General features: G+C 38.8%; 3 protein-coding genes and 1 long non-coding RNA gene across 8 annotated transcripts; 2 read left to right on the top strand and 2 right to left on the bottom strand.

Moving 5' to 3' along the window:
* Positions 1–17,025: 17,025 nt before the first annotated feature.
* On the bottom strand, positions 17,026–53,666 carry KCNA7 (potassium voltage-gated channel subfamily A member 7). Its single transcript, XM_026669608.2, has 2 exons — positions 52,573–53,666; positions 17,026–21,750 (listed from the first exon to the last, which is right to left on the bottom strand). Exons 1-2 carry the CDS (start codon positions 53,146–53,148, stop codon positions 20,860–20,862), a joined length of 1,467 nt encoding a protein of 488 aa, XP_026525393.1. The 5' UTR covers positions 53,149–53,666; the 3' UTR covers positions 17,026–20,859.
* Positions 53,667–57,396: 3,730 nt separating this feature from the next.
* On the bottom strand, positions 57,397–66,911 carry LOC148129033 (uncharacterized). Its single transcript, XR_015746092.1, has 5 exons — positions 66,842–66,911; positions 66,395–66,428; positions 61,500–61,564; positions 60,828–60,944; positions 57,397–60,086 (listed from the first exon to the last, which is right to left on the bottom strand). It is a non-coding gene; the product is annotated as an uncharacterized LOC148129033 (long non-coding RNA).
* Positions 66,912–66,917: 6 nt separating this feature from the next.
* Positions 66,918–84,644, top strand: SNRNP70 (small nuclear ribonucleoprotein U1 subunit 70). Of its 2 annotated transcripts, none has more exons than XM_087948119.1 (10): positions 66,918–67,060; positions 67,952–68,108; positions 68,262–68,324; positions 68,504–68,558; positions 68,730–68,794; positions 69,263–69,325; positions 75,633–75,714; positions 81,649–81,750; positions 83,041–83,128; positions 83,780–84,644. In XM_087948119.1, exons 2-10 carry the CDS (start codon positions 67,962–67,964, stop codon positions 84,423–84,425), a joined length of 1,311 nt encoding a protein of 436 aa, XP_087804245.1. In that variant the 5' UTR covers positions 66,918–67,060; positions 67,952–67,961; the 3' UTR covers positions 84,426–84,644. The 2 variants fall into 2 exon arrangements, with proteins under 2 accessions (XP_087804245.1, XP_026525389.1); XM_026669604.2 differs by having other exon boundaries at positions 66,918–67,027.
* A 1,789-nt stretch (positions 84,645–86,433) lies between these two features.
* LIN7B (lin-7 cell polarity scaffold B) lies at positions 86,434–109,630 on the top strand. Of its 4 annotated transcripts, XM_087948122.1 has the most exons (8): positions 86,434–87,043; positions 87,626–87,744; positions 88,423–88,494; positions 93,657–93,866; positions 95,389–95,552; positions 100,391–101,502; positions 101,614–101,662; positions 105,877–106,548. In XM_087948122.1, exons 1-6 carry the CDS (start codon positions 87,007–87,009, stop codon positions 100,410–100,412), a joined length of 624 nt encoding a protein of 207 aa, XP_087804248.1. In that variant the 5' UTR covers positions 86,434–87,006; the 3' UTR covers positions 100,413–101,502; positions 101,614–101,662; positions 105,877–106,548. The 4 variants fall into 4 exon arrangements, with proteins under 4 accessions (XP_087804248.1, XP_087804249.1, XP_087804247.1 ...); XM_087948123.1 differs by lacking the exons at positions 101,614–101,662; positions 105,877–106,548 and adding an exon at positions 109,218–109,630; XM_087948121.1 differs by having other exon boundaries at positions 100,391–101,662.
* Positions 109,631–121,896: the final 12,266 nt, after the last annotated feature.

Below are 121,896 nucleotides of genomic sequence, written 5' to 3' on the forward strand. Positions count from 1 at the left end.
ATTTGGCTAGGTTTTGTAGAGGTGAGCTTAGATGTCATATCCCTCTTCACCCAAGTGCCATCCAAAACGACGTGGTTTCACTATTCACTCAATTCCTGATAAAAGAGACCCTGGAAATCATCAAAAATAAATACCAACCAGCTAAACACCTCATGGAACTAACAGAACACTGCTTAACCAACACATATTTCATATACAAAGGACAAAGATACAAACAAATTGAAGGAGCCCCTATGGGATCACCACTGTCACCTGTCATTGCAAACCTGTTCATGGAAGAATTCGAATCCAGAGCCCTGGCCAATGCCATCCACAAACCCAAACTATGGTTAAGATACATTGATGACACATTCGTGATTTGGCCCCATGGAAAAGAAAACCTAAACAACTTCCTAACACACCTAAACAGCACACACCCCAAAATCAAGTTCACCATGGAAACAGAAACAAACAAACAACTACCATTCCTAGATGTACTAATCTACAAAAAAACAGATGGCACACTAGGACACACCATATACCAGAAGAAAACACACACCAACCGCTACCTCAACGCCCAATCCCACCACCACCCAGCACAGATAAACTCCGTGGCTAAAACACTAATTACTAGAACCAAACGCCTGGCAGACAAGACACACATTAAGACTGAACTATGCACCCTGACCAAAGTACTGACAACCAACGGCTTCCACAAAAGCAAAATCACCGGCTTGATCCACAAAAACACACTGAGACATAATAGAGACCCAGAAGATGAATAGACCTATGGAACAGCTGTCCTGCCCTACATAAGAGGCACTACAGACAAAATTAGTAAGATACTACACAGACATCACATCAAGACTGCCTTCAAAACAGACAGAAAAATAGCAGCCATCCTCAGAAACCCAAAGATAAAATTGACCTGGAAAACCAAGGCATATACGAAGGCCCCTGTGCATCATGCCCGGCCACATACATTGGACAGACCAATAGAAGAATAAGTACCCGCCTGGATGAACACAAAAATGCAGTCAAAAAGCTGGAACACACTTCCTCACTAGTCCAACACATGGAAGCCACAGGTCATAGCATCAACTTCAATGGCACCAAAACCCTAGCCACTATAGAAAACCCCAGCCACAGAATCATCAGAGAAGCCATAGAGATTGAAAAAAGACCAGAAAGCATGAACGAGATGATTCCACCAGACTGTCAATCATTTGGAAGCCTGCACTCACAAACAAAAAGATCTCCACACCACAAGCCAAGCACAAACAGATCCCCCCTGATACCTCCAGCTCAAACACACCCCAACCAGGCACCCAGATGAAACCTAGCTTCCTAACTAATGATAGCCGTCCATTCACCCGGAGCCAAGCTGCACTAAAGGCCTCCAATAAAGTAACACAATGTTGCCAGCCAATCAAGATACAAAAAGAGCCAAAAAACAGACAGAAGATATTAGAAACACCAATCAAGCAGAACACAGCAAACTCCAAGACCAATAAACACAGACCAAGACTCTCAACCAATCAGGATGAAGAAAAAACCATTCTGGCACAGCAATAGGCTGCCCCAAATTCAAATCTGAAACCACTGTAAAAGCCTGACTCACAATGAACACTATACAGAAGCCTGATGATGGCAGATGAGATTCTGCCGAAACGTTGCTACAACTTTAAAAGCACAACTATATACTATATATATATATATTCCACCAGGCTGTCAATCATTTGGAAGCCTGCACTCACAAACAAAAAAATCTCCACACCACAAGCCAGGCAAACACCTGGGCACAAACAGATCCCCCCTGATACCTCCAGCTCAAACACATCCTAACCAGGCACCCAGATGAAACCCAGCTTCCTAACTAATGATAGCCGTCTATTTACCCGAAGCCAAGCTGCACTAAAGGCCTCCAATAAAGTAACACAATGCTGCCAGCCAATCAAGATACAAAAAGAGCCAAAAAACAGACAGAAGATATTAGAGACACCAATCAAGCAGAACACAGCAAACTCCAAGACCAATAAACACAGACCAAGACTCCCAACCAATCAGGATGAAGAAAAAACCATTCTGGCACAGCAATAGGCTGCCCCAAATTTAAATCTGAAACCACTGTAAAAGTCTGACTCACAGACGGACACAATACAGAAGCCTGATGATGGCAGATGATTCTCCCATATAAGATTGGAAGTATCTAGGCAACGTTTCGATGAAGTCTCATTCATCATCTTCAGGAGCAAGATCACAGCTCACCAGCTCAAATCCCCCAGCAACTAAGACCAACCTGAGCACAACCAAGCCCCCACCTGAACAGAACACACCTCCAGCCAATCAGAACACGGCCAACCCCCAACCAATCAGAACACAGCCAAACCCCCAACCAATGAGAACACACCCCCACCCAATCAGAACACAGCCAAGCCCCCACCCAATCAAGTCACACCCCCACTAGCAGTTAAAAGGAAGAAGCTGCTGCAAGTTCACATCACTCTGAGAAGCACAGAGCTGAAGACACAAGCCTGAAGATGATGAATGAGACTTCATCGAAATGTTGCCTAGATACTTCCAATCTTACGCGGGAGAAAACCCGAATAACCAAAGATCCATATATATGTGTGTGTGTGTGTGTGTGTGTGTACACACTACACACACATATACAATTACACTATATACATACATACATACATACATACATACATACACACACACACACACACACACACACACACACACACACACAACACACTACAGAAACACACAGTTATGTTCCATAAAGGCATACATATACATATATACATATATGTTTTTGTGTTTAATTATGTTCCAAAAATCATATGAATTAACAAACTCTAATATATTTTATATGTCTACAGAGAAAATCTGATGTCCTTCCTTTCAAGTACATTCTGTAGGGTATCCCATACAGTCACAATAGAATATTTTGATGAATCCATTTCAGTCTTATGTCAATTAAACCAATTTAACATTTTGTACAACTTGCAATCACTAACATTCCATTACTGGATATTCTGATTTTTGTTCCATATATTAAAAATGACACTGATTTCAATTTTAAAAACATTTTATTATTATTTTAATGCAATATTGGTTTAGTTTTGGAAATGGATTCCTTCAGAAAAATAAAGCATCTCAAATTTCAAGTTGAAGCATCAAGTTAAAGAATCTGGTCCATACATGCTTGAGTGAACTATGTTATCGTTGTTTACATTACACGCTTATCCACGGTTAATTTAACTGTGGTTTTCTCTTTCCAATTTCTTGGGTTCATCTGACAATAAACTTACCACATGAGCTTAGTTTGTACAACTTATTGTACAAAGTAATTGTGTAGTTTATAGTTCAGGGCATTGTACAAAAACAGCTATAGGATCCTATGAGAAGCTGAATATTAATTTCTTTAACTGTTTCATTGCCTACTTCCTGCATCTGATGAGGAGAGTATGCAACATTTTGTGCTACAGATTTTAAAGACACAACTAAATGTGTCCAAGTTCCTAATAACAAAGAAACGGGATCCTGAAAAAATGACTGAGCTGTAGAAAACACTAAATTAGAAGGTACTACTAATGCATCCAATATGTTTATACCAGTGTTTTGTGTGAATTGTAGAATTAAAGTAATTATGTAAACCATGGTTAATAAACACTGGGATAGAGTTACATGAAAACAGCTATTTTACACTACAAAATGAATGACTTGTTTAGACTTGTTTAGTGTCCCTTATCACTGCTATATCAGAAGTTTGCCATATATGATCCTCTTGGCTTTCCTTTGCAAATCATTGCCTCCATTTTTATTGGACAATAATCTACAAGTATGATAGCTATGCTATAGTGGGAGTTGTCATCTAAGACATCTGGAGCATGCTACTAAGAAGAATTACCAATATGGGCATACTGCTTATGATGCACATTGTCCAAAGACTTGAGATATGGTAGTGTCTGCATTTATTTATTATTTTGTACCTTTATCATTTTGATAAATAACTCAAGACAGCTAACAGTGCCACAACATGCTAAAAGTCTCTAGGGAGCAAATGGGTACAGGTTTCATTGGTTTGTCCTAGGAACACCCCTTTCCTAAGAGGTTTGTAGGGGGTGTGCATAAGTGCACCAACGTGCCTACTGTCCCTGTCCTATTTTTTCTTTTATTTTTCTTATATGTATCCATGTATTAATAACTATGTTTTTACTTATACCTATTATCTTCTAAGCAATTGACAAACCAAATAAAATAAAATAAAATAAAATAAAATAAAATAAAATAAAATAAAATAAAATAAAATAAAATAAAATAAAATAAAATAAAATAAAAATAAAATAAAATAAAATAATAAAATAAAATAAAATAAAATAAAATAAAATAAAATAATAAAATAAAATAAAATAAAATAAAATAAAATAAAATAAAATAAAATAAAATAAATAAACAAACAGAGGTGAAGTTCCCAGTTCTCCACTAGAGCTTTTGATTAATAACATCTTCTAATAACATCTTTTATTGTGATGCCAATAAAACTGTAATAAAGACGCTCTATATTCATGCCACTAGAAGGTTTTTAAATCACCAGTGGGGAAATTACCTGAGCTGAGGATCTTTCTTAGTTTCCCCATCCTACAGTGTGACCTTCAGGCAAGGGAGAAACCCCTCCATTTTAAGTTACTTATAGGTCTCCTTTTAATGTCACAGTTTAAATCATTTGCCCAGGAAGGGTTTGAAGGGTTTCTGAAAGGAGATAGGATTGTGCGCGGGGGTGGGGGGTGGGGGGGAGAAACCGGGCATTCAGAGCAGTAAAATAATCCAGATGCCGCATATATTGCTAAAAAGAGTTTTGATTTCTAGAAACAATAAAAAGAAGAAATAGAACATGTTCACAGTTAATATGACTGAAGTTAAGGTCCACGAACATTTTAGCGAACACAACTAAAGTGGACTGCTAACAAACATAGCGCAAGATCAATGAAAAAGATCCCTTACGTTGACAGAGTTCAAATCATTTAGTATAATCTAGCTGACTGCATGGATGATTTTATGATACAGATAGTCCTTGATTTACAACTAGTTGCTTAACGACCATTCAAATTTGTAATAGATCTACCTGGGTGGTATTTATGACCCAGATTCAAAGTTATGACAGCCATTCCCTATGAACTCACTTTAGGTACCTGTATTTACAGTTCTTTATTGTGTTCCATAATCATAAAACTATGTTTCTTGACAGTTTTGCTGAAAACTGCCATTTACTTTCAAGTTTTGGCAAAATTATGAAATAGCGATTCAGTGATTCACTTAATAACTGCCACAAAAAAGCATAAAATCTATGTTTTATGATGATCACAAGTTATGACCATGATGGATAGACTCCATTACAATCATAACTTGAGGACTACCTGAATGCAGAATCGTTAGACAATCTATATGCAAAATATTTTTTTATTTCTTATTGGCTAGTCATAGTTGGTAGGTGCAAGCACCTTCTCATAAAGTGGCAACCAAACTTTTTCACAGAATAATTGGGTTCACACATAATGTTGAGCCATAAGAGATTATCTTCAGACCATTATATGGTCTTTTTGTGCAATATGTACCCAGCCAATAAAGGGATTAATCTTTAGGCTAAGATAGATAAGAACCCAGAGCTTCCTTTCTACAGTTTTTGCTCCCTACTCCCAAATCTCCCTCTGATGTTGCTGCCAAAGTTTGTGTTGTTCTAAAAGCCAATGTTAAGAAATGAAAGATGAGGCTGGAGTCTATGCTACCCTATGATAGAGGGTATGCTCCTGGCTCCTACTTACCCTCTAGGTTTCCTTCTGCCTTGTTCCACTTTCCCTCAGTGCTGCCTGCTGCTACTAGTACCTGATGATGAGAGTAAAACAAGAGTGCTACATACCTCTTGTTACTCCATCCAATCAAGACCAACACATCCCTTCCCATGCAATCTGGCAGTGAGAACAAACTGCTACCTATTGCTCCCAGGATGAAGGAAAATGTAGGGTATGACAGGATTTTTTGTCATGTGTGGAAGATTAATATGGCAAAATTAGCAGTTTAGGGTGCAATTCTACACCCACTATTTCCATTATGCCGTTATAGTGAATGTAATTTTTGAATGAAATATATAGAATTGTGTTGATTACATAAGAAATTTATTGGATCTCTCCAGTCCACTAAGATCTTTAATTAATTTAATTAAACATAGAAATCTGAAAGCACACTGGAAATGTCTCTGACCTAACACTCTAGTAGTAGATAATGTTTAAATGTTTGGCTTTTCCTTATCTTTAAATCATATATAACCCCTTCCCCTCAGGAGTACGTTTTATGCTTACATAATTCAAATCCCTATCTTTGATAATTCAGTCAAAAAGTAACCATAAAAGAAGAAAAGAAAACAAGGGAAGAGGAAAATCTATGCAAACATGCAACAAATACTATTATCTTATCAATTGGACAAGAAGACCTCCAAGGTCCCTTCAAACTCTGCTATGCTATGCTATGCTATGCTATGCTATGCTATGCTATGCTATGCTATGCTATGCTATGCTATGCTATGCTATGCTATGCTATGCTATGCTATGCTATTCCATTCCATAGATAATTGCTTGTTCCCATATTAGACCTTTGGAAGAGTAAAATAAAATGTGACAATAGGCATTGTCTTTACTAAGACTGGTTTAAGAATTACAAAGAAGAAAATACATTTTGAACCTGACAGAGTATTTTATCCAGCCTTCTAAAGAATCTTCTTGTTCAGTTGCTAAATTGTGTGTCTTCCCCCACCCCACTCCATGGACCACAGCATTCCAGACACTCCTGTCATCCAGGGTCTCCCAGAGCCTGGCCAAATTCATGCCCACTACATCAGTGATGCTTTCAGTATTTCCCAACATCAGGATCTTTTCCAATGACCTTCACTAAAGAGTCTTAGTGAACTATAAAAGTGTGTGTTCCTTTATGCTCTCTTAGTTGCGTTTTTTACAGCAAACCAATGACAGCATGAGAAGCTACACCTGGCAAAAACTTTCCCTTCTTTGCAACTTTCAGAGGCACAAGCACTCTCTCCTACAAGTGGAGAAATAGCAACCTGGAAGAATCATAATGGCAGAATCCCTATATCAACATACACTTTCCCTCTGCCACCTGGCAGGGGTGCATCTGAGGTTGACTGACAATGCCAGGATTAACCACACAATAGAAGCAATGATAAGATCTTGCAGTTGGCCTCATCCTCTCCCCTTTTGGGCCCCAAGGGGATTTGCAAAGTTGGCAAATTTTCTACTCCATCATGAATATGTCCAGGAGAAAAGGATTAATAGAACCATGTGTAAAACCAAGCGTGCATGTTGAAGGCAGAATATAAGGGGGTGTGGTGTGGTGAGGCAGAATTTACTTCCGCAAAGCACTCAAATGGAAAAGTTGAAAGCTGGGGATGAATTCCACAAGCTACATCAAGGTCCTTTGAAAGACCAAAATAGGAAATATCCTGCAATAAAGCACGTTCATCTTAGAAGACTGGTCTAGGATGAACACTAAAAGGTGGAAATAACATCAGCCCCACCTGTTTTCTTTCTATATAACATGACTCCTTGCTAAAATTAGGTGGTAGTGAAGTAACTTCATCTGTTGAATTGCTCTTACTCTTAAAAGCACAGAAAAATTAAAAGGGGCAGTGAGGGAAGGAGGATTGATTGATTTGTTTATTTATTTATGGGAATGTCTCATTTTTCTGGTCAGTATATTTTTCAAAGATAGAAAATGCAAAGTGTAAATATTTTAAATGCAGATGCAGCTTAATCAGATGAAAACATAGCATATCAACCAACAACTCTCCTTTACTCGGTAACTCTTAGTAACCAGTAACTCTCCTTCAATAATCTAAACTCACCAACATGTTGTAAATGTTGCTGAAATAAAAGTGATTGCTTCTGCAAGAAGGGACGGTGCTAAAATGGAGCTGAGCTGAATTCAATCTCCTTAATTTGGGAAATTCCACACTTTGGAAACAGTGACCTTACTGTGATAGAAATGACCGGATTCGAGAAAGACTAAATCCAATTGCATAGTAATGGTAGTTCTTGTTTATGGGCTTATGGGCCTGTGATGTTAGACTCCAAGCATGTTTACTCTCTTTTTTCCAGTTCTCACAATATCACAGAATGCTAGGCTAGAGGGGCATTATGGGAAACTAGTAGCTAAATCTAGTAACTACATCAGAACTGGGTCTGTAGGATCCTGGGTTTGTAACAGCTATATAAGGGAATTTGGTGATCAGCCTTGATTTCTGGATTGACAAGAAGTAATGGGTTTTAATGAGATAAGTAGGGAACACAGGGTCATATTTCTCACTTCTAGACAGCACTCCTTTATGGATCTGGATAAATGATGTTCATTAATTTGCCAAAAATAAACAAACTCTACAAGGTATATTTTCATTCCATTTGTAGACATTGTCCCCTACTGTCCACAATAGGAATTACAACATTTCACTGAGGCTTAAATCTTGTCTTTCTAACACACAGCTTCATGGGCTTAAGGTTACCAAAATAGAGAGGGAAGGTGGGAGGAAGAGGAGAAACCTGTGCTTGTATAAGAAGCATTACATGATGTCCTACTTAGCCAAAAGGTTCAGCTTTCCTATCTAGTATGAAATTATACAGACCCCCTTTAAAAACAGAATATTATAAGGGCCTTCTTTTTTTGAGTCATCAGAAATTGCTACCTCCATTTGGCATTCAATTCCACTTTGGGCTTTTCCCATATCTAAGCCAAGAAGGAGGTAACCCCCATTTCTCTCCTTAGCCCTGTCTTGTGTTTCAGGACAGAGCTATTCTTAGCTACCAGAAGATGCAGCTTGTTTATGTTGGAGGAACAAGTTTGGCCTCAGCTGACAGGGAACCACATGTGATTCCCTAAACCCAAAGTTAGCACAAGGCATGGCATGGGGTCAGGTAACATCGTGAACTTTCTTTGCTGCCTACAGTGACCTCTCACTGGTGGCTCCACCTATCTCCAGCCCAAACCATCCATTACTAAAGACCTATGTTGGGCCCTTCCTTGTAGCAGCATTAACATACATTCCTTGTGTCCTTCAATTGGAAGAAAAATATGTCAACATACCATCACTTCATCACACCTTGAAAATGTGGTCTGGCAATGCTGCTGCCCTTACAAGAAACTGTGGGACATTTCAGGACAACAATTCATGCAGTGCCCTACTTTTTACCTAGCACTACTTCCTAAAATGGGAAAAGCAATCAGCAATTGTTCTTCATATTGGTGTACAGGGTGGGCTTGGCGGCTTCCTCCAGGCTCCTCCTGTACTCCTGATATGCCTTATTTATTACTTATTTATTTTTACTTACTTACTTTTAACACTGACCTATATCAGTGGTGTTCAAACCACAGTCCCAGAAGGAAATCAACCTCAGCCCACTTAATAACAAGCAAGTTGTATAAGCATGATCCTACTCTCACCTGCTCCTCTCAGAAATCCTGTGACAAATCAACTGTACAGAACTAAAAGGAAATATTTTTATAAGCCTGCCCAGTTCCCACAGGACTGATATTTCCAATCCGTCCAGTGGAGGCAGAGCATTTGTGAGCTGTGTAAGGTTGCGTCCTCAACCTGCCCCCTGGCATTTCCTACTACCTACAAACACATGTATTTTTCTTTTTCAGTTTTTCACATATTCATATTATTATGACAATCTCTCCAGAAACTGGTAGACCAATGTTAAAAATCTGTTAACATTTAAAATGTTAAAACTGGCACAGAAGTAAAACTATGTTAAGGAATGATCTCATTACAGGCAGGTCCAGAAAATATTCTGTACATATGCTCCTTTTGGAGAATCAGCTGTCTATTTAAATATGAAATATTATTAACTACCAGGAAATTAATAAACCCATATTCTAAAATAGAGAATTTATAGAGTAAAACTGATTGTGGAGTTTTAATGAATATAGTGATTGTTGTTGCAGTGTTCTAATTCCCCAGAAGATCAATGTTCCTATTAAAAAACAGAAAAAATAAAAATGATGCAGAAACCAAGTATATGAATTTTCTCACCATTTGAACAAAATACCTGTAGATGTGGGGAATGCTTTTAGTAGGTTTAAGCAGCCCACAGAATTGGGCAGATGCCTCTCCTGCCTATGTCCTTCCCATCTCTATCAACAAGTCATTGTAGATGGTTCATATATGTGTCAGAAGAAAGGGGGAAGCACCATTTTAATAGGCAAACAACTAAATAGGATTTCTGCTTCTCACTGACGTAGTCTGGGGATGAGATGGAGAAAGTTATATCATGAGGATGTCTCTAAAAAAAGTAAGTGGGGTGTCATAGTTATGCTATGATTAGGACTCATAGATGAGTCCTTCACCTCTAGTATATAGTGTATTAGGATAGAGCTACCCTATTTGGTGTGCATTATCAGGATGACTACAAGATGGGCACAAAGTGATAAAATTGTGGTTATCTTTTCAAAGTTATTTAGTATTTATCTGGATTTTGGTAACCCAAATATGCTAACCTTACAATCTGCAGTTCTAGTAAAGAATTTCATCATATTAGCTATTTACACAAATTTTTAATAAGGAACTAGATTTAAACCATTATTTTTCTTTAGATATTAGGAAGAACTTTTTGAGGATAAGAGCTGTCAACTCCTTCAAATCCTGCTATGTTGCCTCACTGTGGCTTGAGTTGGGAGGGGTATTTCTGGGAGGGATGAGCAAACAACATCAGGAGTGTATACTAAGAATATATATTCCTAATAGGGTCACTGAAAGTGTGAAGGTCATCCCAGCTGCCTAGCTAAAGCAAGCAGACACTGGCTAGACATTGGGCAGTAGCAATATAGAAAGATGGTGAGGTTGATCATCGCTTCAAAGGTAACCTTTCCTACTAGGTAGAATGTGGGAACAATAAATAATTCCTATATCAATCAGGAACTTATATCAATCCTGTCAACCAGTGAAAATTGTCTCATAATGTACCACTTTATTACTGAAGCTCCTTCAGGGCAGGTTAGGTATCTATCTAAACTGCACCAGCAAAATCTTTATTAAGCTAAAGTTTGAACTTGATTACTTTTGAGGTCGCTTCTCCTTCTGATTTCATTATTTATCTCACATTAAATAACTTTGCCTGGTCCCTGGAATCAGAAAATAGATTGGACTCTAGAATCTAGTGGATTTTGGAGTAAAACACCTGGGGGGATATAATTTCTGTATGCCAGCAGGCTGAAGAAAAAGCAAAGATATGGGGAAGGGGAGCAGAGTGGGCAAAGGTAGATCTATAGAAAAGAAAAAAACCTTCTTTCCAATAATTCCTAATTTTTCTTCTTTCTCACACTTAAACATTTTGGTTTTATAGACATGGCACAAATTGTGAAAAGATTAACATCCTAAAAACAACAGTAAGTCATGATAACAATATGTTACTTTTTTATGTACACACCTTAATTCAGGTTCAATCTCTTCCAGTAGTGTTTAATACTGTATACTCACCATAGATATCTGAATTTAAAAGTATAACAAGGCCGTTTGTGTCCTAAGGCAGTCTTCAACTGATCTCAGCCCAAAGGTTGAATTATTTTGCAATTTGATAAACACCTCTTTCCTGTGTAATAAAATGGCAACATTTAAAAAAAAATACAAGGCATGGTTGCCTCATGATATTAAAAATCTGTAAGATGAGGCAGATGGATGATTTTGCCTAGAAACAGGATTGGCTTTGTAGTCAAATTAAGATCCTCAAGATCTTAATCCAGCATAACTTTTCATAATAGTCCATCCAGAAAAATTATTTTCAATGGAGATGCTCTCATTAGCTACCTGTTCATGCTATTCCCACACAGTATTTTTTAATGCCTAGAGTTAACTTAATATTTTACTTCTCAGTCATAGTGATGTAAAGTCTTTTTTTTTTTTTTTTTTGGCTTGAGCCTGTCTGGAATTCAAGCTGTTCTCACAGCTGATATTTAAACTTTGCTACCTCAGCAGAGCGGAGTAGATGACTCAACTTCCAAGACAGTTTATAACTTGAGAAAAGAAAAGGGAGTTGTTGAGTTTGACTGAAAGAGGTTCATTATAGATTGCTCCTGAACTAATCAATGGCCTTGTTATTTGCTCCACCCTCCAAATCAGATACACATTTGCACTGAAATACAGTGTTTTGGCTTAGCCTAACATTTCAAGCCAACTGCTGGAAATTATGATTAAGCATACCATATCCTAAGGTAATAGCAGAAAGATTGGATGAGAACAGTAGTTAAACTGTTGGAACAACACTTGGACAACCAAGATTCAGGTCCACAGAATGCCACAGAAGCTCATTGGGTGATTTGGGGACAGTCACTCACTTTTAGCCCAAATTATCTCATGATGTTGAGAAGATGGAGTATTCTATATGCTCTGAACAAAGCAAAAAAAAAAAAAAAAAAATCAGGATATAAATCAAACAAATAAATACTTGGTCATTATATTAGAGAAAACATTCTGCATTCACCCTCTATTTTTCAGTAAATAACCATTTACTTGTAATTTATTGTAGATTGATAAAGGAAGCATATCTTCATAACAGCATACATGATGACAGCTGAAAAAATATATGATCCTTTATAGTAAATGGCAAAGTTCTGTAACAATCTGTTTCTGAACATCCAGAATTCAATTAAGCCTTGCTGCATGATTCAGAGGTATCTGGTTGGATCTCACTGAATAGATCCAACATGTAAACTTTCTCTTCAGATAAAGTTATGGCCTAGAAACCAGTTTTGATGAAGAAATTTAGATTCATCCCCAATATTGATGATTCTATTTGTACAAAAAATAATACATGATCCTCTTTCCTCATTTATCAAATACATTTTCATTTTTTAAGAGGAACTTATACAAGAAGTCCTGTTTCTATTCATCAATGGAATTTCAATTTTCATTCCAAAACAGAAGGAAGAGAAAAAAAACTAAGCTAGATGTGAAAAAGACAGGGCAATTTATCCATTTTCTAAAACAGCAACTGCTAACTATATAGAAAAGTGTCATTTAACCAAAAATATCATAAAATGACAATGCTCCTTGACTTTTGCCTAAATATCTGAAGATAAGGAGCCTTCCTGAACTACCTCTGCTGGCAAGATATCAGAACTATTTGTAATTAAATACCTTGAAAAGTTGAAGTCTCATTAGAAGCTAAGCGAATTATTGATGAACATCTGTCAACATTTAAGATTCATTTGGTTAAGAGATTAATGCACGAAAAAAACTCTTTGTGACAAAGAATAATTTAAGGATCCTGAAGATCCTATTTATTACTTAAATAAGGGTTGGGTCAGAATTGAAATCAGTGAAAAAACTTGCCCTTTCCTCTTGTTTTCTGTTGGTCCAAGATGTGGAGGGACAGATTTCAAAAACACATAAGTCCTTATTAGTTAACAATATAGTGGAACAGCTGTGTGGTAGTAACAACTTCTTTAAACTTAACAAGAATTCCACAATCAACCTTTATTACTATGTACTTTTACTTTTTTCCTAATTAATGTATACCTGGCCAAATAGCATTCAGATACTGCCATCCTACCTATACTTACTTGAAACAAATCTCTCTGGGTCCAGTATTCTACTTCAGATAATAATACTTAACACATCCCTACTAGAACCAGTGAGTACAACAGGATGTACCTTATCTGCCATGTTTTATAGTTAAGATTTATTATGTTTAACTTTGAAGAACCCATCACTTAAGCAGTTAATTCTCAGATTTTCAAAAAAAAATTATAGAATAGCTCTGATAGGGATGGGGATGGAGTAGATTTGTTATTAGACTCATTTCTATGGCAGGGAGTGCTTGTTTTTTTAACACACACAGTTTTTCTGTTTTTTTCAGTGCTGGAAAAAGCATTGATTGAATTTCCGATTGTTCTGCAGTTATTAGTTATAAACTTTAAAAAACAATCTGTCAGCCTTATTTACTAAAATAAGTACTCATTACAGAAGCAGCTTCAGCTATATGCACCTCTTAGATCTGAAGAGTAGGAAAGTTGGTTTCTGCTAAGTCAAATTGTTTTTGACACTTTCTATCTAAACCATGCTCAGTTGGATTGACCCAGACTCAAGACACACACATAAGCCCTAAATCCTACATAGGTGTTTATTAAAAATAAACATATAAAAATATGAGTGCTTCCTATAGTCTGTCCTATGGCAATCACTATGCTATTATTACTTTATTAAAATTACTGTACTATTATACCATTCAATATATATTATACTCTATTACTTTTACCTATTAAAGGTAAAGGTTTCCCTGTCCAGTTGTTTTCAAATCTCAGGGGCAGGGCTCATCTCTGTTTCTTAGCTGAGGGAGCCAGTGTTGTCTGAAGACAATTTCCATGGACATCTGGCCCACATGGCTATACCCCATGTGCATGGAATGCTATTAGCTTCCCACAGAAGTGATCCGATTGATCTACTCGCATTTGCATGCTTTTGAACTGCTAAGTGGGCTGGGTAATGGGAGCTCACAGCATTGTGCAGGTGAGTTCCCATTACCCAGGTGACAAACTCAGCATTGTGACCCCATTACTTTATTACAATTTATAGGTAGTCCTCAACTTATGACCACAATTGGAAGCAGAATTTCCATTACTAAGATGATTGTTTAGTGAGTTATTCCCAATTTTATGACCTTTTTTCCAGTTTTTAAGTGAATAATTACAGTTAAGTGAATCACATGGTCATCAATTGTCCCTGTTAGGAATAACATGGTTACCTAACTTAGTTTGGGTAAAATAATATATATAGACTATGATTGTGTGTGTCACTTTAAATGAAGACCATGTATTTTGGGTGCGGTTGTAAAATCACCATAAGAGGGAGCAAGAGAGCTCACTGTTTGCTGGCTTATTGGATTGATGATTGATGGTTTGCTAACTGCGTGTTTTCCTTGCTACTGAGTTTGAACTGCGAAGGAAGAAAAAGAGAAAGGAGGTTTGACTTCTTCTTATCTCATACTGCAAAGCGATAAAATACTGGACTGATATTGTAAGTTTAATGAACTCTTTTTCAACACTGGACTTTGCTTAAACTATTTAACTAGTACATTGTATCTGTTTTACTGAGTGTAAGCTACAACAATGTTTATCTCACATATCTGCCTGCCTGCCTGACTACCGTTGCACGTTCTGCTAGGGTGTATATCCCTAACAGTCCCTCACTGATTTTGCTTGTCAGAAACTGTCTGGGAGGGTTGCAGATATTGATCACATGACCCTGGGATGCTGCCAAGCACTTGATTTTTTTTGTTCTGTGTCTGTGGGATGCTATGAGGGCTGCAAGTGTGCGTATGGTCATAGGTAACTTTTTTCATTTTAATTTGAACAGTTGCTAAACAAAGAGTTGTTAATCCAGAACTACTTGTAAACTATGATCTACACCAGGGGTCAGCTGCTGGCTGAGGAACTCTGGAAGTTGAAGTCCACAAGTCTTAAAGTTCCCAAGCTTGGAGACCCCTGATCTACACTATTACTATTATGGATCAACAATGGCCAGCATGTAGAATATATTTTACCATTTTTTTATATTATACTTTGTCTTGCTGGGCTTCTATATTTTTCTTCTCTTTTCTTCTCATTTTCTCTCATTTGGCTGCTTGTTTATAATTGCTGGTGGTTGCCAAGTTGTAAGATATACATTCCCTGTGCCCCCCCCCCCCACTTTTCCCACCTCTAAGAAAATAATAAGAGTTGAAAGGGACCTTGGAGGTTTTCTAGTCCAAACCCGTTCTAGCAGGAAACCTATACTATTTCAGACACATGGTTGTCCAATCTCTTCTTAAAAACTTCCAGTGTTGGAGCATTCACAACTTCTGGAGGCAAGTTGTTCCACTAATTAATTGTTCTAACTATCAGGAAATGTCTTTTTCATTCTAGGTTGCTTTTCTCCTTGGATAGTTTCCATCCATTGCTTCTTATCCTGCTTTTAGATGCTTTGGAAAATAGATTGACTCCCTCTTCTTTGTGGCAACCCTGAGATATTGGAATACTGCTATCATGTCTCCCCAGTCCTTCTTTTCATTAGACTAGACATACCCAGTTCCAGCAACCTTTCTTTATATGTTTTAGCCTCCAGTCCCCTAATCATCTTTGTTGCTCTTCTCTGCACTCATTCTAGAGTCTCAACATCTTTTTTATATCATGGCAACCAAAACCAGATGCAATATTCCCAAGTGTGGTCTTACCAATGCATTATAAAGTGGTACTAACATTTCACATGATCTTGATTCTATCCCTCTGTTAACACAGACTAGGAATGCATTGGCTTTTTTGGCAGCTACAACACACTGCTGGCTCATATTTAAGTAATTGTCTTCTAGAAGTCCAGGATCCCTTGTGTTGTTATGACTATTGAGCCAGGTATCACTATTCTATTTCTGTGCATTTGATTTTTCTAGACTAAATATAGAGCCTTATTTTTCTCATCATTGAATTTTATTTTGTGAGATAGAGCCCAGTGTTCAAGTCTGCCAAGATCTTTCTGTATCTTGAGCCTATCTTCTGGAGTGTTGGTTATTCCTGCCTGTTTGATATTGTTTGAAGATTTAATGAGTTCCCCTTTTATCCCCTTGTTAAAGTTGTAGCTTTACTGGCAACTCTGCCTAGGCCAGCATTTCCCAACCTTAGCCAATTTAAGATGTCTGGACTTCAATTCCCAGAATAACATTGATGGCTAGAGTATGGTAGTTGAAGTTCACTCATCTTAATATGGCTAAGGAGAAAAAGAGGGCAGCACAAGTTCCTGCAATGTTGTTCAAGCCACACGCTAATGGCTTCTTTGTTCTTTCACATGATAATAATGGCTGCAGCGCTACAGGCTTTCAAGCAGGTTTTCCAGTTGCACCCAAAGTAATTGAGCTGAGGTCTGCCTGAAAGATCCTGGTACCCACCTCCAATGTAATTTTAATAGGGCATATATAATGCATGATAACATTTGACACTGATACTGATGAGCCTGTCAATCCAGTTTAATCAAAGAAACCAAAGAAACTATAGACAAAGACACATTTACTTTATCATTATAGAAGAGAAGGTTAGCAAAAGCTAGTCCAGTATCCTTTTTCCATCAATGCCTAATTATTATTTGCTGGGGGGGGGGAATTGTAGAGACTTCAACATTGATGGTACAGGGCAAAAAGAAGGGGCACTCCACATTATACTGCTGGATGTAAAGTTTATCAGTCTAGCAAATGTGGAGCATCCCTAATGACTTTTTGCAAGGCTCATCATGAGGAATGCTGGAAGTTGCCCTTTAGTAACATCAGAACGGCAACAGATTTCTCAACCCACATCCAACAGGTGTTTATAATTACCTCATTATCCAACAAAAGCTATAGCAACTTCCATCTGGATCCCAGCTTTGGAATGGTTACATATGTTAATTTCTTCCAAATATCTTCTAAGCTTTTACTCTAATCCTATATGCATAATGGTTGAGTAATAAAATGCAAGTACATTTCTGGATGGGACCATTTATAAATATAGTCACCGTGACTGTGCTTAGCAACTACAGTGCAATTGTTTTGGTCATAAGTTACACTAGTTACTGAAATTATGCAGAGAAATTACATGCTACTCAAAATGTTTAAATTACATCTGGCCTAGACAGTACTCTATTTGTCACCTATGTTCTTGGCAGAGGCACTATATGTCTAAAGAGCTACATGATATACATACTGTATCATGTAACTTTGAGATTCCTTCACACAGAGCATTTATGAGTGACAAGGTAGCAATTCTCACCAGAGTAACCCTTTTCTTTTGAACTCACTTTCATTGTAATAAGTATGCCTTTGCATAATGCACAGAAGGCAGATAGCTGTTTCTTCTCCCCCTTACACACACAATGGTGAAATATGGGGCTATCCAAAGAAGTCAACTTGTAGAAAATTTAGGACAAATAAAGATAATTTCTTTAGACAATGCTTAACTAATCTATAGAATTTCCTCCAAAAGATATAATAAAAAGTCCTATTTTAAAAAGAGACAAATTTATAAGCAGGGTTCTCTTAGTACATTTAGCCATAGTGTGTTTTATTTGTCTTATTTTTTCAGCAACAAACACTATTTACAAATCTCCTTTTAAACATAGTTTGTCATTAAGTTTAAAATTATAATTCTGTAGTGTTTTTGCTCTGCCCATTTCTTTAGTGTACTAGTAGAAAACAGGAATTATTTTAAAAACTAAATTATATCACTCATATGTGACAACTCTATTAAAGCGTTGGTTTACTGCCAAGTCAAACCTTGCTCAATCAGTTTTTTGGTTTTTTTTGAAACACTGGATATCAACTTTCAAACTTCCCAAGTTTTATAGGAACCAAAGTCCAACTTACTCAGACAGCACCATTACTGAAAACAGATACTGGGGTAGATAGATGTTGGTCTGGTCCAGCAGGCTCTTGTTATGTTCACTCTGGCTGACCCATTCCATTTGCTGAACCTTCCCCTTCCAAGAGGAAGATCCAGGAATCCTGTCTTCTTGGCACCTCTTCACCGTACTCTGCCCATTCTTTTTAACAACATATTCTACATAGCACTACTTTGTCACTATATTCCTGATTTAAGAAATGGGCAGGAGGATAATTTAACTGTAGCTATAATATTTTTAAACTTACAACATTATTCACTTACCAGCCATTTCTATTGTATTGCATTTCTGTTGAGATATTTGTAGCCTCTGTACTCACTCACGCAACTCACACTATTGTTTAGATTCACTTATTCACACTCTGTTCTTTAAGCTTAATTGAGCTCAAGAAGCTTTTTTATTTATATAGTTCTTTTTGCCTTACTTTAAGATAAAACAAGTATAATTAAGAGAAAGTGCTATTGTTTGACCAAAAATGTAAACTCTTCCCTTTCTCTCATTTTAAGACTAGTGTAATACAAATTTTATTAAGACAAGTAAAAGTTTCTGGGAAATGAGGGCTAGAGAGATCTTTCTCTTTTTCAGTTTAACTTTTTCCCAGCTGATGGGTATTTATTATTAAGACTTTCAGAACCACCCTTCTTTCCATTCCCTATGAATATTTCATGGGATAACTAAAAAAGGATTTATCTTTAAAGTTTAAGCCAATCATTCCCAGTCTAGTGCCCTCTATAACTATTGGTCTACAGGTTTAAAAATTCCAGCCAGAAAGAATAGAGCTGCAATCTAGTGAACATGGAAGAGATAAAGTTGGAAAAAGCTGGTATTTTAAAACATGAAGTAAAAGAAAGTGCTTGAGAATAGCTAGCAGAAGGTTAACTTGAATTAAAAGCTAAGGCTTTTAACAGTTAACTAGCTTTTGATGGGAAAGGTCTGTGTTCTCCCTGAATGAATTTGACAGTGGTTAAATTGAACCAAGAGGGTTTTTGTTCCATAAGTATAAAAAGCAATGGAAGAGCATGATGAATTGTGCATATTTGTAAAGAAAAACTGTTGAGTTGTCCAGGAACAACGCACAATTTTTTGGCACCATAGGTAAAAGAAACAACAGTGCTGAATGAGGGATTAAATAATAATCAGTTGCTGCTCTTTAATGATATTCTAAGGAGAGTCAGTTTGTGATTAAAGCACCAGGCTAGAAACCAGGAGATTTCTGCCTTAGAGATAAAGCCAGTTGGGTGACTTTGGGCTAGTTGTTCTCTTTAACTCTAGGAAGGAGGTAATAGAAAACCATTTCCAAAAATCTTGTCAAAAAACTGGACAGACTAATCCTAGTAATTAATACGAGTCAATGCTGTCTCAAAGATGCATATGTGCACCCACACTGTCACTCAATCTAAGCTCCTTTACCCTGCTTTTTTAAAGTTGAGCTGGTTTGAGGTATACCGTAGCTAACAGGGTTGATCTTGGTTTTAATGTTATATTAAATTGTCGCTTTTCTTTGTGGAGGACTGAACATGGAAGCAGAAGAATGTGCTAAGAGGAGGGTTGCACTAAATTTCAGAAATAATAAAGTAGTTTCTAAAACACATTATACAACTACTACAATTTTGCTATTGCTTAAAAAAACAAGAGCAATTTTCAAAGTAAATTTCCAGAAACATGAAGACAATTTATCTGTTGTATAATCTAAGTAAAGAAGTCCTATGTTAGGAAAGTAGGCTGATGAAAAACCTGTAGTAGTAGTAGTAGAAGAAGAAGAAGTAGAAGTAGTAGTAGTAGCAGCAGCAACAGCAACAGCAACAGCAACAGCAGAGCAGCAGCAGGCCTTCTCCTAGAGATGTATTTACAGTTCTTTATTAGTATGATGACAATGTTGCCTGTAATATCCTGAATCAAAAATGACTGCCTGATAGCACTCCCTTATTTATCCCCACGCTTGCTATTTGGGGTCTGCTTGTCCTGGGTATGTTCCATTGAACGATCCAGCAGATGTAACCCAAGAACACAGTACTGTGGTTTCAGGAAGGCATCTTCGTGCTCTTTTGAGTCACATAAGGATGGGAGGTAACAGAGTAAAGGGAAATAAAAGAAGCAGAAAGAACCTTTTTTGATTGATTGCAACTCCAACTTAAGAAAGAACAATATGGCAGAATATGTGTTCGTTGAACTGCTTCTTTGCAATTAATTCATTTTTCTTGCTATGTATAAAATCTGATCCTTTGGCAGCCCATTGTAACTTGTCCCATTCCAAACCCTCCCCTCTAAATCTCTGAACTCATTACTAGTTTTAAGCACAACAACAGATCAGACTTCTGGCTCACAGCCTTATTATGCAGAACTTTCAAGTTAAATATGCTGAGATGAAGTAAAGAAAGGCATGTAGCAGACAAGAATTGCTTGGGCAGATGAGATGATCACACTTGGGTCACAAGACGTTTGTTGGGCACTTCTGAATTGCCTGTAGGCACCATACCATCTAGAAGTTCTGAATTGGGTACAATGAGTTCTTTGTCGCCATGTTTCTCCCTATGTAGAGCTTTCTCATGGACATGAGCTTTCCTTTGGATGGCAGCAATTTCTGGGGATGGTGGTGGGGTATATGGACATGTTGTAATGTGGGTATATTGACCTTGATCTTCACAATCAGTTTCTCGGTGATAAAAGTAGCTGAAGTTGGAAACAATGACAGGTACTGGAAGCGAGATAGTGAGTACTCCAGCAATGGCACAAAGAGACCCCACAATTTTGCCTCCCATAGTTTCAGGGTACATGTCACCATATCCCACAGTTGTCATGGTAACCACAGCCCACCAGAAGGCAGCAGGGATGCTGGAGAAATTTGACTTGTCATGATCAGCTTCTGCAAAATAGACAGCACTGGAGAACAAGATGACTCCAATGAAGAGGAAGAAGATGAGCAAGCCCAGTTCCCTCATGCTGGCTTTAAGCGTCTGACCTAGGATTTGCAATCCTTTGGAGTGTCTGGAGAGTTTGAAGATTCTAAAGACTCTCACCAACCGGATAACTCTGAGGATAGCCAATGACATGGCAGGTTGGCTTACCCCACGTTGGCGTGCAAACTCTGTACCAAGGGCAACAAAGTAAGGTATGATGGCTATAAAATCAATCATGTTCATGATATTCTTGAAGAAAGCTGGCTTACTTGGGCAGGCTATGAATCGCACCAGGAGTTCAAAGGAGAACCAACAGATGCAAATGGTTTCCACAATGAAGAAAGGATCTTCAGAATGAGCCTTCGTTGGCACTGCATGTGACACACTGGTATTCAAATGATGGTGGACAAGCTGTGGAAAGGAATAAAAGGAAAACAGAATGACTTGGTTAAAGTTGCTTAATTAATCTGAAGGAGGTGAAAAATGAGTGTTATAGTACAAAACATTGATTTCAATGAGAAGAGATGGGCTAAATTGGTGAGCATACTAAAGCAAGTTTTTTCAACCTGGAAATGTTAAGATGTGTGGACTTCAATTCCCAAAATTCAGGGAGTTAAAATACATAAATCTTGAAGTTGCAAAGTCTGAAAAACATCACTAGAGATTACAGTAGAAACATACTCAGAAGGCTCTAAAATTGAAATGGCTAGGCCACTATATAACTCTTTCTGAAAACATCAATATTCTTCCAAAGAAAAATATGCCCATATATTGAAGTCTTCACAATTGTCACATTATCATCATAAACACTGCCCTTGAATTATATTTCCACTGTACAGGTAGTCCTTGATTTATGACCACAACTGAGCCCAAAATTTATGTTGCTAAGTGAGACATTGGGTGAGTTTTGACCCATTTTACAACTTTTCTTGCCACAATTATTAAGTGAATCATTGCAATTGTTAAGTTAATAACATGGTTGTTAAGTGAATCTGGCTTCCCCATTGACTCTGCTTGTCAGAAGGTCTCACAACTTGATCACGTGATCCCAGAGCACTGCAACTGTCATAGATATGGCGAGCATCTGAACTTTGATTACATGACCATGGGGATGCTGCAATTTTTGTAAGTATGAAAAATGGTCTTGTCACTTTTTTCAATGCCATTGTAACTTTGAACAATCATTAAACAAATAGTCGTAAATAAAGGACTACATGTAGCAGTTTTCCTAGGTCATTCTCACTAGCATGGATTGTCCTTTGGTTAGAAAATAAAATTAATGAGGATAATAAAAGTTAATAATTGCAAACAATATTACTATGATCACTTATTTTTCCCCAATTTAGTGGGTCATAATGTCTGGGACTGTGTCATGCTCCTGTTGGAGTTTGACTCCGAGGGAAAGATGGAACTGCTGACAGGGAGTGGGAGTGTGGCTCCGGTGGTTGTGGAGGAAACTGGGGAAGGGCACAGGCCGTATTGACATTCAGAAGAAGACCCAGGCCCAACCTCCCTTCATCCTAGGGCAGGGGTTCCTAACCTGGGGTGCTCGCAAGACAATATTCCAGGGGGTGCAAGAAAAGTCCAGGTAAATAATAGGATATTGGCTATATGTTGGCATTTTTATTTTCTTTTATAATGGATTAATTTAACTGAGCAAAATATAAATTTCAGGGGGTGCGAGGTTCGAGTGAAATTTCTTTAGGGGTGCGGGGCAAAAAAAAGGTTGGGAACCACTGTCCTAGGGCATACAGGGAGTAGCGGATAAGGCAGAAACATGAGTGGCGTGGTCTAAGGGGGAGGAAGGGGCCCTGATCCCCTTCATGGGCTGCAGCTGGGAGGACTGGTTAAAAGGACAAACTGTGCATGGCAAAGTTGCTGGAAGCAAAGCATACATTCTTGTCGGAGCTTATCTGTGTTTTGGCTTCCTTCCAGCTGTGGTTTCTGTGTTATCTGGTAGAAGTCTGCAATTAATCATCCTTGCCTGCTGTAGTAATTCCTTCAGTGTAGTGTGTTGGGTTTTTTATTTCAAATTAACTTTACTTTGGGTGCGGACTGCATTTATTCCCTCCGTAAACTGTTTTCTTTAAGAGTTTGATTTCCTGCCCAGGATAATTGGACATTGGGGCCAAGTTGGAGGCATTAAGAGGGCTTTCTTCTATTTTTGTGACTTGGTTATTTTTGTGTCATGCCCCAGGTCATCACAGACTGCTTTCTTTATCACTCCCAATTGCAGTTGACAGAAGCAGCCAATTTTGCCCCATTTAATGACCTTTCTTGCCACAGTTGTTAAGTGAATCACAATAGTTGTTCAGTTGGTAACATGGTTGTTAAGTGAATCTGTCATATGCTAAAACAACAACAACAACAACAAAAATAACAACAACAATAATAATAGAATCTGGCTTCCCCACTGACTTTGCTTGTCAGAGGGTCACAAAGGCGATCTTGGGGTCATTGCAACCATCACAAGCTGTCAAGCATCCAACTTTTTATCAAGTGACAATGGGGATGCTACAATGGTTGTATAAAAATGGTCATAAGTCGCTTTTTTCAGTGCTGTTATAACTTTGAATGGTCACTAAATGAATTATTGTAAGTAGAGGACTATCTGTATTTCAGCATGCCTAAATATCTTGCTATTATCAAGGACAGAGGGCTGAAATGAAGTATTTCAAGCATGTACTAAATGGAATATAATATGCTTCAACATTTAAAGAGGGAGGCCCCAGAACAACTATCAAATTGCTACCACTTCAAACTCTTTCTGTTCCCCCATCCAGAGCTATCTCACAAAAAATCCCCTATTTTCATCACATTGTTCCTGAATCTAAAGATGAAATCAGGATAGTACAATATTTACATCACTGACAGAAGGGCAAGGTGAAGTTCGCCATATTGTATTCTCTTCATGGCTGTTCAGAGTTTTGGCTCAGGCAACGAGGTGAAAGGATGGAGGATAGGTTAGAGATATATATAAAAAAAGCTTTGATTTACCAGAATGGATTCTTGGCCATTGTTGCATGTAATATAGTTAATCTACTGGCAAAAAGTCTGAATTGTGAAGCAGAAATCCCCTGTTTGATGAATCACAGTCCTGCCACTAACTTTAGGAGTAGCCCTATATGAATCTGTCTCTTTACCAACTGCTATGTGGGAGATTAGGGTAATAATGTAAGATTATTATCAAATTTACAACTAAATCATGCATATGCAACATTTTGAATCCTGTACAATGCTATACAAATATTAAATAATATTTTTCACTCTAAGCACTTCTGGATGGGTTTGTGAGTAGCATTAAATTTGATTAGACTCATATTTTTAATATACCTCCTATACAAAAAAATAGGAAGATACGTGGTTTGGTTTGGTTTTTTTTTGCTGGAATACTTATAACTTTGGCAAGTAAGGATAGCACAATAATTTCATTTGCTAGACCAATTCTCGAATAGAGCTCATCTGTCTGGAACCCGCATTGCATACTGGACATTAATACAATCAAGGGAGTCCAGAGATATTTCGCAAGAAGAGTCCTCCACTCCTCTACTCTCAACAGAATACCTTATGCCACCAGACTTGAAATTTTAGGCTTAGACAACTTAGAACTACGCCACCTACAGTCCGACCTAAGAGTAGTACATAAAATTATCTATTGCAATGTCCTACTTGTCAATGACTACTTCAGCTTCAACCACAATACACAATAGATACAAACTCAAGGTAAACCACACCAAACTCGATTGCAGGAAATATGGCTTCAACAACAGAGTGGTCAATGGAATACACTACCTGACTTTGTGGTTTCTTCCTCAAACCCCAAAAACTTTAACTGTTAAATGGGTCCATGGGAATGAGAGTCAGGATGTGTCAGGAACAGGTAAAACTCTTTTATTGTGGAATTAAGAAAGAAGCCACTCAGCCGTGGCTGGGGCCAGATTTTATAGCCAGCGCTGTCCAAAGCTTCAGCCACGGATGGGACTTTATTTCTCCCGCCAGTGGCTGGGCCAATGAGTGGAGTCTGTTTGCTGACTCCACTCTATGGCCATATTTGGTAATACCTAACACCCATCCCCTCCTAGTTAGCGTTCCTCCAGTCAGCACTTGTGTACCTCACATAATTGCATAGGTAGGTGGGGCTTTGAGGGGTGCAACTGGACCTGCACACCTCAATTGTTCCTGGGGTGGCAGCCTGAATGGACGGGTCCACTGCTGCTCTGGTCCCTGCCTGTGGAAGCATCTCAAAACTATTTGCTGGTGTGGCAGGGACCGTTGAGCCTGAGGCCTCAGACGTACAACATGGGACTTCCTCTTCGCAAGATAGGTGTCCCCATGTTCTGTTCAGGTTTGATGCTAGTCCGTCAGTTCTTATTCTGTGTTCTGTAGGTAGGGCCTTTGCTAGGGCTAGTTTTGCTTGTTCGTGTTGGGTTTCTGGCTGGTTGTCTGAGATAGGGACCCGGCTTCTGATTTGGTCAATGTGTCTCTCCCACTGTTTCCTTTCCTCTGTCTCTATCCGATAGGATCTGGGTCCAGTGAGCGTGGTGATTTTGGCAGGTACCCAAATGGGTCACTGAATTCCCGTTCCAGTTTTGCGATGTCTGCTGCCGGACGCGGTGGGGTGGCCTCTGCTGCGTGAATGCTGGTGATGTTGATTTGGAGCGGCTGGAACTATTCTCTTCCTAGTAGGCTTGGAAGGTTCTGGTCTACAATGGTGAGTGGCAGGTTTCCTTGAAAACGGACGTATTTTTTGTGGTCTGCTTTCCTGCCCAGCCCTGGTAGTCCCTTAACACAATAGTCTGTGGTTCCAATTGGTTGTGCCGCAGTTTGGGTTGGAGTCTTTTAAGGGTATCCCACGAGATCATGGATATGTAGGACCCCGAGTCTATTTCCATCTGGCAGGGCTTGCCCTCGATGGATACTGTGGCCATTATTTTGTTGGCTTCATAGGTGTCAGCGTGTCTCACCTGGGTCTGGGCATAACCAACGAAGGTGAAGTGTGCTTCTTCTTCCCTGGTGTTATCTCCCCTTTTGAATTTCCTGCTAGGGGGCTTCTGCCCTCCCCCTTGGTGACCATTTTGCCATGTGGGTGATGAGGCCCTCCTGCCTTGCTTGTTGGTCGGTTGGATGGCCCAGCATACCTCCGCGATGTGGCCTCTGCACTCACACTTTCGGCAGATAGTGTCTTTGAAATGGCATGCAGAGCAGTGGTGTACTCCGCAACCCCCGCATTGTTTAATTCCTGGTTTTCCATCTGGCTTACCAGACTTCACCTTGTGCACTTTGTCGGCTTTGTCCTCACTTGTTTCGGATGCGGAGTCGCTTTGGTTGGGGTAGCGATCGGTCTTGGTTGCATGGATCCTCCCCGTCCCTCTGATTTGCACTGCTGAGTTGTCAGATGACTTTGCGGCTCATGCTTCATCGACGGCTTTCTTGAACAAGACATCCTCCTGGACCAAGAGTTTATTTTGCAGTGCATCCCTCATTCCCAGGATGATCCAGTCTCGGAACATTCCTTCGGTGTCTGGGAACCTGCAGTTTTTTGCTATCTTCCACAAGTCAGCTACAAATGTGTTTATTGTCTCCCCCTCTCTCTGGCTCCATGTGTAAAAGTCATACCAGCTTGCCAGGTAGGAGGGAGAGGGGGCATAATGTCCTTTGAGTGCCCATTGGAGTTTGTCCCAGGATACACTCTACAAGTCATCCACTACTAGGGCATCTGCCATCTTGTAGATTCCGGTGTCAAAGTAGGTCAGGAACAATGCTTTTTTTGCGCATCGGGGGCTGTTTAGAGTCCGTTGACTTCCAGGTGCAGATCAAATCAGCCCATGTATGAGGACCATTTCTCCTTTGCCGGGTCGTAGGGGATCGACATCGGGCGGTGTACCAGGCTGGTCGAGCGTTGAGTCATGTTGGTTGGGGGGGTTGCAAATGTTGTGATGGCCGGTAAAAGGGCATCCGAATCCCACAAGGTGTCTTTTGTTCTCTCTGCAGCTCAGAATCCCACCTTCATCGCCAGTGTTAGATGGGTCCATGGGAATGAGAGGCAGGATGCGGCAGGAACAGGTAAAACTTTTTTTTATTGTGCAATTAAGAAAGAAGCCGCTCAGCTGTGGCTGGCACCAGCTTTTATAACCGGTGCTGTCCAAAGCTTCAACCACTGACAGAACTTTATTTCTCCCACCAGTGGCTGGGCCAATGAGTGGAGTCTGTTAGCCAACTCCACTCTATGGCCATATTTGGTAATATCTAACATTAACTTTAGACTGTTGACCTCACCCCATTCCTAAGAGGTCTGTAAGGGGCGTGCATAAGCGCACCAACGTGCCTACTGTCCTAATGTTTCCCTTTTATTCGTATCCATTTTATGTATTAATAATCATGTTTATACTTATACCTGTTATCTAATACATCCTTGACAAAATAAATAATAAATAATCTGCTGTCTTTCCCCCTAGCTAATAGCTGCATCTAGGCTGGCATCCACCCATCACTCAAATTAACCAGTTCTGTCAGAGAGGGGTTAAGATGGCTTTAAACCTATTCATAATATAATTACTTGAAGGCTTAGTGTAACTTACTGCATTCTTTGATAAAGTGACAAAATTAGTGGACCAGAGGGATGCTGTCAATAAAATTTACTTGGACTTCAGCATTTGATAAAGTAGACCATAACCTACTACTTGATAAGATAGAAAAATGTGGGTTAGACAGTATTACCACCAGATGGATTCGTAACTGGCTGACCCACCACACTCCATACGTATTCCTCAATGGAACTGCATCGACATGGAGGGAAGTATGAAATGGGGTACCTCAAGGCTCTGTTTTAGGCCCAGTACTCTTCAACATCTTCATCAATGATTTGGATGAGCGGATAGATGGAGAACTCGTCAAATTTGCAGATGACATCAAGCTGGCAGGGATAGCATGCGCGACAGAGACCCAAAGATCAGCTGGCTGGTGGGAGGTGTGCGCGTGCATGCATGGCATAACTGGGCTGGGGTGAGAACTAGCATGCCCACAGAGAGGGCTCTGCATACCACCTCTGGCACGTGTGTCATCACGATTATAGGGTTTCTGCCTAAGCAGGAGACTCGATTAGAAGACCTCCAAGGTCCCTTCCAACTCTATAATTCTATTCTATTCTATTCTATTCTATTCTATTCTATTCTATTCTATTCTATTCTATTCTATTCAAAGCTCAAGAAGTATACACATGCATGTATTTATCCTACCCTACCCTTTATATTTTAAGGCCACCCATCTCACAGAAAAGTGACAATATTATACCTTCAAACGTAGGTATGTGTATTGCTATGAATGAACCAAACAGTAAGAGTGGAAGTGAGATTAGTAAGTTACATATTCTTGTGAGATATGAGGAAAGATAATAAGAAAAATTATTTGCTCCAAACTTAATTCAAGACAACAGACTGGATGGGGGGAGATATTTGGAAATGGATGGTAGAGAATGTGGGATACTATGTTGGTCCAGTTATTTGCAGAAGGAATCAAATTAAAGTGTGCCTAAAGGCTGGAGAAAAGCAGAATGTCAAGGTCAGATGTTTCTCCCATCTCTGTCCTCTGGTCAGCTCTGATTTCTTGCCTCTCTAATTTTGAGTTCTGTAGTGGGGCCTACTTGTTCTGCAAAGGAGGGAAATACCTGTTAGTTGCCTGGAATTTCTAAGATCAACATGGATTTGGAAAAATCCCAGGACTGGGTCTGTCTGTCTGATATCTGTTTCTAAAACATGTTGAGAATATTTGTTCAGCACCGCTGTATGTTCATATTCCTGGGCTCAGGATATAAACAAAAGTATTTTTACTTCTTTGCATTTCCCACACAGCCTTTTTTGTTTCATTAGTATTCCATCTCTCCTTCAGAGAGTTCATAGTAAATCCACTGACCCGTCACACAAGCTCTATTTATGAATTTATTTAACTCTAGCAAAGGAACTACATTAATTGCCTTCAGTCTGCTCCCTAAAGCTCAGATAACATTATACCCTATTTTCTATTTAGATGTTTATGTAATCAAATTGGCATCATCTATCTACTAGAGGGAGGTATCAGCAGACTTAGGAAAATGCCAGGCCTTGCAGAAATGCACTAAATCTTCTATGGGCTAGTGGTGGTCAGAATCCCCAAGAGTCAAAAAGCTCCAATTGGAACCACATATGTTAAAATAGGGGAAATGTAAAATCCAAAATGCAGGGATAGAATGACGTATGCTAGAAAAGAGTACAATTGCCTGGCATTCTGAACAAGAAAAATTCCACACTACAATATATTCTTACTTTTCATGTTACACATATTTGTTTCTGTGCTATACATTTTTTACATTTTGTAGATGATTATTTCTGCCTCCTCTGAACTTTAAAAGACATTCCGATACGTATTACATAGGCTATATCTTTTTAAATCTGCTTTATTGTAAGGGACTATGGATGCATTCTTAATTTCCATCTCCTACTGTACATTCACAAAAACCCTGCAAGGTAAACTTGAAATAAATAATTGATACAGATGTTTATTTATTTGTATGCCACCTTTATTATGTTTTACAAATAATTCAAGACAGTGAACACTTCCACAATTCAAGAATGTAAGGAAGAGAGAAAAATATATTTTTTTATTAAATTTCAAACAGATTAGCTACATTTAAAAAAAAGTTTATAGTAAACAAACAAAATATTGAACAAAATATTTACTTATTTTAAAATGTCACCACTGAAAAGAGGCAATTTTTTCCTGGAAAAATCAGCCACACTCTTTGATGGAAATGATATTGAAATAACTCGTGCTGACCCACAGCCTGTTATTACTGCATCTTAGCAAAAAGGCCAGGCCCTGAAATGTAATGAGGGGTGGCATCAAATAAGCAGTAGGCAGTTTTTCAGTTGTCCTTCTCGCTTCCTCCATTTCCTACTATTAGGAAAACCAGCCCTCCCCACCCCCATTTTTCTGCTGAACGTGTGCTGGACAAGGGCAGCTTGGAGGTGGGACCCTGTGCAACCACACAGTCAGTGGCTTCAAATGGACGGAGCAACAGGGTGATCAAAGCCCCATCTCTGTTTAACACAAATCACATGGATTGCACACACATAAAACTATGCTAAAGTTCAATGACATAGTTCTGCCTGCCATTTTGAAGCCACTCACCATCACAGTGGATGTTCCAGGTTCAAGATTGTTATTGTTGTTGATTTAATCCATTATGTTCACAGTCTGGGTATGGTTAAAAACTTAACATTTTAAGTCCTAACCAAGAACCTAAGGCTGTTAAAGTAATGTCTTAGTATATAGGAAGTATATAGGAGTATATAGGAAGTTCCGAGTCAGGTAATTTTTGCAAAGTCGGAATATTCAGGTCTGATAAGTTCAAAATTTCCATGTATCTGGGCAACCCTTTGGGAATTGCTCCAAGGGTTCCTGTTACTATTGGCACAAACATTGATTTTTTTCCTCCACAATCACTCAACATCAATTTGCAGATTGTGGTATTTTTCCCTAGTTGTTTCTCTTCAATTCATGCACAATCTGGTTATAATATCAATGAACCAGTCATTGCAATATCAATGAATCAGTCTTTTTTCTTTTCCACAATAGTGACGTCAGGCCAGATGTCTGTCTGTTTGGATTCGAAAGTCCTGCAACATCCTGACCTGTTCATTTTGAAAAACTTTTTACAATTTGGTGTTTCTCCCATGAGCATCCAGAAGTGGGGAGGTGCTTCAGTCTGTTCTGGAAAGGCTCGGTTTAAAATTCCGGGACGCTCCTCCTCCTCCACAGGACACCTCCTCAGCGTCCCCCAGTTTTAGCTCAGCCTTCATGGTAAGAGGTTGTGCAGTCCCTGACTGGAACGGTTTTCTGATTCAGGTTTGCTCTTGGGTTATTTCGGCTTGTAAAAATCTTCCCCATTTAATTTGGCTTTTTTCAGGCTTGTGCCTCTATTAGGTTGCCTCGATCAGTTTAAAAACAGTTTCTTTGTAACTAGCGGAGCCTGCCACTCCGCGGGCAGCCTGAGGCGACCGCCTCAGGCAATTACCTTATCTAACTTTCCAATCATCTTCTCTGCGATCGTAGAGGAGCACTTGCAGCCGCGGCTCACTTCACCTTGCTGTTTCGTCTGACAGGAGCATTTAACTTGTAAGTTAAAGCCTCAGCAGCAGCGGCTTGTTAGACTTCTCAGATATTAGCAGCGGAGATTCTGGCTTCCCGCCTTTTTCAACGGCTGGCTCAAGTTCGCGCCTAAATATCACAGGCGCTATTCCCCGCTGGTTTCCCTTTTTGGGGACTGGAGCAGTACCTTCCCACTTCGTTCTCCCTGGGTTTAGCTTTCCCTTGTCTGGCTGACGTTGGATAAGCAGGCTAGTCATTAAACAGGAATTTCCTTGCAATTGCCTTTGGATCATTTCTTTGGAGTGAAGCCGCAAGTGCCATTTTAAACAGTGGGCCGTTTCGTTTTGACAGGAAAGAATCCACCTCAGATCCTGTATAGCTGGTTTCCCTTGTTGGGGACCAGGGATCCAGAAAGTTCTCGCTTGGAGCGCTTGGGGGTTTCCCTTGTTGGGGACCGTTAGATACTGTTTACCATATGCACAGTTTTACATATAAATATAGGCACATGTATATGTATACGGGCGTGTATATATAGATATATATTATATATAGACTTACTCTCCTGGAGGAGCATTCTACTTTCAACCACAGGGGAAGGCATCACCCCAAAGTACAAATACTAATAATAATACTAATAATAATAATTTTAAAAAATTAATTAAAAATTAAAGTCAGAGGCAAGAGAATCAGTCATTCACAATGGAAGGTGACAACGCCTTAAAAAAAACCGCTCCAAGACAAATAAGTCCCGAGATAAGCCAGTGGGCCCAAAAAAGGCCTCTAAGGAGGTGGATAAGGATGCCCATAGATGGCACCTAGCTTTGGAAAGGCAATTGCAGAAACAAGCCAGGGAGGCAGACAAGATGGCTATGACACAACAATCTGATCAGGACCCAAGTCCATTGTTGGGGCCCTAGGACTTATCCACCCAGCCCCGGCAGGCTGTTTCTGGACAACCTCCCATAGGCACATCTCCTCCAATGAGCACCGCCTGGCTAATCCCAGAGGCAACCTTCACCCCCACGGTCACTGGCCTAAGACAGAAGGAGAGATTACCTGAGACTATCCCCATCGAAATGAGGCAATGGATGGAGATGGCGATTCAAAGGGGCATTGTGGCTGGAGTTCAGCAATCCATCAGGACCAGACACTTCTCAGCCGCTTCAGATGCGGGATCCCTGTCCGCTCGATCCTTTGCGCATATGGGACAACATCAAACTCAGGTATTCCCCAATATTCCTAACATACCAGCCCAGGGTCTTCAGGAGGAGGTAGAATTTGAGGATCAGGATGTTCCCATGGAGGTGGGGTTGATCCATCAGATGGACTTGGGGTTGTCAGAGGCTGACCCACTAGAACGGGGAATGTCGGACAACGAAGGCCTCATTCCGGACCAACCTACTTTTTCTGGCCTTTTTCGTCCGCACCTCTTTAAATCCTTACTGTTCAAGGCAAAGAACACCACTAAACTAGGCACATAAAACCCTCATCCATTGTCAACAGGGTCTCAGGATGAATCCGAGGATCTAATATTCTCACAACCGGCTAATGAGGTGGAAACTATTCCTAACTCTGCTCATAAAGTAGCACAATCCAACAGGGGGAAGATTTTATAGATTAAAGCAAGGATTGTATAAAAGGAAATTTTATTGTTAACCAATGCATAATTCACAGCCCAATGCTACCCTGCTGAAGCAGATCTCAGCTTGCAGCCTTTGGGCAACAACTCGAGTTTTAATAATCTTCAAATGCAGCCCACACAGAATATATTGGAATAAATAATGTTGAGGTAATGAGGGTCATGGCTTTTCCATAAATTGGGATAAAAGCCATTTGATCCCCTCAACTAGGTTAGTTCATTTAGGGGCAGTGATAGATACCGTGGAGGGCAAGGTCTTTCTCTCTCAGGACAGGTTAAACAGTATCCAGTTTTTGGCCAGAAAGATCAGAGCCTTAAAGAGGGTTTCCCTGGCAGTGCTGTCTCAACTGTTAGGGAAAATGATTTCTTGCATTTCCATTGTGCCTTGGGCTCGATTCCATTCTAGAGAGCTGCAATGGTTGCTGCTACCTTTCCAGCGATCCGGAAGAGCCACTTCCAACGTCCGGATAAAGGTACTGCACAGTGTTGTCCGATCGCTCCGCTGGTGGTTGGAAAACACGATAAACAAGGGGTGTCCTTTCAAGGAACCTTACAGGGCAATGATCACAACTGATGCCAGCCTGGTAGGATGGGGGAGCTCACTTCCAATCCCACACTGCACAGGAAATTTGGACTATTTTCGAACAATCATAAAGCATCAACCTGTTGGAGCTGCAAGCAGTTCACCTGGCCTTACGCAGCTTCTACCCCTTTTCCAATCATGCCACGTTCTGGTCGTGACAGACAATATCACAACCAAGGCCCACGTAAACAGACAGGGGGGTACCCATTCCAAACTTCTGATGCTGGAGACGGCCAATTTGTTCAAGTGGGCCGAGGTCAATCTGTTTTCGCTCAAGGCAGAACACATAGCAGGGGCCTTAAACACACAAGCGGACTGGCTCAGCAGGGCCACAATAGATCAGGCAGAGTGGCGCCTACACCCATCTGTCTTCCAGGAAGCAGATTGGACAACCACTGATCGATCTATTTGCCTCTCCTCTCAACGCCCAATTGCCCCAGTATATTTCAAGGTACCCGACTCAGGGGGTGGAGGCCGTCAATGCCCTGCATTGTCAGTGGCCTCCCGGACTTCTATATGCGTTTCCTCCACTCCCGGTAATACCCAGGTTGATCCAGAAGTTAGTGGAGGAACAAGCGGAATTGATATTGGTCGCCCCTTACGGGTCCAGGCGAACGTGGTTCGCAGACTTACAGGACCTGTCGAGAGAACAACCTTGGAAAATTCCACCGTCCAAGGTTTCCTCTCCCAAGGGCCGATACTTCACCCGAACCCACAATGGCTCAGTCTAACCGTATGGAGGTTGAGCGGAGCCGTTTAAGGGCCGAACAGATTTCAGAGGATGCTATTGCCACCATTCAAGCATCCAGACAGTCCTCAACAAATCGTATATACGAGGCCACGTGGTCCGCCTTCTGTTGCTGGTGCCAGGGGTCTAAGATCGACCCAACTGCCCCATCAATACAACAATTATTGGCCTTTTTACAGGAGGGGTTGACCAAGGCCTATCTCCAAATACTTTACGCAGACAGGTGGCAGCTTTAGCCTTGGTGATAGCCTGGTGTGACCTCCGGTCCATAGCGCACCATCCACATGTCCGCAGCTTTCTTAAGGGTGCTGCAAACTTACGACCTCCTGTAATTCACCACTATCCCACCTGGGACCTCAACAAGGTGTTAACCGCACTTACAACTGGCCCATTCGAGCCTTTAAGAACCGATAGTCTTAAATTCCTGACATATAAGGTGGCCTTCCTAATTGCAATCACATCAGCAAGGAGGATTTCCGAATTGGCAGCATTGTCAATGAGAAAGGACCTGTGCCTGTTTCATGCGGACAGAGTGATTCTCCGATTGGATCCATCGTTCACTCCTAAAGTAAATTCAGCCTTCCACAGAGTGCAAGAGTTGGTGCCTCCGAAAATTTTGTCCAAAACCATCTCATAGACTGGAGCATCAATGGCATTGGCTTGACATTCGAAGGGCCTTAAGCATCTATCTAGACCACACGGCAGCATTTTGAAAATCTGAAGCTCTATTCCTATTCTTCAACCCATCCACTTTAGGGCAAAAGGTGTCATTGACGACCATCAGTAGATGGGAGAGAGCCACCATAGCTAAAAGTTATGAATGCCAGTCCATCTCAGTTCCTAAGGGCATTGCAGCCCACTCAACAAGGAATACGGCAACATCAGCAGCATGGGCCACACGGGCTTCCATAGATGAAATTTGCAGAGCGGCAACTTGGGCTTCACCATCTCCCTTTGTCAGGAATTATAAAATTGATGTCTATGCCTCGGCATAGACTTCATTTGGCAGAAGAGTCCTGCAGAGGGTCCACAGAGTTTAGGAGTGGATTTCGATCCAGACGGAGTCCCTCTCTAAGGACAGGCCAAGCTTTGGTATGTCCCACTTCTGGATGCTCTGAACAGCTCATGGGAGAAAGGGTGTTGGTACTTACCTGAAACGTCCGTTCTCTGTGAGCTGTGAAGAGCATCCAGCCCCACCCATTTCTTTCCATCTGGTGGGGTTCCGTTCCAGTCAGGGATCTAGATTAGATGATGAGTCCCAGACTTTGGCACTCAGTCTTCGCAAAACTGGGGGACGCTGAGGAGGTGTCCCGTGGAGGAGGAGGAGCATCCCGGAGTTTTAAGATCCATCATCTTCAACAATTTTTCCTGTCTTAACAATTGTTGCACATTTGTCAATGCCAAATTGCATCTCAAAGTCTCTGCTAAAGTCCTCAGTGCAGCTCAATTCAGCTTTTGTTTTTCCAAACAGTTTTAAATCATCCATGTAGAGCAAATAGGAAATTTTCAATCTTTTTTTTTTTGCCAATTCATAACAAGAGTTTGTTTTGTTCAAAATGCCTGCTAAGTGGTGCCATCAAAAGTACAAATAACAGAGACGACAATGAGTTGTTTGATTTCAACTTCACCAAGTTCTTTTCCACTGCCCAATTTCCATATTGCTTTCTGTGTTGGATACTGTATTGAAAATCCCCACTTCCAAACTGGAAAAACTGAAGAGAGATCAAGGCTGCATTAGCAGCAGGTTGAGGATAGGATGAATTACAATGCCATGAAAAAGGTCTCTCAAAAACAGTTACTGTAGTAAAAGAACTTTGTATGGTAAGCAGGATGTAAGAAATTTAAATCTTATCTCTAGATTTCTTTTTTACACTTTCACAACTTAGTCTTGATTCTTTACACCCTGGAAGTGTTGTTTAATATAAATAGCCTTTGAAAAGTAAATGATGGCACTTTGGAAAGGGCTAACTCGCTGCCGCCAACTTGCCATGATCAATTCACCACGAGATAACTCACTGCAGGACAATTCAACAATTCAATTTAATTATTTAAAATAATTTAAAAATATTTTATTTTTTTGCCATTCACATTTCATTTTGTCTCTCCTTTTGCATCCTTTTGTCTCTCCTTTTGCTTTGATATTAGTGTAACTCTTGTCCTGCAGTGAGTTGCCCCATGGTGAGTTGGCCAGGGTGAATTGGCTGCAAGTTGTCTGCGATGACTTGGCCATGATGAGTTGACATAGACACAACAGAAAATCATGAAGGGGGGGGGAACATAATTTTCCATTAACTATAGCCTTAATCTAGATTGGGAGTCCTATCATTGCATTTTCCAAGAATAAGAAATGAAATTATTAGTGATGAATATTCTGCTAAAGATATGCCCTTAGTACATTATATAATGTGACCATCTCTGATTATAATGGCCTTCAGACTGGACATGATTGGGCAGAACTCCTATATTTCTTTGAACTCTGTTATTTTAAAATGGTAGACAATACTAAAAACATGTGTTCTGTGCTGTCTCAGTCATAATAAAAATAATATTAGTTCTGTCCACATTTGTCTAACTGAGAGCAATTATCCCAGATTAATGCAAGGATTAATTCCAAATAATGATTTAATGCTTTACATAATGAGATACATCAATATTACCTATTCAATGGAATAAGAAAAGTTAAATATAACTTAAATAATTATTTTAATTATGGTTTCTCCATAAACTTTGTGCAATTGTTATGCAATTATCATTAAAAGGTTTTTATAAATTATATTGATATTTTTAAAATTATATTGAAATAACAAGAACAAAAAGAAAATAAGCATGTGCTTCTCTGCACATCTGACAAGTTTTGAGGGACTTTGTTTTAATTCTTTGATTGGGAAAAACAGGATCAAAATTGCATTCATTGGTAATTTGGATAACTGAATAATGTACAAAGTTTTTGCAACTAAATATGGTAGACAGCAAGAGTATTTGTTTGAATTGCAGCCTGAATTATACTAGATTTCAGCTATTAATTATTCAACTGTACTAATGTTAAACCCCTGCATCATGCCATCTGTAAATGTAAATAAAATAATATTCTATATTAGGCACTAGTGAACAATGGCATCTTACTGATATTGCAATGAGACTAATATAGAGATCTAGATACTTACCAAAAATACAGTTTAGGATTAGAACAGTTTGGATTAGTTTGTTTGAAGACCAAGAAATATCTCTATTTGAATTGTCTGAAAATTGGTCAGATCTGAAAATTGTCTGCTGAAAGGCTTAGCTGACACTCACACAGAGAGCTGTTAAAAGAAAATCATTTTTTCTAACTTTATCTCAAAAATAATTGATATAAAATAAAAAAGGAAAACCTTAATAAACCTGAAAATTTTGGAATGGTATGCTTTGAACTGGTAAAACAAAAAATTGAACTCTTGAGCACCAGATAAGATTAATTAGGTGGGGGGAAAATAGGTCAAGCATTTGAAAAAAACAATATTTTGACAACTGTTAAGCATAAGGTAGTTCTATCTTGATATGGAGTGGCAAGACAACCACTGAGATAGGACATGTTGCACAGGTTTAAAAAAAGAATGCTCAGCTAAATAATAACATATCCTAGAAACTAACGTCCCATAAGCAGTAAAAAGACAAGCTGAAAAGAGGTTAGATGTTTCTCTGCAAGAGAACAATGTAAAACATATATCCCAATCAAAGATGAAATACTGCAGGAAAGATAAAATTGATTGACTGCCCCTCAGATTTGAATATATTTGAAAACTCTTTTGGGAGGTCTCAATCCTAAAAAATTAGCTGCAATAGAATAATTTTGCTAAGATGATTAGGAGGGGGGAATCCAAACGCAAGAATAGAAAAACTCATAAGCGGGCTACAGGAAATATTTGAAATATTTCTACCAAAAAAAGTGTAATAATTATTGACTGCAGTGATTTCCAAACTACTGCAACTGGTATACAGTATTCAGTGCTTACTTATTATGAATCCGAAAACAACTATGCATAGTCACCATTCAAATTTGCAGAAAGAAGTTGTGTTTAACTTTCTGCAAGATAGAAATTGTATTAGCTTCTGATCACTTAGGGACTCTTGGAAACTTAAAGTTTTCGGTGCACTTAAACTTTGGCATCCAAGTGCTCTTTTCTGCACAATCATGATTTAGCCAGAACTTCAGAGCAACATGAGATGCTTCCAACACAAATTGAATTGTAACCCACCTAGAGTCATTGCCTGAGAAAGGGGGAAGGAAGGCTACATTGTGCTTTTTTAAAATATTTATAGTGCTTTGGAACTGTGAGAACTTGAGAGAAGCATTGGATCCAATCAACTGAACAGAAATTCCTGGGGAAATACAATTTATACTTGAAAGTAGCTATGACATTTTTAACGAAATACTACATTTTAAAAAATATGTTATTTTTTGCAGTATTACAAGTTTTGTGCTGTTAAAAACTGATGTGGCATTAAGTGTCTATCTAGTAATAAAAATCCAAAGAGTGGTTCTTAAGTTACAAAAAAAAAAAACTTTGGAAAATAGTAGCTGTTGAATTTAAAAGTAATTATGAAAACAGAGTAGACTTGCTCTTTTGCAAATGCATACTTGGAATATCATTGGGAAAGGGCAGTTAAAGGAAAGCAAACTGTAGAGAATGATTCTGGCCTCATTGTTTCTTTTTGTGTTTCTTCTTCCCAAAAGAAGAAACAATGCCTGTTTCACTACATGTGTTATCCATTGATGCATGCAACTGGCAGGTCTTCTGTGAGTCAAGAATTTTTAAGAAGTGCTACAAGAAATTAAAAATATAAAACTAAATTTGAGCAATTTCCTGCTTTTAGACACAGTCAAATCTTGCTATAGTGGATTTCTTCCTGCTGTCTGGCTTTACCATTTGCCTTTAAACTCCAACCAACAAATCTGATGATGGGTCTGCCACCAACTTTGCTTCTCTTATCATGCTTCAGGTCTGCTAATCCATAAATCATGATCAACAAACCTCAATGGTTAGTGTTTAGAGAAGCTTAGTAACTACAAAATAGGAAGTGTTCAATCAGAAAGGTATTTCTAAAAAAAAAGTTTTCAGGAGAATAACCAAAAAAAAAGTGAGAAGAAAGTTTATTTTTTTTATTGTCATATTACATATGATATGCATACACATTGCATATTTAAAGCACATTTTAAATCATTAAAAAGAAAATATTCGAAGAACAAAATAACAAATCAATTTTTATCGATGTTTAACGACTCTAAAATTAACTGAATTAAAATAATTACTCTGGGTTGAACACTATTATTTGCTCAACAACAAGCATGTTTTAGATTAAATGCAGTAATTACAGTTTTAATATTGTTTCGCTACTATGAGCATTTGCTGCCTGAATCAGAGTACAAGCCCACTCCTTTGAAAGGCAAGATATTCTGGTCAAATTGTTTGGCAGTCAAGCAGAAAATTAGACATGCCCACTCTGTAAGTATCTGCTACCTTTTGTCACATAAACTCAGGCTGTCAGGGGCAACTGCCTGCTGGAAGAGAATTTTGGCACTCCATACAATTTCCAATTAAGGCAACTTGATTTCACAGCAGAGAAAATTTAACTTGATGCAGCAAGAATCATAACTCAGTTTAACCCTACCAGCTGTGGTCAGGCCGTTACATAAAATAACTTGGCTCCCAAGTTCTAAGCAACCAGCTGTGGATACTGATGGTTTTGTCTAGATGAGGAGAACAAAATGAGAGGATTATCCCTGCTTTTCAGTTTCTGAGGGGGAGAAGTGCTGTAAAGAGACTGAAAATAATATTTTTTGGAAATGATCTAAGTGGGTTAACTCAATTTTAGGAAGAAAAAAGTAGTTATATATAGTCTGCTCCCTATTTGCACCTTATCACTGGAAATAATTCATTATTTGACTCCATATGGAAACCTTATACATTTGGGAAGAGAAGGCTTTGATTCTGGTCCCTATGGAACTCTATCTTTACCATCAGTACTGCAGTTGTTTTTTCAACACTGTCTTGGAGCTGTTACATAAAACACAATAGCTGAATTATTATTATATTTGAAGTGTATACAGTGTCTACAGTTGTAGACAACTGTATTGTCTCTGTTGTGGGAGGCTCCTGGCCTTCCACTATATGAAAAGGCCATGGAAGTGTTTCATGGAATATTAAGTATATAACAATTTTTATTAAAAGCATGTAAGTGCACATGAAGAGCATTATTCAGTTCTGTGTCGGATTATTTAACCTGAACAACTTGAAATAGCTTAGAATAAAGATGTGCCCCATTAAGCTTAATTGAGTGATTCACTCATATAATTCATAAATGTTTTTTGCTTTTTCTTTATATAATCTGCATTTCATCTATATTGTCATTAAAAAAATATGTTTCCCCTTTCTGTCTTAGCATTTACAGCATTCTTATATTTATGTACAAAAACAGAAAAGATCCAGTAATCTTTCTGGTGTCCCATAGAAAAGTTTTAGCTGTTTAGTTTTTTCTACCAATAGAAAGTTTCTGCATTACATAAAATCTTGTGTACCAATGAGTAACTACAGTAACAACATAGTAAGGGATCTGGGTCTCAATGAAACATAGAATATCTTTCCACTTTCTTGAAAATGCTACTGAGTTTAGTAGATCATCCAGACAGATTTAGGCCCAGTTCACAGAATCAAGTAGCTCTGCTTTTGCCTTCATTGCACTAACAGCTTTCAACAATTTTTAAATTACAAGTTTAATATGAATTACACCATAATCTGTACTGTGCTAGATATTATTCCTAATTCAACTGAATTACTGTTATCTCATATTTACTTTAATATTTAATACTGAAATATTTCAAAGATCTAGATAATGACAATGGCCCAGTTTACTCAACAAGCTAAGAACAAAAATGTCTTCAATAGTTTTGGCATTGTATATTGTATGAAGTGGGCCATTGTGTGTGTTTAATGAGAAGAGAATTAACTGATTAATTCAAACTATAGCAAAGCAAATCACAGTGTGGAATAATATGTAATAACTTATTATATGAATATATGAAAACCAGCAAGGTCTCACAAGAGTAATTCTACAATTATTTCAGCATGGTATCCTATCTAATACTATGTCAAATCAATTATTTAATATTATTAGGTGATTAAAGTTTATTCAAGCTGTATACAAACATCAGTAAGGCAGTGGATCAGACTCTAGTGTTTATGTAAGTTGAAGCAGATGCTAATTAACAGATATATTTAAAAGAGGAAAATCTTTAAGTTAGGACAGGAGTAAATTACAGCTAACTTAATTATTTCTATTGGATGTTAATAAATGGCATAGCATAAGAATTTAACTAGCAATGAAGAAACAAAACCACTTGGTTGAGACATATTGTTGCAGTGTCATAATACACTATGGTTTACTTTCAGTTTAGTGTTAAGTTCTGAACTCAGTTTTTGTCAGTTTATTGTGACTTATTGGCCTGACATAACAATGTCAGAACCCAGTCAGTGGAAATAGATTAAATAAAGTTTAACTGTTCCTCCCAAAAATTGTATGCATTATATTATTAAGATAGAAAGTGTACCTTGTTAAAATTATCTATTGTCTGTATAGTACTAGTTCACTTAATATGCGTACTGTTGCTCACAAATGTTTTAGTCTCTATGGAAGATTAGTTATGATGAGCATCACTTGCATAGAATACAAAATACTGATGGCTAGGACAACAATGTATGCCACCTTGAGTCTGACGGAGATAGCAGAGGTAAGGAAATTTAGGTAGTTAGGCAGGTTGCTAATTAAAATGTAGAGGCACTAAAAAAAAGGAACATGAAGGAAGGCAGATGTTTTCTAAGAAATGTAAATCAGATTATCATTGCCTGAGAGACCAATGTAGCAGAAAAATGAATAATGAAGATGGGTCGAAGTACTATACAGCTTAAAAAGATTATCACCGGACATAGAAATAGATATAATATAATTGGTAAGAAATGGGCATTGCACTCATGGAAACCTAAATTAGTACACCAGTAAAATACTGTAGATATAGTACATCTGGATTTCAATAAGGCATCTAACAAAGTAGACCACAGTCTACTTCTTGGTAAGCTAGAAAAATGTGGGCTAGACAGCATCAGCACTAGATAGATTTGTAGACAGCTGACAAACCACAGTCTCTGTATCCCTTAATGGAACTACATATATATGAGGGAAGAGAGCAGTGGGGTGCTCCAAAGTTCTGTTTTAAGCCCAGTAGTTTTCACTGCAATATATTCATCAATGGCTTAGATGAGGGGATAGAAGCGGAATTCCTCAAATTTGCAGATGACACCAAGCTGTAAGGAATAGCTAATAACCCAGAAGATAGGTTCAAGATCCAGATGGATCTTAATGGATTTGAACACTGGGCCCTATCTAACAAAATGAAATTCAGTGCAGAGAAAAGTAAGGTTTTAGACATAGGCAAGAAAAATCAAATGTACAAGTACAAATTAGGTGAAACTTGGCTTAATAGCAATAACTGTGAGAAGGATCTTGGAGACCTAGAACATAATCACTTAAATATGAGCCAGCAGTGTGCTGCAGCTACCCAAAAGACCAGTGCATTCCTAGGCTGCATTAACAGAGGGATAAAATCAAGATCATATGAAATGTTAGTACTGCTTTATATGGCCTTGATAAGACCACACCTTAGAATATTGCATCCAGTTTTGGTTGCTCCAATATAAAAAAAGATGCTGAGACTCTGAAAGAGTGCAGAGAAGAGCAACCAAGAGGACCAGAGGGCTAGAGGCTAAAACATATGAAGAATGTTTGCAAGAATTGGGTATGTGTAGTATAATAAAAAGGACTGGGGCGACATGACAGCAGTGTTCCAATATTTAAGAAGCTGCCACAAAGAAGAGGGAGGGGTGTTAAGCTATTTTCTAAAGTACCAGAGGTAGAAATTTCCTGATAGTTAAAACAATAAATCAGTGGAATACCTTGCCTTCAGAAGTTATGTGTACTTTATCACTGAAAGCTTTTAAAAAGAGACTGGACAGCCATTTGTCTGAATAGGGTCTCCTGCTTGTGCAGGGGATTGAACTAGAAAACCTCCAAGATCCCTTCCAACTCTGTTATTCTGTTAAATCCTGAGTTAGAATTTCCAATAGGAAGAATGTAAAAGAAATTTGCTTTCAATATAATTTGATGCATATCAATTCAACTGTAAACACAGTTATTTCCTGGGAATTTACTATGTGAATGAGTAGTTTTTTCCCCCTAAATGGCAAATTTAGGTGAGATTGGCCCTTGTTGAAATTAGATTTATTTCTGATTTTTACATAGTCATGCGTAGGATTATAATATGCTATCATTTTGGATGAATCATTAAAGAGAAAGAAAAGAAGATATAACCTTAAAATTAGGTTTTACACCAAACGATAAATAAACCATGTTTTAAAGGAGAAAAAAGAAGTGGCTTCACAAAAATAAGCTGGAGTGCAGTAGTAGTAAGGTGACCAACCGTTCTCCTTTAGGGAGGACAGTTCTTCTTTTGTAAGTTCTATCCTCTCTCGAAAAGTGTCCTACATGTCCTCCTTTTTGATATTTGAAGACTAATCTGTAAATCTCCGTATTTGATCGATGCCAATCTGATCCGTTGTGTGTGATGTGACATATTTGTATTTGACATGATGATTCGTCAAGGCTTGGTACATTGCGGTGAGACGCGATTATGAGACACATGCGCTCCACACAGGAGAATTGTTTTGAGAGAGTGTATCACGCGTAAGAGTGCACCATGCACAAGTGACTGTTTTTTTTCTTCAATTTATGTGTGTCCTCCTTCTCATTGTAAAAAAGTTGGTCACCTTAGTAGTAGAATAACTCCACTTTCATGGACATACATAGCTGGATAGCTGCACTGAGATTGGAATGATGAAGAGGGAGGGGAAATGTTATGTATGACTGAGAGCACAGGATGGAAAAGGATGGGAGGATCTTTATGGTAATGTGCCCCAGAGGGATTCCTCTGTTTTCAAAAGATACTTCTAGCCTTTAGAATTAAGAACATTCTACCAGTTTGCCCTCTTTTTCTGCTGCCATCCGGATCCCTAGTTGGTGAACCCTGCAATATGGAAGATATTAATCCTGTTCATCTGCTTGCTCCAGCCAAGCTAGCAGATAATTAGCACCAGTTGCTAGCAGGAAAGCTGACGCCAAAGAAATCTTGTTGGACAGAATCTGTATAAGCTATTTTGGATGAGTAAAGATCTGCAAGGTTTGAGTACAAGCTATTCAGGAAGTATGTGTGGATAAACAGGATAACGCTGACCAGGAAATTCCTTACACCATCTTTTCCTGATATGTCAGGTCAAAATTTTCACCATTCCTAGTCAGTACATGGTCTCATGATATTCGGAGGGCACAAGCTTCAAAAAGGTGCACTAGCACATCTATCCTGAGAACTGTAAACCACAAAATCAGATGCCAGGTTGTTATTTCTTACGAGACAAATTTGGTTTAACATTTCTTGGAATGAAAATATGAATTCATATTTGACTTCTTTCAAACATAGCAAGAACTTCATTTTATTGTTCACTTTTCTCTTCACATAGTTGAACTTTATTTTTTGAAATATGACTTTTTGCACGATCATCTAAAAGTATTCCTAAATATGAAGAGAGATAGGAATTACACTAGACATGATAATGGGAAGCGAAAAGGGAAAACTCTGCATTTGAGAAACTTATTAATAGAATTGTGCAACATGAATAAGGTAAAAAACTCATTTTGCTGAAATGATGAGTTAAATCTAGAGTGATTATGATTGTGAAACATGTTTCATTTTTTACTGTGATCTCATGCAAATGGAATCCACTTTTATTGAAGCAGAAGGATTCCTACCCAACTCCCTCAAAATTTACCCTTATTTTGATACCTGAGAAAAATATATAATTTTAAAAATACTTATCATAATAAATTAGGACAGATTAAATTAAAACAAAAGAAAGAACAGAATTGATTTCTCCTTCATATTCCTGTTGCTTAGCTTTGTGGTTCTCGGAATTTTGGACAGATGGCATTGGTAGTGAAGACAATGGGCGCAGGTCCAGGTTTCCACAGCTGAGTGCCTCCTTCTTCACCCCAGCTGTGACAGTGTTCACATCTTTTTTCTTTGTATTTGTCCCATTGAACAAATACACTCTCAGCATTCTAGCAATTCTCCTTTCCAGGCAATAACTCTAGTATTTTAGTATTTTTAGTATTTATTTGATTTGTCAATCACTTACAAGCTACAGGTATAAGAATAAATATAGTTTTGAACACATGAGATAGATACTTATAAGAAAAATAAAAAACAATAGGACAGGGACGATAGGCACGATTGGTGCACTTATGCACGCCCCCTACAGGCCTCTTAGGAAGGGGGTGAGATCAATAGTAGACAGTCTAAGGTTAAAATTTTGGGGGTTTGGGGAAGAAACCACAGAGTCAGGTAGAGTATTCCAAACATTGACCACTCTGTTGCTGAAGTCGTATTTTCTGCAGTCAAGTTTGGTGCGGTTAACCTTGAGTTTGTATCTATTGTGTGCTCTTGTATTGTTATGATTGAAGCTGAAGTATTCATTTGCAGGTAGGACATTGCAATGTATGATTTTATATACTATATTTACATCGGACCGGAGGCAGTGTAGTTCTAGGTTTTCTAGGTCTAGAGTTTCAAGTCTGGTGGCATAAGGTATTCTGCAATGAGTAGAGGAGCAGAGAACTCTTCTTGTGAATATTTCTGGACTTTTTCAATTGTGTTAATATCAGATACCTGATATGGGTTCCAGACTGATGAGCTGTATTCAAATATAGGTCTAGCAAATGTTTTGTATGCTCTAGTTAGTAGTGTGATATTACCAAAGAAGCTACGTAGGATTAGATTAACAACTCTTAATGCCTTTTTGGCTATGTAGTTACAGTGGGCTCTAGCACTCAGATCATTTGAGATGAGTACTCCAAGGTCCTTGACAAAGTTTGGATCCTCAACAAGGTCTTGACTATTTAGCTTGTATTTTATTTTCTGATTTTTTTCTGCCAATATGTAACATAGGGAATGCTAAAAGAAAGGGAGAATAATCAAAAGGAAAAGAGTTATAGAGTAAGATCTAGTTGATCAAAAATGATGTGGGCTACTTACACCAAAACCTCTGAGGAAGTAGGTGGCTGGAGGATGAGGCATTTCCACACTTTCATCTATATATACATATATATCTGACACAGACATCTCTCAAAGATTGCTTTATTTGGATAGTAACTGGTACATCTGTGGAATCCTGAATCTGAAAGTTTCAGGCTTCCTTGCAATATTCAAAATACAAATCCATTCCTCCTTGGCCGTCATCACATCACATGGTCCAATCACAATCCGTCCTCAAGTAAGATTCTTATTTCATTCTGCGCCATACTCAATGACCTTGAACTAGCAAAAGAATTTTATTTTGTCTACTTAGAGATACTCAATTGAATCCCCCCTCCCACTTTCTCAGGCTTGTGGCAGCATGGGAGCATCAAATCTCAATATGGCTTCCAAAGCCAACATATACTGGTACAGAGGGCAGTTCTAGGAAAATGTGGTAGTGCAAAATTGCACAGGCTCTTCTTGACCTTTCAGCAGCCTTTGATACCATCAACCATGCTATCATTTAGGGCCTGCAATGGAGCAACACAGTTCTGTGCTGGTTTAGATCCTTTCTCAAAGGTTCTTCCCAAACAATGTTGATAGAAAGTGAGAGATCCAGCCACAAGCAAGTCTCTTACATTATACCAAAGGGCTCTATTTCTACTCCTGGAGCTTCAAGATCCAGGTCTCTGACATCTTTAGTTCTAGATGGAGTTGAACTATCTGGTTCAGACCCAGTGCACAACTTAAAGGTTCTTTACAGAGCTTTGGTTAGTGCACCAATTGCAACCTTTCCAAATCAGGATGCCTTGTGCTCAGTCACTCAAGCCCTAGTCATCTGTCTTCTGAATTATCATAATGTGCTTTTCATGGGGCCATCCTTGAAATGCATTTGGAAGCTTCAACTGACACAAAGTGCAGCAGTCTTTGGAGTCCATAGAATGACCCATGATATATCACTGCTTTGCACTCATCTGCTTCATTTTCCAAAATGCAGAGTTCTGTAAAATGTGTTTTAAGAGGAAAAGGGATGTCTATCGATTCCAGAAGAAATAGTGAAGGATGGGAAAAAAATATGCTCAAGTCAAAATGAGCCCGCTTTCCAGGGAATAATTTGATACAGGACAATTCAACAAATACGAAAATTAAATTAATTTCAGTGGAACTGTGGCCAATAAATCAAATCAGAAATAGAAGAGTTACAATAATTTTAATGAAAAGATGATCACCAATAATAAAAGTAACTGAATGAGACTATTAATACATCATTGAATTGTCCCACAATGAGAATTCCCATGGCGAGTTGGCCATGGCAAGTTGCCCTTAACTTGGCTCAAGTTGCTATCAACTCCTGGACAGATCTCATACATTTTTATACCAATGTGAAATGGTTTCTTCAAGGATTTTTCTCCAACTTCCCAGTATCATCGACAACCATAGATTTTAAAATAATAACCAGATCTGATCCTACACTTTTTCAAGATCAGCCTAGGTTGACTAGTGCACAACCTGCTGTGAATGGAATGGAGAAGGAGTTAAGAAAGAAAATATATTTGTTCTATTTGTTCCTAGAAGAGAATAGAAATTCTTTTTTTCTTTTCAAATGGACGGAGCAATCATTGTGTGTGAAAGAATAGACACAGTGGTGATATGTACTTACACTGTAGACTGATTAAGACTTCTGATTGCCTTCCCTTCTGATGAAGATTACAAGACCTGAAAGTTCCAATTCATGTAGATAAGTTAGAGAGTCAAGCTTTTCCTTGGAGATGTCCATAGGTGGTGTTAGGAAAATGACAAATTAGAAAAAACCCACAACAGGAAGATAAAGAGGAAGGCCAATAATTATAGCAATTTTGATTGTGGCTTGACAGGAATTTATTGTAAAGCAAAAGCATAGAATTGTAGAGATGTGGAACTGGATCAAACACAAAGATCCTTTAATCCAGCCTGCAGTAATGTGTAGGAAAACTAAACCAACTATCTTGAGGGGACTCTACCCACCTTCTTCTTAAAAGCCTCTAGAAGTAGAAAACCAACAAATTCTGTACGTAAGATTGTTACTGTAGGAAGTGACCAACTTATCCCATGGAAAGGATCACATGTGTCATCAATCTCAAGTACCGTCACATCCACAAGAGATCTAAGTCCAGCCCATCTTTAATTCCACTAACTCTTTATCAACTGCCAATTTGCTTTGACTGTAAGCAGTTCAGATTCTTGTAGAGAACTAGCATGGAATAAACTTGTACTCATTTAAGCAGCCTTGGTTCCTGGTTTCTTAAGCCTGACAGTTCCACTGTTGTACTGTTCTTTTTGTCAGAGGGTTTTTCCTTATATTTAAACCAAGTATGGGCAATTGTAATGTATACCTATTATTTCGGGTCTTAATTTCTATAACAATGTATAATTGTTTCTGACAATCTTCCTTAAAGCACACTTTTATATACCTGAATGTTGATCTCGTGTCTCTCTACAATCTTCTTTTTTCAATGGGAATTTCCCAATTTTCTTTCATCCATCCTTATGAAGAATGTCTCATCTATCTCTGTATCATCTTTGCTGTTCTGCTTAACATTAATAACCTCTTGAAAATATGTTTTCCAAAAGCAGGTGGGGTCTCAGTAGTACAGGGTAGAGAGAATACAGAATTCACATGCCTTTAATACAGTGCTTCCACTGATGCATCCCAGACTGATATTAGCCCTTCTAGAAACCATTTTGTACTCGTGATCAGATTGTTTTCAGTAGCAATATGAACCCATCTCCAATGTAGTGCTTCCAAGCTATGAATGTGTAGCCTGTATTCCCCTCCCTAAATGGAGCATCTTATATTTCTCTTAATTGAAAGGCATTTTGTCCTCTGAGCCCAATCTTCCAATGTCTTGATTAGACTGCATTTTTTTGTTTTCTATATCCTTCAAATCTTCCAATTTTGTGTCCTTCATAAATCTGATAAGCAACCAAGCAATCCCACTATCCAGATCATTTGTAAAAATGTTGAATACTGACTCAAAGATAGACATGGCAGGAGCCCATTGGTTACAGCTCTTCAACTTAATGTAAAGCTATGAATGCCAAATATTTGAATGCAGATAGCCAGCCCATTGTAGGTCCACTTTATTGTAGTGTCTCCAAATGTTATATATCCTGAGCATACAGATAACAATACTTCTCATCTAGACACCCTGCATTATTCATAGAATTTTGTGGGTGAGTACAGATAACAATGCTTCAACCTGAACCTCTCTAAGAACAAAATATCATCACAGTACTCTTGTTGCACTAGGAATATCCATCTGAAAACATGTATGATTACCATTTCTTGTAAATTATATTGCTTTGAAAGGAAAAAGAACAAGCTATTTAGTATAAATAAAAGTTAAAAAGTTCAAGGCAACCTATATGAAAAGGTGGGGAATAGCTTTTATCCTTACAATTATGTGAGAAGTTGAGTTAAGAGATATTGAGTGATCAAAGATCACCCAATGAGCTCCATAGTTAAGCAGAAACTTGGATCTCCCCAATTCCTCTCTAGATACAATAACAAAGTGGTTCTGAGTTAAATAGAAGGAGGATATATTTAATATTGTATTTTGCAACTGAGTTTCTGCTATCAACTTTTCCTGGCTGAACTACTTTTCATCTCTTAAGTGTCCCAGTTTCTTCTTTCCAATAGTATGAGACTCCGAAATGAAGCAGCTTAATAAGTGAAGTATCTAGAAATGAGTGTTCTCCTTTTATAACCTAGAGGGTAGAATTACAAATTTCACTAGCCAAGATGGAGTATTTCCAGAGATTATTCAGTGAAAGGAAAGTTTATACTTTTCCTCCATATGCTGAATTTTCCCCTGAAAATTTTCCCCTCCCAGTTGAGAAAACTTAAGAGCTGGTTGGGAATCAGACAAAAGACAATATAAATTAACCATTGGAGAAAGCATTGTATGAAGAAGAAGAAATACATATTTATTTCATTCCTGTTCCTGTACTTCTCTGCAAGTATTTTACATCAATTTCTTTGTATCTTATCCTTTCTACAAAGTCTCAATATTCCCAATGTGCATGGAGAATGATGGGAGTTGTAGTTCAACACATTTTGAAGCAACACATATAGCCAGGCTGCACTATTTTTACATTGATGATATATGATCTTTTGGGGACTCCATGATATGTATAGTCTCTGAGGGCATTTTTTGTGGCAGACAGAAAGACAAAGGCAAAATCAGAGCTCAGGCATTCATTGGGTCCAATATCTCCTATGTGTTACATCTTTACACCTCCTCTCCCAACTGTGATTTTTTTCAGTTGTCATTGGATTAAACCCCCTTCCCCTGATCATTATTCACAGGAACAATATTCACAGGAAATGACAAGCACATTTTCATTTAATCTTATTTAATGGCTCTTGGCTGGAAGCACTATTTTACGGTTTCCTAAATTTTACCATCTTCTTCAATATTCAATGGCACAATTGTATTTAGTGTGATTGAAACATTCCAAAGATAATAGAGACAAATTAAATGACATTGGCTGGAGAAGGATATGGTGGAGGAAGACATACTTAGACAAACCAAAAACATATTTTTAGCTGAGACCATGCAATCTCAATGTGAAAGATACATGAGCAAGGAATATGTAAGAGATGCTATGTATGTTGACACTGTAGCAAAGAATGAAACTGTATGAATTTTATATTACTATTTCAACTATCCCATTATCGACTATCTAGTGGTGCTGAATCATTATTCCGCCAACTTTTAAAATCTGGGATTTGCAATCTAAACACATCTGGAGAATATTACATGAGTGAAAGCTGGTTTAAAAGTTGACACTGAAAGTCAAACAAATCTCTCTATCTTGCTTTTGTTTTGTTCCTTTTTGAATTCCAAGGTTTTGCAAACATAGTACAGTATACAGGTTTTTAGGATTATACTTTTTGCTGAGTCAACTAGCAAGATAATCAGCCCATTAGGACAAAGGATTTCAACTTTTGTTTGGGGACATGTTTGAGAGGACTGAAAATCACAGAGGCTAACCATTACAACATGGCAGCAGGTGGAGGAAGAATCAAAACACAGAATAATTAGCATTGAAAAAAATGTTGATTTGTGAGGGAATTTTACCTTGTTGAGAGTTACTGTTGTCATTATTATAACTTCAACAATTTTCAGTCCCAGTGCCTAACTTTATTGCCACCCCATCACACAATACTACAGAAAATAAGGAGGCTCTGAAAGCCATGTAGATCAGCAGTGGGTTAAAAAAATGAGTTTTGAGTAACATTAGTCAAGACCATAATAGTTGGAGATCCCCACATTCTTCATGGCCTATGATACACTAATAGACACATGTTGTCTTGAGGAGAACAGAAGCATGGCTATTTCAACTGATTCTCTGGTTATTATGTTCACAATCAACTATGAAGTTTCTGCAATGAAAAGTACAGTCCGTTGTACTTAGAATCAAGGTGGCATTGAGTTTTCAGATGGAGACCAATAAAGTAAAGAAATGGTTGCATCATTACGCTACTTATTTTTAAAAGAATTAAAGAAGTGATAATTTAAAATTCATATCTGATTTTTGCAAATATCAGATACGAATTAAAAGAGTAAGGGTATCAGAATGATAAACTCTAACTCTTGAATGTCAAAATACTGGTAACAATACTGCTGTTTGTATGACAGAAATAGAGGTTTATCTGAACCAGTAAGAGAATATTATATTTGAAATTCATAAAACAATTTAAATTATAATTTGGAATTAGAGTAATTGCCCTAAAAGCTAGAATTCTACATTTATTGCATTACAACTCTCATTAGCATTCGACAAAACAGCTGCTCTTGTCTAAGATCTGGGTACCAATTGGGGAAGGGGATTCTGAAGGAAAATATATTCCGAAATATCAATAATCATCATTCAGAAAGTAGAACAGAGAAAACAATGTAATCAGTTATAGAAAAAAAATCAATATAGCCTTCAATACTTACTGGCAAAGACATGTCGCTCTCATCCCGAAACTCAGGTAAAGTCTCCAAGCAAAAAATCACGATGGAGATAAGAATGACCATAACTGAAATGATGGCAATGATGCGGGCAGCCTGGGAGCTCTCTGGATGTTCAAAGAGTAGCCACACTTGTTTGAAAAATTCTCTCTCAGGCATAGGTTGCTCTTCTTCCTTAATGAATCCTTCATCATCACGAAATTTAGTGAGAGCTTCTTCACCCAGTTGATAGAATTTGAGTTCCTCCAAAAAAACATCAAGTGGGACATTGATTGGCCTTCGAAGCCGTCCTCCAGATTGGTAATAATACAGAATAGAGTCAAAGGAAGGCCGGTTGCGATCAAAGAAGTATTCATTACGCAATGGATCATAATATTGCAAGCGCCGCAGAGGATCACCCAGTAAAGTATTGGGGAACTGCCTCAAGGTCTTTACTTGGGTCTCAAATCGTAAGCCAGAAACATTTATCACCACCCGCTCACAACAGTCCTTGTGGGAATGTCCCCCACAGTGGACAATGGGCTCACTTTCCCCTGCAGTCAGTGGCAATAGCTTCTCCATGGTAGAGCTGGCAGCTACAGAGAGCCTGAGATGATGTAGGAGGTCATGATTCGAAGTTCACCCAATTCTGAGGCCTTCTCCAGAGAACTCCCAGTTCAGATATTCTATCCTGTATCCTTTCCAATATCAGTCTATTCACACTATTTGTATCTCAGCTGACATCTTTTCTCCTAATTCCCCTTCATCTATTTTCCCCGATTTAAACATATCTGCTCTAATTTCTAATTTACTTCTCTCCTCCTCTTCCTTTTGCTATATAATTTCCTTAGGTCATGCCATATCCTTTCTTTTCCTGCCTTTCTCTTAAAGCTGATTGTCTTCAGCCCTGGATAACCACACTGTCATCTCGACACTACTCTCAAAATTGATTTGGTATTTCAAAGGGGTTATAGCCACAACTGAGATTCCCCCCTCCCCAACTGTCCTTCTCTATGTCCCCTTTCTGAGAACACCCCTGTCTTCCAGTGCCAGCGTCAAGGTTTCTGCCTGTAAACACTTTCCCTAGACCTAAGGATATCAGATTGCCCCAGGACGTTACAGACTCTTGGACCCCTTGCCAAAATCCCAGCACCGCCTCCAACTCCATGCCTAAAAGCAATCCCAACAGCACTCTGATCAGAAGAGGGAAGAGCTAAAAATAACTAAAAGTGACATAGGGGCAGGCAGAATGCCCAGGGCAGAGAAAAAGGTGGGCAGACACCTTCAGAAGAATACAGAAGACTCCCAGTGAGAACTTTTGGGCTCCCCTGTAAAGAGAAGTAGTGCTTGAGCCTGGACATCCCAGCCTTTCAAAGGAGACTAGGGCCACGAGTCTATAAGAGTAAACAAAGATTGAATCTGGGCTCAAATAGTACTCTGAATCATAGATTAGAGGTTAAGAAGATGACAAACCAAAGCAAATTTAGGCTCTATCCTTTCCAGAAACTATCAAGTCCTTTCTGAGTTGTGGTTTCAAGAGGCAACACAGACATACAAAGTGTTCCCCTCACCTACTGTATTGCTTAACAAGATTCCATATATAATTTAAACTTATGTTTGTTCCTTCTTTTCTTTGGGTTTTCCCTTTCAGCAAATGCTAACATCTTACAAAAATTTGATTCCGTTATGTTTTTACTTTCCCGTATCTTAATGCCTTATACATAGATTCTATATAGCTAAGGAAACACGTTACAGTATGCTGTTGACATATATCAGAGCAAATGTAGGAAAAACAAATACAAAATAAGCAAACATATATTTCACAATACTGACATAGTCACCTGCTGTTCAGGCTGCTGTTCAAGTATTGACTTGAATGTGAGTAATGTCAAGGTGTTTATTTTTTTATGGTTCTCTAACTTTAAATTGGACTTCGACAGTCTCTCTTCAAGAAATAATTTCCAGAAATAGATGGTTGTTCTTGAACATGCTTTTAGATAAAGGATGCAGAACATGTAACAACCATGCACAGAATTGTTTTTGCTGCCTTTAGATATTTAACTAGTCTCCTCTTTGACCTGCTTTAAGATCTGATCAGAAACACATTTCTCTTGCTTTTCTTTCAGGATGTTCTATTTGGTTCCTTTGATAATTGTCTTCCTCTTGCTAGCTTTATAATTGCATATAGTATGGGTTTAACCCTCTCTTTGACTTTCCATTTAGCTTACTGCAAAGTGGGCCCAAACTTCTAATATCTCCCCTTTTCTCTCAAATTCATTTGACTATAAAAACATAAATGGAGTCTGTTCACATTTGTTCACATTATCCAATATAATTTGACATTATTTTATCATTAAGATGTACAAGATAATATACATTTCAAGTGTTTTGTTTCTCATTCTAAAATGTTCTATATTAAAAAGAAAACCTCCCACCCTCCAAAAGATGTAAAGCAAGGCCTTGTATTCTGAATTGCAAGGAAAGTTTATGTAACCAGATTATGAATCAGATCATCTTCTTCAGACTTGATCTATGTGAACATCTATTTCTCCATTTAAAATACTTTGTATTTTAAAAAAAGATTTAGCTCCTTTTTCTAGTTTCATGCCTTCTACCCAGTGGTGGGATTCAATTTTTTTTACTACTAGTTCTGTGGGCGTGGCTTGGTGGGCGTGGCAGGGAAAGGATACTGCAAAATCTCCATTTCCACCCCACTCCAGGGGAAAGATACTGCAAAATCCCATTCTCTCCCCACCCCACTAACCTGCTTTCTGTGCAGGGCAACAAAAGAAGACCCAGCCAATCAGCTGGGAATTGGAAGGCAGAGAATAGATAGGGACGGGGACAGTCAGAGGTGGCATTTGCTGGTTCTCCGAACTACTCAAAATTTCCGCTACCAGTTCTCCAGAACTGGTCAGAACCTGCTGAATACCTCCTCTGCTTCTGCCTAAAGGGCTGTGATTCAAGATTCTTTGTTCTAGCCCATCTTTTTCACATTGATTTGGAAAAAGGGCTAAACTAGGTTTAATATTTGTGCTAGCATTCCACAGATGAGAAATGTGCAGCTTTCCCACCCACCCCCACCCCATAGGGTCAGGAACTAAGACTGATCTACCATAACTGGCTTTTTGAACAACTGCTAAGGTGACCTCTGAAATTTATTCAGAATTTTGCAGTCCATGTATAGTAGTTCTTGGCTTTTGAGTTGTGTGCTAGAGCAGGGTCGCCAACCTTTTGGACCTCAGGGACCACCAAACTCATAATTTTAAATCTCACGGACCGCTAATATGAATTTTGACTGACCGTGGCTGCAGGAAAAAAGTCTGCAGGAAAATTCCCCAGCCCATTTTTCTATCAATCGATCATTCTTTATTTGGGATCACAGCATACCATCTCCAGCTCCGTTCTCAGGGGGAGAGAGAGACTTTTGGCTTTATGCAAGGAAAGCAGCAGAAGTCTTTCTTTCTCTCCCCTAAACTCTGCCAGAAATGAGTCTTTGCCAGCGCAGCCTCTTGAAGCAGGATTCCTTGCAGGGTCCCAAAGACTCATTTCTGGCGGAGTTTGAAGGACAGAAAAAAAGACTTGCTGCTTTCCTTGTGTGCAGTCAAAAGCAGGAGCGGAAAGAAGCAGTCCGGCAAGGCACGTGGAGCGAGTGGGGCAAGTTCTCCCACTCCACTCTTTGCCCCCTCCCTTCACTACTTCGTGTTGTTCACAATGCAAGCGATGCAAGCCTTGTGTTCCCACAGACCATTTGGGCGGCGCTGCCTTGTGTTCCCGCACAGCCTGGATTAATTGCTTTGGGGGATGCTTTGGGAATGACATTTCTCTGCAGACCACCAAAATTTTCTCATGGACCACCAGTGGTCCCCGGCCCACCAGTAGGCAACCACTATGCTAGAGGCTATACTCCATAAAATTGTCAGGATCTGGATAAAAACTTTAAATTAACTAATTACAACTAATTAAGCAGAGTGTAATATTTGTTATAATTTTGTTCGATGATTGTATGAAATAAATGAAACAAGAAACAGACATTGGTGTATTTTTCCACTCAGACTCCTAGGATATATTAGCAAAACCAAATTTATATCAACTTACAGTAGACTGGCAAAGATATGCAAAAATTCAGAGAACGGTATGCCTAAAGCATTCAGTAGAAATTTTTTCACCATTACTAATCTTAAAGACTACAATAAATATAGCCGAAAACTTATATTTGGAGTAGAGTTTAAAAATGATTGTCCCAGCTAATTCTAAGAGGCCCAATATTACTAAAATATTTCATTATGCTTACTGAATTACAGAAGCTAAAAGAAAAAGTTAGTTGAGACCAAATCTGTAGCCAGAAAAAGTATGGGCAGATGACTTTCATGCAAATGGAACAGCACTCTGTGTATGTGTGTATTTTGTGTAAGTGAATTTTAGGTAATACTGTTCCATTTGAAAGTAAAGCCCTCCTTTGGATTATTTTCAATTTGTATATATTATCACACACAACACATGTATAGGTGTTTATGTGATAGTGTGTGCATGTGTGTATGTTTGTGTGTTTCAAATGGAAAACAATTGAAAAAAAATGGAGTAAATTAAAAATAAATTGGCTCAATACACCTTTAATCTTGCATGAATGTCTATAGAATGAAAGCTTGGATATTTGAAATCTCACAGAGGCCTTTTGAAAATTGACCTGGCTTTACAATTCTGTTTTGTGTAATTGCTTGACATCATTACCAATCTTCTAAGGAAATGCCTTTACCTGGTGTTTTCCCCCTTCATGTGAAAGAATAGGATTTCCACAAATAACAGTACTGGTAAATAATGAATATGATAAAAAATGAAATACATTTTATTGAGCTATTTTCTGGGCCTGTATTGCTGAAGCTTAAAATTAAAAAAATATTACCCATGCAATCAGATTTTTTAAAAAAGGCAAAGAGAAAATGTCAAATTACATTTTCAGGACTTTTTTTATTTTAAATATTTAGTAGTAATAGTTGTAAGAAAACATTTGATAGTAAAAGAGAGAATTTAATATACAGTACATTAGCTCAAATCATCAGGTTATAAGAATACTACAAAGGATAAGGTAAGGTTTTCAAGGCAAGTTACAATAATATTATCAGGAAAGATAGAAAAGTCAACATGATGATTGTAACAGTGTGATTAACACACAGTCCCTTTATATGCAGATGTAGAAAAGAGATAGGACTTTGATCATGCTGTTACCGCCTTTTTGACCTTTTTCTTACCACCAACAGCGGGTACTAGATCCCAAAATGATGAAGCTCCTTTAATATAAACTTAGCTCTGATGTAAAATAAGTGCCAGGTTCCAGGAAAAAAAAAACCTAACTATTTAGTTAGCATGCACAAAGACTGTAAATATTGGAAACAATATAGAATTAATTAGCAGGCTCAGAAAAGACATTAAGCTTAGCGCTGCTCTTTCCTATTTTTTCTACTTTACTAAAGAACAGACAGCCTTTGAATCAGATATACTTTTACCAATTTTGTTACCTGAAAAATCCTGCTTCCAGCAAATTCTATCTTAATCTAAGGCTGAGCAAAAATGTTAAATCTTAAATTTTCAATCTTCTTCAAATGAACTGTGAAGAGCATCGAGGCATAATAATCTCATCCAGTAATTTCTACCTGATTTTAAAAGGAAAAGAAAAAACCCTTTTTTCCAAGAAAAAGAAAGTTAGGGAAATCCCCTTGCTGTTTTTCTTCTCCTGCTTGAGAATGAGAAAAATTGCTGGAAGTTTGGGTCACAATAGGTATGCTTCATTTATGGATTCTATTCAGAAATGTTTATAGTTAGATATCAATTTAGCCAGGTGCATTTCGTCCAAATGGGGAAAAACCTCTCCTCTGGGCCTTTTTTCTTCCAATGTGAGAATTTAATGAAAAAATATTTATCCAATGAAAGACCACAGAGCCACATAAATGGGAATATTATAGACATAATCTCCAGTGCATTTCACTGTTTAGTATCTGATGGCTATAAGTATTTTTACCAGCTGATGCTGATTTGCCAAATACAATACTATTTAAATAAAACAGGCCTTGCATGAAATTTGACCCTAAATTTCTAAATCTTTCTCTATATTTGATGTTCTTTTTTCTTCTTACAGAATAATTTTTAATTTGTACTACAGGATGACAATCAGGATACTATCTAGTGTGTCACTACATAGCTTTTCAAGGTTCTATATCAGCCTTAAACTTAGTGCCTTGTGGATGACTATAGCACAAACTAGGCTGTCATATTTACACTGCAAAATCTGGATGATCTCTAAATGACAGTAAAGCGACAGAAACTCTAATTCTTGCCATTTAAAAATTATCTGGATATTTGTAGTGCCTAATTACACGTCCATTATTCCCAGTCATCATGTCAAAAGAGGAAATATGTAGCTTACCTGGAAGTCTCATTCCTTGATTTTCTGCAAGGTGAAAATATTTTTTTAAAAAATATCAACAAGCTTTTGCTTGCGTTCATTGCAGCTATTTTCTAAACTAATTCTGCCCCTGCTCCCCATTGGCTTCACAACAACCTATGTTTGAGGGAACTGTAAAATATAATTTCATTATTCCTGGTTTCAAATGAGGAACATTTGTACGCACTCTGGATCCTATCTATGCTTTCTGACTACCTACTATAATGGAAGGAAGGTTTATCTACTGGCGTTGCTTCTTTGTGCAACTTATGAAATATATTGGTTTGTTAAGTCATATCAACTGTGAAACTATGTTGTAGTTCATGCCCATATCCTAGTTTCTTCACATTACGCTCTTGCATGGGATTCCTATTTATATAAAATCTCAGTGTATTGTTGGGCTCACAACTGTGACTTCTATTCTTAACATTCCATGTTAAAGTGGCACCTTTAGTTATCAGAGAATTGTATTCTGACTTGGCAATTTATGAACTATTTTTGCCTAATTTATGACCTATTTAATTTGTATAAGGGTTTTTAAAGAGGTAAATATTATCTCAATATTATTATTTTTATAATTTGCCAGGAAAGCAGATCTTTCATATCCTCATTAAACTCTGAAAAGTAATTACTGCTACAAGTGTGATTATCTCTCTTACCCACCTTCCCAAACAAATCTCTTCCTGTTAGTTGACCAATAGTGCCATCTATTGCCAAGCAATTCACTTTAAAAAACTCTTTCCTAATATATATGGTTTTGTTTATACATCACATTTAGAAATTGTCCATATTCCTCACAGAATGACTCTGGGCGGTATACAAGTAAAAACATAAAATCGGTACATTTATTTGGAGGCAATTAAGAATACAATAATTAAAATTAAAATACAAGGAAAAGAAATCACTGTGCTAACCAATCCCACAGCTGCATGCCCCTCTGTGGGTCCCAAATAGCTCAACAGAGATAAGTCTTCAGACATTCTTGAAGGCCAGGAAAGTGGGGGCCCATCTCATCTCTGGAGGACAAGGTTTCAAAGGGCAGGGCCAATGGCATGGAAGCCTCTCTTCTTAGACCAACATTCTAAATGTGATATATAAAAAATATCATTTTGTGCAGTTAATAAAAGCTTCTATGAGCTAAGATATCAACAAGAAATATTAAGTCAATAGGCTGGATTTAGAAACTGAAAGCAAATACAAAAAATGGCAAATCCATGAAATCAACAGGGGTTTTGATTTATTTTATTTTTCTAACTGGTATTCTGAAAAAGCTGTGTGCAGCCTTTCCTCTTTTCTTCTTTTTATTTTTGCGATAATAATAACAAGTGATAACGTAGGAAGATTATAAATAGAACTCCAAATGACTTGCTATAAAATTTTATCAATTGAGTGAGATATTGTCATAATACAAATTTGAATGGATTACTGAAGATTATTCTGTCTTTGTTTTCATGGTGATGTCTATTTCACTTATTGTATTCTCTTCCATACCTCCTTTGATATTTTTTCTCTAAATAGGATGTATAATTGACATATTTACAGAGCTGATTTTTTTATATCCGATTCTTTACAGAACACAGAATTTACACAAAGCTCTGAATATTTGGGGGAATTATTCAATGACAACTATCCTCTGCTTATAAAAATGGTATTTGAAAGCACATCATATAGGTAGTCCTTGACTTACCACCACAATTGAGCCCCAAATTAGGTGAGGTTGGCCCCATTTTATGACCTTTTTTGCCACAGTTAAGCAAATCACTGCAGTTATTAAGTAAAATCAAGGTGTTTTAAGCATATCTGACTTCCCACATTGACTTACCTTGTCAGAAGCCAGCTGAGGTTATAAATAGTGATCACATGACTCAGAACAGTGCAACTGTCATAAATGCAAGCCAGTTGCCATGCACCTTAATTTTGATCACTTGACCACGGGATGCTGCTGCAATCATAAGTGTTAAAACTGGTCATAAATCGCTTTTTCTGTGTCATTGTAACTTCAGTCACTAAATAAACAATTGTAACTATTATTAGTATTATATTATAAAATAAAAAAATGGTCTTACTAAAGAGATACTTCTATACTCAGCATATTTTTTCCCTAACCATTTAAGTACCAACTTTTAAGCTTCTTCACCCCACCTTCTATAGGCAAGAGGGAGAATGAAAAACATTTTGCTATATTGTATACTGTCTTGACACAAATTGCTATGGTAGCCCCTACTTCCTCATACTACAGTAATAGGATGGGGAAATGGCAGATATCTGCCCCTCTAGGTGCTCCCTTAAATCCTGTTTTTCAAGGCAAAATTGATTTGGCTTCTTCCTTGGGCAAAGGCAACCAAGGCTGCCATTAACTATAACCATAACTGAGCTCTCTCTGAGTAAGTCACTTAATTCAGTTAAGTCACTTAATTCACACAAAACTAGAGAAGTCAGGAGTAATGCTGTTCCAGGCTCTGCCACAAGGGAACAAAGAATAAGCGAACTAGACATACTTGTTCGTAAATGGCAAAAACTGGCACGCCTGAACCTTGACGTGAAGCAATCAGACTCAGACTCGAATAGAACTAGTTTAGAGTAAATGTTTGGCGGATTGCTGGCCTTTCAAAAGATACAAAGATTCGTTCGTGGCACAAAGCGAGCGTTCTCACGACCCGCGAAAGAGCGCTAACAAACAGCCCGGAGGCGCAAAGGCAAGCGGGCGAGGGCCATCTCATTCATCAAGGGAAAACAAAAACAAATAGTTTCCTGTGAGCTGTTCAATCTTTCCTTCACTCAGATAAAAACCCTTGGATCATTGTGTTACAACTTCCTGTTTACAGAGTAATAGCGATCTGCTTTTCAAACAGCGATAAATTCCTCTCTGCCAGTTAAACAATTAACCCGTTCCTTGCAGACTCGTAATACTACCTCATTACCTCAAATCTTACAACTTTTCTACCTCATCAGCTATATCAACGATTAGATAATCAATTTCTATAAAATATTTTATTAATGGTTTAACTGATTTATTGTTTTTAATTGATTAGTGTGATTAGAGTGTTTAGTGCAAATAGTGTGATTACTGACTAGTTTAAAAGATCAAAATCCATGTAATTTAATTGAATAGCAAAATCATTGATCTAGTGAATTTAAATGAACAGTGTGGTTAATAATTAGTGAATTTAAATGAACAGTGTGGTTAATGATTAGTGTAATTAATTGATTAATGATTAGAGTAATTAACTATTCAGGCTGATTGTTGCTCAGGAATATTATCTGACTTGAGAGATTACTGCAATTGATTGTTTGATATAATATTGGCTATATAGATTACCCAAAATTGTTCCTCTAATTAATTCAATCAACGTACTATTTTAACAATCCTACCATGCCAAAAAGAAAATCCTACGTCAAACCACAACCTAAAGAGAAGATGATCCCCACCAGTGAACCACAAGACTCCTGCACATGCCTTAAATGCTACAAAAATCTAAAGGATAATGAAAACTCCATCAAATGTTCTCTGTGTAAAAATACACTCATCATGACTGCTTGGGATTACCTGAGCAGATGATTCAATACCTAAAATCATCCAATGAGTTTCCACATATCTGCAAATCATGCAGACCCAAACTGGATCTGCCTGAAAGAGTTGATACCATTGAAACCATTGAAACATCCCCTACCATCGAAACCATTACAACATCCTCAACATCATAGTAGCATCCCTGGACGCCGTAAAAGAAAGAATATCCAACCTTGAAAAAAAGGACACAACGCAAAAACCTGAACATCCAATAGCTACTAACCACATCTCTACCAATCAACCACAATCCAATCCACAACCCAATCCACAAATAAACACAACCCAGACAAATATTGATATCCCAATTCTCATCAGAGAAGCCGTTGAGCGTGAACGGAAACGCCCAAACGCCATCTTATTTGGTCTAGAAGACATCAATGTCAATGATGACATCACAACTGTCCGAAACATCATCAGAAATTATCAAGCATCAACCATCTCCGCTGATGAAATACTTGACATTTCCCACATTGACCGAGAGCTCAAAAATAGAGATGGCTCTGTGGCCCCACGCTTGTGCAGGGTCATTTGCAAAAATGAATCAAGCAAACGTAAATTCATTTATACTATAAACTCACTCGCCAAAACCAACACCATCCATAAGAACCTCCGTTGCCGCCCTGACCTAACCATACAGCAACGTGCCCGCTCCCGTGCACTCCGCATCGAACTCAAAAACCGTCTAGATAATGGAGAGAAGGACCTGTACATTGACTACCATGCTGACTGTATCAAAAGTAAACCACTCAACCCAATACTCAGCTTTTACCCTCAACCACAACCCTACCTCAACCCATCCACCATCACCCAAGACTAGGCACGCACGCCCCCAACTACCTCAATTCCAACTACTGCCGGCCTTAAATGCAAACTACTCAATGCAAGAAGCCTCGTGAATAAAATACCTGAATTTCTCTTCCTCCTAAATATGGCTAACTTCGACATTATATTTGTCTGTGAAACATGGCTCAATGCATCTCTCCCGACTCCATTACCACAGTAAGAGACTATCATGTTTACAGATCAGATCGTGAAAATCGTCGAGGAGGTGGAGTTGCTATATTCTATAAAAATCCTTACATCTAAAAATATCCAAGTTACCCAGGAGTTTGCCCTTCCTGAAACCATCATCTGTGAACTATCCTCAAATATCACAATTCGATTCTTACTATGTTACAGAGCACCTGATTACGACATCGAACATGTAAACAAGCTAAATACATTACTAACATGGGCTGCATCCTGCCCATACCCTTTTATCCTTCTTGGTGATTTCAATCTACCTCATATTAACTGGACCCTAAATGATTGTACAACTGAAATCATACACACAACCTTCTACAATGCTATTACAAATCTGGGACTGGAACAACTAGTAACCAACAACACTAGACTAAACAACTGCCTCGATCTCATCTTCTGCAACAGTTTGAACCTAATCTACGGAATACAATCTAAAGAACCCTTTTCCAGTAGTGACCACAATATGATCGACTTTTGTCTCAACATACATCCACACAAAAATCACCACAATGATGTAATCCCCTATTGTAACTTCAAAAAAGGCAACTATGATCTTATAGACAACGATCTCTCATCCCTTGATTGGCAATCTCTATTCACTGGATGCAATACTGTTGAAGACCATTATAACATATTTTTACTTGAAGTCAAAAGAGTCATCAAACTATATGTACCAACAACAACTCCCAAAACAAAACAAAAAGCAGATTACCCATATCAATAAGGAAACTTCAATCCAAAAAGAGATCACTCTGGCGGAAAAACAAATCTGATCATTGCTGCAATTTCAAAAACCGATACAAAAATCTATGCCACCAGATAAAGACCGAATGCACCAATTATCACATTAAACAAGAGGAAAACCTTCTAAGCACCAATTCCACCCGTGCTTTTTACAATTTTGTAAACAACAAACTAAAAGACTCAAGGTCCATCCCTCCCTTGATAGGACCTGATGGTAAAGACTGCAACGACGACACCATTAAAGCCAACATCTTTAACACATTCTTCGGCTCAGTATTTGTAAACAGCAATGGATCATGCCCAATATTTCCTAGCCGTACCACAGATAACAACAATGATCTAATACATATCGATTTCACAGAAGACAATGTTGAAAAAGCAATACGCAACCTAAAACCATCTCTATCTATTGGACCGGACGGAATATGTGCCTACTTCTTAAGAAAGCTATCCTCTGCCATAGCCAAACCTCTAAGCATAATCTTTGAAAAATCTTTCAGAACCAGCTCCTTGCCTAACCTATGGTCACAAGCCACAGTCATCCCCATCTTCAAAAAGGGAGACCCAAGCCTAGTTGAAAACTACAGGCCAATCTCCTTATGCTGCGTCACCTGTAAAGTCATGGAATCAATTATTAACCAATCCATCATCCTTCACTTAGAGACAAATAACCTACTCTCCAATAAACAATTTGGTTTCAGGAAAAAACTATCCTGTAATCTGCAACTCTTACACTGCAAAAACATATGGACGACACAACTCGACCAGGGCAAAACAATAGACGCAATCTACATAGACTTCTGTAAAGCCTTTGATTCAGTGGTACACGACAAACTACTCCTAAAAATAAAATCCTATGGTATCTCTGGACAACTGAATAACTGGATAGAAGCATTCCTGTCAAACAGACAACAAATGGTCAAAATCGGGAGCGTCCTATCAAATCCAGTACCTGTCAATAGTGGTGTTCCCCAAGGCAGTGTTCTAGGACCAACTCTCTTCATACTCTACATAAACGACCTCTGTGATCATATTAAGAGCAATTGTGTACTCTTCGCTGATGACGTAAAGCTGTTCAATACCACAGACAATACTGCTACCCTTCAAAAAGATCTTGACTATGTATCCGAATGGTCAAACAAATGGCAACTTCAAATCTCAACAAATAAATGCTCTGTCTTACATATTGGCAAAAAAATCAGAAAATAAAATACAAGCTGAATAGTCAAGATCTTGTTGATGACCCAAGCTCTGTAAAGGACCTTGGAATACTCACCTCTAATGATCTAAGTGCTAGAGCACACTGCAACTACATAGCCAAAAAGGCATTAAGAGTTGTTAACCTAATCCTACGTAGCTTTTTCTCTGGTAATATCACACTACTAACCAGAGCATACAAAACATTTGCTAGACCAATACTCGAATACAGTTCATCAGTCTGGAATCCACACTACGTATCTGATATTAGCACAATTGAGAAAGTCCAGAAATATTTCACAAGAAGAGTTCTCCACTCCTCTACTCGTGCAGAATACCTTATGCCACCAGACTTGAAATTCTAGAACTAGAAAACCTTGAATTACGCCGTCTTCGGTCTGACTTAAGCATGGTATACAAAATCATACATTGCAATGTCCTACCTGTCAATGAATACTTCAGCTTCAACCATAACAACACAAGAGCACACAATAGATACAAACTCAAAGTAAACCGCACCAAACTTGATTGCAGGAAATACGACTTCAGCAATAGAGTGGTCAATGTCTGGAATACTCTACCCGACTCTGTAGTTTCTTCCCCAAACCCCAAAAACTTTCACCTTAGACTGTCTACTATTGACCTCACCCCTTTCCTAAGAGGTCTGTAGGGGGCGTGCATAAGCGCACCAACGTGCCTACCGTCCCTGTCCTATTGTTTCTCCTATTCTTTTATTTTTCTTATATGTAACCATTTCATGTATTCACAACTATGTATACATTTATACTTACTATCTTGTAAACAATTGGCAAATCAAATAAATAAATAAAATAAATAAATAAATCCAAGGCAACCTTTCGTAGCTGGCTGGATAACCGGGGTCCAAATCTACGGGAAAACATCGGGTCAGGGGAGGCTTTCCATTCCTTGATTATTTCTTATTACAGAAATACAAACGCAGATTTATACTCCTATAGCGTTTTAGGTAGCAGTTAATAAGGTAATTTGGAAATTTAGCTTTCCTCTTGGACAAGCGCCTCCCCCCCCCTTTTTTTTTGTAAAAGCCTTAATAATAAATTAAAAAGGGTTTTATTTATTTGGTTGTAAGGTACAAATCAAATCTCGGGAAAGTTGCACAGGATTTTCCGTTGCCATCACTTGAATCAGTGCCCAATTCAGACAGCTAGGATCAATCCTTTACCACCGCTGACTGACGTACACGTTTACATCTATAGAACAATACAGTGTATTGGGGAAAACGACTTCCTGTCCAACCACCTAATTAAAAAGAAAAAGAAAACCTTGCGCGGAATGATCAAGTGACTGCAACGAATCAAGAACCGACGCGTAAGGATTCAAGGGTGGTGATGGGACATCAATCCAAGCATGCGCAGGGTGTGCGCCCAGTAGGCCCAGCCTGAGGCGGCGGGAGGCGCCGAACAGAGGACGGAGATCATCGAGGGTCACAACGGCTAGTGAGACCCTAAGTGCGTCCGGGAACCGGGCTCGAGGATTGTTTCGTGAGAACCGGGATATGGCCGTTTTCTGGCTCATTCAAACGGAATGGAGATGAGGGGCTGCTTGGGAATAATAAGGCCGGGGGGTTGTTGGTGATAGCGAGACATCTGAGGGCAGTGATTTTGCGCAGCATCTCCTGGGGATCGGGGGAACAAGGCCTGCTACCGAAGAGAGGAGGAGGTGGGAGGGAGGCGAGCTTGAGCTTGTGGGTTAAAAGGGAGGGGGCGAAGTCCTTGCGCGCGCACGTTAGAGCAAGTGAGAGATCCAAGGGGCTGCTGGGATAACAACGGCAACGGCCGCAACAATCAGCAGCACGCGCTCTGCTTGAGTTCCAAAGCTCCTCGCGCACGTTACCTTCTTGCAACGGCAGATGTCGTGGGTTTGACACTCCAACCCGCCCCCTGCCCCCCGTTCTCGCGAGCGAGAAAGGAGTGTTCAGCAGAGGCAAGTAAGCCTATGAGGTGGAACCAGATCTTGAACGCTGAGGTGGTGTAATATAGTGGTTTGTACCAATTCCTACTGTGGGAGGGATTTTTTTTTACAACCTATCCAATTGCACTATAGAGTACAGTCTGATTTGCACCATCCTTCTGGGATTTCTTTCATCTCGAATAATATATATGGTGGATACTGAAGAAAAACAATTTTTCCACTTGCCATTTCGAAAAATAGATATACAGGATACTATCTATCTACTGTGTGAGTAGCAACAAAGTTCAAACTGGAGATAACTCACAAAATATGCCAACTAAGTTGACTGTTTTTACCCTGTTGCAGGTAGATGTTTTTATATATAAAAAATCAGGGAGATTTTTTTGGTTTCCATGTTGAGCCATAGATTAATTGTCATTGTTTTTTCAAACTTCCTGAATTTTTTTTTTCTTTCATGACAGGTGTTTCAAGATGACGCAGTTCCTGCCCCCAAATTTGTTGGCGCTATTTGCGCCCCGTGATCCTATACCCTATCTGCCTCCTTTGGAAAAATTGCCCCATGAGAAACATCATAACCAGCCATATAGTGGTATTGCTCCCTACATCCGTGAGTTTGAGGTAAGCTCAGTAATATTTGTCTTAACTATTTTTGGCTTCTTACTGGAATATTGGCTAATGCTTGTGGAGTCAAATGGCTGCTGTAGCAATTACCTCGGCATCTTGTTGTTTAATTAAATATTCAGAGTTATTACAAAAGAGCTTCTCTTTTAGGACCCACGTGATGCTCCGCCACCAACTCGTGCAGAGACACGGGAGGAACGGATGGAACGGAAGGTATGTACAGCACATAGTTAAATGTGAGGTATATCAATATTTTCTTTTCTGAAAATAGAATTAAGTAGAAGGATGTTGAACAGTTGACTCTTGAAGGATTCAAATATATGCCCTTTACGGGAATACACTGGAAAACAAGATAAGCATTCCATATGTTTCCTTGGTCTCTTTCATTGCAGAGACGAGAGAAGATTGAACGCCGACAGCAGGAAGTTGAAAGTGAATTGAAGATGTGTAAGTGAGACACAGTAGAAAGCTATGAAAAGGAATAAAATACTTTTTATTATTAACTTAAAGCTAATAGTAATCCCTTTAATTAAAGATAGGGCCTGGTACTTGTGAAAAAAAGTGTATTTTCCCATTTTTACTCTTAGTTCTAATTTGATTCATTATCTTTTCATTTAGGGGATCCACATAATGATCCCAATGCTCAAGGAGATGCCTTCAAGACACTTTTTGTGGCTAGAGTTGTAAGTTATTTCTTTTTCCTTCTATCAGTGTTTGGATTAAAATACATATAAACAACCAAATATCATTATTCCCAGTACCATGCAATCTAGTTGATAGCTTGCTGGGAAATGAGGATGGGTCAGTTGTTTTCTCACTATTTGGAAACAAATGCAAGTGACTGGTCAAAGACAGGATAGGCTGAATCTTACTACTTCCCCAATTCCATCCCCAAATCTGTCAACTTTCCAAGAAAAAAATTGGTAGCAGTGGCGGGTGAAGTAATTTGAATGAAGAAGGGCTTCTTTTCATTCCAGTTGGTAGAAAATATAATGCTGAGATTTGCCATACATTCAGTTTATTGTATACACTGACAATGTTGTTCACAAAAGCTGTTCAGGTACCAGATGAATTAGTTTCTTTGATTATCCTAGAGAGATATATTTGGTTTTCCATAAGTTTTATGTCTGTTCTTCCTACTTATTTTCCAGAATTATGATACAACAGAGTCAAAATTGAGACGGGAGTTTGAAGTCTATGGGCCCATCAAAAGAGTAAGTAGTTTAGATCAGTCCACTGGAACAGTGGTCGCCAACCAGTGGGCTAGGGACCACTGGTGGTCCGCGAGAAAATTTTGGTAGTCTGCAGACAAATGTCCCCCCCCCAAAGCACTCCCCCCAAAGCAATTAATCCAGGCTGAGTAGGAACACAAGGCTGCGCTGCCCACATGGCCCGCCCACCTGCTGGCCCCCATCCTTCAGCTGAACACAAATCTTACCTTGAGTAGAGCCACACGAGCTGGAACTAGAAGGCAAGACTAACAGCAGGGGAGGGAAATCCACCCTGGGGTGGCTTGCTGACGTTGGTGGAAAGTCGGTCCTCTATTCCAGAGCTGCAGTAGTCACAGGACTGGCCCTTTGGTCATCCTAGAACAGCTCCTCCAGTCCATGGCAGGCCGGTGCACACAGGTGGAGGAGCAGCTGCTCTGGGATGACCAAAGGGCCAGTCCTGTGACTACTGCAGCTCTGAAATATGAGACCAATTTTCCCACCAATGTCAGCAAGCTACTGTCAGTCAAAATTCATATTAGTGGTCCGCTGAATTTAAATTTATAAGTTTGGTGGTCCCTGAGGTCCAAAAGGTTGGCGACCCATGCTCTGGAAGACACCATCACAACGGAAAAAAGAGGAGTGTATGTCCTATGTTCTGAGCATCTTTTGTGCTTATAGTCTAGTTTAGGATAATGTTCCTATTTACCATTCCAGTTTTTGCTCTCTTAAGGGAAGGAAGGTGTTTTCATATGGCAGTTTTCATATGAAAATATAAAGGAATTTCAGAAGAAATGTAAGGGGATACAGTATAGTTTTTGGGTTCTTATCTCAAAAATCTAAAATTTGCAAAGGCAATACCAGCTGAAGTTACAGACAACACAAAACTAAGGAAAGGAAGGCAACCATTATCCTAAGGAATCTTCCTGTGGGAAATGCTTACCTAGGTAAATCAGAATAATAATAAACAATAACATTAAAAAGGAATGCTAGTCTTTTTCCCAGTACCCCCTGGTAATCTCTTGTGATGGGATTCTTCTGGTATTTTTTAGAACTCAAATGGAAACTAATATAAGGTAACGGATGTAAAGCTTCAGGTTCGATGGGTGGGTTTAAAAAAATATTCGTGCATGCAAGCAAAATTGTAAGTTGTGTGTACATATATATACACTCAGAGAACTTTCTTAAAAAAAGACATTTAAAATACTCAGTTTGCCTCTTAATATCTTCAGACCCTCAAAAACATTTTGTAGCACTTTGCTGTTGCAAAACCCTGCAAAATTATCAAAGTAAATAATAGATGTATAGAAGTAAAAGATACTCCTTATGTTGGTAAAATTTTCTTCTTTTTTTTTTTGAACAAATTTTATTAATTTTTTTTTTTTTTTTTTAAAACAAGTTTTATTAATTTTTAAAACACACAAATTATCATTATTCATTACATGTTTAAACCTTTTTCCCTTGTAAATTTAACAAGTCAGATAAATTATGATTCTGTTTTAAACCATTTCCATATAATATACCAAAACCTCTTATTCAATTTCTCTTTACTTCTCTTTACTCTTATTCAATATCATTATTATTATTTCATCTGTTTCTTTCTGACTTAGTTACCATTATTCTCATTCTATATTTCTACAAGTTTTTACCAATTCTCCCCAAAAAGACATATACACACAACACACAAAACATAAAAAAATATCTTTTTGGAAAGTAACTTGGACCCAGGTGTCTCTCTCTTCATGGACTTCAATTATGTTCATGCTCATCTTACATATCATTACTTATTTTATTTACCATTCTAAGCCTTCTATATTAACTTCTCCACATATTTCACACTTCTTAATTCTACCTTAATTAATCATCTTAGTTTAAATCATTATATTTGTATCTTTTGTCCATTTTTTATCATCCCTTTGTCTCATCCCTTATGAAAAAAAAGAAAATCAGTTTCTCCTGAAATCATTAATCAGAGTATGATGCCTTTCTATCTCCCCCTAAGTTAATCAAATTAATCTTTAAAATAATATCTAATACCCAATCAGATTTTGCTTGGTACATTCTATCTAACTAATACATCCAACACAATTAAGTGCATAATTAGAGAATAAATCCAAATATTAAAAAGAAATACTATAATAAAAATTTTATAATAACATCAATACCATAATTTTATTAAACTCTTTAATTAAAACAATATTCTAAACCTCTCCTATTATTAAGTTTTAAAACCAATCATTTTTAAACATTTTAACATTTTAATCTCTTATCAACTCTTAAACCATTCAATACTACCCTCTCATCTTATGTACCTTGCAAAATCTTTTTTTTTTTTAAAAAAATTATACTTTATCCATTATCCATAAAAATTCCTTTTTCCATTTAATTTCAAAACGTTGTAGCTTTTCTCCACCTTTTCCCTTTCTTTCTTTTCCCAACAAACCTTTCTACCCCCCTTCTTCTAGCCTCTGCCTTACCGGCTTCCCTTCTCTGACATATTTCTTTTCCCCTTTGTTTACAATCATCATATTGGTTTTGCACTTTATTTTTCCCTTTCTTAAATGTTTTTTAGATCTTGAGTCCTTAAATCCTTTAGTTTTCTTCTTTTCTTCTTTTCTTTTCTTTCTCTCTTCCTTTTTTCTGGATCAAATTCTGAGATTCATTAAAGATGGCTCCTTCCTTTCTTTTCTTGTTCCTCTGCTGTCTTCATCTGTTGTAATTTTTGTTGATAATTAGTAAGCGCCATTTCTAAGAAAAGGAAAGCTTCTTCCACACCATTTCTTAGTTCCTCAACAGAAAGAGCCATTATAAATCTTTTCTTTTCTTTTCTCCTTCTTTCTTCTTACAACAACCAGAATATTCAAAAGAAAATAAAAAAGATAAAACAGTCCCAAAGTTATCAATCAGTCCAAACCAAGGCAGAGTTCTCACTTTCTCCTTCTGGGGTGATATCAATCAAAGAGAAAGAAAGTCCAAATCTGTTTAAAGTCTTGTTACAATATATTCTAGTCTTCAAATCCTTAAGGCATCTGCTCCAACAAATCTTAGCATACAAATATTTTCTTTTTAATCCTCTCTCTTCCCACTCATCGCTTAAAACCAATTTCCACCTAAAAATAGGTTTCTTAATATCCAGTTATTTATTCCGTAGGAAAAGAGGGAAAGCTATCCTTTCAGCACCTTCAAGCAGCCGCTTTTTTCCTCTTCTGGCAGGTATTATTCAGAAAGTCATACTTTTCAGGAATTTTATTAAATATGTCTTAGAGTCCTAGGAGCCAAGAAAACTTTCTCCTCTCAATCACTTTCTCCACTTCCTCCTGCGCATTCTTACCCGGCTGCCAGCTTCTTTGTGGCGGCCATTACGGACCGCCGCTGCACCGTCCTGGGAAAGGGGGTTCTGCCGGCCAGGGAGGGGGTCTGCAGCACCCCCAAACCCTTCTCCGGATCCCCTACCTTCAGCTGCCCCTGCAGGCAGCCTAGCTCGCACCCGGCTGGGTCGGAGCCCCAAAAACGGCTAGCGCGGCAGGGATCGCGCAGCTTCGCAAATCCCTGCCGCGCGGCCGACAAACCGGAAGTCCCCAATTTTTTTTTTTTTTTAATTAATTTTTAAAGACATACAAAAACATGAAACATAAGAACATAAAACCTCTTTTCTGAAAGTTATTTGTAAATTTTAACAAAACAACAAAACAAAACAAATAAAACATTTTATACACCATTGGCACATCTCCTTATAAACACATACATATCCTTTCAAGTTTCTCATTATTTCTCCCTTTACTTTTATTCAATTATATTTCTTTTCTATATTTATCTATTTTATATGTTTTTATTCACTATACTTATTTTTCCTTCTGACTTGCTTTATTCTCTTCTATCTTTTATTCTCAATTGTCCTCTTCTAACATTCCTCCAAGGTTTTATTAGCTCAATCAAACATAAACACACAAAAACGCAAAACATAGAAACATAAAAAACATCTTTTCTGAAAGTTGCTTAGTCCCGGGTTACAACTCTTCGTACAGACACAAATTCAAATTCATATTCATTTTGTATATACCATTCCATATCTTATTACCATTTTCAATTTTCTATATAGCTTCTCATCTCTTTTAAATTTTCTTAGTTTTTATTTATTTATCTCATCTCAATTCAAATCATAATATTTATTATTCTTTGTCTGTTCTGTTTCCAGCTATCCATTTATCTTTCTTCTTTAAACAAAACTTCTCCTGTACACTAATTGGAGTATGACACCTTTATCTCTTTCCCCTACATTTATAATACTTAATATAAAATACGTAACTTACATTGGGATTCTGTTTGGTACATTCTAAAATTATACAATATTATCAATGCCAATACAAATCTATTCATTAATATTAATATTCATTTATATCTTAAACACTTAACACATTACTTTTCAGTTAAATATCATACTTTTATGTGAACACCGATTTTCCATAGTTATTTCCCCCCCACATCACATATTTTAAATCATTATTTCATTAGAATGTTCCCCCTTCTATTTCAAATCTCTCATTTCACAAAAAAAATTCACTGGGATAACACCATCTAATCGTTAATATTAATATTCTTAAACATTTTACCCATTTCAATTAAATACCATGCCTTTATGGGAACACTTATGCTTTCCATAGTTATCCCCCCCCATCACATATTTTATATCATTGTTTCGTTAAAATGTTCCCCCTTCTACTCCAATTCTCCCATTTATTTCATTGCTTTCTTTTTCTTAACAAAAATTTCACTAAATTATACTGAACATTTTATCACATTTTAAATTACTTATTGTTTCCAATTTTCTAAGATTATTTCTAAGTACAAATATAAAAATACAATCTTATGTACCTTTCCAGAATCCCTTTTTCAATAAAGTTTACCCATTATCTCTAAAAAGACTTTTGTTTCTTTGCATCTTGCTCCCCACCATTGAGGCTTCTCATCCCTTCCTTTCTCCCTTGCTTATTCTTCTCCTTGCCCTCTTTACCCCCTTGTCTCTCCACCTCCCTTTTCTTCTGCTTTCCTCCTTTCTGTTGTTTTCTAACATAGTATCCACTTTTCACCTTATTCTTCTCTTTTTTGGTTGTTTTTCCAAGTCTTAAAGTCCCCTTTTCCTTTTTCTCTTTCTCCTTTCCTTCCCCAACTAAAGTCACACGTTCATCAAAAATGGCTTCTTCTTTATCCCAGTCATCCTGTTGCGCAGTCAGCTTTTCATAAGTACAAACCACCATTTCTAAAAATTGAAAAAGAGTGCCAAGAGAATCCTTCCCTTCTTGCTCTTCTTTTTTATATTTTTGGTATTCAAGTTTCAATCCATCCACAAGTGATGCCATTATAGAGGGAAAAGGTTTTTCCAAACAACCACCCAAGTGCTTTTAATCAAAAATAGTTCAGAAGCTCCACACCAAGCAACCCAAATAAGCTGTTTCTTTTAAGTACTTTCTCCTTCACTTTCTCTTTCTGGGGTTAGTGTTTAGTCACAAAGTTCCATTTAAAATATATCTTTTAGAAGTCTTATTGATGTTTAATAACTCTTTAAAATTCTAGGCAATCTTCTCCTTATTTTCAAATTCTGCTCCAATTTTTTTTCCTCTCCCTTCCCACTCACAGCAAAAGGGTTTGTTTGTTTTTTAAATGTTCAGAAATCCTTATCCCTTCAGCATTTAATTACCTCCAATGCAGGTTTTCCGATTTCTCTTATAGTTCCATCCGCTGTCACGTTAGGAAGGAGAGTGAAAAGAAAGAAAAAAAAAAACCTCCCTTTTAGAATTCCATTCGCCGCTTGTAACTCTCTCTGGAAACAATTTATCTTTGGCAGTTTTCAAATTCCAGGGTACTTTCTCTTACTTTATCCCGGTCAAAAACCACTTTCACAACTCTTCCGACTTTCTTCCTCCTGCACAATCTTGTCCGGCTGCAGGTTTCTTTGTGGCGGCCATTACTAACCGCCGCTCCTCCGCCTTGGGAAAAGGGGGTTTTGCGGCTGGGGAGGGGTCTGCGACACCCCCAAACCCCTATCCGGATCCCCCCTGTCTTCAGCTGCCTCTACGGGGCAGCTGTATCCCCCAAATCCAAGCAGATCGGGGAACCTTGGCAGCGAGCGCAGCAGGGATTGCGCAGTATTGCGAATCCCTGCCGCTGCCGAAGCCTGGCAAACTGGAAGTCCCATGTTGGTAAAATTTTCAACGAACCACTTGAAACCCAATATGACCTTCAAGTTGAAGGAAATAAGACTGCTGTCATATGGACTTCATTGAGCTTATAAGTCTGTTTAATTATTCCTTTCTAGATCTACATGGTATACAATAAGCATTCCGGCAAGCCACGTGGCTACGCCTTCATTGAATATGAACATGAACGTGACATGCACTGTAAGTTCTTTTATGGGATGATTTTAATATTTTCTGAATGCATATTTTGTACTAAATTATTATAAAAGCATGTTTTTTTAAACATCCTTAACTATTTTAAGCCCTTAAGTTATTTGAGGGCCTGGGTTTTCCCCCAACAGGTAAGTACAGAGTGGGGGAGCCTAGTTTGGTTTGGCGAGCACCCAAGTTCCGTTAATGTCATTCACATAGTATTTCAACAAAGTAATCTAAAAGGAAGGAAGGAAGTTTTTATCCCCTTCTCAACAGATTTCATAATTCTTGGATGATATTGTATTGGGTCTCTCTTCTTGTAGGTAAGATATTTGTCTAGGAAGCATCCCCTTCATTCCTTGTCTTGTTTTGGAAAAATCAAATTAACGTAGCTGGGGTGCCGCAAATTTAATATGTGTGCTAAAGTAACAGGCAACAGTTCCTCTCCTTCTAAATTCCTATGTATTTGGGATGGATCCCTGTAATCTAAGGGTGGGCAACATGTCAACATCTTCTGAGGCAGTCTAGAGCTACTGCTTGCATAATGGGTCCCAGGAAAAGTTGCCCCTGCGTTCTGAACTGTTGCCCATTCTTATGTTTTTTTTAATTTTTAAAGAGGGAGAATGAATGCTATGAAGAAGTTCTTCTTCTGAAGCAAGTGTAACTTTGACCTGAAGTTGTGTTTTGAAAAGATGCTTTTGTTGAGAGGCTGTTGTGAGCGGGTTGTATTAATTCTGTGTTCTTATTGTCACTGCAGCCACCTTTCTGATGGCTATTGCCACTGCTGGCTTGCAGCTGATCCTTATGCTTCCCCTTTACAACATCTCATTGTATGGTTGGTATAAGGGTTTGTATAATTGGTAAGAACCTCAGTACCCAACACACTTCTATACACAAGCCAGGTCAAAGGCAGATGCTAGATAATACGGTTGAGATGGGGGTGGAGGGAAGAAAGGAATCTATTTCTCTTTTGGTTTCTGTACAATTCTCTTGCTAAATAGAAAGAGAAAGAAATAGGTTCCTCGTGGCCTAATGTTAGTTATACATTGTTCAGCCTGGATTAAAAGGAAGGGAGGGAACAACAGGCCAGCCATTTCTAGCATAACTCAAATATCCAGAGTAAATCTTCCCTCCTTAAGTCACACATGTGCCATTTTACAGTATTTGGACTATCGATTGCTTTCTTTTTTTGTGGCATATGAAACTGATAGAGTAATATATTTCATATTGCCTAGTCCAAAATAAGTATTTCTTCTTAATCACAAATTCTAATTGGATTGTGTCCATGTTAACTATGTAAATCCATAATTTGGCATGTATTGCCAAGTTCTAATGTAAGGTCCACAAAATAAACAAGAGTTCCTATCTGAATGAGTTTAGTGTTCCTCAGAAAAACTAAGACAAAACTAAATTGTTGCGAATTACTCCAAAGCACATAAAATATGTGACAGTACCATTGTAATTTAACATGATTAATTACCTGATCATTTAAAGTCACTGAGGGTGTATCTTCATAGAAAGAAATTGCACAATTTGCACAATTTCTATAGCGCTTTCTTGGTTAACATAGTTAAATATTTTGTTGTCTACTTGCACAAAACAACACTGTCACTTTTAAAACAAAGCAAAACTATGGAGTTTGTGCATCTTGCTGTTAATTTTGCTATTCTCGTAGAAATACTAATTTACCTGGGAGGAATGGCTAATAGTAGCTGGGTTTGAAGAGCAAAGATTAATTTAAATGGAAGTTGGCAGTCATCTATGGATGTTTATTTGTACATTGTATGATACCTAGCTTGAGTGAACATGTTCCTAGAATCTGTTTTTGAGTTAAAGTTTCAGTTAAATAATGAAAACATTCTTTTCAGTGTTTAGATTATCTGCAAATATTAGAAGGTCTTTGCATGTTTTATCCTTTGAATTCTGTATTTAGGAAGTTTATTATCTCTATGCAGATATTTTAGTTAGAGTAGATACAGCCTATTTTTTGGTTAAACTTGGGATAGATAAACTCAAAAAGTCATAATATATACACTGATGAGCTAATATGTGTTTCTTAGGAGGGAGTGCATACTTTTGCATGCGTCCTGAACTTTCAGTTGATTTAAAGCAACACTGAGGATATTTGAGTTATGCTTTTAGGTAGTAAATTAATGGGCAATTGTACTTTTAGTCTTAACTTGGGGCACAAAGCTAAGTAAGTGGATTTTCTTTAGCTACCCCCTGGTATGGCTTGCCAAGGCCATAATTAACCTTTAAGCGGGACATGGTTGGGATGTCTGCCTCAACAGAGATTCTAACTCATTGTTCCCTTAAATAAGGGTTTCCACATGAAAGCAGGCAACTATACAACTGTTGCTGGGTTCCTGGATAATGGTAGAGGGGGCATTTCAGACACAATACACATTTCTTGCTGTTTTTTCTTGTATCTTTTTTCTGTCTGGCTTCTTTAGCTTAGCTCTTTCAATTGTGTAGCATTCAGAGCTTTCCATTCTGCCTGAAGGAGGCTACAGCTAGGAATTTTAAGAAAGCTCATGTCTAACATTCAGGACTTATTTGGCCTCCCTGAATTTGTAGTTGTAAGGTTATCTTCTGTTAGATATATTCAGTCACTGGAATTGGGATTTTAAAATAAAGGAATTAAAGGGGGCCGTTATCAGCTTATCTTTTCCAAGTTAAAACTGAATCTAGAAATGCCTTTCCCAGCCTTAAATCTTTTGGATATATAAGTTTACAATCCTTATTATTCCCAGAGTATTCTCTTTGGCAATGATTCTAGTCCCTATTTTTGGGAACTATTTGGAAAGACTGACCAAAGTAAGGCAAGGCAAAATGGTGAACTCTAAAGACTGACATTCTCCATCTTAGTTTTGTATTAAGATACTATAGAGTTATTAAGATACAGTCCCAGCTTTTTCTATGAAAATTAGTTGCTGGACCCTGAATCTAGGGAAAAATTACAAGTTTTATCCTCGAGTCCCACACAGGCAACCCCCCAAACTATCTGTGATTTCAGTATTGAGCTATAGCATGATCACTTTATAACGGTTCCTTGAGGGACTATCTAAAAACTTAAGTACTCATGGAAACTTTCAATTCTATAATTTTCCTTATTCAAACCAGATAACCAGCTGTGCTAATTATGAAAAATATATAAATTGTCATGTAACAATCTCCCTAACAAGACCATGTCTTGCATATTTGTTTTCATAAAATATGCCTTCCAATAAAACACACGAAAGAAGTGGAAATCAAATGTCTCTTCCCTTGTTAGTATCTATTGATACTTACACATAAGCATATGGAAATTGGAAGAATTACAAGAACTTCTCTTTTGAGGATGGGATTTCTGTGTTAAAAGTGAATGTTTCATCTCATCTTTTGGAAGTCCGGTGGCTGACCTCTCAGATAAGACAATAATTTGAGGTTCCAATTTGGTATTCAGAAGCTTAGAATTATAAATTTACTGCCATTAGTAGAATGTAACGGCTTTGAAAATAACTTTTCAGGCCTAATTATATGCAAATCAGAGAATAGTTCCTCATTAGTTGCCCCATTCATTCCACTTAGTATTGTTCATATCCCATCAGAAGTCTTTGAAGCTCTGAAAAAATCAGAGGAGCTTTTTACGATAGGCCTGTTCTGTTTTATGTAAAATGTTCTAGAAGGTAAGATTCAGTACAGAGGGTGGTTTCAGGTAAGCATGCTGCAATTCTTCTTGCCTCGGACTGACCTCTTCATTGGAAAAAAGTGCAGCTTCGTCTCCTTTCAACAATAAAATGGTGGTGGATTAGTGACTCTGATCTATTGGCTACCTTATCTGGAGAGGAGCCATGAATTTAACTTTGTTTGTAACAGATGATGGTGAGTCATCGTGTCCAACATCAAACTTGACTGATTCTCAGCCTGATGAGTATCTTCAAAATACAGAATAACCTCTTAATTATGGGAAACAATTTGGTGATGACAATTCAGTCAAGTTCCATGTTTCAAAATTCCCTTTTTTTAAATGGTGGAGGGAGGATGACAGACTGTTGGGAAATGGATCTCTCATCAAAACTTGTCTGAGAAAACTAGACAAGATGAAAATGTTCTCAGTGGTAAGAAGTTAGTGTTAGTATTTATTTTCATAAAGGCTTTTGCCCAAAACTATTTTTTTTCCAATATTTTTCTGACTGCAAGTCTGTATGCTAGAATCCATTTTTTGAGAATTGCCATCCCCAAAGAGGAAATGGGGAAGAGCATCTCTGTATTGTTTCTATGTACACAAATCAGAGGATAAAAAATTCTTTGTATTTCGTTTATATGTCCCATGAGTTCATTTTTCTTCAGTATGTGTATAACTTTGCAAACCTTAATACTTTTAAATATTTGTGAGTTTTTCAATCAAACCACAAATATTTCACTTGCAATTTTGTACAAACACTGTTTTCTTTCTAGTCTCAGACATTTTAATTTAGCCATTACATTTTAATAAATGTCCCCCACCAAAAGAATAGTTAAAGAATCATTATGGTTATTTCTCGTTATTGATACATTTTCTAAATCATCTGAAGTAGAAAGCTATTTTTTTTTCCTAAAAAGAAATACTTCTGAAATGTTTAGGTTGGATATTTAACTTTACTATTTAATTATGTGGCTTTTATAGTACTTAAAATTCATTGCCACATACAAATGGCTTCTGTAGGTTTGGATCTGTAGGGTGAGATTCCCAAGGCTTGTGAGGACCCCTAAAAGATGAAATGTGCCTAAGCTCTTAAAAGATTTTATTTAGTTTGGGGAAATGGATTGAGAATGGGGGAATTGGGCAGGGGCTGGCATGGGTGGGGATCTGAGTGTCCGACTTCTGCTGCTGAGACAGGTAAGGCAGGGAAGGTCGGCTCAGCAGCTAAAATGCAAAACCCAAAATACCGCCCCAGCCGGGGGCGCCCGGGCAGGGGGGAGCTGCGCCTCGGGCCCCAGCGCTAGCAGCCCGATGCAGTGAGTTTGAGGAGTTAAAAGTTGCAATGGTTTTGTAAGTAGTTTCTCCAGGTAAATGCTTTTATTTCCTTATTACATATTAGATGTACTCGCCCTACCCTTCCTTTAGCAAGTTGCTTCAGAATATTTCCCGTCCCTAAAAATAACCTAGAGATTTACAACTGGGTAATAGTGACAAGGGTGGTATCGAAAGATAAAGTGGGTTGGAACTCTTAAGGGAGGGTACCAGCCAGTTCTGTAGAGGATTCTTATTCTAATTTTTTGGTGCATATTTTTTTCCAGTCAAACTTTCCACTGCCTCTGTAACATAGAAGAAATCTGTTTCCCTTTTCACTTCCCCCTTTCCTTAAGCTATTATTTAGTTTAACCACAGAAGCTCTCACTTTGAGTGAGGGATTTGGCCTAGGTTTTTTGGGACTGGCTGGTTGGGGATACTATTAAAAGAACAGCAGATCCTGGCCCACCCTAAAGTGAGCTGGAAGGATTGGAGGAAGGAATTGTTTTTACCCAGAGTTTTTTCCTCTGGGCAAATGATGAGTGTAATGTGAATGTCTTGACTGCTCAATAACATTTCCTTTTTTTGCAGCAGTAGAGTCTCGGGTGAGGGGTTGCATTATGGGAAGGAACTGGGCTTGCTCCACAATCTGAAGATTTATATCTGTTGTGGCCAGTTTACTCTTGAGATATGCTCACTGCTTCCATTATTCTGTAGTAATGTAGATTTTGTTCCCGGCAAGTACTTGTATTTAGGTGTCCTCCTAGAAACTTTAGGCAAAATTTCCCAAAGCAGGTGTGGAGCAATCCCTTATCCAAGGAGTCATTGGAGCCATAGGAGCTGCCTCTCCAAATCCTTTTCATATAATTAGTTTTGGGGGAGGGTGGGCTTGTTTATGTGCATTGTAGATAATGGCAATTCCATTTGCCCTTCCCTTTCCCCTGGATATTGCTCCTAATCTATTGCAGCGGCATACAAGCACGCCGATGGGAAAAAAATTGATGGCAGGCGAGTGCTGGTGGATGTAGAGAGAGGACGGACGGTGAAGGGATGGCGCCCACGTAGACTTGGTAAGCATGTGGAAAGGCATTATATCAAAGGCATATGCTCTAGTTCAGTGGTCGCCATTTGGTGTGGTCCGCGAGAAAATTTTGGTGATCTGCAGAGAAATGTCACCCCCAAAGCAATTAATCCAGGCTGTGCGGCAACACAAGGCTGCACCGCCCACATGGCCCCTCGGGAACACAAGGCTTGCGTCGCGTTGTGTACAACAGGGGGAAGAGGGGGGAAGAGCGGAGGGGAGAAACTTGCCCCATGTGCCTCGCCTGGCCACAGGGCTGCTTCTTCTGCTTTTGGCTGCACACAAAGAAAGCAGCAAAAGTCTTTCTTTTTCTCCTCCAAACTCCGCCAGAAATGAGTCTTTGGGATTCTGCAAGGCATCCTGCTCCAAAAAGCTGCACCAGCAAAGACTTGTTTCTGGTGGAGTTTGGGGGAGAGAAAAAAAAGACTTCTGCTTCTTCTGCTGCTTTCCTTGCATGATGCCAAAAGAGTCTCTCTCGCATTCCCTCTCACCAACGTCAGCAAGCCACCGCCAGTTAAAATTCATATTAGTGTTCTGCGGGATTTAAAATTATGAGTTTGGTGGTCCCTGAGGTCCAAAAGGTTGGCCACCCCTGCTCTAATTGGTTCTAAATGCCATCTTTTTGAACAGTTTTGAATAATGTGCAGGAGTTCAGCCTCCCACATTAAGTTGTTCATATTTACTAAAGGTGGAGCAAGTCTACAAAATGGTAAATAAAGTTCAGTACAATGAAAGGCAAGGAAATTGGTATTTTTTTCTAAAAGGAAAACATGCATACCGTTGTCAGCAGAGTCAACTCAAGCAAAAGATGATGCATTCTAAATAGGCTTTTGTTAAACTAATTGAGGTACTTAGTGATGCATTCAGACAACATTAAGCCATAATTTGGACTGTGCTTTGTTGAATACATTGTAATATTTGGGATTTACTTACCCCAAGCCATGAGTATGCTGACACTTCATACTAAGCAAAACTGAATTTCATTATGGTTTAGCATTAAATATTAACCATTATGAACAAAATATTATTTCTTCTAGATTCTTCTGTATTAAACAGGATTTCCTTTTCTTAACTTTTTCTCCTGCTTCTAATATTATTTCTATTGTATATACAATTCAGATGCTTTGAGTAGGTTAAATTTGAATTTCTGATAAGGTTGTTTTCACTAAATGTCTAAATTAAACTGAGTAAGGATTTCTAATTCTACCAAATTCCAAAGAGTCAGCTTCCAAAGAGAGAATACAGTTGGAAACAACTTATATTTTCTTTTCATATGTAGGTGGCGGTCTCGGTGGTACTCGACGGGGAGGTGCTGATGTAAATATAAGACATTCAGGTCGAGATGACACTTCTCGGTATGATGAACGGTAAGCCGGAATGTATTAGAAAAAATAGGGTGATATTTGTGTCACCATTCCTGATCTTAGGAGTGTTAACTGTTTCCTTGTGAAAGCAACTTAAGAAGTAACAGTCTGTTTGGTATAGTGGTTAAGGTACAAGGTTAGAAAGCAGGAAATTGCCTTCTAATCCCATCATAGGCATGAAAGCTGGCTGGGTGACTGCGCCAGCCACTCTCTCTCATTGAATCCATTTTAGGGTTGTTGTGGGGAAAACAGAAGGAAGGTATTAGGTATGTTCACTGCCTGGAGTTATTTATAAAAATAATAAAGGCAAGATAAAAAAAATGAGTAACTGATTGCTCTTTTTCAAAATTTTATGTAATTCCAGCTGCATGTTAAGAGGGTCCACAAAGCTGATAGTGAGAGGGAATCATCTGATATTTAAGATTTGAAGAGTCTTAATTGTAGCCTTTTATTTGATTAAAAAATACATAATGTAAGAGGTAGGATAGATTATTTTTTAAGGTTACAGTAACTTTGTGATTTCATTTGATCACAATGGAAGATTTATTTTTTCTTAATGAAGAAACCAGATTGTATTGCTGATATTCTGTGCTCAGCCTGATCGTTTTTTCATTCTGCTTGTCTGATGCTTATTTTACACCTTGGTTCTCTCAGGGATAGGGACCGTGAACGTGAACGTGATCGCCGAGACCGTAGCCGAGACCGTGACAAGGAGCGGGAACGCCGTCGCAGCAGATCCCGGGAACGCAGGAGGCGAACACGGAGCCGAGAGAAAGAGGAGCGGAAACGCAGCCGGGAACGGAGCAAGGATAAAGACCGTGAACGCAAGCGTCGAAGTCGTTCTAGAGATCGCAAGCGAGATCGGGACCGGGAGAGAGAAAAGAAGGAGGAAGTGCCAGAAGTGGGAGAGGCTCAGCCTGATGAGGCTGCTCTTGCCGAGATAGGGGTAGATGGGGTAGAGGCAAAGCCTGAAGGGGAAGAGAAAAGTAGAGAGAGGGATAGGGATAGGGAGAGAGAGAGGGACCGTCGGCGTGGTCATCGTGACAAAGATAGAGATAGGGATCGTGATAGAGAGCGTCGTCGTGATAGGGATCGAGATAGAGACCGTGATCGTGAGCATAAGCGTGAGAGGGCTGAGCGGGGAGGAGAGAAACGGGAGGAGAGGGGGCAGGACAATGGGATGGGAGGAGCATTGGAGGAAACCAGTCAGGATATGTTCCTGGACCAAGAATCCATACAATCCGCTGATGGCTACTTATCTACTGAAAATGGATACATAATGGAGCCCCCACTGGAGTGATGAATGGAGACTCTTCCTGGTCCAGCCAGGTGAGGCTCTGCTTCCCAGCCTGCTAGCCAATGAGGCCCTGTCAAGTAACTGATTTTAACTGGCTTTGTTTAGAAGGGTAAGTGTTTCAGGTCTGTTTGTCCCATTCCATTTCCTCTTAACATGTAACTTTCCACCAATCCCTTGTGTATTTGAATATTTTTGTTTTAAACAAGAATAAAGTGTTAAAATGTTTTCTTCTTCATGTGCAATGTATATGATACTGGGATAATAGCAGAGATACTTCGCTGATTCTTGATTACTAGTAAGTGGGAAATCTGTTAGAGGTATTTAGTTACACTACCGAAAACACTGATAATCGGCGATCCAGGGTTTTGCTTGTGATGCTTTGAGAAAGGAAAGAGGCTGGAACAGGAAGCAATAAGTTGAAAAGCATCAAAAGGTAATGAAAAAGATCAATTGTGTGCCATTACCAGCTGGGAGCAAAAAGACCAAGTGCTATAAATAGAGTTCAAGTTTGCTCTCTTTATCAGTGGAGAATGATAGTGTGGTTTTAGCAAACTTTAACAAGATACACTGAGATCAACCCGGTTTGCCTCCATTTGACTGATGTGGGAAATGGCACTAAAAGGAATATTTAGTTGGAATTACATTTATAAAGAGAAGAGAGAATAATTTCAAGGTAAGCAATACAATTGGAAGATTGCGCCTCACAACTTAAGTACATTTTTAGAGCTTATTTTATCTAATTCTGCATTTTAAAACCTATTTTACCTTGCTCAATCTATACACTTAGGAAAGGGATGCACAAGGAATTAAGATACTAAATATTTATTTTCAGTTATTGGGCATGGTTCACTTTGCTTTTGGCATGTAAGGTTTTGAGTAGTATCTCTGTATTTTCAACCACATGGTTGAAGTCCCAAAGCCTAGAAGCTTGTTTTTTAATCATGAAGTGAAAGATTCTACATGGAACAAAACTGCACTAAATACCGTATTGAATATAAAATGCCAACTTGAATCCTGGGGACTCTGTGATCAAGGACATTTAGTTTGGCTCCCATGAAATTCACAACTTTCCATGAACTTACATAGTTAAAAACTAAAATGTAAGTATTAGTTTGGTACAAAATTGTCTGGAAAATTGCCAAGATTGAATTACTACAATAGAAAACCACAAGCAAAATATTTTCTTTTCAGTAGAAGGGGAGAGTATAGAGTAATACTCAACTGAGATGATACTCCCTCTGCTTCCACTTGTATAACACCCAATACTGAAAGGGAGTCCATGCTTATTTCACAAAACAGTTTCTCTAATGTGATTTAAATGATGGGCAAGTTCTTGCAAGTAAATATAGCAAACGAACTGCAGCAATTGTATTTGGGCCTGAAAGGGAAAAAATTGAGAACAGAACAGTACGTTAAGAGAAATAAATGCAGAAACTGATGGTCATTGGTTTGCACCGGAACTTTTTTTCATACTAGGGTGAGTTTAAACAAATTTACTGGATTAAAGTTACTGACTTCTTGGAGAATTGATTCCAATTCTGTGACCTCCATCACTACACCATAGGAATAGTTTATCACCTTGATTTGTTTGCCCATGCATACTTTTGTATGATATGCAAAGGCATTTTTACATGATTAAACTAGTCTGCTACATGATAATAATGTACTATTAACTATAAAACTTCTTCAAACAGCTTGACTCCTGGTGAATTGGGAACAAGTGTTCATTTTTTTCTGGTATGACTACAAGAAGTGGTTTGCCATTGCTTTCTTAAATCTGCGTATATGCTTGTTTTAAACTTCCCAATATAGTCTCTTTCCATTTCTAAAATTGAGCTGGATCCTGCTTAGCTGTCAAAGCCAAATAAGCTCGGCAGATGCTGATCTTTACTGAGATAATTTTGCAAAACTATACTATTGCATAATTAAATCACAAGCAATGAGTATTTGCTTACAGGTCACAGCAGGCTCTTCTGAAACTCATTTAGTAGTAGTTGGAAATGAGTTTTCAATATAACTAAAGGCCTTCAGACGGCTGAATTAAAATAAAAATTTGTACAAGAGACTGCTTTATAGCAGAAAGTTGGAAATTCTTCCCGAGTACAGAAATGAGTTCAACCGGCTGGTACCCCTGCAAAATAAAAGGCTTGGCTGATTCGATGTCATGGAGAAGGCAGGCTGGGTGGGTGTACTTTGCTTACGTAAAGATTCAGCCAGCGGTTTCAAGCACGTTCGACGAGAATCCATCTTACATTTAAGGGAAAATTCGGCACCTGCTGCTTATGCGCTGTCGGCTCTAAGCCAAATTATGGAGGACGAATAGATTTAGCATCTATGAGCGTTGAACTTCCATCTACCGGCTTACGGGATTGTTAGCGCCTTTCCTTTTTCTTGGGCAACAGAAAAGGGTCCTACCCGATCTCAGTAGCGCCCGGGAAGCAGGGTCCTCAAAACACGTGCCCAGGCAGACACGCGCATCAGTAGCCCGGAGGCAGGGCTGCGTGCCGGCTTGCAAAATCCTACACGCACTTCCCACCCTTCCGCTTTGACGCGCGAGGCGGCGGTGGGGTTCTCGGACGTGAAGATGGCAGCGCTGGCGGAGCCTCTAGGGCTGGAGAGAGGTAAGGATGGAGATGGCTTTGCCTCAAAATGGATGTTCGCGTCGAATGAGCCTGGCGAACCGGAGAGAAGAGGTAGGGCAGCCTTTGGAGCGAAGGAGGGGATGTGCTGGCTAGAGAGAGGACGGAGTATCTGCAGACTTTTGGGGAGGGCTGGTGACATAAGAGTCGCCGGGGGTTCGGAGGCAGAGGAGCAGGGATGGGAAGGTGAGGACATGCGGTGCTTCCTGCTAGAATATGGTGGAGAGTGCTGCTGGATTTCTTTTCTGGCCAGGGACCCGGTCGAGAGGACCCGATCTCTTCGTCTCTCCCCTTTCCCTAGTTAGTGAGAAGCAGCGCCCAGGAACGGCGAAGCCAGAAGCCGTGGCTAGGTTACACTCTTCCTCCACTCGCCTCCACAGTTCCGTCCCAAATGCCCTCTAGGACTCCCGATTCTGTTTCTTTTAACATTACTATTATTATTATTATTATTATTATTATTATTATTATTATTATTATTATTATTATTATTATTATTATTATTATTATTATTATTATTATTAATTATTATTATTTATTTATTTATTTATTTATTTATTTTTGTAGATGTGGCTCGAGCGGTCGAATTGCTGGAGCGGCTGCAACGCAGTGGGGAGGTGCCCCCCCAGAAATTGCAAGCCCTTCAGAGGGTACTCCAGAGCAAATTCTGCTGTGCCATACGGGAGGTGAGACTGGAAGTTTGTCCTCCTTCCTTCTCCTATCTTCCATATTTCTGTTTGTGTTTAACCTTTCCTCCCCACTTCAGGGATGAGCATTTTTAGAAAGATGTTTGGGAGTAGGGGAGGTGGAGTTAAAGATGATGGTTAGCATGCCAGTTTTGCAAAATATGTTTAGCGTAAGTGCTGACTGGTTTCTGCTCTATGCTTTGGCTGGGCTAAAAAATGGTTGGGAAATTTTGTTGTTCATCTCATCGCTTATGAACCAGGCCCATTTTAAGAGGCAGAATGTATCAGATTTGTCTGGGTATATAGACTGCTACATTACAAAACACACAGCATTTGTTCTGAAGGCCCTCTCCTCCTTTCCCAGCACAGTCACAATTCTTCATCACCTCCTAACATGTAATTTGTTGTAATTGCACAGTTGGTGTATTGCTTATCATTGTAGGATTCTCTTTTCAGTTCACCCCACCACCATCATTTCAACCTTTTACCCTGCCATTCTGCATCAGATTCTCTCCAAGAATTTAGCTTAACCTCTTCCGTTTCAGTCTGATAGTTATTTCTGATTGGTTTAGGCTCCCTTTTCCTTTTATTACCAATAGCACCTATCTGGATCTTGAATTTTACAGACCCTTGCCATTGAAAAACAACCTTCTTATCCTCTCTTGTATTTCTGGATAGGTTTATGAGCAGCTGTATGACACTTTGGATATCTCGGGAAGTGCTGAGATCCGAGCACATGCTACTGCTAAGGTAATTCAACAAGCTTGTTATGGTGCTACTACTGATAGCACTGCGGAAGTTTGGATCTGTGTCTTGCCCTTTTGGAAATCTAGAAAAAAAACCTGCTTTAAAGTTGTTACTGACAAGTGCCATAAGCACATCCATGTGCTTTCCAAATCACATTTCCCCCTTCAAACATGCATCTCTTCTCACCCTTATTAACCTATGATTTACATTCTCTAATTTTCCAGAACGGTAAGCAATTCAGTGCTCTCCAAATACCTTATCCATTGACCTTTTAAGAATTCAGGATCTACTAGATTGGGTAATGAATTGGATTTGAACGTACAAAAGTGTTTTGAGACATATGGGGGCAGTCAATAATATATGTCTACCTTCCACAGTTGCAGCACAACCTGAGATATGATGTATTTGATTTCAGACATGTGTTATGTGCCTATACCTAGTGGGTGTGAGTGGGCAGGGGTAATGCCATAATTTTGCATTTCTTTCAGAAAGGAAAGACATCTGGCATTAATATATGTGTGTAAGTTATCTGCTCATGCCTTAATTTTTAAAGCATTTGGAATGCAAGCAATGTTGTGCCTGCTTTATATTACTGTTATTTTTTTCTCTTTTAGTTTTCTAATCATTACTTCATTGTGTTCAGCATAATTAATATTTATTCATGTTTGGTCAAATATTTTGAGATTCTTTAGAATGAAAGGTGGTTTAGGAATTTTTGAAACTATTATTTTAAACACTGGGAGAATATGGTGAACAAAATAAAATGACTACCTATATATGTATATATATGAGTATCAGAAGTAGGTCATTGGTAATAATTCATCCTACTGAGTATAAATGTATTCTTGGGACTCAAGGCTAAAAAATTTTCAGTGTGACTAAAGAAAAAGTATACCTGTTGTGAGAAATAGTCTCACATTCTTTAAAACTTCTGAAAAGGAAAGGGATACGGAACATCCCTATTATACTCATTTATTTATAGGCTCCCCTGCTCTTCTACCAAAAACATTCTCTGAGGGGTTACATAAAATTAATAAAAAAAATAATTCTAAAATAAGTATTTGCAAGGTTCCAAATTAAGGGATGTGCATAAGCAATGACCGCAGGATGAAAAATAAAAGTTATTAAAATATTAAATTGATACATAATTATACAGCATATTGGCTTTTTAATATATAGGGAATGCATTGCCTTTTCCCTAACATTTATAAATTCTCTCTCTCTTTTTTTTTTGGGGGGGGGGGGTCTTCTTCCTTGCTTTCTGGTTCTCTTCCTCCCCCGCTTTCTGATCCTCCCGAAAAAATAAAATAAAGCAGATATGGTGGCAGCAACCATGCAATTAAAACCTCACTGCTTTTTAAAGTGTACTGCACTTGCGACACACATTGAAAAGGAGGCAAAGCTTTCATTGTGTGATTGTAGTTGCCACCTTCATTCTTCCTCCTACCATACCTCTACATTTGAAGCAAAGGGGATTGGAAGGAGGAGGAAAACGAGGTTGGAAGTTTACACATGTTGCATGTGTGGAGGAAATTCATTACTTCATTACTTTACTACTTCATTACTTTAATTATCTCAAAAAAATAAATTTCTTTAAAATAATTAATTTTTATCAAATGATTAATTGATGTATTGTTTTTATTGATTAGTATGATTGAGTGTTTAGTGCATATAGTATAATCACTGAATATCTGATTAGTAAAATCAGTGATTTAGTGAATTTAATTGACCAATGTGTTTAGTAATTACTGTAATAAATTAAGGCTGTTTGTTGCTTAGCAAAATTATTTGATTAGAGTGATTTGAATAACCAATTGATTGATTGATTTTTAGTAATAAGTAACCTTACTTTTGATTTGTTCTCTAACATATCAATTAACATTTATTAATTACCAACATTCATTAAGTAACTGTCTACCTATCACATTAACTAGCTATTGTAATTGATTACTGTACTATTGCCATTGACCATGCCATCCAAAAACTCCAAACCAAAACAAAAGAAAAATATCTCTACCAATGACCTCCCAGGCTCCTGCACATGTTTCAGATGTCTTGAAACCATAAATGACAGTGAAATTTACGTCAAATGCCACCTATGCGATAATCTAGCCCGCCCTGCCTGCTTAAATGCAAACAAAAGCCTAGCTGATATGATTAAAAATTCAGATACATTCTTTTATCTATGTCCATCATGTTCTCCTAAGCTAAACAAACTGAGTACCCTACCTGACAGAGTTAAAAGAATCACTTATTCACTCAGTAGAAGAACGCTTAGCAACAACTATACAAGCAAAAAACAAACTACCCATAACAATAAGGAAGCTTCAATCCAAAAAGAAATCACTTTGGCGGAAAAACAAATCTGGTCACGTTGCCAACTTCAAAAGCTGATACAAAAATTTATGCCATCAGATAAAAACTGAATGCACCAATTATCACATTAAACAAGAAGAAAACCTTCTACGCACCAATTCCACCTGCACTTTCTACAATTTTGTAAACAACAAATTAAAAGACTCAAGGTCCATCCCACCTTTGAAAGGACCTAATGGTCAAGCCAACCTCTTTAACACATTCTTTGGCTCAGTATTTGTAAACAGCAATGGGTCATGCCCAGTATTTCCAAGTCAAACCACAGATAACTACAATGATCTAATACATATTGATTTTACAGAAGACAATGTTGAAAAAGCACTACGGAATCTAAAACTATCTCTATCTATTGGAGCGGATGGAATATATGCCTACTTCTTTAAAAAGTTATCCACTGCCATAGCCAAACCTCTAAGCATAATCTTTGAAAAATCTTTCAGGACCAGCTCCTTGCCAAAACTATGGTTACAAGCCACGGTCACCCCCATCTTCAAAAAGGGAGACCCCAGCCTAGTTGAAAATTACAGACCAATCTCTTTATGCTGCATCACCTGTAAAGTCATGGAATCAATTATTAACCAATCCATCATCCTCCACTTAGAAACAAATAACCTACTCTCTAATAAACAATTTCGTTTCAGGAAAAAACTGTCCTGTAATCTGCAACTCTTACCCTGCAAAAACATATGGACTACACAATTCGATTAGGGCAAAGCACTAGACACAATCTACATAGACTTCTGTAAAGCCGTGGATTTAGTGGTACACGACAAACTACTCCTAAAACTAAAATCTTACGGTATCTCTGGACACCTGCATAACTGGATAGAAGCATTCCTGTCAAACAGACAACAAATGGTCAAAATTGGGAATGTCCTATCAAATTCTGTACTTGTCAACAGTGGTGTCCCCCAAGGCAGTGTACTAGGACCAACTCTTTTCATACTCTACATAAATGACCTCTGTGATCATATCAAGAGCAACTGCGTTCTCTTCGTTGATGATGTAAAACTATTCAACACCACAGACAATACTGCTACCCTTCAAAAAGACCTTGACTATGTATCAGAATGGTCAAACAAATGGCAACTTCAAATCTCAACAAATAAATGCTCTGTCTTACATATTGGGGGAAAAAATATATCAGAAAATAAAATACAGGCTGAATGGTCAAGACCTTGTTGATGATCCAAACTCTGTCAAGGATCTTGGAGTACTCATCTCTAATGACCTAAGTGCTAGAGCCCACTGTAACTACATAGCCAAAAAGGCATTAAGAGTTGTTAACCTAATCTTACATAGCTTTTTCTCTGGTAATATTACACTAATAACTAGAGCATACAAAACATTTGCTGGACCAATACTCGAATACAGCTCATCAGTCTAGAACCCACATTACGTATCTGATATAACACAGTTGAGAAAGTCCAGAAATATTTCACAAGAAGAGTTCTCCACTCCTTGTTGCAGAATACCTTATGCCACCAGACTTGAAATTCTAGACCCAGAAAACCTAGAACTATGCCACCTTCAGTCCGATCTAAGTATAGTATATAAAATCATACATTACAATGTCCTACCTGTCAATGAATACTTCAGCTTCAACCATAATAACACAAGAGCAAACAGTAGATACAAACTCAAGGTTAATCGCACCAAACTTGATTACAGGAAATACGACTTCAGCAACAGAGTGATCAGTGTCTGGAATACTCTACCTCAGGGGTCCCCAACCTTTTTTACGCCGCGGCCCGGTACCGGCATCAGCTGGGCGCCGCCATCTTTTTTTGATGAAAAGTGCTTCCGGTGACCTCACCAGAAGCACGTTTTCATCAAAAAAGATGGCGGCGCCAGCTCGTGAGCTTTTCGGGTAGAAATGGCTTTCTACCGGAAAAGCTCACCGAGCGCAAGCCCGCCATCTTTTTGATGGCGTGCTTCCGGTGAGCTTTCTACCCAGAAAAGCTCACCGGAAGCACTTTTTCATCAAAAAAAGATGGCGGCGCCCAGCAAGCCAGCGGCCCGGTAGGACCTGTTCCGCAGACCGGTACCGGTCCGCGGACCGGTGGTTGGGGACCCCTGCTCTACCTGACTCTGTGGCTTCTTTCCTAAATCCCAAAAACTTTAACCTTAGACTTTCTACTATTGACCTCACCCCTTTCCTAAGAGGTCTGTAGGGGGCGTGCATAAGCGCACCAACGTGCCTACCATCCCTGTCCTATTGTTTCTTTTATTTTTTTTATTTTTCTTATATGTATCTATGTATTCATAACTATGTTTTTACTTATACCTATTATCTTGTCAGCAATTGACAAAATAAATAAAGAAAAATAAAGAAATAAATAAAAAATCATATAGTTGCTACATGATATGGATTTTCTTTTCAGAATTTAAGCTCCCTTTTTGTTTTTAAACACATTTCCAAAACCAACATATGTAGAACAATTTTAATGCATCCAATTTGGATTAAGTACAAAAGGAGCTATTGGAAATATAGAATTGAAGGAGACTATCTAATTTCAATATAAACTGAAATGAATAGAACTAGGTATCTAGCCTAAAATGGCCACATTTTAGATTTATTATCTCTACAGTGTTTGTCATTAGATGTTCAACTTTCACTAACAGTCGTGCTACAAAGCTATGTGCCAAATTGTGATAACAGGGCATAAAAGTAACATCAAATACAATTTCTACCCAGAAATTTCTTTACGGTATCAGAACCAGAATGTCTTTAAAATCTGTACTGTTTGTTGACTTGGAGTCTCCTGGTCTTTCCTTTGTGTGTGCAGGCAACAGTGGCGGCCTTTGCAGCCAGTGAGGGCCACGCGCATCCCCGGGTGGTGGAGCTGCCAAAGACAGATGAGGGCCTAGGCTTTAACATCATGGGGGGCAAGGAGCAGAACTCTCCCATCTATATTTCTCGCATCATCCCAGGGGGTGTTGCTGATCGCCATGGCGGGCTGAAGCGTGGAGATCAACTGCTGTCTGTCAATGGTGTGGTAGGTATTGGGTAAAGGGAGACATGGGACCTTCTATGTCTGTATGGCAAAGGTGTTGAGATGTGCATGGTATTTTTGGGCACTGACCAACAACTTCCTGATTCCAGTGAATGGTGAACCTCAAGCGTGTTAGGCAGACAAAGTGTATTTCAGCAAATAGTGGGGTAGAATCTGTTGCAGAATTGAAGGGAAGGCAGAAAAGATTGGCTGACCTTGAATTACTGATGTGGAGCAAGAGCCTAAAGAGTGATCCTCCCTAAAGGTTCACGTGGTTTTATCCAGTAGTTTCTACAGCAAGTGCCTTAGTTTGGCAAAATTCCCGTCAACAGGTGAGTAGCAATAAGCATGCTATTCTGCATCATTTCTGGTTCCTTGTGCTTGACAAATAGAGAGGTGTGTACTTTCTGCCCATCTTATCTAGTATCAGGTGGCCTGGGAATAGGGAAATTTTAATTTCCTACCATTCTTCCAGACTTGCTCCAGGCCACTGTGGAAAACGATAAGCTGCCATTTTAATTTCATAAATACTTTAGCATAATACTTTAGCATAATGCTTCATTGAACAAATAAAAAAGGCAATTCTCCCAGATTCAGCTTCTCTTCACCCTTCGAATGTTGGAAAAAATACTTAAAGCTCAGAATAGGCATTGGGTATTAGGATTTACTGAGGCTTTGTAGTGTTGGGAAGTGCCCAAAGTGTCCTCTGCTTACACTAGGTTTGGGATTTAATAGGTAGGCTGATTAAGGATTTGAGACCATTTGAACGAGCAGAACCTCTATTTTGGATAAATAACTTTTAAAAGTTATGACATTTTTAGCAATTGTTAAGAATAGGAGCAATTTATGCATGAGGAAAATAATTTATGACATGACATAAATCCACAGATAGATTATATAAAACACCAATCTGTATTACAGGATATGTGGTAGCTGAGATGATCCTCTATTCTGTCCTCCCTTAAACTGGCATTCTCTAAAACCTAAGCTGGCACAATTATGTGAACTACAATCCCAATATATCCAGAGGGCATCCATTTGTAGAAGAAGCTATACATTAACTGCAAATCTTTAAGAAGCCAAAACAAAAGAATGCATACTCTTTCATAGAATGCATTGATTGGAATATGGGTCCAAAAACATCTTTTTGTGAAAAGGAACACTACTGTAAGTTGTAGCAGAACCTTCTTTCGTAAATCCCAGCTCAGTGACAAGGACCATGCCAAAGAAATAAAAGCCAAATATGGAAAAAAATTGTTTGAAGGATCCCTTTAGAGGTATTATTGGCTGAAAATCTGAATATCCACCCTCTCTTCTCCGTAGCATTTTTGTCTGATGTATCACTTGTATAAATTTGTAATTAAGGTAGAAAAGGTGGCAGTTGCTCACTGGCCCCACCAGTGATGGGTAGGGTTGGGCAAGAGTTGTCTTTTTCTGTGGGCAGGATTGCAGAGGAGCAGCCCTTCTCCCCCCCTCCCTTCCCCCCCCCTCCAATGACCCTGCCTTTTTGTCTCCCATCTTGTAGAGTGTGGAGGGTGAGCAGCATGAACGGGCAGTAGAACTTCTGAAAGCAGCACAAGGCACAGTGAAACTGGTTGTGCGCTACACACCCAAAGTACTTGAAGAGATGGAGGCGCGCTTTGAGAAGATGAGGACAGCACGGCGCCGGCAGCAGCACAACAGTTACTCGTAAGAATGGACTCTGAAATGGGTATTGGGAATCACAGGTACCCAGTAGGTTGCCAGCTTTTGTTTCAGAGGCAAGAGAAGGAGTTGATGGCTTTTTAGGAACCCCCCCCCCAAACTCCCCCAGCAGAGGGGGTAGAGTAGCTGTCCCCAACCTGTCTGGCACCAGGGACCAGTTTCGGAAGAAAAATTGTCTTCCACAGACTGGACTGGATGGTTTCGCATGCAACCTAGACCCTCTTCATGCACAGATGAAGCTTTGCTTGCTCGTCTGCCTACTTCTCTGTGGCCTGGATCCTAACAGGTCATGGACTGGTATTGGCCTACGGCCCACAGGTTGGGGACTGCTGCCTTAGAGGGTTGTGATATCTTCTAAGGCAGAAATATTATAGAGTGGATGGTTAATTCTGTGAGTATTTAAAAACATATTGAAAAGAGAGTGATGTTTGTAATGCATCTTTTAGTAAAGCAGGTTTTAAGTTCATTGGGTAACTGAGAAAAAAGCTCATTCAGTCAGTCAGTCATTTTATTTGCCACCCATCTCTCTACAGTCTACAACAATAAAATGGAAAAATGATTTAAAAAAATAACAACAGTAAAGGAACAAACCAATAAAAGTAAACAGTGGAAATATGGAATTAGAAAGATGAGTAGAAGGGGGAGCAAGAAGTGTAGGATGGAGGTAGGGTCGCAAGTTAGTCCAGCAGCCATTTCCTGTGTTGTACTCTGCTATTGGGTCCCCAGGCCAACTGGCAGAGCCAAGGCTTCAAATTTGCTGAAAGGTAGGGTGGAGGCAAACCTTACTTGGGTAGGGTGGGGTGGAAGGAAGTTTCAGAGGCCCAGCATTATAACAGAGAAGGTTCTTCTCATGGATTCCATTGGTCAGAGTTCCTTGACTGGCGGGATCCTCAACAAGCTTCCTCTGCCAGTATGGGTAGGGTGGGCATGTCTTAGAGGGACAAGACAGTTCATCAAATAGTGTGGACCTATGCCATGGAGAGGTCATTACCATAAAGGTCATAACCATAACTTGAACTGCACTTGGAAACAAGGTGGCAGCCATGCCAGCTTGTGAGGAAGTGATGTAACATGGATCATTCTACGGGCCCCAAAGACCACTTATGACGCTGCACCTTACATCAGTTGAAGCTTCCAAATGCATTTCAAAAGTTGCCCCAGGTAAAGTTCATTAATCCAGATGAGGGGTGACTAGGACCAGAGTGACCAAGTACAGATCCAGGAAAGATCACAGTTGGTGCACTGATCAAAAGGCTCTTCTAAACGCAGCTGCTACCTGATCTTCAAGCAGAAGTTGCAAGTTCAGGGGAACTCCTAAGTGGTTTAGGACTGGGTCTGAATGGGGTACTGCAACCCTAAAGATGCTAAAGACCTGGATCTGGAAGCCCCGGGTACCCAAAGCCACCATCTTGCCATGGTTCAGACATAACACGTTGTCCCCCTACAGCTTCTAAGCACCATAGAGGGTAGTGGCAGCATCATCAAGTTACCAGGTGGATATGTAAAGTTGAGTATCATCAGCATATTGATGATATTTCAATCCATGGCAATGGATGATGTCACCCAGGCTTCGTGTACATGTCAAAAATGAGTGCACTGAGCCTGAGTCCTGTGGTAAGACATAAGAGAGGCTGGATTTCTCGCTCCCTATCAATACTGATTGAGACCAACCTTGGACAAAGGAGCTCAACCAGCACAAAAGAATGTTGCCAAGTCCTAAGCTATGTAGCAGGCCTACAGGATATCCTGGTCAATGATATTGAAGGCTGCTGAAAGGTCAAAGAGAGCCAGGATGATTGCACTACCACCATCCTGCTCTCGACAGAGATCATTCACATGTGTCATCAGTGCAGTCTCTGTCTCAATATCTGGGCCTGAAATTCTGAACTTTGTTTTCGGAGGTTCTTCTTGATACAGAGGTTGTTCCTTGGGAGCACATTTCCTCTTTCCAATTAATTCAATTGGATCCATGATTCAGGTTCAGAAGATGGGGAATGGAGCCTATTTGTTCCAAGCCAATTGTGTGTCTAGTTTGGCTCTCAGTGCAATTATCAGGCAAGCATTCAGCCTGGGGACTAAAAGAAGCTGTATGCAATCCAAATGCTGTAATCATTTAAATCATTGTTTCTCTGCAACTTTAAGGTATATATCCCAAATAGGTTTTTTTAGGAGGCAACTGAACTTTCTTGTCTTTTCTTTTGAAGACATTTTGATTCTCATCCAAGAAGCCTCTTTGGCTCTGACAGGATAGTAGGGAATGGAAGAAGCTTCTCTCTTTTTTTTAAAGTATTATTTTTTATTCATAAACATTTTGAATACAATGTATTGTATCATTTACAAAAAAGCAAGACAAAAATAAACAAGTATCAACATATATACTAATAATGATAGTGTATCAAAATAATTTTAACTACATTTCTTTGTATTAGCCTATTTATAGTTTTGTTAGTTATATTAACATGTTTATGATTATCAACCCTCTTTGTATTTAATTCATACATAACAATAATATTTCTTCAGCTAATTTCTACCTCTTATCTCTACCACTTGTAAAATCTGTTCCATGTTAAGTAGTGTCTTCTTTGTCCTTTATTTTTAATGTCAATCTATCCATCTCTGCACAGTCTAGAATTTTCCGAATTATATCCTCATCTAATGGGGTATTATCATTTTTCCAATATTATGCATATACAATCCTTGCAGATGTCAATACATGCAAAACAAAATATACAGTCCCTTTATCATATTCTTCTGGGATTATACCCAACAAAAAAAATGTGGTTTCAAATCTATGTGTTGCTTAATCATATTTTCCAACCACATGTGTATTTTCATCCACTATTTTCTTGCTTTCATACAAGTCCACCGCATATAATAATAAGTACCCGGAGTTTGATTACACTTTCAACATTTGGCAGACGTTGCTAAACATTTTTGTCAATCTTGCCAGCGATAAATGCCACCTATAAAATATTTTATAAAGATTTTCTTTATATGCAGTAGCCATTGTCAATTGTCAGTTCCTATCCCACAGTTTTTGCCATTTGTCTAGTTCTATTGTATAACCAAAAATGTTTGCTCATACAATCATTGTTTTCTTTGACTTGTTCCTCTTCCATTTTATAACTTTTGTGTGTGTGTGTGTGTGTGTGTGTGTGTGTGTGTGTGTGTTGGTTCTTTAAAGAAACCCCTCGTTTTTGCATCTTTCTCGTATCTTGTTTATATTTGTAAATGCGGCCACCCTGCTAAATCCACCCCTTGGTTTTGTAATTGTTATCTAGTTTTAAGTTCACCATTCTCATTTAAAATGTCTCTATAGAGAACAATTTTTTTCTAAATTAATAAGATTTTGATGTGTCAATACTTCCATTATGGAAAGCCAGACTGGTATTTTCATATAGTTTTGTAATTTAATTTTTTCCTATACCTGAAGTAAACCATTTCTCACATAATGTCTTTGAAAATATCTATATATCATATTCCTTCCATACCATAAGAAAGCATGCCATCCTAATTGGAGATCATGTCCCTCTAATAGTAATAATCTATGTTTCAAATTTATCCATACCTTTACCAATGTAAGTACAGTTGCCTGATAGTATAACTCCCAATCTGGTAATCCAACCCCCCTGTTGTTTTTAGATTCCTGTAACAGTTTCAATTTTATTCTTAATTTTTCCCTTGCCAAATATAATTCAAAATTGTTTTATTTAGTTCCTTGAAGTATTTTTTCTCTATTCTTATAAAATATAAAAAGTTTTGGTAATGTATTCATTTTTATAGGGCTATCCTCCCTATCAGCGATAGTTGTAAACTCTTCCATTTCTCCAGATCCACCTTAATTTGTTGCATTAGTTTTGTATAGTTATTCTCTTTAATCGTTGCACATCTTGCTGTTAATTGGATGCCTAGATATTTAACTCTCTTTACTATCTGCAAATCTATTTTCTCTGTGAATTCTTTTTTCTCTTTATCTGTGAGGTTTTTAACTATCATTTTAGTTTTTTCTTTATTTTCAACCTTTCCACTTCTCCATATTCTTCCATTTTCCCTATCAATTTAGGACCAGTTTCTAATGGTTCTTCTAATATAAAGACTAAATCATCTGCAAATGCTTGTAATTTATATTTTTCTTTTTTGATCTCTGTTCCTTTTATTTCTTGGTCTTGTCTAATATTTCCAATCAAAACTTCTAGAGTTAATGTGAATAATAATGGGGATGGTGGACAGCCTTGTCTCGTACCAGGGGAATGGAGACGCCTTCAAAAGAAAAAAACAAGAAAGTCCAGTTGCCTCTTGAAAAAAAAGCACCTTTGGAACAACCATGACCTGGATGATGAGAATCTCTACAGACTTTAAGGTGTTTGAGCGTCACTTCCCCAAATTCTCCAGCTAGCCTGCTGGGTGGAGAATTATGGGAGTTGAAATGCGTGTATCTTAAAATTGGTTGAGATGGAGAAACACTGATTTAAGCCACAGCAAACAGATCTAGCTTCAAGTTCCAACAATCTGAAATGTGGGTTTTCATATATTCTGACTATTAGATATCCTTATGAAAATCTAAACTTTTCAGATAGTTCTGTCTATCTGCCTAGAGACTTCTGAAGCCATTGCCTGATACTTCCAAGTATTGCCTTGTCATTGCTGCAGAACTGAAGGGGCTGAGCTAGTTATATGGAAGACCAGGTGTTTGACTCTATCAAATGTATAGGCTCTGGGAATAGGGAGTACTTAATACTGGTTCCTGCTTGACTCTACATAGAATCCATGCCCTGTTGCTATCAAAATTTGGGTTTTGTTTTTTTTCTCTTTCATTCCTACAGATCCTTGGAGTCCCGGGGATAAATTTGCACAAGAGTTAATTGGGCAGCTGATGAGCCTGATCCATCCTCCCTATCCTTTGGAATGGTTTTATCTGTATAGCGGAGACATATTTATCTAGTCCCCTTCCCTGAGTTGGGAGCTGGGCTTCAGTGTACAGTATTTATTCTTTACATTCCTCTTATTTAAAAAGATGTTCAGTGTAAACAATTCTATATGTTTGTGCAAGGCCTTATCCTTTGTAAAGCTGGAGACAATAGTTACAAAACTACCAAGAGAATCATCCAAGCCTCTGATATATAGAACTATGAAAGAAAAATATGCCATGAGAAAACCTTAGAGGTGCTTTTACCACTGTAGGCAAAAAAAACCCTCCGCTTATCCAATTCCCAACACCATTTGCTGCACTCTATAGGAAAGGTTTTGGTGTTAAATAAACAGCCCTATTGAGACGTAATTCTAGATAAAACATTAGACGTATTATGTATTCATAACATTGTAGGTGTCTACATTGTTCTTTCAGTCTTGCTTCCATGAACAGTTATTGTGAGGCAAAAATAACAAATGTTATATGTTTATAGGGAGAGGCTGACAGTAACAATAGCAACAACTTGGGAGGGAGAGATAATCTGAGGTCATTAAGATGATATCGTAGTTAATTGAAACAATTTTCTTTAGCTAGTCCACATTAGAACATGATACAGCATTTTCAGAAGACAAATATAGGAAACGTCAGTTTCAGCCCACTTGATTGTTCCTCAGTCTCCTGGTCTGTAAAATAATACAATTGCCCAGGATCTAAAAGAGTTGGAGTAAAATTCCCTGAAAGAAGCAATTACAAGAGTATTTCTGAGATGCAAAATACTATAAATATATGCATAAATGAAGTGTATTCTACTGTATTATGGTATGAAAGAACAAAAGTCCCCACTCGCCCAGTAACATCAGAATAGAATCTATAGTATGTTTCTTTTATCAGCTGTTTCCAGCAGGGTTTTTTCATCCTTGGCAACTTGAAGATGTGTGGATGTCAACTCCCAGAATTCCCAGCCAAAATGTTATTCTAATCTGATATTTATTTGGAAGCAAATTTCTTGGGGACCACAAGCAAGATGTAAGTGATAACCTCTTAATTTTTTTTATGCCTTTCTGTCGCCCCACTTTTCACTGCCTTTAAGACTCCAGTTTATTCTCTTCCTTTGACCCCTCCTTTCTACCTCCCCAGTTGGTGGCCAAAGGGAAGGAACATTCTTCTCACCAGCAGCATGAACAAGGTGCTTTCAGAGAGCTTTTGTATCAGGTTGAGCTCCAGAGATTTTCTATCCCTCTTCCTTTTTCATGGCAGAGCAGCAAAGTATGGAACGAAGGAACTACTGTAGGAGGAAATGTGGTGGTTTTTATCTGTCTACCAGCAGGGGGGAGTATTACTACAGCGAGGAACTCAAAATCACACTTCTATAAGATAAAAATAAAAGACCCAGCAAGCTAGACTGCATTCTACAACACACACAACCCAGTTCTTGTATTAATCCACGGTCTCTGCTTGCACTATCGAATACCAGGCCAATAAATTAAGCCATGAAAAACTAACCAAGAGGGACACTAATCAAGCTGCATGTGCAAATGCAGCTGCTAGATCAGTGATTCCCAAAGGGTGCGGTACCGCCCCTGGGGGCGGGATGACTTAGAGGGGTGCTAAGAGGCAAGAGGGGTGGCAGAGGAGTGCTGAAGGTGGACCCCACTCAGGGCGCAATTCAGCCCCCTCACCCCGCTTGCCTGGCTAGAGGAAGGTGAGCCAGGGCTGATCCATTGCACCTTGGGTCCTGCCTGGATTCTCTGCAGCTGCAGGGTCTTGCCTGTTAGAGGTGGGCGGAGCGACCAGGGAGCATGATGCTATGCCTCCCGCATCACCCCTTCCCTCTGCCGCCCGCCAACCTGCGCGTTTTGGCTGGATGTGAGCCGCCGCTGTGAGAATGATGTGAGTCAAGCCTCACAAGAGCGGATCTTCCACCCACGGAGCTTGCATAGCGGCGGCCCGCACTCGGCTAAAACGCTCAGAGGGGTGGCTGGCAGAGGGCCAAGGCAGGCAGTGTAAGCCTCATGTTTCCTGGTTGCCTCCCGCACTCCCCCTCAGCAGCCGAAACCCACGAGCCACAGCTGCTGATGAGATGTGGGCTGGCGGGGAGCTGAGTAGCGACGAGTCTGCCCTGGCTGGCTCACCTTTCTCTCTGCCACCCAACTGCCTACAAACTTACCTTCCTCCCACAGCTGGTGGCAGAGGGAAAGGTGAGCCATCCAAATTGGGCTGGTTCACCTTTCCTGCAGCTCACTTCTCCTGCAGCTTCTGCCGTGGTCAAGGCTGCAGCCTCGCTTGGAGTTCCCAGTCCTTTCCCCAAAAGAGGGAGGGGTGGAAGTCCCACCCATGGCCCCTTTGTTGGACCTGGAAGCCTTGCCTGCTGGCTTTTCCGAGCAACGCGGGACCGGGCGTGAACGGACAATTGCGCCCAGTCGCTGGGACTCTGGGGGACTCGTTACAAGTGACACTCCCAGGTGACTACCTTGTTGGAAGTGTGTGTGTGTGGTGTGTGTGTGTGTGTTTCAGGTGGGTCTCCTAGCTTAGGTGGAGAGAAGAAAGGAAGCGATAGAGAAAGAGAGAAAGAGAGGAAGAGACAAGAAAGTAAAGAAAGAAGGGAAAGAAAAGGGGAGAGAAAGGAAGAGAAAGGAAGAAAAGGGGTAGACAGAGAAAGGGGAATGGAAAGAAGGGACAGAAAGAAAGAGAAGGAGGGAGGGAGGAGAAAGTGAATGGGAGGGAGGGAGGGAGAAAGGGAGAGAAAGAAGAGACAAGAAAGAAAAGGGAAAGAAAGAAAAAGGGGAAAAGGGAGAAAATGAGTAGACAAAGAAAGAGGGGGATGGAAGGAAGGGACAGAAAGAAAGAAAGAAAGGGAGGGAGGGAGGGAGGAGAAAGTGAATGGGATATATGGAGGGAGTGAAAGAGAAAAGGAAAAGAAAAAAGGGGAGAGAAAGGAAGAGAAAGGAAGAAAAGGGGTAGACAAAGAAAGGGGAATGGAAGGAAGGGACAGAAAGAAGGAGGGAGGGAGGAGAAAGTGAATGGGAGGGAGAGAGAGAGAGAGACAAGAAAGAAAAGAAAGAAAAGGGAAGGAAAGAAAGAAAAGGAAAAGGGAGAAAAGGGGTAGACAAAGAAAGGGGGGTGGAAGGAAGGGACAGAAAGAAAGAGGGAGGGAGGGAGGAGAAAGTGAATGGGATATATGGAGGTAGGGAAAGAAAAGGAAAAGAAAGAAAAAGGGAGAGAGAAAGTAAGAAAAGGGATAGACAAAGAAAGAGGGGGGATGGAAGGAAGGGACAGAAAGAAAAAGAAAAAAAGAAAGGGAGGGAGGGAGGAGGAAGTGAATGAGATATCTAGTGCAACCACCTGCTACAACAGGGTTAGAAGGGTGGGTATGGGTGTGTATGTGTATGTGTGTGCATGGCTGTCAAAACTCCAAAAACAGGTCAAGTAGCTCTGGGGAGGTTAGTAATAAATTAGAACACTTGCTAAGCAATTGGCTATTAAGCAAGGACCACTTGTGTTTGGTCACATGGCACCTGGCCACACCCACCCAGTCACATGATCACCAAACTACCCACCCGGTTATGTGACCACCAAGCCACACCCAGCCAGGAAGCCACACCCAGCCAGTCACATGATCACCAAGCCATAACAACAGAACCAGTTGTTACGAAATTTGAATCCCACCCCTGAGTGGAGGGCACTGAGGATGAGTTTGTAGCACCAAGGGGGCGGTGGACTGAAAAAGTTTGGGAACCACTGTGCTAGATTCTTTAATTCACCTGGGTCAAGCAGGTGTATCAACATAACCAAAGTATTTTACGCTGAGATAGCCACTGCTGGAAGTTGACATGAAATCGATCAAGATTCAAAGTCTTTAAATGATCATGGAATGCGATGCTGAGGCAGAGTCGGTGTACTGGCACGACGAAGACCTCTGATTCACTCTGATTTTCATGGAGGAGCATGAGACAGATGCGGTCTTCAACTCTACTTATGTGATCCTTAGGCCCAGTTCAGGTAGTCCTGGACTTAAACCATTGATTTACCGACAGTTCGAAGTTACAGCTATACTGAAAAAGTGACTTACGATTGGCCCTTGTGCCTATGACTATTGCAACATCTCTGCGTTCAGGTGATCAAAATGTAAGTGCTTGGCAACCAACATGTATTTACAATGGTTGCAGTGTCCCAGGGTCATGTGATCACCATTTGCTACCTTCCCAGCCAGCTTGCAGTAAGCAAAGACAAAGTGAGTGTGGGAAGCAGATTGGCTTAACAGTCACATGATTTCACTGCTTAACAATCATGGGGGGAAAAGGTCATAAAATTGGGTCCGACTCACTTAACAATCTAACCTCTGCTTAGCAATAGAAAGTCTGGTCCCAGTTATGGTTGTAAGTTGAGGCATACTTGTACTGCTGCCATAGCACCTACTTATTTTGCTGCCAAATCTTGGTTGTGTATTCAGAGGCATTTAGTAGTGCATTTTCTCTCTCTCTTTTGTCCAGGATAAGCCCATTCCTTATCAACATGGAAAATAACTAAAAAAGTCCTTGCCCAGTAAATGGCTCAGCAGCTGTTTAACTCAAAATGCAATATAGAACAGAGGTTCCCAAACTTTCTTAGTTTATGGCATCCTTTCTGGCTTTGTAATTTTTTCATAATACTCCAAGGCCAAAACTGTGAACTATCTTAAAGTAATAGTTTGCATGCTGTCTGACAGATGTGAAATATCATTGTGTTTTCCTTAAAAATTAAAATATTCCATAGTGCCCTTGTGATTTTGTTGCCGTATCCTAGGATAGAGATAACGTTCAAACCTAACCTTATTCTTAATTCTAGAGGAACTCTGCTTCTAAAAAATAAATCATAAAACTTTGGGGGAAGTTGAAACTATATTCCAATAAATCTGTTTGCATTCTTCAAAAGCCTCTTGAGAAAAAAAATGTTGCATCTAATAGTGGAGTTTCATAACAGTTTATGAAGGAATGTATCATCACAAAAAATGAAATTGGTGCAAGTGGGGGTGTGTCTGATAGAAATCCTTTGGATCCATACTTTGCACGCAGTGGTTTCCTCACACTGTGCCAGTAATGTGCCCTGTTGAGGATATGGTTCATATGCAGCACTACGAGCAGAAGAAGTAGGCATAGAACTTAAGCAATCACTAGAAAGCTTGATATTTAAAAGTTTTGAACTTGTAGAAATGCTTGTTATCATGTTCTATCTTTGGTAGGTACTTAAGTCCCAAGAAATGTAGAGGACTCCTGGACATTAGTACTGTGTGCCTCATTATTTAACTCTTTCCTCTCGGGCTATCGTAAGGAAACCTCCACTACTGAAAGTGCATTGGTTGGGAATACAAAGAGTGTGGTTCCACTCCAATCAAATAATATCTTTGGCTCTCTTTTTTTGCAGAGAATGAAGAGGCACTAACAGCTCTGTTCTTGCTAATTATCTGTCTACCAGTTGATGCTATTTGTGCTTTTTAAATCCTTGTTTTATCCAAAGATGCACTTAATTAGTTTAGCCCTGACAAGGTTTCTTGAGCACTTGATTATTTAAAACCTCACCCAGCATTAGGCTACGGCTGATGTTTAATTATTATAGTCTGCCCTATGTTAGTATAATAAGCATCAGTAAGAAGGATTCAGAATGCAAAGAGGTACTTTAGAGATACTTCCCTTCAAAATCTCCATTTGCTTATGTGGTTGATATGCTTGTATTTATTATATCATTTTATGGCTTGTCTTTAAATCCATCTTTGTCCTGTCCTTTTTGGGAAGATCTCTTTTTTCTTCATGCTGTTGTTGACACTGGTACTTGTCAACAACCTCACCATAGAGCTGCTTGCAAATAACCACCTTATTGTCATTGTCCCTGACATATATATACTGTACATTAAATAAAAAAGGACAAGGAAGTTATTTGGCTGGGACACACTGACCCTAAAGATCACCTGATACCAAACTAGGTAGTCTTCATCATTCTTGGAGTGAAGAAGAGCCAGAGATCTCTGTGAAATTGCAACAAATTAAAGATGTGTGTGTACATTAGTACATTAGTAAATGAAGCATGATATTTAAGAAATCTGGCTTGAAATGGTGTGTAGCAATCTTTTCTCCCCATTTTGAAAATACTGTGGAGGCAAGTGTTGGCATGCCAACTAGAGAATTATGATACAAATGTATGTCCCAATGCTTGAGAAGCAACTTATGCCCAGAGCTTTGCCTGGTCAAAGCAAGATAAAGTTATTGTCATTTACATGGAAATATACTCTTGTGTTACATTATAGGCTGGTCAATTCTTCTACAGCAGGAAGGCAAGTGAAGAGAAAAAAAATGAAAATAAAATATAAGAAAATGAAATTCTGTCTCTATGGGAGCATGATATAGGGGATATATGGGGATATTCCTAGAAGCCTAGAAATAGATGACTTATTTTACTAGTTGTATTACTTTGAGAATTTTGCAATGGACTGCATGTAGAGATGTGATAGCAGTGGCTTGTTTGTGTTCCTGTTGGTTCTCACTCACTTTACTCCAGATAAATCCATATACCACGAAAGCAAGTGGCAACTCCTTTCTGCAAATGGTTGATGTGTCAGGGAGATGTGTGTTCTCACTGGGAGCACCAAAGGTTCATTAAGAATTTAAAACCATTATTATGTATAGTAAGCTCAGAGATTTAGGAGAAAGTGAAAAGAAAGGAGAAGGACTGAACTTTTTTTTTTTAGTAGGCTGATTTCAAACACCTCAAGAACAATAATTGCTCTCTCAGTGAGGCTGTCATCTAAATACACATTTAGGGAACATGTCTATCCAACTCAGATCTCCCTCCATAAAACAGTATATTGCAACAAGTTTCCCTGACCTTTTCTAGCTGTTGAAATCCACTTGGTTTTAGCCCACTGCCTGTTGGCTGGGGCTCTGCCCTTACCTTAACTTTAAAGGGGAAAACAAAAAAAGACCAGAACACCAAAATGGGGAGCATTGTGAAAACTCATCTGAAAGGGAAATCCACCCTCCTGTTTGGCTCCTTAATGTTTGAACTTCATAGGCTTCTGTGTTCTCTGCCCATTATCAATCATCTGGGATTAATGTCAGCTACCTTTCCTTTATTTTATGAATGCAAGCCCTTGAGTTAATTCTTCCTAGGGATCAATATTATTTTTCAAGAACCTCTGCAGCTGGGGTTGCTGTTTGGAAAACACAATCTCAAATTTTAATGCCGTTGAATGGGCTTTATATTAGATATTGATATATTTACATCAATATAAATGTCTGCCTTACACTGACTTATGATTTTGTGTGTGTGCATACTTGTCTACATAGTTAACATAATGGTTAAGGTGTTAAACTGAGACCCCCAGTTTGAGTTTTAACTTATTCCTCTGAATTCACCTGACTGACTTTGGTCTAACCCTCTTCACGCAACCATCCCAACCTAGTCCAATTCACAGGATTCCTGAAGAAATAAAGTGAGAGGTGTACTATGTTGAATTCTGAGAGAAAGGCAAGATAGAAGTGCAATAAATAAGTAATGTCTTATGCATGCAGTGGAAGTTTTCATTGGTATATGTGCCTGTCAGGATGATCTAATGTTAATGTTTGCCCAGCAACAAGAAGTCTTTATAAAATGTTGCCCCATCATTTCTGCCAGAAATCAATCCAGTTTAAACAATTCAATCCAAATATGCCATTTCATCACGAATGCAGCTGAAATGGCTGCAGGTAGGACCTTAACAACACAAGAATTTTAACAGAAAAATAACTGTTATTTTTTTTACTACTTGTGATCTATTTTATATATGCTATATGTGTTTGAGAATTTTTTTTAAAAAAAAATATCCCTTCAAAAGATAAAGGCAAGTGAACATTAAGCATCAAACAATAATGAGAAAAGAAAATCCTATAAATATGCCCAGATGTTAAAACCAGTTAAGCAAGCAAGTAAGGCTACTTTAAAAATTAAAAGCGTCTGACAAAACAAGCAACCCTCCAAACCACGAGAAGAAACAATTCATTTTCATCCAAGTCTGAAAGGATTAAGGGCTCAAGTAGCTACTACAGAGAAGGTGCAGCATTCTTAAAGGCCCCTTTTTATAGACGATTAATCCTCCAAGTGATGCTCCTGTGTGCTGCTCATTTTCTTGAGCAAAATAAGAAATTTCAGAAGCAACATTAATGGGCTGATTTTCTTTTGGATGGGAGAGAGAAGTCCAGAGGCTTACGCCTGTCTAGTTGATTTATGATCATGGCACAAGCAGCAGAATCGGAGGTTAGCAGGTACTCCTACAAGGTAAAATATCAGTGGAAAATAATTTGGCAGTGAACTCTCCTAAACTGCACACTGATCAGAACTCCGATCTCTTTTGCCTCTAAAAGAACTGCCAATTGCATATCTTGCACAAATTGGCTCACAATATATATTAAAGCTAAATTTAAATTCAAAGTAATAAAAATTGTTCACATATCATAGTATGCCCAAACACATGGATAGTACTATGGTTTAACCCATAGTTTGATTCACCAACATTAAGGCAATGTCCTCAGAATTCCAGTTTAGCCTAACCTTGTGGGCCACCTGGATCTGGTTGCAGAGATGTTTGCGAGCGTCTCTAATGAGCACCTTCTCCAAACGGGTGCCCTTCAGATGTGTCTTGAACAACTCCCAGTTCTATGCTCTAAAATGTTGAATGAGCACTAGTATTGCCTCCAACCAACATAGCCACTCATGTTTTTGATTGTATCATGCAGGGGTGTCACATTTAAGGCCCGTGGTGCTTAGATGCTTAGACCTGGCCCTGCAGGGCTGCCCTGGAAACAGCAAAGGATTGGCCAGTGGTACCTCTGCCAGCAAATCCAGAGATCGGGAGGGCTGCATGTGACCCTCACAAGCTCTGTTTTCACTGATGGAGGGTTGCAGGAGACTGTCAGCAGATGAAAATGGAGATTGGGAGCCTGTTTTTGCTGGCATAGCACTCAGGCCCCACAGGCGCCCCCAACATGAGTGAGGTCAAACACATCCTGATGCGGCCCTCAATGAAATCAATTTTGACACCTCTGGTATAATGGGACTTTAATTTTATGTAAGACTTTCTTCAGAAAAGCTCAAGCTCTCAGAAAAATTGAGCTAGTTGGCTTTAATAATAATAAAAACTCACAATTTACCTACTGGTCTTTAAAGGCCAATCGACATTTTCTTTTTGGCCCATTGTCAGTATGGGTAACGTATCAGCTCTTAGGGCAGATACAGGTGGTCCTCGACTTACAGTTTGCTTAGTAACCATTCGAAGTTACAACGGCACTGAAAAAAGTGACTCATGACCATTTTTCACACTTATGACCATTGCAGCATCCCCATGGTCATGTGATTTACATTTGGATGCTTGACAACTGACACTTAGGATGGTTGCAGTGTCCTGAGGGTCATTGATTCCCCCTTTGCAACCTTCTGACAAGCAAGGTGAATGGGGAAACCAGATTCATTTTAACAACCATGTTACTAAGGTTATTAATTTAACAACTGCAGTGATTCACTTAACAAATGTGGCAAGAAAAGTTGTAACATTGGGCAAAATTCACTTAACCATTTTCTCTTAGCAACACAAATTTTGGGCTCAATTATGTTCATATGTTTAGGACTACTGTAATGTCTTCTTCCCATTCCCAGCTCATTGCAAATGTACCCTGCTCCTGTATTTGCCAGATCTGATAATGGAAACAGGTATTTTCCAACCTGAGCTATCTTAAGTCCTTCAGCATACCTTGTGACATCATGAACTTGTTCCATTCTAGAATAACAACGGTTCTGATTATCTGCATGGCCTGGCCTGCTTCCTTCCTTCCTTTGCTTGGGCAATCTGGCTATATGTTTTCTTCTGGCCAAGAGTTTCTTTTTTGTTTTGTTTGGAATAATATATTGTGACTGATGTAATGATGACCCACTGAGTCCTATCCAGAGCCCTAGAAGCTCAGGCTCTACTCAGTCCTTACTTCTCCCTATAAGCACTGTTTCCATTTCTGTTCAGGTTTAGTAACAAAGCCTGCTTCCCTTGCTTTCCCATTGCCTTTATTTTATGTTTGTTAATGTCTGTAAGTTTTAAGTTGGGAACATTTCTACCCTATTTTTATTAAACTGACCTATCAGTTCTTCTTTGTTCCACATTTTTCGTGGACCTACCAAAGTGAAAGAACAACCTGTTCCTACCGCTTTAGTTATCATAGTACCATGGTACCATAAGGGAAAAAATATATAAAAAAAAGGTTTGTTATAGAGTCCAAAATATGTGAGAAAGAGGTGTAAAGAAGCGTTTGTGAAGATCTAGAAAAGCAAAAGAAAAGCATGGAGATTGCGAGGAGGAATAATAATTCCTAAAAAGAAAACAGCAGGCTTTGGTAGCTTTTCCATACAGGACTAAACAAGATAGGATTGACTTCCGTGCAGAGAGGGAATGGGAAAGAAGCAGGGGAATGACCAATCAGGTCTTCTGGTAGCTTTTTAGAACAGGTTGAGCACCAGCCCAGCCCCACTGCCAACTCATTGCAATCTGCACAGGAATTTCTGAAGTTGGCTTAAGAAACAGATGGATGCAGTATGGGAGACCTCCAACAGCTTAGGATGTAGTGCAGTATGGCAGGAAGAATCAAAAATATCATTTACCAATTTGGTTTGACAGACTTCAGGTTCTGAATAGCTTATTCAGGTTCTGAATAGGCTGTTTAACTAAAACACCTTCCCCTCCTTCATTCTGTAAATTTTCCTGCTTTCATCAGCACGGCTCCCACCCCAAGAAAGATCATGGCAAACAAGAAGTCTGAGCTGGTTCAGTGGAAGTTGCATCACTTGAAAATGACAACTTAAGCATTTGGATGTCCAGCACCACACCCCTTGCTTTCATTTATATTCTAAACCTCACTTCCTAGACCAAAGAAGACAGTAGAATTCTGCTCTGCCCTGGGTTTACCACCTAGATATTGAAATCTCATCTTGCATCAGAGGAAAAAAATCCAAGCCAGAATGAAGACTGCTCCCTGCCCAGCAGCTGCATGAGTCATCTCTTCTGTCCTTCCCAAATTGGTTGAACCAGTTGGGTGCCCTTTATAGACTTCTCCCTTAGTATGGATGGCAAAGGGGGAGGAGTTATGCCTCATTCATGGGATCTTACAGAAAGACTTGAATAGTTGCTACAACCAAAGCAGGCATTTGGGCTGTTGAGTTTCTGCTCCTCTGTATCACAATTTTAGCATGCTGCCTCTTTATAGATTTATTTGTATCACAGTAGCTTTTTAAAAATAGGTTTTGTATGAATCAGAATGCAGGAATATCATGGATGTCTTACAATAAGCTTTGATATTCAAATTCAGCATTGAATTTGGCAGGGATAGTGTGGATTGGGATTTATCTGCTTATTAAATTGATAAAACAGCCCACATCAATCCCAGGGATTAATTCATTAATAAGGAAAAATATTACAGTTGTGTAAAAGTACTATGCTAAATTGAATTCTGACTTTTAGAGGATTAGATCCAGGTAATCCTTGACATATAACCACATTGGACCAGAATTATTGTTGTTAAGCAAAGCAATTGTTAAATGAGTCATACCCAGTTTTGATGATTATAAGTAACCTTTTCAGTGCCATTGTAACTGAACAGTCATTAAATGAATGGCTGTAAGTTGAGGAATACCTGTACTTGCAAGAAACTGATAAAGCCATAAAAAGTAAGAATACCACCTAATGCTCTTTGAGGTATTTTTTAAATGAAAGAAGAAAAATCTATTAAAATTTTCTTTGAGTATAGTTCAAATTCTGGTGACCATGGATAGAGACATGGCCTGTGGGAACCCTCCCCGCCCACTCACTCCTTACCCGGTATACTTGCCTGCTAAATTGCTATTTTTCCTTTTTCCGACCATCAGCTGTTCTGCTGTGCCGGGAGATTTAGATTAGCTAGGAAGCAGGAAATGGTTGGATTTCTTGCTTTCTAGCTAAGCACAGCCGAACCTCCCTTAGGACTGAAGGTTTGCTTGCAAGCAAATTCAGTGCAGACTCACGGCAAGTAAATTTGAGAGACTAAGCTAGCCGATGGCAGATAGATAGATCACTCAATGATTCTGTGAGCAACTCAATCTGCCTGTTTTGCCTGATTTTGGGTAAAAGTTGCTCTTTTTTAAAAAAATTAAAAATTCAATATTTACATGCATGGTGTGTTGTGAGTTAATTTTGTGAGTTTGCTTGCTAGCAAATTTTATGAGTTTGCTTGCAAGCAAATTTTATGTGACAGACTGAGCTAGCCAATGGCAGATAGATAGATCTCTGAATGAATCTGTGATTCTGTGAGCAACTCAACCTGCCTGCCTACTTTGCCTGATTTTGGGTAAAAGTTGCTCTTTTTTAATAAAAAATTCAATATTTATATAAATATAATATTTACATACAAGCCATGCCCAGCCAGTCACATGGCCACCAAGCCGCACCCACAAATTAGGCCACACCCACAGAACAGGTTAGTGGTCCCTGGGATCTAAAATTATGAGTTTGGTGGTCCCTGAGGTCCAAAAGGTTGGCAACCCCTGATATAGAGAATAGAATGTTCTGTATAGAGAATAGAATAGATGGGTTGAGAATAGAAGAGGAACTCATCAAATTTTCAGACAACACTGAGCTGGTAGGAATAGCTAACACCCCAGAAGATATGTTCAAGATCCAGATGGATCTCAACAGATTTGAACACTGGGCCCTCTCTAATAAAATGAAGTTCAGTATTGAGAAAAATAAGGTTTTACAATTAGGCAAGAAAAATTAAATGTACAAGTACAGATTAGGTGAAACTTTGTGAGACAGATCTTGGAGTCCTAGTGGGCAGTCACTTAAATATGTGCCAGCAATGTGCAGTAGTTGCCAAAAAGCCAATGCAATCCTAGGCCGCATTAACAGAGGGATAGACTTAAGATCACGTGAAATGTTACGACCACTTTATAATACCTTGGTAAGGCCACACTTGGTTGCCACAATATAAAAAAGACATTGAGACAGTTAGGAACTGGAGTCTAAAACATACGAAGAACAGTTTATTTATTTATTTATTTATTTATCTATTTATTTATATTTATTTATTTATTTGTTTGTTTATTTATTTATTTTGTCAAGCGATTATTAGATAACAGGCATAAATATAAACATGGTTATGAATACATGAAATGGATACATATAAGGAAAAAAAAAATAGGACAGGGACAGTAGGCATGTTGGTGCGCTTATGCACGCCCCCTACAGACCTCTTAGTAAAGGGGTGAGGTCAATAGTAGACAGTCTAAGGTTAAAGTTTTCAGGGTTTGGGGAAGAAACCACAGAGTCAGGTAGAGTATTCCAGACATTGACCACTCTGTTGCTGAAGTCGTATTTCCTGCAATCAAGTTTGGTGCAGTTTACCTTGAGTTTGTATCTATTGTGTGCTCTTGTATTGTTATAGATGAAGCTGAAGTATTCATTTGCAGGTAGGACATTGCAATATATAATTTTATGTACTAAGATCAGACCGAAGGCGGCGTAGTTCTAGGTTGTCTAGATCTGGAATTTCAAGTCTGGTGGCATAAGGTATTCTGCAGCAAGGAGTGGAGAATTATTCTTGTGAAATATTTCTGGACTTTCTCAACTGTGTTAATATCAGATACATGTGCGGGTTCCAGACTGATGAGCTGTATTCAAGTATTGGTCTAGCAGATGTTTTGTATGCTCTAGTTAGTAGTGTGATTTTACCACAGAAAAGCTATGCAGGATTAGGTTAACAACTCTTAATGCCTTTTTGACTATGTAGTTACAGTGGGCTCTAGCACTTAGATCATTAGAGATGAGTACTCCAAGGTCCTTTACAGAGCTTGGGTCATCAACAAGGTCTTGACTATTGAGCTTGTATTTTATTTCCTGATTTTTTTTTTGCCAATATGTAAGACAGAGCATTTATTTATTGAGATTTGAAGTTGCCATTTGTTTGACCATTCTGATATATAGTCAAGGTCTTTTTGAAGGGTAGCAGTATTGTTGGTGTGTTGAATAGTTTTACATCATCAGCGAAAAGAATGCAGTTGCTCTTAATATGATCACAGAGGTCATTTATGTAGAGTATGAAGAGAGTTGGTCCTAGAACACTGCCTTGGGGGATACCACTGTTGACAGGTACAGAATTTGATAGGATGCTCCCAATTTTGATCATTTGTTGTCTGTTTGAGAGGAATGCTTCTATCCAGTTATGCAGGTGTCCAGAGATACCATAAGATTATAGTTTTAGGAGTAGTTTGTCGTGTACCACTGAATCAAAGGCCTGTAAAGTCTATATAAATTGCATCTATTGTTTTGCCCTGATCGAGTTGTGTAGTCCATATGTTTTTGCAGTGTAAGAGTTGCAGATTTTTCTGAAGCCAAATTGTTTATTAGAGAGTAGGTTGTTTGTCTCTAAGTGGAGGATAATGGATTGGTTAATAATTGATTCCATGACTTTACAGGTGATGCAGCATAAAGAGATTGGTCTGTAATTTTCAACTAGGCTGGGGTCTCCCTTTTTGAAGATGGGGATGACCGTGGCAAGTGAGAATAGGTTTGGCAAGAAGCTGATCCTGAAAGATGTTTCAAATATTATGCTTAGAGGTTCGGCTATGGCAGTGGATAGCTTTTTAAAGAAGTAGGCACATATTCCATCCAGTCCAATAGATAGAGATGGTTTTAGATTCCGTAGTGCTTTTTCAACATTGTCTTCTGTAAAATCGATATGTATTAGATCATTGTAGTTGTCTGTGGTTCGACTTGGAAATACTGGGCATGATCCATTGCTGTTTACAAATACCGAGCCAAAGAATGTGTTTAAGAGGTTGGCTGTAATGGTGTCATTGTTGCAGTCTTTACCATTAGATTCTTTCAGGGGTGGGATGGACCTTGAGTCTTTTAGTTTGTTGTTTACAAAATTGTAGAAAGCATGGGTGGAATTGGTGCATTCAGTTTTTATCTGGTGACTAAATTTTTGTATCAGCTTTTGAAGTTGGCAACGTGACCAGATTTGTTTTTCTGCTAAAGTGATTTCTTTTTGGATTGAAGCTTCCTTATTGTTATGGGTAATTTGTTTGATGACTCTTTTGATTTCAAGTAAAAATATGTTGTAATGGTCTTCAGCAGTATTGCATCCAGTGAATAGAAATTGCCAATCAAGGGCTGAGAGATCATTGTCTATAAGATCATAGTTGCCTTTTTTGAAGTTATAATTGGGGATCCCATCGTTATGATAATTTTTGTGTGGATGTATGTTGAGACAAAAGTCAATCATTTTTTTATTTTTTTGAATTTTTTGATTGAGTTGAAGGAATTGGGTAAATCTATCTAGTGAAAAGAAAGACTGCAGTGGTGTGATAGCAGTGTTTCAATATCTGAGAGGCTGTCACAAAGAAGAGGGGGGTCAATGTATTTTCCAAAGCACCAGAAGCAAGACAAGAAATAATGGATGGAAACAAATAAAAGAGAGGACCAACCTAGAACTAAGAAATTTCCTGACTGTGAGAACAATTAACTATTGAAATCGCTTGTCTTCAAAAGTTGTGGGTGCTCCATCACTAGGGGCTTTTAAGAAGAGACTAGACAGCCATTTGTCTGAAATGGTATAGGATCTCCGCAGTGGTGGGATTCAAAAATTTTTTTACTACTGGTTCTGTGGGCGTGGCCTGGTGGGCATGGCTTGGTGGGCATGGTAGGGGAAGGATACTACAAAATCTCTGTTCTCCTGTGCAGGGCAACAAAAGAAGACCCAGCCGATCAGCTGGGACTCAGGAGGCAGAGAATAGATGGGGGTGGGGCCAGTCAGAGGTGGGATTTGCTGGTTCTCCAAACTACTGAAAATTTCCGCTACCGGTTCTCCAGAACGGCTCAGAACCTGCCTAATACCACCTCTGGATCTCCTGCTAGAGGAGAGGATTGGATTAGGACCAAGGTTCCTTCTGACTCTGTTATTCTGTTCTGTGCCTAATCCTGACAGATGTATGCAGAAACACCTACACTTAAAAGCTATAATACACACACACACACACACACACACACACACACACAAAGTTCAACATAATTTAAAAATAATGATATAAATAGTAAAAATAATATCTCCAAGATCAATACTTTCTTCAGCAACCAATTAACACCACAAGTACGAACTGGAGTGCACTTAGAGCCCTACAGCCCCATGAACAAGGCTCGCCTTCCCTCCCTCCTTCCCTGCCTTTGCCTCATAAGAGGATGACCCTGCCACTTAACAATGGGTGTATCTTTTCGGATCCGAAGGGCGCTCTGGGAAAAATTAATCACACAGAATGACTATTAAATCTGGCAAAAAAAAAAAAAAAAACCTGCACACTTAAGTGCCTTTCGTGGAACATAGCAGGCTGGGGGAGAAGGTGTGGTACTACAGAATTCACCAACTATATTCACTCATTTGATGTGGTCCTGCTTCAGGAGACCTGGGCATGCAATAAGATATCCCTTACAAGGTTTGCAGTCATTTCCTTGGCTGCCAACAGACAATCTACAACAGGAAGGCCTAAGGGTGGTCTAGCTTGCTTGGTCTCTACTTCCTTGAAAGTGGAGACAGTGGAGCTGCCCCCCCTGTGGCTCTTTAGCTATGGCACTCCTAATTAAGAGAGGACGCAGCAAACTGTTCGTGTTCAACGTTTATCTTCCCCTGACGATGAGGCAAGCTGATACTAAGGCTCAGTGGGGCATGCTGGAGAATTACATTACTTGTATGGAAACTAAATTCCCAGCGCTATACATCCTTATAGGGGGTGACTTTAATGCCCGATTGGGACTCCAAGTTCCCCCATCAATTGAGGCAGTCTACTCCCAAGAAACCCTCCAGGCCATAGGACACCTGATTTCAGCCAGACATTCTAAGGATGAATTAATAAATTTTGCTGGCATTCAGTTAGCTCTTTTAGCAGCCCAACACAATAAGATAATTCTTAATGGGAGTACCCTAGGTGATCTAGCTGGTGAGTTTACTTTTAGTTCCTCACATGGGAGTAATGTTATTGATTTTGTGCTGGCATCCCAGCTTCTTAGAAAGGCAGTCCATGCTTTCTATGTGGACTGCCTTACCCCTGGTTACAATCATTGGGCTTTCCTCAAATATACATCTCCCTAGGGGTTCCCAGATATTAGATCCCTATGTGGCCTCGTATACAAGGAGGATCAAATGGTCTTTTAATACTGAAAGAAAGTTCCACTCCTTTTTATTATCTCTGGAGTGTCTTAGCCTATACAATCAGGCCCTAACAAGTAGTGGCCCAGGGACAATCTCGGCCTTTGAATCACTAATTAATAGTGTTCAAAGGGAGCTAGGAGCCATCCGTAGGCCGAGTGGTCCATATCATTCAAGAAGTAATTCTTGGTTTGACAAAGAGTGTCTGATCCTCAGGAACCAGATTAATCGGGTTTACCTGCTCTATCATAATCAAGGGGATAAATGCCTACCAGAGGACTACTATCGCTTGAAGCGGGAATATAAAGGACTAATTGCTAAGAAAAAGAAAGCTAAAGAGAGAGAGAGAAGTGGGATCTACTTCTCTCCATTCAGCAGAAGAACACTTGATTATTTTGGCAAATTGTTGCCAGCTCCTTGCTGGGTCATCAAGAACTCCCTCTCTGCTGTATTTCCAACAGAGATTGGGAAAACCATTTCTTGCAATTTTCCAGGCGTCAACAAGTTCGACTGTGCTTGGGCCACAGCTGCCTCCTGCAGTTCCTGACTGGCAACCCGTGACTCATGCTGAGATTACTGAGCTTATCTCTGAACTCAAGTCAGGCAAAGCCCCTGGCCCTGAAGCTATACCCCCTGATTTGCTAAAATCCAATCCCGAGTGGTGGATTCCTCTCTTAGCAAGACTCTTTACGCATATCAATACCTCTGGCAGGATCCCTACCTCCTGGAGCTTAGCAATTATTGTTCCAGTTTTTAAATGAGGAAATAGGAATAACCCAGCCGACTATCGGCCCATAAGCCTGCTCTCCATCATTGGAAAACTGTATGTTAAATATCTCCAACGTAGACTCCTCACTTGGGTTGAGGAGTCTAATATTATTGGTGCTGAACAGATTGGGTTTAAAGCGGGCTGTGCCACACTGGACCACTGCTTTGTCTTAGTGCACCTGGTCGATAAATATACTACCATACCAGGTGGCAAACTTTTTACTGCTTTTATTGACCTAAAGTCAGCATTTGATTCAGTCCCTAGGGGACTGTTGTGGTCAAAACTGCTCAAAAGTTCTATTGATAGACGTCTTCTGTTCCTAATTAGATCCTTGTACAACCAGACCTCTAGTCAGGTCAGGTGTGGTTTGCAGGGAGAACTTTCAAATTCTATCCCGATTAAGAACGGAATAAGGCAGGGTTGTGTTCTGGCTCCTCTTTTGTTTAATTTATTCTTATCTGACTTGGCCTTTCACATTGGACGTATTGAGTCCCATACCCCAAAGCTATCAACTACGAATAGATCCCGCTTCTCCTTTATGCTGACGATGCAGCCCTCCTTTCATTGTCAAGGCCAAGTCTGAAAAGATTACTTTCTGCATTTGGCTCTTACTATTCTGAGAACCACTTGTCCATTAATTATGACAAATCCAAAGTATTGGTGTTCTCTAGAGCCCAGAAATTGTATAACTGGGCTATCAATGGTAATGCTGTTAAGCAAGTTTTCCATTTTAAGTATTTAGGTATTCAATTTCAGAACACCGGTGCTTGGACTAGACATCGAACCCAGGTGCTGAATTCGGCCTCCTGTAGTCACCAGCAGATTTTTAAAGATTTTTTTTATACCCAAGGAGGCCAGTTTATTCCTTCTGCTCTGCGTATTTACAAAGCCAAAACTTTGGCTCAAACTCTTTACGGAATTCCCATATGGATACGGGGCTTCAAGGACTGTATTGAAAGAACCCAGGCTGTCTTTTTTAGAAAACTTCTGGGTCTTCCTCCTTGTGTTGGTTTTGCTCTGATGTACCTGAAACTGGGCACTTGATCAGTCGAATGTATGGCGTAGATTAACACCTTTAAATGGTGGTTTCGGGTGCTCTTTCTGGCAGTTCCTGGTAGCTACCTCTCCCTGGCATTGGCTAACTCTCATATTTCTCATTGGGAGAGGGAGCTGATGAAGAAATTACATCTGCTAGGTTTTACGGGGGATGCCCTGGGAGATTATGACCTTAAGGACACCCAATTTAGGGTAGTCCAACGGCTTGTGGACATTGACTTGCAATATCTACGAGCCAGAGCTAACAAAACTTGCTCCTCTCTGATCTTCAGCCAATTTAATAATTACGGACTGAGGATGGTTTCCTATTTTTACACTCTAACCATTCCCAAGTATAGAAGAGCTTTCTCCCTAGCTCGCTTTAATGTTTTGCCCTCAGCACTACTGGATGGGTGATTTAAGAGGCTCCCGATGAACGAGCGGCTATGCCCCTGTGACAGAGCTGAGGTTGAAACTGTGGAGCATGTCCTTTTATATTGCCCTATGTATAACACAGGCAGATCTAAGTTACTGTCTCTCTTTGAAACAGACCCTTCTAGACCCAATGTTAGTAATTTGTTCTTATATTGTCTAGGGGATGGCTCCTCATACATCACTTCTCAGGTTTCCAAATTTTTTAAAAGAGCTGTAACCATCAGAGGAGAACGCTGTAATTCCCCTTAGTCAAGTTTTTGGTGACCAATTGTTCATGACTAATTTTCCCATGTTCTTCTTTTGTTCTACTTGTGTTTTGGTCTGTGACCGCAAATAAAGTATTATTATTGTTACTTTCTTCAGTCATAAGTGGAATGAATAGAACAAATAGAGGCACAGAATAAACCAATGTGAAAAAATCTGGTCAGACAGAAAAAAATGACAATCTTTGTACTTTCATTTTTTGCTGCTTCTGTCTGACCAGGGCAAAAATCCAGGAATAAGTCTTCCAAATAAATATTTAAGAAATATTAAATCTAATTTCAGAAGACACAAGAGCAAGGAGTAGCCATATACTTTTCATCTGAGACTAAATTGAGTTTAAAAGTGAAAGGCTGTGGTAAGATGTACTGACGTGATGGCATATTAAAAAAGATAGTCCATATCTTTTCAACTGTAAGTCTACAGTTGAACTCTAAAGGGTCTTCATTACCTTTCAGAATGCAGTTTTCCCAAGATCTGAAATTTAGAGTTCAGTTCTGAATTTTTTTCTAAAACTATGTGAAATCCTGAAGGCATTTTGAGGTCCCATCTGATGGTTTTGTTTTTTGTTTTTGCTAACTACTATGTTGGGTATTGATGGGACAGTATAAATTGTGTACCATTGGGAGTAGAAAACTTTCAAAGGAACTGAATTCACCAGAGGCAGATTTAGTTCATAGCTAAACAAAATATTTGAAATTGGCACATCCTGTTATTTTTTTCCCATGCAACAAAATAGTTATTTATTTTAGATATTATAATCCTATTATCCCATGCTTTGCCAACACAATTTGTTTGGAATATAGTTTGTTATATGATCTGTTCAAATGTGGGCAGACGGCTTTGTTTTTAACCTTTGGGATCAATATTCTTAAAAATCAATTAAAATTGTATCTCATAAATGAGAAATTAAAGTAAGTCTACCTCTTTGCACATTCACACTGCTTCCAAACACGATGCATTTTTTTAAAATCTCATCATCTGAACATCAAACTTCCCAAGTAATTTCAAGATGAAAGTGTGGAAATGCCTCATCCTCCAGCCACCTACTTCCTCAGAGGTTTTAGTGTAAGTAGCCCACATCATTTTTGATCAACTAGATCTTACTCTATAACTCTTTTCCTTTTGATTATTCTCCCTTTCTTTTAGCATTCCCTATGTTACATATTGGCAGAAAAAAATCAGAAAATAAAATACAAGCTAAATAGTCAAGACCTTGTTGAGGATCCAAACTTTGTCAAGGACCTTGGAGTACTCATCTCAAATGATCTGAGTGCTAGAGCCCACTGTAACTACATAGCCAAAAATGCATTAAGAGTTGTTAATCTAATCCTACGTAGCTTCTTTGGTAATATCACACTACTAACTAGAGCATACAAAACATTTGCTAGACCTATATTTGAATACAGCTCATCAGTCTGGAACCCATATCAGGTATCTGATATTAACACAATTGAAAAAGTCCAGAAATATTCACAAGAAGAGTTCTCTGCTCCTCTACTCATTGCAGAATACCTTATGCCACCAGACTTGAAACTCTAGACCTAGAAAACCTAGAACTACGCCGCCTCCGGTCTGATCTAAATATAGTATATAAAATCATACATTGCAATGTCCTACCTGCAAATGAATACTTCAGCTTCAATCATAACAATACAAGAGCACACAATAGATCCAAACTCAAGGTTAACTGCACCAAACTTG

This window comes from Notechis scutatus, chromosome Z (assembly GCF_049901735.1).
Source record: "Notechis scutatus isolate UNSWTSFEM ecotype Mainland chromosome Z, rNotScu1.2, whole genome shotgun sequence".
NCBI classification, from domain to species: Eukaryota; Metazoa; Chordata; class Lepidosauria; order Squamata; family Elapidae; genus Notechis; species Notechis scutatus.

Excerpts from the sequence above, each read along its gene's own strand:
- KCNA7 (XM_026669608.2), bottom strand. The coding sequence starts at position 53,148 with ATGGAGAAGCTATTGCCACTGACTGCAGGGGAAAGTGAGCCCATTGTC. Across the intron at positions 21,751-52,572 it reads AGAGCGACATGTCTTTGCCA|CTTGTCCACCATCATTTGAA; the intron begins GTAAGTATTGAA and ends TCCTTTCCACAG.
- SNRNP70 (XM_087948119.1), top strand. The coding sequence starts at position 67,962 with ATGACGCAGTTCCTGCCCCCAAATTTGTTGGCGCTATTTGCGCCCCGT. Across the intron at positions 68,109-68,261 it reads CCTACATCCGTGAGTTTGAG|GACCCACGTGATGCTCCGCC; the intron begins GTAAGCTCAGTA and ends CTTCTCTTTTAG. Across the intron at positions 81,751-83,040 it reads ATGGCGCCCACGTAGACTTG|GTGGCGGTCTCGGTGGTACT; the intron begins GTAAGCATGTGG and ends TTTCATATGTAG.
- LIN7B (XM_087948123.1), top strand. The coding sequence starts at position 87,007 with ATGGCAGCGCTGGCGGAGCCTCTAGGGCTGGAGAGAG. Across the intron at positions 87,044-87,625 it reads GCCTCTAGGGCTGGAGAGAG|ATGTGGCTCGAGCGGTCGAA; the intron begins GTAAGGATGGAG and ends TTATTTTTGTAG. Across the intron at positions 88,495-93,656 it reads GAGCACATGCTACTGCTAAG|GCAACAGTGGCGGCCTTTGC; the intron begins GTAATTCAACAA and ends TTGTGTGTGCAG.